Source organism: Phyllostomus discolor, chromosome 5, assembly GCF_004126475.2.
Source record: "Phyllostomus discolor isolate MPI-MPIP mPhyDis1 chromosome 5, mPhyDis1.pri.v3, whole genome shotgun sequence".
NCBI classification, from domain to species: Eukaryota; Metazoa; Chordata; class Mammalia; order Chiroptera; family Phyllostomidae; genus Phyllostomus; species Phyllostomus discolor.
The window spans coordinates 69,643,406-69,787,584 of NC_040907.2; the positions used below are offsets into that span (position 1 = coordinate 69,643,406).

Genomic DNA, 144,179 nt, shown 5'->3' on the forward strand with positions numbered 1-144,179 from the left:
AACAACTAGACTTGCTTCCCCTCCAAAATAAATAAATAAAAACTTGCAAACCTGCAGTTTTCTCATCATGGGCATTTGCAGAGTATTTTGGATCAAAAGTCCACAGATATTTGAGGTTAAGGAGTTGACTATAGGCCTTAAAAAATAATTTTGGATTATTGTTTTAGCACTTTTACTACTAGTAAGCCACAATTTAGTCTTCTGTATATTTTACAAACTTACCTTATTTCTAATAGTTTCTAGTTTTATTAGGTTGAACCACAAGCCATGACTATTTTTGTAGGTCACAGATGGCTGAATACCAGCAGTTTGATATGGTTCCACATAATTACCCTGTGAACAAGAATTGGAGCTATGTCCTTAGACAAATGGATCAGCACTTGGCGGAAACACCCAATTTACACCTGTATTTCTACATACCTTCTGACGCTTTTTCCTTGGCCCCCCCCAATGTAATACTTACTTTTTATTAAGATCTCCTTGCCTCTTACCTCATGTTACTGAACAATTATTCCAATCTCTCCCAGAAAGTTTATAAATGGGCTTCTGGTAGTTTCAGAAATGTCACCGAATCACAGTAAAAAGGCTATCTCAACTGAAAGTAAGCAGTTGTTTTTTTTTTCCTTCTTAATTATTGGGCTTAGATGTTTAAGAAAGTCCTTTATAAGCTGAGATGCCACACTAGCATCTGCCTTCCAGAGGATGTAAATGCTCTTTCCTTCTCTACTACATTCTGTCACCTGGTGGTTCTGCACACAAACCACGCTCCTTGCTCCGGCTTCCGTTTATACAAGCATACGGAAGAGAAATACAGAATTGTGGCTCCAGATTTGACTCTCCCAGTGTTTGGAAATCGTATCCACACCTACACACCCTGGCAGTGGCCCAGGGTGGGCCATGCCTCCCAGAATTTGAGGGAAAGGATTTGTCTTGGGAAATCTCCTCTTTGGGGTTTGTGAGACCTTGATAATCGGCAGATTTCTGTTCATTCCTTTAAACAACTCTTCACTTCCTAACATCTACTAAAGATATAGAGAAGAAAGATGTCCCAGAGGAACACCTAAGCTGTGGAAACATCCCTTGCCACCAAGGAAAGCCACTGCTTCCTTGTGTATGAAATTTCAAGTTTATTGGTAACAATGTATCAAATCAGGGAGCTCCTTCATCAGTCCCCATAGGAAGCAGTTTAAGTCCCTCTTCCCCCGCCTCCCCCCACCCCCCGCCCCGTACCTGCCCCAGTAATTTGTTTCAACCTTGTAAGAAGATTACAACTCTACATGTCAGAAGTACCTTAGCTATTTCCTAGTACCACTGGGAGAATTGAGCTGGAGGGTTGAGTGTAAGATTTGCAGAAAGCCTTATTGTGAAGCTTCAGAACATCATTCATGGCTCATTTTTTACTATTATTTTTTAATAACAGAGAATCAAAATGTGATAAAGTAAAAGACCAGGAGGCCCCTGTGTGTTTCATGTCTTCCTTGCGCACAGGTTGTGATCTTGGTGTGCTGATTAAAGCCTGCTTTCTTCCTCCTGCTTTTTCCTTCTCCTTCCCGTCCTCCTCTATCACTGTTACCTTGTCAGCGGCATTCACATCAGTCACGTCAGAACCAGGCAATGATTCTAATTCATTGGCCAAATGCAACACAGAATAGCGGTGCTAACTCAGCAGTTGAGACGATTGGGTCACATTGCCATTAACTGTTACTATCAGGGAGAAATTCAGCAAAGAATTAAACCTTGAGTACAACCTTAGATGTGCACTATACAAAATTCATTGACTTAACAATTTTATTACGGCCACGGTGATGACCTGTTTGAGCTTGAATTCTCTCACTGATAAAACACTAATGGGTTGCTTTAACTCATCTTGACAGACTCCATAATGCCTCACCACAGAAAGCACCTTTCACCTATTTATTGGAATGCATATGAATCACTGGTAGAGGTTCTGAGACTGGATGACGTTTTTGTTTCCAGTGTTATTCAGTATTGTGTAGTGGGAAGGACACGCATGTGAAAGTTCAATGTAAATGGCAATGTGTCATGAACATTATCAGTTGTTTAGAATGAGCATTAATCACACTGTGATTGGAATGACTATGTCCTAAGATTGATTTACCTTCTCCCCTAAGATTCAGGGGAGGTTTTTAGCAAGTTGTCAAATGGTTTTGTCTTTCAAATACATAATTAAATGTAAAAGTATAAATTTTCCAGTCCTGACCAAAGATTTTTTATGGGCGGGAACTTAAGCCATTTGGGAATTCTGACATTGGAGAAGTTAGTGCCATTTTTTGTTTTCCAAAAAGTCTTTTACAGAGAAATTGAAGACATGAGATACGTGCGTTCTGGGGTTACAAAGATACATGCAGGTTTGGAAGTAAAGATAGGTGGGCCAGCACTGACAAGTTAACATAACAGTTCTGCTGTTTAAAACAGACAGACAGACAGAGAGCAAATGGAGACATTCTGGAACTGTTTTACATTTGTTTCCAGCCAGGCGTTTTATTGATGGTAAGTAGTATTTCTCAGTGTTATCAGTCCTCTAAACACCAAAGCAAAACAAAACACCCCACAAAACCCTAAAATCCAGAATAGAAACTCCAAAATATTTTTCTATCTTGAAGGTTGTGCTTACTGCTCCTAAGAATCAGTTGTTAACCTATAAACGTTTATTTTCTGTTGATAGCAATCAGTACAAGAGATTGGGTGATATTACGACAAAAGTAGAATCATGGGGAATCTTTTAAATAATGACGTCTTTAGGATTTTAAAAAACACACTCCTCAGAGAAGGAGGCATGTGCTGGTTTTGCGTTTAGAGCCTCTGCCACAGGTGGCAAAAGTCCCACTTGATGGCAGCGGTAGCTTCGGTGCTTTATGTACACCTGACAGGACCACTGGCGCGCTGCAGCAACAGTGGGGGTTGTGTACATACATCTCTTCCCAACTCCGCCTTCAGTCATTCTGGTAACTTGCAATCGGCCAAGATGGGGGCATTTACATCACAGACATTGGCAAGTGCTATAAATCAGGTACCTGTGTGCCCCTCTCCACACACCCTCCCATTCCCCTCGACACATTCCTTGCCTAGAAAAACTTATTATATATTACTAGCACATCACTGCACAGAACTAAAACTTCTTGAATGTTATCACTTATATTGAATCTGTGATTCTATAGATACAAGAGGATGTATATTTTGTAATCCTCACCTGAAGATATGTTTTTATTGATTAGAGAGACAGAGAAAAAGAGAGGGAGAGAGAGAAAAACATAGACATGAAAGAGAAACACTGATCAGTTGCTCCTGTACACTCCCCAACTGGGGAGCAAACCTGCAGTCTCTCGGTGTTCGGGACGGCGCTCCGATCCACAGAGCCACCCGGCCAGGGCACGAGAGGTTTTCAATGGGTTGTTCGAAGGAAGTCTAAAAATTCTAATCTACAATGCCACTATCTTCCTGTATCTTCGATACCAGCAGAAACAGCTCAATCTCAGTCAGGTATCCTGGTTCTCAGGATTCTAGCTCACCAGGACCCAAGCTCTCAGTGTGACATACCTGGCATTGGCCTAATGCCCGAGGGTCCTCAGGTGCTTGCCTCTCCTGAAAGTCAAAGGCAGTACTATGAAAAACACTAACAAGTTTGAAACAAAATATTTCCTTAACGCCAAATGTTTGGTTGAAAATTTTCTCCAGAAGGCTACTGTATATTTGTATACAGTTCCAGAAACTGTATACAAATCAGAGACAGCAATGAGAGTCAGACTCAACTGAAAACTGTGTCAACTGACAAAGCTAAAAATGAAGACTCCTTTGCTATCCAAAAGCAGTTAGAACATTTCCAGTTATGCCAGCCACATACTGTCATTATACTGATCTATACGCCACCATCTCTCATTTTTTGTGCTTATGTATTTTCATGATTCCTTGTGTCCTGTGGTGTTTGTGCTGATTATTCTCCAGCTCAGAGACCTGTGGAATTCAGTAAGGCTACCCAGGTCACAAACTATAAATGTTTCGAGTGATAGCAGTGACTTTTTAAAAGTCTTCCACACAGTAAGATTCACTCACTACCCACTACAACTAACAACATTCTTCATTCTTTGCCCACATCCTGCACACTGAAGCCTACGGCCATTTCTTATTGTTTGGAACTCAGGGGAGAAAGCGAAAAGCTGGTCAAGCTCTTCCACAGAATGGCCCTTAACATTGGGGTGGGGCTGACGTTCAAGACAGAAGCGGAGGGCCTACTATGAGACTGGCTGAATAGCCTTTTTCTTTAAAATGTTAAAACTGGTAGTATCCACCCTACTGCTCTTCTGAGTGAATTTATGAATTAAGGAGTTTTTTCCCCTAAAGTAATTTCAGTGGTCGTCCAGACAAGGAGGTCCAAGTGACTGGACATTTAAAAATGTCAGCATTATGATGCTCTTTTGGAGTCTTCACTCAGCTCGCCACCCCTCCCAATGGTGGCTCCATTATCAACTTGCTCTGCAATATTTCAGGTCAATTCTTGAAACATGAGATGTTATCAATACTGCAAACCTGAAGCCCAACTTTTAAATTCTGGTCTTCCCCGGAACTTTGTATTATTTCTTACCTTGTAGTCACATGCTCCATTTCTACTCTAGTTTCTAATGAACAGATTACATGAAATTGGCATTAACATTTATTAATATTTCTTCTTTCTCAGATCATTTTTAACTTTGTTTCTCCTTTATAAGGCTATTTCCCTTCCTTTGAGTTTATGAGGTACAGAGGATGCTGTTTCTATTTTTAAATTCTTATTAAAAGCAAGCAGCTCAGTTCTTGAATAAGGTTTTCTCGTCTTATTTCAACAAAGGGTTATAGCTTATATAACTGTGAAGAAAATGGTTATTTTAAACGTTATCCCAATTTCCACATATTACTCCTTTTTTCAGCATTTATCTGTGTCAGAAAGGGCACCGCAGACCATCAAACAGTCATGAGTATTTAAACTAGTGATCTGTACATTTGGGGTGCTTTTTAAATAATAGAAAAGACTATAATAGAGTCTCCTTCCTTCCCAACAGCCAATAAAATATTTAGCAGTTAGAGGAATGTCAATGATTTACTTAAAAGAAAAAATACTTTCCATTTAGGCAATACCGTTCTTCCTGAAGTGTCAAATGTTTCCTAATATAGACTCGAAGAAGCCCGGTGGACTGTTTCCCAAAGACGAGAAAGACTGGATGCGATTGCCTTTATGCTGGGACATGTCTGAAATCATAGGTTAAGGTATAAATTAAAAAGTCAAAATCTTACAGAAATTTTTCTCGAGTAGTGTTCATTTGACACACTACCCAGGAGGTTGTGACAGGGAAGAGAAACTCTACGTGTTTGGAACTCTCTGCTCACACTGGGTGTCTGGAGGGTCAGATTACCTAGTCACACATGGTTTAGTTCTAGTTCGCTACATGAGAACAAATACTTAAAGTGCATCTAATTGGTTTCTCAATGTAAGCTGCAATGCACACCAGTTTTTGAAATTGTGTCTTTGACAAAGGAAACAAGATCAGTAAGTGTTTGCAGGCCTATCCAGAAGACTGCTGTTTTAATAATTTCCAGAACATAGTTTGCAGAATACAAAATCAGGGTCATGAGCAGCCTTTGTCAGGAGAAGAGGATGTGCTCATGTTTAGGCAAATGTGGAGCATCCCACTGGGTTACGTGCCATTCAGTGGGCTGTGTCCCCTAGTCAGGGCCAGATGGTGGATGCACGAGTCTTGTGCTAGAATACATCTCTATAGAGGATGATGTCACATTGGACTTGGTGGCCAGGCTGACACTGAATGCAACTCAGTCACGGTATTTAAATCTCATTAAGATTCTCTTTTATTTATGGCTCTCCTTGTGATTTTGTCTGGCTTTATGTCTAATTGCTAGCCTCCATGTGGCGATATGATGTTACCAGTTCTGCTTTTTATCTTTGCTAAAATGAACTCTGCAGCCCTTGCTAAGGTAGTGATTCCAGAAAAAAAAATTGTTACATAAACCAATTATAATTTAGCATAAAGTTAATTAGAAGGACACCTCACTCTATGTGCTTTTTTTTATATTCTTGATACTGTTCAGGCTAGATTATTGGGGTTAGCACAGACACTTTCTACTGTAATTACAGAATTGTAGAGGTAGAAGGACAAGGGGTCATATAGTCCCCTTTCTTGTGGTAGGAAAACCAAAAGCAATGATGAATTCAGGGTCTTGTATGTGGTTAAAATAGGGACAACCCAGGCTTAAAAAGCAAGATATGACACTTGGCTTAGTGTTCTTCCCCCTACTCTCAACTGCCTTCCCCCAATAGCCACTAGACTTCAAATATGACTTATCATCGCCGTCATCACTTCATCATCCTCAACTGGTCACAGTGGGAAATGCCATCCATTTTGTTTTGTTTTTCCTTTTAGTCCAGAGAGAAGGGGAGGGAGGGAGAAAGAGAAGGGAAAGAAACATCAATGAGCGAGAAGCATTGGTCAGTTGCCTCTCCTATAGGCCCCAACTGGGGACCAAATCTGCACCCAGGCATTGCAATCGAACCCGTGACCTTTTTGTCTGCCAGCCGATGCCCAACCATCTAGGCCACACCAGCAATAGGACAAAAGCTCCTTTTTCAGGCCCTCTTCACCAGAGCTGGCTGGACCCCATAAAGCATGACTGACCCTGTTTTATGAGCCGTTATCTTCAGGGCTGGAAAGTTACTGGAAGTGCCCTGAAAGGAACAAAGGCTTCAGGAGTTTATGAAACAGGACATGCTAGAATGTGCCAGACCGCAACAACCAGCCCCTGCACCCAAAGATAATGTCGAAACCAGTTGCAGCCTAAATGAAACACCCTGCTCTACTACAAGATGGTGCACATCTCTGCACCTAGCCCCTTCCCTCTCTTCGGAAGGTAAAATAAAAACTTTTCTCTCTGCATTTTCTTCTCTTTGTGAATTCTTTCACAACCCATTATCACCGACCATCCGAATGGGCAAGGGCCCATTTTAGTTTTTAAAACGTGGAAAAAGCCCTGGCTGGTGTGGCTCAGTGGTTGAGTGGTGGCCTGTAAATACATTGGTTGCCGGTTCGATTCCCAGTCAGTCAGGGCACATGCCTGGCTTGCAGGCCAGGTCTCCAGTAGGGAGTGTGAGAGAGGCAACCACACATTGATGTTTCTCTTCCTCTCTTTCACCCTTCCCCTCTCTAAAAATAAATAAAATCTTAAGATTTATTTATTTTTTGAGAGGGAAGGGAGGGGGGGAGGGAGGGAGGGAGAGAGAGAGAGAGAGAGAGAGAGAGAGAGAGAGAGAGAGAGAGAAACATCAATGTGCGGTTGCTGGGGGTCATGGTCTGCAACCCAGACATGTACTATGACTGGGAATCGAACCTGCGACACTTTGGTTCGCAGCCCGTGTTCAATCCACTGAGCTATGCCAGCCAGGGCAACAAACAAAATCTTAAAAAAACAAACAAGCAAACATGGTAAAAGCTCTTCTTTCTTATGATCAGGAGAAAATTTATTCAGTAAAAGAAAAAGTCAGCTGGAGTTGTATTTGTCACTTGGGTGTTTCCAACACTGTTGTAGTGTCAGAGACAGCAGCTGTGTAAGTCAGTGGCAACAATGGAGAAACACAACTACTCTCCAAACAGAAGTCCTCTTTCTTCCTGCATCAGTTTAAACAAAAAATTTCCCCCTGGAATATTTCCCTTTCCCTCAGTTCTAGTCCATAAGAAAGCAATGTGTTTTGTTTTTATTTTTGCCTTCTAGTTGGCTCTTCAGGCATATCCACTGGGTAGGTTGGAAGCTACTCTAACAAAATCCCCTTCCTGGCACCCTCAGTGCTTTTTCTACTCTCCGATCTCCTCTTTCAGCAGTAAGACTTCCACCTGTGCAGCCTTGCCAAACCTATTGTTTGCTCTACCACTGCTCCTCAATGCAAAATTCCTCTGGAGTATTTCTTAGTATAAATAGGATTTTGTCTCCATCCACACTATTGCCATCAACCTGAAGGACCTGCTAAAGATAAGTATTTACATTTACCACAGACAAGTCCTTCTCTGCAACAGGAAGTGACAGTATTTGCCCAACACAGACAGGTACAGTTGGATTCATCATAGAAAAATCTCATGCCACGGATGGTTACATTTATCCTTGGTTTTTGCAATCCTTCATAATGCTGCTCTTCTTTAAACCACTGATGTGAAGACACTTCTTTAATAAACTTAGCTCAAAGTCCTAAGACAGATGTCTAGGAAAAGGAATCAACTCACCCAAAAACACAGGATTTAAAACTATTATGCCAAGGGTTTCTCCCAAGTTATATATTTTCTTTAGAACTCAAGAGATAAATATTTTGAATATGACTCCTAAAGGACCAATGGAAATCAGTTATCAAGTTTAGGCCGGTTTGGCAAAATTATTCAGCTTTGTTTTCTAAGAAATAAAACTTCCACAGTGAAAAGAAATCACTTGGGAAATGGCTGGATTTACATTCCACCAGGGGAGTTTGTAGGTTAATTCTTTATTTTCTTTTAGTGACTTCTTATTAACATCAGTCCCTTGTGAACAGATTAGAACTTTCATTGTGAATAAAATTTCAACATCTTTGCAAACTAAATGTAATTAAAACATGTGTGGGTACAGGAAGGCAGAACTGCATATGATGGGGCACAGGTGTGAGTGGGAGGGGCAAGGACATGGCTGGGGAAACCTTGCCTGCACCTTTAAAGTGAGTTTTAAACTACTTATGAGAGGAGCCTTAAACTTTTAAAAAGCAGCCATAAAAAATCAAACAAAAAAAGAGTAAATAAGAAACACTAAAAACACCCCCACAGGGATGGTGTTTGACTCCACAACGTGTCGGCCAGGAAAGGGAAAAGCCAATCACAGGAATACCCCGCCCTGGCCAGTAACTGTTTAGAAAGGGGCATGTGACCTCTGCCATGTCTGCCAACGAGAACGAGGTTATTAGTCAGCCAGAGTGATTCTGGTGATTCCTTGCTCTTAAAACTTAAAAAAGCATAACTGATCCTGAGGATTCATTATTTAAAATTTTCAGTAGGTATTTACAAGATATTCACACTAAATGTTTAACTGAATTCTTCTTTCTCCACAGATGACGTAAGAATGAAGTGACAATAATGGGTTACAGGCATTCTCTCCAGGAAAATGTTGGATTAGGATCTAAGAAAGTTACTCCATTATGTCATTGGTAGATCCTCTCTCCCACTTTGGTAGCTAGCGTTTAAAAAAAAAATCTAACATCTATTGCCATCACAGATTCCAAAGCAGCAACTGTAGGGGGTGCAATTCAGACAAAAAAGTTTTGTTTATTATCAATCTGATTCAGTGCAGGGATTCTTTTTTTAAAGTATAATTTTTTAAAAAAGATTTTATTTATTTTTAGAGGGGAAGGAAGAGAGGAGAGGGAGAGAAACACCAGTGTGTTGTTGCCTCTTGCACACCCCCTATTGGGGACCTGACCAGCAACCCAGACATGTGCCCTGACTGGGAATTGAACTGGCGACCTTTGGTTCACAGGTTGGTACTCAATCCACTGAGCCACACCAGCCAGAGTCCAGTGATTCTTTTGTGGGCTACAGACCAAGATGAGAAAATTTTTTCTATAACTCCTTTTCCCTGCACCTCATTCTGGTTCCTGTTTAGCATACTATGAGCTACCAAAGAAAAAAGCCGCTGTAAGCCCCTTATCAATGAACTTTGTAAAATGCAAGAGAGAAATGCAAAGCACAAGGAACCTCAAAAGAGCTAAAGTTAAAAAATTGCAAGACAGAAAGAGTCCTCAGCCAAAACCACTTCTAACCTGGTTAAATGAAAAACTCCACCTTATAATACCATAGCCTAGCAGGCAGACCCTATGGTACTACCACTCATGAGGAATGAGGGTTAGGGTAGAGTTTACTCACTCCTGGAAACCTGAGTGTGCCACTATGTAAATGGGAACAGAGACTTAGAACATAATTTGCTTTAGTCTTAATAGTTAAAAGCATAGGAAGGCTGACACTATTTGCCAGCTGTTAGGAAAGCCATGCTCTCCATGTTGCCTTCTCATCGCAAATATGGTATTATCCACTTCATTGGGTTGCTATGAGAATCAATTAATATATGTAAAATATTTGGAACAGTACCTGGCACCTAGCAAGTGCTCATTAAATGTTATCTACTATTATGTGTTACCATGATTACCATGTATCCGGCTCTGACAAATAATTTTGCTTTAAAAGAAAACAAACAGAAATGGGTGGTAGTTGGAGAGATTAGTGGGGGTGGGGGTAGCAAAAGAGGGATTTTTGTGTTAGGATGGGAGAAAAAAAACATCTTGAGTGTGCAGAGTTGGTTTAACTGGGGGGTTGGGATTTTGCCAAGAAAGTACCCAAAGTGAGAGAACAAGTGATGAGTGATTTACAAGAGAGTCATCTCAATGGGCTAGTGAATAAATTTGGGTTAAAAGAGTAGGGGAGAACAAGAAGGGCTGGGGTATTTGAGTATGGGTACAAAAGTGGTAAGATCTAGAGGGATGAAGAATTACTGGAGTCAGTATAAGAGAAAATAAAACTGGAAGGCCAGGACATGGTAATTCAGAGTGGAAATATTAAAACAGAAATGATGGAATTATGGATACAGACAGAGTTTAGGGCATGATCACGAGAGCAAGAGACTAAAGGAGGGTGAGGGACAAATCTGTTAGAGACCTTACAATCTTACACACTCTACAATGGCAGAGAGGCCCTATGTGAGTTAACTCCACATCATCTCTCCGACGTCATCTCCTCCTTTCCACCTTATTTTTCTCCAGCTGTAATTGCCTTTTTGCTCTTCCTTCAGCACATCAAGCATGCTCTGCTTCAGTTTAGGCACTTGTTGCTCGGCCCATTACACTTTCGCCCAAGGTAATTACATGACTAACTCTTCATCTTCTTCAGCAATTTGCTCTAATGTCACTTTCACATGGACAATGAAATCTTCAAGATTTAGGACATGGGTAGTGTTTCAGAGACTGAGTAGGAGCTAAAAACCTTCCAGGCTGTGGCACATTGGGGAACCATTATATAGTCTAATAGCATGTTTCAAAGCTTAAGATTTTTAGAGAGGAAACAGGAGAAGAGGCTAGAAGTACCAATGAAGAGCACATAGGATTGGACATTTCTTTCCTCTGATGGGTTATACAATTCATAAGGTTACTGGTAGAGCCTACATAAAGTGAGTCCTTGCTGAATTTATTCACTGTCAATTGCACTGCATTTTGCTTTTGTGTTTTTAGGCAATTCAGTTGATCATCTAGAAAATGAGACATGAAAACAAAAGAAAATTTACTGTCTTGTCAGTATTACCACTCACAACACTTTGATTTCAGCAGTTGTTATGTGGAGAATTGACTTGCTTTTAAACTGTGTGGGCCCAGTACCACACAGTGGGCTGTGTACTCTTAACTCGAGTTCTTGATCAGTAATCCAAGGAGTCACGTTAGATTCAGTCTTAGGGAAAAGGCATTTGTCTGCTGGGTTGGAAGAGAAACTACAACAGCAGCAGATGTCTAGTAGAAATGGGTGTTTAAAGCTATTACCTATGATCCACGGACCTCTCAAAGGGCCTAAATAACTAATAGCAGGGGTCTTGACACACCATATTACCAAAGTATTTTTCACCTCCAGAAGATCATGTTTTGGTTCAGAAATAATATCATTACAGATATTTTAAATTAGCAGCTTGGTTACCTGGAACTTAAAGGGAAATAAGTAACAATAAATATCAACTAAAACCAACCACATAAAAAAGCAAAATACAAAGTTTAAACCAGAGGGTAAAAATTAACTCATTTTAATTATCTGTGTTTTTCATAAAAGTACTTTCATTCCTTGTCTGATTCTGTGTATATTCATGAAATACATACCTAGTAACTACAGTGAGTAGAAATCACTGATTAGACACTCTAAAAGGACTGATGTAAATTATATGTGAAAAAAAAAAGAATTTGAGGAGCTAAAGAGAACACTACTCTGAAGCATAACTATGTCTTTCTCATAACAGAACTTCATAAAGGTTTAGGAGAATAATGTGCCCATTTACATGAACTTCTGTCAATCAATCTAAGGCTTCCATGTAAAAGTATGTCTTAAGACTCTATCATATTGGAAAGTCTAGCAATGACTACTAAATCACTGGAGAAGTGATTGGGGGAATTAGTAAGGTTATAAATTCACACTAATTTATGAATTAGCTTCTGAAGTTTAAACCAAGGTCTGGATTCAGCATATACTTAGGATATTAAAAATCAGAATCAGACATAAAGAAAAATTTTAAAAGTCTTTAACAAAATTGGGAAAGAAAAATATGTTTTGATTAATCAGAAATTATGAATAATCCCTAAAAAAAAATCCCAGGAGATAAATGGAGTCTGACTGAAGGAGGATTCCAACTTACTCCCAACTCTGCGTGGAAGACAGCTCCAAAATGTGAGAAGGGCTCCAGAGGTTTAGATGCCTTCAGTTTGGCCATGGAAGAGGAATGGTGTTGCTTGACAATAACAAAGAAAACATTAAGTCTATACTTCTAGAAGACTCGATATTGGTTGTACTCTTTCCCTATAATCACTAGAAACAGGATAAATTAATAGAACATGTACAGAAAGCCTAACAAGAAATCTGAAACATAAGATGAACAAATAAGCAATAGCATCAAATATTTGAGAAAGCCAACACCATGAAACAAAGGCATCAAACTCAACAACAACAAAATCGTTATGAAACTCAAGGGATTATACAAGGTCTGTCTGGAAAAAGTCTAACCATTGTTAATATAGCAACACTTTGGAAGGGAAGGATGCAGCAGGTGGAAAACTTGGAACGAAGAGAGCTGCAATCCCTCCCACCGAGAATGTACTTTCTTTTAAGGAACTGCAGTTGTGTGGATGCAGGTAGACTTTTTACACTGGGATGAGTTATTCCAGCATTTTAACCTGCACATTCCAAGACAGTTGGGCACATCAGTCCTTTCAGCAGAACCTGCCTTAGGCACTTAACCTTTCATGGCTCAGACAAGCCAAGACAAAAAAAAAGATGGCCCAAACAAAAGAATGAATCAAAACTCCAGAAAAAAGTACAACTAAGTGACAAAGAGATAGCCAGCCTATCAGATGCAGAGTTCAAAACACTGGCAATCAGGATGCTCACAGAATTGGTTGAATATGATCACAAGTTAGATGAAAAAATGAAGGCTATGCTGAGTGAAATAAAGGAAAATGTACAGGGAACCAACAGTGATGGGAAGGAAACTGGAACTCAAATCAACTGTGTGGACCAGAAGAAAGAGACATTCAACCAGAAAAGAATGAAGAAACAAGAATTCAAAAAAAGGAGGAGAGGCTCAGGAACCTCCAGGACACCTTTAAATACTCCAACATCCGAATCATAGGGGCACCAGAAGGAGAAGAGGGAGAGCAAGAAATCGAAAACTTATTTGAACAAATAAAGGAGAACTTCCCCAATCTGGCAAAGGAAAGAGACTTTCAGGAAGCCCAGGAAGCTCAGAGAGTCCCAAAGAAGTTGGACCCAAGGAGGAACACACCAAGGCACATCATAATTACATTACCCAAGATTAAAGAGGAGAGAATCTTAAAAGCAGCAAGAGAAAAGGAGACAGTTACCTATGAAGGAGTTCCCATCAGACTGTCAGCTGATTTCTCCAAAGACACCTTGCAGGCAAGAAGAGGCTGGAAAGAAGTATTGGAAGTCATGAGAGGCAAGGACCTACATCCAAGATTACTCTGTCCACCAAAGCTTTCATTTAGAATGAAAGGGCAGATAAACTGCTTCTCAGATAAAGTCAACTTAAAGGAGTTCATCATCACCAAGCTCTTATTATATGAAACACTAAAAGGATTTAGCTAAGAAAAAAGATAAAAATTATGAACCGTAAAAAGACAACAAACTCAGTTATTAACAAACACACCTAAAACAAAAACAAAAACAAGCTAAGTAAACAAAAAGAACAGGAACAGAATCACAGAAATGGAAATCACATGGAGGGTTAGCAAGCAACAGGGGAGTGGGAGGGGGAAAAGGTACAGAATATAAGTAGCACAAATGGTAGGTAGAAAATAGACAGGGGGAGGTTAAGAATACTATAGGAAATGTAGAAGCCAAAGAACTTATATGTATGACCAATGGACATGAACTAAAGTGGGGGGATGGGGGTGGGAGGGGGTCTGCAGGGTGGAGGAGAATAAAGCGGGGAAAATGGGACTATAATAGCATAATCAATAAAATACAGTATTGAATATGTATATATATAACAACAGTTTGCATGACATCGATGTCATGCCAGCCAAGGCAGCCAAGGAGAATGGACTGGAATGAACATGAGTGAACAATGATGACTTCCCTGTACTAGTCAGTGGGGGGGTGGTAGACGACATTGAGTGAGCAGAGCAACAAATCTGCATCTAATTTTGCATTAAGCTTGAACATTCCTCCTCAGAATCTATTTAGGTAATTCAGAGGGCTGCAGCAATGGACAACTGGTGATTGGCAGTTTCATCACGACAATACACCCACTAAAGCATCACATCTCATGCAGAGTGTTTTGGTGAAACATCAAATCACCCAGGTGACTCAGCCCCACTAAAGCCCAGATTTGGTGTCCTGTGATTTCTGGCTTTTCCCAAAACTAAAATCACCTTTGAAAGGGAAGAGATTTCAGTGCTTTGATGAGATTCAGGAAAATACAAAAGGACAGCTGATGGCGACTGAGGTAACCACGTGAAGTCCCAAGATTCCTACTTTGAAGGGGACTGAGATGTCTTTGTCTTACGTACAATGTTTCTTGTATCTTCAATAAATGTCTCTATTTTTCGCAACACACGGCTAGATACTTTCTGGACAGACCTCATCTGGCTGTCTTTAGGTAGTTTTAGGCAGTCTTATTTACTTGCAGGATTTGTATCCAAATCTCTGTCTTCCCAAAGGGAGGCTTAGCCATTGTTTATATACACAACATGCTGGGTTTTTTTTTTTTTTTTTGGCAGTTGGCTACATTTATCCAGTTGGGTTCTTGCCAAGCTTAAACTATTTACAGCTGTGTTTGCAAAATACTGCGTTACATTTTAACATTTAGTAAAAATAGTATCATTTAGTAAGAACTGCCCAGACCTTAAGACCCTTTTCCTGAGAAACTAATTCCTGAGAAAAACAATTAACAGAGCAAAAAGGAGACTTAAAAACACACACAATTAATATCATAAGAAGGCCAAGAGAAAATCATATCTCTATGAAACAAAATAGGCTCTTAAGAACAAAGATCTTAGAAATAAAAGAGTTAGTGCCAAAAAAACAAAGCAGGGAAAACACCAAACCCCAAAACAACTTGTCAAATAGACTGACTGGACGAATGAGCACAGCATTGGAGTTAAATAGTACTTAGAAGTTTGCGCTAAGAAATTCTCCCAGAGCATAGTGCAAAAGACAGACAGATAAAAAAGTATAAAAGAAAAAAGTAAGAAACATGAAAGGCAGATCCAGGAATTCTCATATCCACTCTGAAGCAGTTCCATGTGGATATAACAGAAAGAATGAAAAGAAATAAGCAAATAAATAATAATAGTAAATATCCTGAGAACTGAAAACAGATGTAAGTCCTCAAAATGATAGTCCACAAAGTGCTGGACAGGATAAGGACACATCATATTGAACTTTCAGAATATCTTGAATAAAAAATAATATTAAAATTTCTACAAATTTTATGGAAAAAATAAACTGTTCATTTTAAAATGGTTAATTTTACACCCATTCACCTCAATTTTTAAAAATGTTGCATGAAAAAAGCAACTAGTCCAGCTTAGAACACAAACAATTATATACAGCTGCTTTTTTAAAAAAAAATTTTTTTAGAGGGGATGGCTGGGACAAAGAGCAGAGAAACATAGACATGTGAGAGAAACATTGATTAGTTGCCCCCTGCACGTACCCCAACTGGGGACTGAACCCGCCACCCAGGCATGTGCCTTGACTGGGAATCATACAGATGACCCTTCACTTTGTGGGATGACACTCAATCAACTGAGCCACGCTGATCAGGGCTACAAGTGCTTTTCTTTGAGGCAACCATTGTACTTCAGTGTGCAGAAGTATTTTATGCATTATTTACATAAGAATATTAAGAGATGTGTATGTAAGTACCAAGATGTAATACAAATAATAAATTTAAAAAATAATATGCAAGCCAAATTTCAGGTGACAAAAAGAAGAGGTTGGTGGGACTTCCAGTCAAGATAGAGAGGCATAGTTAAACATGGCTCGCCTCTTCATGCAAGCACATCAAAAATACAACTAAACTACAGAACAGCTATCATTCAGAACAGTCAGAAATTCAGCTGCATGGAAGTCCAACAACTACAGAATTAAAGAAGCCATATCCATCCAGACTGGTAGAAGGAGCTTCATCACTAAAATACCAAAGCTTCATCAACTAATGAGAGTTCCAGCCAAGATGGAGGCATAGGTAGAGACCTTCTGCTTCCTCACCCAACCAAAAAGAGGATAACAACCAATCTGAAATCAATAAACAACCAAAAGTGCCAGAAAATCAAAGTTCATGGAACTCCAACAACAAAGGAATTAAAGAAAAAATTAACCAGAACAACTAGACCAGTAAGAAAGAGGTGGACTACTCTAGTCAACTCAGAAAAAACACCGGCGACATGGTGGACCTTGGGGGCAGGGCTGGCTTCTGAGCTTGGGGGGGCTGACTTAGGGGGACTCAGAGGTGGCTGTGGGCTACTGTGGTTGTGGCAGTAGGAGAAGCTCCGAATCTCATGTTCAGGAAGAAAACCAGGACTCAAAGCAATGATTTGGAACAAAAGGAAAAAATAAACATCCATCCAGAACAAAACGAGTAAGAATTCAAAAAAGTGAAGAGACTTTTACAAACCTCTGGGACAACCTGAAATGTTCCAATATCCGAATTATAGGGGCACCAGAAGGAAAAGAGAAAGACCAAGAAATTGAAAACTTATTTGAACAAACAATGAAGGAAAACTTCCCCAATTTGATGAAGGAAATAGGCTTTCAGGAAGTCTAGGAAGCCCAGAGAATCCCAAAGAAGTTGGGCCCGAGGAGGGACACACAAGACACATCATCATCAAGTTACCCAAGATTAAATATAAAGACAGAATCCTAAAAGAAGCCAGAGGAAAGGATAGAGTTACCTACAAAGGAAGCTCCCATTAGACTATCAGCTGATTTCTCAAAAGAAACCTTGAAGGCAAGAAGGGACTGGAAAAAAGTATTTGAAGTCATGAAAGACAAGGACCTACATCCAAGATTACTCTATCCAGCAAAACTTTCATTTAGAATGGAAGGGCAGATAAAGTGCTTCCCAGATAAGGTCAAGTTAAAGGAGTTCATCATCACCAAGCCCTTATTATATGAAATGTTCAAGGGACTAACCTAAGAAAAAGAAGGTAAAAAATATGAACAGTAAAATGACAACAAACTCACAACTATCAACAAATGAACCTAAAAGCAAAGAAAAACAACCAAAAAACTAAGCAAACAACCAGAACAGGAACAGAATCAGAGAAATGGACATCACACAGAGGGAATTCAGTGGGGAGGGGGAGGGAGGAATAGGGGGTGAAAAGTACAGGGAAGAAGAAGCATGGTTAGTAGGCATAAGGTAGACGGGGAGAGATAAAAAATGGTACAGGAAACAGAGGACCCAAAGAACTTATATGTACAACCCATGGATGTGAACTAAGGGGGAAGGAATTCTGGAGGGTTGGTGGAGGGGGTATAGAAGAGGAAAAATTGGGAAAAGTTGGGGGGGAAATAGCATAATCAATAAAAAATATAAATATAAAAATAAATAAATAAACAAAATGCCAAAGCTTAAAGGTAAAGAGAGATCTTAAAAGCAGCAAGAGAAAAGCAGTTAGTTACCTACAGGGGAATTCCTATAAGACTCTAGCTGATTTCTCAAAAGAAACTTTGCAGGCTGGAAGGGATTGGCAAGAAATATTCAAAGTCATGAGAAGCAGGAACCTACAACCTAGATTGCTCTACCCAGCAAAGCTATCACTTAGAATCTAAGGGCAGATAAAGAGCTCCCAGACAAGAAAAAAAGTAAAGGAGTTATCATCATCAAACCATTAATATATGAAATGTTAAAGGGACTTATTTAACAAAAAGATAAAATCTACAAATAATAAAATGGCAAAAATACTTATCTAGCAACAATTGAACCTAAAGAACAAACTAAGCAAACAAAAGAACAAAGAATCATGGATGTGGAGAGCATTTTGATGGTTGCCACATGGGAGGAGGGGTGTGGGGAATGGATGAAAAAGTGAGGGGATTAAGTGCAAATAGATAGTAACAAAATAACCACAGGGACGTAAAATACAGTATAGGACATGGAGTAGCCAAACAACTTAAATGCATGACCCATGGACACGAACAAGGTGTAGGGATATCTGACGGAGTAGGGGCTGCTAAGTGGAGGTGGGGCAAGGGGGAAAATCAGGACAACTGTTAATAGCATAATCAATAAAATATAATTTTTAAAAAATAAATTGTTTTTGAATCTACTTCTAAGAGAATAAAGAGTCAATTTCTACAAAGTCTAATCTCGTATTTTAAAAAGAAAATACATCAAAAAACAAGACTAATAAAAATAAGACAAATTTTTAATGTGGCAGAATTCCATGTATTTTTTTCTTTTGTCTAAAACTTTTATAACAAGGAAAAAAATCCAGTTAATAAATTATATTCACTTTTTTAAATCTTGTCTTCCGACATAATGAAAGTACCTTGAAAAATGAGATATGAATTTATAAGTTTTACTTACCACTGTTGTTTACCTAAGCAATTAAAAGTATTATTCAATTATTTACAATAATCAGGAAAACCAAGGTTGTATCTATGTCTATAATGTAGTCCAGAGGACCAAGAAATTAAAGTTATGGGCTATCAGTGGAAGATCAACACTAGAATTTGATTAGCCCTCACAACAAGAAAACAAGTCCTCATTGCTGAAAAACTTTTGATAGCCACCTTCTACAGAACGGGTAAATGCTGATTCTGGTTCATGATCTGAAATATCACTGATCATGGCAGATTTTTGTCACACCGAAGTGTTAACTATTTATAATAAAAAATAAGTATTTGGTCTCTGTTCCTCACTCCTTGTACACAGCTCCTAAAACCCTTGAAATCTCCAGAGTGATGAGTGTTTTTTATATGCTAATGAGTTGGCCTGTGGCTGGGGACCAACTAATAGCTTCAGGAAAGAAGCTAGTTATAAGAAAGACCAAGGTATGATCAGAGGGTTGGAACTCTCAGCTTCACCAACTACCAGAGCTCTGTGGAGGGAAAGAGAGCTAGAAATAGAGTTAAGGACCACCAATGGCCAGTCATTTAAATCAATTTTGCCTTTATAAAGAAATCTACATAATAACCCCCAAAGCCATAGGGTTCGGAGAGCTTTCAGGATGGTGAACACATGATGAACACAGGAAGATGATGAGAGGATGTAGCATTCCGTAACAGTCTCTTCTCCAAATACTTTACTCTGTGGTTCTCTCTTCTATTTGGCTGTTCCTGAGTTATTTCCTATAATGAATTGGCAAAGTCAAGTAGTTTCCCGAGTTCTGAGTCATTCTAGCAAATTATTAAACCTGAAGAAGAGATTTGTGAGAATCCCCAATTAATAGCTGGTTGGTTTGAAGTACAGATGACCTGATACTACTGGCATCTGAAACGTGGGCAGTCTTACGGGACTAACCCCTTTAAAATATGAACTGTAGGTAGTTAGTGTCAGAATTGAATTGTTGGGCTGCCAGTTGGTGTATGGAGAGAGTCAGAGAACCAGCTGGTGTTGGAAAATGCTTTGGAGCCACCATTCAAAGGTTAGTCTATACAATGTAGCACTCAAATTGAAAAGTAAACTTGGGGAAATGAGATACATTAATACATTACAATCACAATTATATTGCAACAGTAAGAGAAAGAAATGTAACAAGCTGTTTAAAAGTAAATGTCTTTGATAGCAAAAGTGATTTTCCTCAGTTTTTACTTTTTCATTTTCCTAATACTTCTAAAATGAATATATACTTTCCTGTGAGAAAAAAATCAAACCTATCTTTTGGATTAATATGTTTTAATAGTGTAATTCTTGAGAAATTATATGTATTACTTTACGAAGTTTGACTATGAAATTACTACTAAAACTAGCTCTTAACTCATATTTAATATGCAAAATCTAAATTAAAGATGTTAATAAAAATTGTAGCTATGCCATGGTTCTGATATATTCTAAAGAAGCATTTGTCTTTTATTTCTTTTTTACTTTATTTTTGTTTACACTATTACAGATGTCCCCATTTCCCCTCTCTGCCCACTTCCCCCCATCTGTCTTGATGCTATTAAATAAATCAACATTTCTAACCAGATTTAAAAACTAAAATATCTTAGGCAATGGCAAAAGAATTAAAAGGAAATTAGGCAATATTTGCTCTGGCTGGCATGGCTCAGTTGGTTGGGGGTCGTCCTGCAAAGGGAAAGGTTACCAGTTTGATTCTGGGTCAGGGTACATACAAGCCTGGGTTTCAGGCCCAGTCCCTGGCTGGAGTGTGTGCCAGAGGCAACCAATCAATTTTTCTCTCACACATCGATGTTTCTCTCCCCCTCTTTGTCCCTTCCTTCCTCTCTCTAAAAATAAATTTTTTTAAAAAATGAAGCAATATTGAATACTGAATCAAGCCATATTTTGACATACAAGTCTAACTTGAGACAAATTTTGATATGTGAAACCCAAATGAAAACGTATCGTTGACCTTCTAGTTGCCCAATAAAAGATAAACTTTTCTTCCTAAAGAATTTCTAAAATTTTGTAACCCAAGTAACTTTATTATGAAAAAATGTTTTTTAATTTACTTTTCAGGACTCCCTCTAGTTTACTATTTCTAATTTGAATTTTAATTGTTTATATTATACTTTGACATAAAAAAGTTTAATCTAGGTTTGTTTATGAAATCTGTAGTTTACCTATTTTTCTTGTATTCCTCTAACCTGATAGTTGGCTTAGTAAGATAAAATCATAGAACTATAAAAACTACAGCCAAAAGGGGTTCTAGTGATTGCTAGTCTTCCTACCAGAAATCTTAAAAACAAAACAAAACAAAAAAAACCTTCTGAATTCTACTTGCTAAGTAGTATGTCGTCCAGTTAAAAAAACAAAACCAAACCATACAACTGTCCATGAAACTTGCTCAAGAAGAGACAACTAGTATACAGAGATTTGGTATATTTTTTAGTCAAAGGTAATTTGATGTTTTAGTCTCATCTTTATAAAAAGTACACAATTTCTATTGGGCATTTTGAAAAATAAAAATAACTTACAAGTGCTCTTCCCTTATCTAGTACACCCCACGGATGAAGAGAGCCTTGAATGAACCATTTAGTCCAACTTCCTTATTTCATATATAAGGTATGTTAATGAAGTATTAATGAAGTAATCTGATAAGTATAGACAATTTAAATGAAATGAAATGCAACCTCAAGTGGACTATTTCCACCAGTGATAAAATTAAGAAATGCTTCACACTATACACATTATAATTTTCTTTAAGTCTTTTTTTTTTATTTAGAGATTTTTCTGGTAAGGAGATATACCATAGGAAAGCAATTTCACTGGCAGTGAGGTATGTATATACTCTACCAAAATACTCCTTGTTTTAATGTTTTTAACTTTATTTACATACAAAAAAGTATCAATGCATATCCTTGCTTCAACTATAGTATTAGTCATACTACATGAAATAAAATAAAATGGTGCTTGCATACAAAAACTGTTATTTGTAAAGGAATCTGATTTCAGATTAAATGAACTAATTTGTTTTTGGAAAAAGTGTAAAAGAATAATCACAATTTATCATGACCAAGACATCTGCACCATTTTTTCCATTCCTCACAGCACATTTATTTCAGCAATTCTGTTATGTCGGTTCTTAGCATAAGCATAGTGTTACACGATTTTCGTACATATAATCACATCCAAAACAAGTTCTAAAATTTAAATTGTAAACATTCTCATCATATGTAGAAATATTTCAATTGGTGTATTAAGTTTTGCTACTGATCAATTTGGAAGAGAATATAAATGAGAAAGCCTATTCTAAATTGTGTAGTTGTTTATTAATTACATTTCTACAATGTTAAATAAAGTAAGAGGCAAACCTGTCCTGTAAGCATGTCAGATTTTAGGTAAAACATTAAAAAGAAACAAATCTGTTAACAAAAGGATGCCTTGCAATAAAGAACATTAGATTTTTAAAATCTATTATGATACAAAATGTAAAGGGTAAATAGCATCTTTGTTGACAAAATAGGAGGTAGCATGGATGCACCACTTTATTGTCTGAGAAATGCAATTGGAGTAAAGAATATTTCCTTACCACAAATAATTTCCAGGACTATGTACATATTTCTTTTAGAAATACTTGTTTAAACAAATCTCCCTCCACTTTTTAGTATAAAAAAAACCTTTCAATGTGATTTAAAAAAAACACTTACACATCTAGATAGAATAGTACTCTGCCCTATTTGAGTGAACAGTCGCAATCTATGAAGTACATGATATTTAATGCCCTAAGTTGAGTAAATTTAGTTAGCGGTTCCAGGTATTATACAAAACACTAATTACATACAAACAAAATATAATATCTTATTTTTCAATGCAAGTCTTGTGGGAAATAAACAGAACCTTGATTCTGGTAACACTGCAGAAAACAAAATTTTCCAATAAGTCTGTCTTTCTCCATGTGCAACAGTTTATTAATGACTGCTTACATGTACTGATCTTTTACTGAGTGAATAGTTAACTGACAAAACCCAGTAAACCTTAAAACATCTCTTCCATCCTATAAAATATATAGACTACTTACTGTTTGAAGTACTCAGTTTTGTTCTGATGTCACTGTAATTCACTTTCCCCTGTTTTCCTGTTTTAGTATTTATAAATGGATAATTTAATGTGGCTTTAAAAAAAGACAAAGAATTTCAAATTTACATCCAATTCATATTTTCTATTTAAAAGGTTTCCTTGTTCTATGAAGCTGCTTCTGCCATTAGTAGAGAAAATGAAGTTTCTGTAATGGAGGCAGGCTTTTTAAATAGTGATGTGACTTCCACCATGCCAGCTCCAGTCCGTGGAAGATTAGCGTTTACGATGTGTCGTTGTAAGTGCTTAATCCAGTCTTCCTGAACAGACAATGGTCCACGAAAGACTAAGCCACAAAACCTGCAGGCAAAGTTGACGACAGTTGTCTTAATAGGACCAATTCCCTTTATTTAAAACCAATTCCCATAAAATCGTCAACAAAATTAAACTTGACAATATATTGGAGAGACTTCTTGACAATAGTTCCTAAATACATATAAAGCCAAAATGATTTAATGCAATATCAAAACTGCCTATTCATATATTTAATAGCTATAATAACTCCAGTAATATTTGTAGAAATGGGAACATGATTATTTGGTTAATATTAAATAAAAGGTTTTAACACCTACACTTAAAACAACTATATTTCCAAAATGTACCAGTCTTTTTAAAGGATCCTTACTTAATTCAGAATTCCTTAAACTGCCTGAGGGTGAATATGGAGGGAGGTGTGAATAATTTGGGTAGCTATACTTAAAAGTATATCTTCCTACTATGCAGAAACTAAATGTGTTCCCAATAAGTAGAAACTAATGACAATTTTTTTTAAAAAATCAAACAAAGCAAATAAAACAAAAAAGATACTTTTATAATTCACATAGACTCTTAGCCAATACAAAAAAGTTGATCCATCAGTTAATGAGGTACAGCATTTATGAACTAAGATTTTAAGCTTGTCTCCAAAAGTTCCTTCATAATTTAACTAAGGATATTGCACCTCCTGCCACAAATTAAAAGTCCCTAATAAAATAGCTAATATCTCTCAATGCAAAATCTGAAGAAATTAAGCAGATCTGGCGATAGAACAGACACACATACCTGCATCTGAGAATGTAAACCTCATCAGCACCATGAGGTAATGTTAGCATTTTCTTCTTGCTTCCAGATCTTGACCTTGATTTCTTTTGCTTACAATCTAAGGCTAAAAAAAGGGAAAAAGAGAAAGACTGAACATTTCTTATATATTCCAAAATATATATAAACACATACACAGACATACATGTATTTCTAGAGAGGTCAGACCATCTAAATCACGTTAGAAAAGTCCATATTAATTTGTATTCTCTAAAGCATGCACTGAATTGAAGCTGGTTCTCTTAGCAGTAGTAACATATCTATATACACTCCTCCTGTACTGCTTTTTCAAATAATGCTTTACCATACCAAACCAAGAAATATAACTAAATAACTTAAAATTACTGAACTGGTCAATTATTACAATAGTAATAGTAATCTTTTCTCTTAAGATCATATATACTTTAACATCTGGTTAAATCTTCCTTATTTCCAGGAAACTTATAACCTTTTAGTTAAGTTTGCACTTGATCACTACTCCATTAGGTAGATCTTACAAGTTTTAAAAACTTAGTAAAGAAACAACAATGTAATAAGAAGTTCAACAAAAGAACTTTATTTATAGCAATTCATTCGTAATTCTATAATAAAGAGCTCTTAAAATTATTATGATAGCCCTACACTGGAAAGGGCAAAAAAGTTCAATTTTCAGTTTTTTAAACTCAATCTATATGACATGTACAATCACGTATGTTTTATTTTCTGGAAAATAAATACAAATCCGGATTATTTCATGTAAGTTTACAAACAGATTGGGAATTTAATGTTAACTATTCTTTACATGTTTTCATTTTACATTTTCTTATGTAACTATTTAAAAAATGTAATTAAAAAGGAAAAACAAGATTTTATATTAAAGTAAATCAAAATTGTAGTGCTAATTATTTTTGAAATTTTTCTATTGCTTTTCCTTCAGTTATTTCACAAAACATAACTTAATAAAGAAAAAAGATATTTTTATAGGTAGGAACAGACAAGACATTTTGTTTGTCTCTAAATACAACTACACCATATCTCTGGACAAAGTAATGATACTATTACAGGGTGCTATTGGTCAATTAGCAGGAAGAGAAGGTAAGAGTTTTTAACTAGGGATTCAAGTGGGAGGAAAACATATGTAACAGAAGAGTTACACATATGGCTTTTCTTTGGTTAACCTGCCATGTGAAATCCCCTGGGAAAATTTTAGGTAAAAGAGAATGGAAACTGGCTATTCAATGATTCTGTGCAATGAGTTGCTCAAAGTCCAGATTCCAAAAGAACAGATGCTACAATTATAAAACCAGTAAACATACAAAGCCTTATAGTAGTCAAGTGGCCAGTACTAACGAAAATGTCATACAGAAAATTGAAAACCATGAGAAGTCTAAATCTCATTCAAGCCACTGGTTTTTGCTTCCTGTTACCTGCCTCTTTATAGGTAAAATCTAGGGTCCACGGTCGCTCTCTGTTTAACCTCAGAAGAAGAATCTCGTAAGTTAAGAACTACATACAGGGAGTAAACTAAATATTAAAGAATGGCTAATTCAAAGTTTCAACAAAAACCTGGAGTAGAAAAATCGTGTGAAGTTCTCATTACTTATGTCAGTCAAGAAAGAGCCTGGCACATAATAGGAACTCAACAAGTACCACACTTCCAAAGCAAAAAACAAAAACAAAAACAAACAAAACAAACAAAATAAAACAAAGGAATACCTGGTATTTTAACCTCTGACATTTACACTGCATACAAGTGAAAATTTGTTCTATCAATATGTAATATAAATTAACATTCATGTAGAATACCTGTGCATAATTTTTTAAATGAGTATGTTGCTAACATCACACTTCAATTCTGCACTAATCAGTCTAGCTTACGTGTAGAAAGTTCGTTCTTCACAACTAGTAGGAAGAGTGAGGTATTATGTACTTTGTAATCAACACTTTTTCCCTAGTTGCACTGGTGAGCAATGTCAAATTAAGTAAATTTTAAAGCAATTGATGCATTAGAAGTAAAGATTTTAGGACACTCAAAAGCTAGATGTCAGCTACCCTTTATAAATCCTTTTTATAAGGTAAACCACACACAATCCCTGTTTCTGTTAAATAGAACAGAGCAGGTATTTGGTATATCATGAGATTACAGGTAGAATCTTACTTTCATGAGCTTGCTGGTTGTCAAAATTGCCACTGTATTCAAATTCCCTTTAAAATGTAAATAAATTACTGTAGGATAGAAATAGAATACATTATAGCAATCCTTTAAAACATTGTCCACAGAATGCTAATGTTAGGTGTGTAAAACAAATTGAGGGAGAAGGGCAGAGGGAGATGAGGAAATATGCAAAAGAATGTCTTAACAGTTATAAAGTATTCACAGTACATTCAGATGCTGTGGTACTTTCAAAATGAACTGGACATGTTTACTCTGAAGTAAAAACATTTTTCGACTCTAACCAAGGAAAAAATAATTTTTCTGACTTTTGATGTTATGTGGACTCTAGAAATCCAGAATTTTAGGCTATTTTATGAATGATCAGCTCTAAATTTTAAATAAGCACGCCACAGATCTTATAGTAATTAATACTTGAAGGTATTATGACCTTGGAAAATGGGACAACTCTGCCAGCATATGATTATCTCCAGTATTCAGGATTCCATTTAAGTTTAGAGAACCACATACCTTAGGAATCCTTGGAAACTTATCTATAAAGTAAGGGTATTAAAAACCTGGGATCTCTGGTAATTACACACATATATTTCTCTTACTATTTCCATGATCATTTCCAAGTGTCTTAGCCCCTGAAATGTCACTTATTTAACTAGAATAAGACATGAATACATTTTACAAGAATAATTTTTTCTGATACCAATATCCAACCTTTACCCTTGCAATATTGCCTAAACAATTCAGAAAAATCTGTAAAAAAATGAGTAACATACCATTAATATGCACACAAAAGGGACAATGATATGGTATCCTCTACATGAAAAAGATGCTTCACACAAAATGTTCCATTAAATGAAAAGGATGATGTACAAACATATCCATTACACAAATGTTCTCATTTAACATGCTTTATTACATATGGAGAGAAAAGCAGTTTTATTCTGGACTATACCAGGAGTCACTAGAACATTTTTTAAAAAGACTATCACTAATACATTCAGTTTTAGTATTTGTGATAAAAATAGCCAAAGGTTTAACACAGTTGTATACACTGATAAACTGCCAAACAGATAACTTTGTACAAAGCCTTTATTTGCACTTGTTAGTGTATAAAACCAAAACATATATACACTTTTTCTGTACAAAGTACTTTAAATCTAACATTGTTTCTATACTTGAAATTTACAAAAAAAAACCTAGATTAGTTTTAAAATATCTTATTTTCTCGAGGATAACTGCTTCTTTAGAAAGGAACAAACCCAGTCACTCGAACATTCCCAAGGTTCCTTCCTATTCAGGGTGGCAGAAATGTTTAAGTGATTAGTTTTAATTAGGAGACTGTAAAAAAATATTGTAGTTATCTGGTTTATTAAGGATCTAAATTGTTACTGGGAATATTTTACATGTAGAGAAAATGAATTGAGCTATACAGTCATATACACAAAGTTTTAGAATATGCCTTTCAGTAAAATAGCTATTTTGATCAAACAGGAATGAGAAAGAAAAGTGACTTATGAGACCTCAAAAAACCCCACCATATTTCTATGCTACAAAATGCAACAACAACAACAACAACAACAACAACAACAACAACAACAACACATATGTGGTGTAAAGCACTAAACTGGACCGGTGAAAAGCAAAATTAATAAATAATACAATAAATTCAAAACTTTTTCTAAAATACTATTTAGTCTTATACATAGAAGAAAAAGAATTTACTTTGGGCTATAACATCATTAAATAAGTCCTCTTGCCCGTTCCACCTTTCTGCCCATTATATATAATTGTTCCAATAAATTTCATTTTCTTTTTAATTTACTACACAAATGACCTCAGAGAATGAGGATTTATTTCTTAAAAACATGTGGTAAAAAAGCTTATAATAACTACATTAACATTCACCACCAAATATTCTTGTTCACAATCATTCTCTCCTGACCATTTAGTTATAAGCCCCCATTTCATCTGTTCTGTTCTTAACAGATGGTTGGTATCTCTGGGGTGAAGCAGAACTTAATGGCCAAGTTTTTTATATCTCATATATATGTATGTATGTATATAAGTGATATATATATTATATTTACATATAAAGCAAATTTGTGTGTATCTCCAAAATAAGAGGCATGAAATGGCCTTACGAGAGGGAAGAAAATTTCTTCATCTAGGACTGTATAAGGTAGGCAGGTAATAGATGCTATGAATTCATTCAGGAAGAAAGTAGGGAGAAAAATGACATGAATAGGTAAGCCATCATTCCACTACCATTAAGAAGCTGGTGGTGGAGGTGATAGTGGCAGTGGTGAGGAGGAAAGAGGATGATGCATAAGCCCCAAGAGGTACACAGTGTGATGTGGATAAATAAACAAATCCAGTTGGTGCCATTAATTGTTCAAGGTTCATAAGCCCCAAACATGTAAAGACTGCAAATAGCATTTTCTTTCCCTCAGCCTCAACCAAAAAAGAAGCATGAATTTCAGTGGGGTGGGGGAGTTAACACAGGAATGGGGGAAAAGCCATTTGTTGAAAATGGAAATTCTTATTTCTTCAGTGTACACTTCTGTCCTTGCATAAGGTGCCTAAAAAGACAGTTCACGGGTGTACATCTCATTGGGTCATGCACTTCATTTAATGCCACACTGTCTCAATCCTGAAATTCTTAATAATTTTTTAACACAAGGAGCTATATTTTCACTTTGCACTGGACCTTGCAAATTATGTTGACAATTCTGGGTACTGAGTACCCACCACTCTAAATGAAAAAGGCAACTAGGCCTTAGTTCCACCTCTTCATCTCTTAACCCTTTAAAAAAAATCTACTAGCCCAGATGGGTTGCTGGTTTGATTCCTGGTCAGGGCACAAACCTGGGTTTCAGATTTAGTCCCTGGTCAGGGTACAAGAGGCAACCAATCAATGTTTTTCTCTCTGCTTCCTTTTCCCTCTCTCTAAAAATAAAGAAAATCTTAAAAAAAAAAAACCCCACAAAACCCATTAGGAACAATTATTAAATCCCACTCTCCTATACGCCATTAAAATTGGAAAAGACTTCCCTACTCCCAATACCAATTCTTTGCCTCTAGCCACACATTGCCATAATCAAACCAGTCATTATTCCCAAGGTGTATATGTAAAGCAGTTTAAGTGGTTTATTGTTATGAAAAGCAATGTTCCCTTCCAATCAAAATTATACACATATATGATAGATCCACAATTAGCAACCTCAGAAGTATATTTTTTGCCATTTTTCACCTTGATATTTCACTCCAAAAATTGGATATTTTTTCAGTACCCCAAGTTACTCTGATTTTTAGAGTCTACGTTATCAATAACTTAAAAAAAATTCATTAACCCTAGAATCACAGAGCAATAAGGTCAAAATTAATTAGATTCTGCATGGCTTAGCATTTACCTGGAATAAGATGAATATAAAATATTTGAAAAGCAGATTTCCTTTGCCTTAAGTCTGAGGTTTATGGCTGAACAATATTAGTCTAGAAGAGACAGGTAGCTTGAGTTTGCCCTATAAAGTAGGAGGTTGTATTAAGGGTAGCAACAGCTTTATATGTTTGGTTCAGAGAAAAAGTAAAACAAATGAAAGTAGCTTTTATTTAAACTTGGGTCTCCTTGGGAGAATAAAATGTACAATTCCATTTGTAGAAGCCTCTGTTAATTCAAAGTAGAAGGGATGACTAGTAAAAGAATATTCTGAGCAGGTATTTTCAAGATGTGAAGGGAAAAGTTAAACAAAGATGATACTTTATCACATGTTTTTATGCACAGAGAAATTGGAGACAGGCTAGTTTTCCCAGTTTGCTAAAAGCTAACAATACCCCACCTACAAGTTGCTTAACTGGTTAGGAGAGTAAATGAATCATTTCTGTGGTGACAAGTTAAGAAAAAATATTTAAAAATTTCCCTTGAGATTGGTTGCACTTGTGTGCTGTTTTATTAACCAAAATAGGTACTCGGACACTTTTCTAAGACACATCTAAAATTGGCATAAATATTAAAATACAAAATGACAAATCCACTTTAAATCACTATTGTGTATTAGCTAAACATAATCACACTCACTACCTTCTAAAATGCTTGATATTTCCAAAATGTAATTTCATATTTAGTAGGAATAACTAAATAATTGTTCAATTACAAAATTAGCTAAGACAGGAAAACACCTTACTTTAAAATTTCTGTTAAATTGTCTTTAATAAAATCACATTCAACTTTAAAATTTAGTTAGGGCTCACAATAATAGTAAATCTAAATGTCACATGGATCTGATTTTACTTTTTATAATTTTGAAGTACTTTAGACATTCCAGCCAAAATTCAATCTATAATCAAACATGGTGCTGACCAGGTATCTTCTGTCTGAGTTAACTTCTGCTAAGGCTACAATTAAATATATATTCTAAACACTGGATATACCAAGAATTAACCTCATTCCTCCAACTCCAGACACAACAAAGAAGTAATATAGCCTACTTTCCCACTTCTTAGATACATGAGGAACCACCCGTCTCTGCAAAGCTATCTTTGCTCTAATCTTCAAAAGGGAACTGTGTATTATTTTATTTGCATAACGTCACTTAAAGCAGAATTCTTAAGAGTTTAACTCTAGCCAGGAAAATACCTTGTTATTATAAGGCCTAAATATATCCTAATCCAGATTATAAATTGCACGTAAGCAATTAATGTTAGAACAGAAATCATTTTTAAAAAAGACTAGAAATCACAGGAAACACAACATACAACTGAGGATATAAAGGTATCAGACACATTAAAAATATCCAAACACATAAAAGTCCAGATTAAGTCAATTGTTAAAAAACAAAACAAACCAAGATATAAAAAGCAAAACTCAGAAAATTAGGAACAGATACAACAGGAATGCTAGGGGTCTAGTAGTTAAGACTTTCATGGAAAACAAGATGTTGGTCAAAAGACTGTCAATCAAACAGAACTCCTAAATTTTATAACCAATTACCAGTAAAAATAGGCATCATAAAGTATAAACATATGCCAGAATGGCAGAAAACTCTTAGGCTCCAAACTTACTGATTGAGTGTGATATTTGCTGTTACAGTGGAGAGTTGGGTGATGAGGTCTTCTTAGACAAGTGACAGCCACTGAGGTAATGAAGTCTACCCTTCTCTCACCAGACACCATGGAAGCTGATGCATTAACTGTACTGGTATAATCATCCTCCCAGTAACAAGGCTGAAAACTTTGAGCCATCTCTCACTTTACTCCTAGTCTTCTACCTCTAACTAATCTGCCAAATTCTGCTTACTTTTACTTCCATATTATCACCTGGACATCTATTATGGCCCCTTTATATTCCTATTGTCACTGTCCTAGTTCAGGACTCCTAAAATTACTTTACCTAACAATTCCTCCAACTCCCCACCAAATCCTTTACAAATTGTTTTTAAAAATTCTTTAAAGCAAATTCTTAAAAAAAGATCTTTTTTTAAGATTTTTAAAAAGATCTTTTTTTAAGATCTTTAAAAAGATCTTTTAGCCCTTCACAAAATTAATTCCAACACTCACAGATTAGCATTCTAGCAGTTTATGTCCTCTACCTGCCTACCTCTATTCTTTTATCTCTTACTTCCAAGTATTTTCAGTAAACTTCCCATATTGTCTCAAGTTGCTCCCTCCCACAGGTGTGCTCCTTACCTATCCCAGACCTCCGCTTCCTTTCCAATCAGCTACCCTTGAGGGTCCAAATCAAACGCCACTTCCAAAAGCCTTGCTGGGTTCTAGTCTAGCTGAAAGTACCTTCTTCCTCCCATTTTCCACAGTATTTCATGCACATGTCTCTAATGACATTTACAATTTGTCCTGTATTACAGTTATGTATCTATGTGTTTCTACTATATTGTAAGATCCCATTTATCTCTGCAGTACTTAGTACAATGCATAAACCACAGTAAGAGCTGAAGAAAACATTCTCATTGAATTAAGTGAATAAATCAGTCAGTCACTTTTTAGTAGAGTGGAAAATTAGCTCAATCCTTTCTGGCATAATAAAACAATTAGTACCCATAAGGTTGGCTCTAAATACTGCAATGCTTAAATTATATGCAGTCTACTGTTTCACAAGACAGAAATAATAACATTTTAGAAACATTACCATCAAAATGGTTATGAAAAAATCAAGTTTAACACTAGTCTTCCAGTACCTGGAAAATTTACTCAACTTGAATAATTCATTACCTTGCTAATCCTGAGTAAATAATACATTACTGTGCAGATGAATATATACAGATATATGCCTTAATGCAAAATCAGTACTACAGAGATAAGTTATAGCCAAAAAAAAGAGAGAGAAACCTATCTTTCATTGTATCAGGGATAGCTTTCTAAAATACAAGATTGACTATACCATTCCCATATTTTTTTTGTTTTCCCCCTTTATTTTAAAAAGTCCTTCAATGACTTCCTAAATTTTTTAGCATGCATTCAAAGCATCAACCCTACCTTTCTGACATCCCCATCTTCCCAAACACTTATAGCTGAATCTCCTGGTAACTCCAAATTTCATCCCTTCGTATTACACTATGTTCTTCTCTCTTCCTAAAACGACTCATCCTTTCAGTTCAGGGCCTAGCCAAACCATTATAAAGCTTTCTGTAACAGTACACTTGTCCTCATCCCTTTGGATCACGATTATGTTATGCAGCTGAAGTGCAAGGTTGTTACAGCCTCAGATATAATACAATAACTAAAACTTCTGTTGAATGAATGAAAATTTTGACCACTGGTTTTATTTTTCTCTCTCATTTTAAACATAATAAGAAACACACCAGCATGAACTAGTTTTTTTTCCTTTTTAGACTCTATTTTAAACAGTGAGACAAACACTACAGGCAAAAGGAAGGAAGGAAGGGAGAGAGAGAGGGAGGGAGGGAGGGAGGGAGACAATTTAAGTCCGAACTCTCCTAAGAAGGCCTAGACTAAAACACTTTGAACTCCTACATGTACATCAAATATACCATTTATCTGTATACTATCTTGTGCAGTTTTGTAATGTGACATTTTCTACATGTAGCCAACAATGTTTTGCTAAGTTCTTTGATGACAGGGGTAGATCTCAGACTTCTCATATATTCCCCATACAGCCTAGTCTGGGGGAATTATCAAGGTGTTTGATTGAACTAGAGGCTAGTTTGCTCACTTTGAGTTTAATCACAATAAAAACTTTCTACTTGTATTCTTGGGCTAAATGAATCATAAAAGCATGGAACTTCTTAAAAATGCAAAATTTTAATAATATTTTAAAGGACACCACAGAGACATTCATAGAAAGGACAAGTAATTTAATGCACCTTGAGAAGCTTTCACAATACTTTTTTTTCTCCTTTCCATCACAACAGAAAATGTTCCTATAGCACTTTCCATAATATAAGAATTACTTTTCTGGTGGCTTACACAGCCAACTCAGCACCTTGCACTGCATTACATGTTCACACGCACTTGTTGTTGCAGGCCACTATGACTAATTATGTCATTACAGCTGAAAATCAGCAAAAGATCCTATTAGGTGACATGCAGTCTATTATTCCTCATAAAAGTCAATGGTATGAAAAATAAAACATTGACTCTACTAAAAAATGAATGTAGATATAATACCTCAGTGGTACTATATTGACTAAAAGGCTATAGTATCAATGTTTTTAATTACATTTTTTCTCATTGAAAAGTCATTCTTTAATTATGTTGGTGAGTCTTTTGTTGGAGCATAACAACAATCATGCTTTGCTTCCAAAATGTTATCATGGAAGTGTCCTGAAAATAATGAAATAAAGCCTTTCCCCCAATTGTACTTGCATATAAAATAATTTTTTTACATTAATTTTAAGTAACTAGAAATTTCTAATTCACTTTAAATATCAAAAGATCAGCATTTGATTTAAAAATATGATATACAGATAAATTTAAATTCAATGAAGACAGAAAATCAATTTGCTGCCATAAAAGTGTTACAACTTCTAAAATATTACTGATTCTTGTCCTGGCTGGTGTGGTACAGTAGACTGAGTGCTGGCCTGTGAACCAAAAGGTCACTGGTTTAATTCCAGGTATGGGCACAGGCCAGGTCCCTAGCTGGGGGCCTTTGAGAGGCAGCAGATCCATGTATCTCTCCCACATGGATGTTTTTCTTTCTCTCTTCCTCCCTCCCTCCCCCTCTCTGAAAATAAGTAAATAAATAAATCTTTAAAACATTACTGGTTTTCACCTGTATCAGTTCCTAAAAGAGTCACTTAAGATGAATGTTTTCAGTCTGTGGGTAGTGACTTCTTTGTGGGTAGTAAATCAATTTACCGGTTCATGACCAGCATTAACTTTTAATGAGAAAGAAAAAAAAAAAAGAAAATAACTACAGTGCATCAGTCTATTCAGGTTAGTGAATGAGTAGGTGTATGACTAAGTTTGAATAAAGGGTCAAGTTGTAAAATGGTCAAGAAACCAACAAAAATGTTGAGCTCTGGGTGGTGTTGCTCAGTGGATTGAGTGCTGGACTGTGAACCAAAGGGTCACCGGTTACATTCCCAGTCAAGGCACACGCCTGGGTTGCGGGCCAGGTACGTAGTAGGAGGTGTTCAAGTGGCAACCACACATTGATGTTTCTCTCCTCTTTCTCTCCCTTCCCCTCTCTAAAAGTAAATCTTTTAAAAAAAATGTTGAACATAAATGTTATATTTCATTCTTTTTCAAGAGGTAACAGACTAGGCAAACATGCATTCACCTTACTGATATATTTCCTTTCACAAGATTCCCTCTATTCAGACTTTATTTCCCTTTCTTCACTTGTACTTTGGGCTCAAATTTCTTTTGGTTCCTGATTGCAGATTAGGTTGATAGAATACACTTTGCCTTAAATTTAAAATACTTTAGAACTTCTAATAACCAGGGTGACCATATATAATAATGTAATTGCATACACACATATATAAAATTATATATATATAAAATTAAATTATATATATAAAATTGTCCAATCCAGGACACTTATGAAAGAAGTACTATTATTTGCTTGGAAAAATAGGACTAATCCAGTGTGTAGAGTCATTCTGTTAATAATTTAGTAATAATACTGTATTCTTAATACTGCCAGTATATAAAAGATATCATTTAGTAAAATTATTTAACACAAAAAAGCCAATAGTTAAAAGGTCCAAAAACATTTAATATGAACTACATGAAAGTTATTTGCAATGAAAATAAAATGTTCTTACTAGACTGTATAAGGAATTAACCAGGAACCAATTTGTATGAGCATGTAAAACATTAATCTATACAGAACAAAACCCAAAAAAGAAGTTTATAATGTAGTTTATATTAACTGGAATAAATTCTTGAATAAGAAGTATGCCTTGAATTTACAATATAGAATATAAAGCAAACCCTTTGGTACCCTTTAGTCTCTTTAGGCAAAAATCCATTTAAAAAGGAAAACAGCTTCTTAAATAATTATTCACAATGAAGACACATGGAAATTATTAAACAATTTGTTTGAACCTACCCAATGGATGATAAAACTGTGTCAGTTCTGGGCAAAATTTTAATGTGTGAAGTTTATTCTTTTTTTGACAAATTAACTTTGTCCCAAGAGTGGCTACCTCGTCCATCTCTTCAATTCCAAAGCTTTCCTACTTTCTTCATCATTTCCTTTTACTAAAATTAGGAAGAATGTTACATTTTAATTTATTTTTGTGACCACATAAGTTAGTTTTGATGTTACACAGTTCTGGCATTTCTAGTATCTTTTAACTAGATAGATAAACAAACAAACAAACAAATAAAATAAAGCTTTCTTAGGGTTCTTGATTCCCAGTTCTGTGTTCCTTTCCACTTCATTTCTTGGGCCCTTCCCTATCTCAGTTTTAGGGCTCATGAATGATAACCTTCAAAAGATATGCAAGGCCTATATTTAGAAACATTTTTTTCCTGTGGATGAGTAAATTAAGTGCATGTTTCTGGGGTGGGCCCTTTTAGCTTTTATAAAATTCTCAAAGGGGTCAATGACTCCCCCCCCCAAAATTGAGAACCATGACATCATGTGTGTTTGAGTCATCAGCAAATAACTATTTGAGGAAACAAGAGAGGCTTTTCAGGCCAGCTAAAATATTTCTTCCCCCTTAAAAGGCCACCAGTTCCCAAAGAAGAGACCAGGAGCTGGTGGCTTCTAAGAAGGTTTGGGACTTGATTCTATCACAGCTAACCAAGCAGGCCTTTAGAGTATTTAGTCTTGGTACAGCTGAGCTGTTTCTTCAAGAGTAGGCACATAATTAGAATCTATATAACTGAAAACTGAATAAGGAACACAGATTCTAGACACTCTTATAGAAGCTTTAGTCCCATCTATTTTCCTTTTACACTGTTCCAGTTTTGTGATCTACTGGGATTCAGGTAAGATTTTTAAAAAATGATTCTGTATTTTATTTCTCAAAGCAGTATATATTTTTGAAAAATAATGCTTTTTACTCATATGAATTCATGAAACCCTTATAAGACATCTTCTGTATAGCTCCGTTTGTAATGACCCAGTGTAACTCTCCAGGACCACAGGTTGGGGCCTCTGCTTTACACCAGTGAAACCATTATGGGGGAAGAGATTAGGCATGTGAAGTTTAACTACAATAAAGAATTCTCAGCCCTGGCTGGCGTAGCTCTGTGGATTGAGTGCGGGCTGTGAACCAAAGTGTCGCAGGTTCGATTCCCAGTCACAGCATATGCCTAGGTTGCAGGCCATGGCCCCCAGCAACTGCACATCAATGTTTTTCTCTCTATCTCCCTCCCTTCCCTCTCTAAAAATAAATAAGTAAAATCTTAAAAAACAAAACAAAACAAAAACTTCTTAGTTGGCATAAGCAGTAAAGACATCATCAGTATAGTTCTACAGGTCAGGAAGATTTTAAAAATCAGGGGGAAAGTTTCAGAATTTCCAAGAAAATGAAGTATGAGTTTTTTTATTTTTCTTAAAAGTGAGTAAGGGCTATAAAAAATACCACCCTGGACTTTCTTTAGCTCTTCATTTCTATTCTCTTTGCCCTAGGACTGCCAAACACTATATTGGGTTGGTCTAAAAGTTCATTTTTTTTTGTCAGATGGTTCTAGTAGCACTTAGTTGTCTTTAACTTCATTCAAAACAAGTTTGTTAGATTGTATTGCAACAACTGTCATATCAGTGCACATTAAAAAAAAATCAAATTGGTGATTTTTTGTGTAGCCTTTCTAATATTGAAGATAGACGAAAATATTCAAGTGTTTGGCACTTTACACTTTATTATTCAAAGAAAGGTAAAAACACAACTGAAATGCAAAACAAGAGTTGTACAGTGTACAGAAGAGGTGCCACGACTGATTGAATGTATCGGAAGTGGTTTGCAAAGTTTTGTGCTGGAGATTTCTTGCTGGATGATGCTTCAGGGTCAGGTAGACCAGTTGAAGTTGATAGTGATCACACTGAGACATTAATTAAAATGATCAGCATTATACCATGCGGGAGAGAGCTGACATACTCAAAATATCCAAATCAATAAAGTTACTGGTGAAAATGAAAAATGTATCTTTTTACTTTATGGAAGAAACCAAATGGACTTTTTGGCCAACTCAATATTTTTTAACATTTCCAACATTTTAGTGTTTAATGGTATTTTAAAAACAATATCCCCCTTTTTAAAAAAGATTTTATTTATTTATTTATTTTTAAAGAGGGAAGGGAGGGAGAAAGAGAGAGAGAGAGAGAAACATCAATGTGCAGTTGCTGGGGGCTGTGGCCTGCAACCCAGGCATGTGCCCTGACTGGGAATTGAACCTACAATGCTTTGGTTCACAGCCTGTGCTCAATCCACTGAACTACGCCAGCCAGGGCTATCCCCCTTTTTTCTTGATGCCCAAAGATATGCATTCCCATTCACCCTGTATTATTTTTTTCTCTAATAATGAAATTTTTTAGATGACAATGTGCTTATTAGAATGCATCCTTGGTCAATGAAAGGTTACTATCAGTTATTTATAAAGAGTCCTACATTTTGACAGATTTTCACATGAGGAAAAAGCATTTAATGGACTACAAAGTCTGTACTAATAAACCTGCTTTTGAGTAAGGTACCCAAATTGACGGAGTCCTCCAAAAGCTAATCCAGGCCTAATAATTTCTTGGATCCCTGCTCTTTCTAATTAGAATCTCGCTTATTTGGTCTTCACTAGAATGTACCCCACCTTAAACCCAACTTCATTTTAGGATTTTGAAATAGCTTCATTCTATATAGGCTAGATAATAGTGATTAAAACAAAGGTCTAGGGTTAAGACAGCCTTGATTTGGAATTAAAATTTGCTATTAATAACTATATAAGTTTGGGCAACTTAAGTTCTCTAAGCCCTAGACCTAACAGAATTATAGTATCTAAAACTCATGGTGGTTATGAAGATAAATGTTATACGTGTAAGCTGCATAGCACAGTGCCTGACACAATAAGTGGTCAATAAAAGTTAGTGACTATGATAACAATGATGATTTTCTGTTTCACTGTCTTTTATTCTCGCTGCCTCTCTGACTACTGTCTGTAGTCACCTTCCAAGCTTGATGAAGGTGGGAATAATGTAAAAACTAAAACCTCAGGAGAAGAACTAATCCAGTAAAGTAAAACTCACTCTATATGTGGTCAACAGTCATCCCTGGTCATTTGTATATATAGTCAAAAGGCAAAGCAAAGAGGCAGAAAAAAGAAATTAGTACGAATACACGTATTTCTTTGGTAGCAAGAACATATTGGATATAAGCCATAGGAAGACATGAGAAAGAACACAAAAAGTTGGGAAAATAACAACAAGAAGGAAGCAGAAGGCAGTTATCTAAAAGAGCAGGAAAATAAAAAGATTGGAAGGAGACTTTTAGGCAAAAGGATTTATGTATATCTATTTAGTAAAGAGTATCTTTTAAGATGTGAGAGAAATGAGAACTGCTAAAGCAGCGTAGCTTAAAAGGCTACCAATGAAAAGAGCAACACATTTTGTTGAGTAAGAAGCAGTATTATACATGAGTAAGCTAATAAAATTTTCACAGACTAGCAGTATGAAGAGCTATCTCCAAGGTTGGGCTAACCAACCAAAAAATAATACAGAATGTGCATGTTTACATTTATATCAATAGCTATATTATTTATCCTAAATATAGTGTAGGGGCATTAAAAGAAAAATCTATTCAATTGTCAACATGGGCCAATACTAAGACCTGTCCCTTTAAAGACTTTATCTACAGACTAATGAAAACTCATTAGATTGCTTAGCTTTCTAATGAAGCAACTGTATATAGATGAAACTTCATGATAATTTCCTTTCCTATCTAATGAAGCATTTCTCCAAACTAAAACTACAATCTTTTCTTTTCTTCTTTCTTTCGTGTTTTTTTTTTAAACAAAGAGTACTGTATGGAATCTAACAAAAATAAATTTAAAAGTCAAAAATAGTATAATTTAAAAATCATTGGGAATAATGTAGACTCAAAAGTTCCACAACTCTACTGAGTTACTATTTTTCCCAAGTCAATTAGAGTCAAATGAAAAATAAAAACTTGTTTAAAATTATATCTTCACAGTTTACAAGCTGCTGAAATTTAATGCGTATTCAGACTCAAATGCTGCTTAGCAAAGAAAGCCTAAATATCATCTGAATTAGCACCACTCTGGTGAGAAAAAAAGTGTATTGTATCAAACAGGCTTGCTGTGTTATCTGTTCAAACATACCTGTACCAGTCACAAGTCCAGCACTCTTCTTTCGTGCATAAGCGCGTAAGTGGTTGGACAGGCTAACAGCACTTGTAAACGTCGTATTGCAATGCACACATGTTCTAAGCTTCACAGGCATACCTATCATTCAAAAGAAAACTATAATCCAGTTCTCACTTCTAAAGGCGTGAAGATAAGTACCACAATAAGATGGTTTAAAAAACGTTCATTGAATTAGCTTAAGTTAAAATAAGGAGGAGGAATTCAGTTAATTATTATTAGTTTGTTGTTAGTATTTAGAGCCAACCCATGCTCTTAGGAAAGGTGGAAGAGAAGTATCTTGAACCTTGGAGCTCCTCTAGATTTAACACCTATAATAAATTTCTTGCAGATTTCTGTGTTACGCAGATCATTTTCTAAACCTAAAATACAATCCTGTGATTTGGATAGCATTAACTCTGTTGAGAAGTTTCAAAGCTCACAACATTATCAATAAAAAAAAAATTTAAGTCTAGTTAACAAAGTGGTAATTAAAGTGTTTTACCCACAAAACCGTAAAAGGCTCAGTACTAAATTAGGCTTTCTGATGAAGGCTGGGTGAAAAAGTGGTAAAACACACCACTGAACAGCTGTTAGACACAACATTTTTTTCAGGGCATAATATGTTCATTGCTCTGTGCAATCAATAGCGAAAGTTAATGATTTGAAGTTTTTGCTAAAATCTTTGTGTTAAATAAATGATCAACAAACTAACATCTTTGTCATCACAGGAAAGAAAACATGTTGAAACAATAAGAAATCCCTAACTTCTCAGACAACCCTCATTCCCCCAACACATTTCAGCTGGTGTCTTCAACATTATTATGATAGCCACAAACATGCTTCCTCTCTCTGAAGTGTGCTACACTCTGCTCAACACAGCTAACACATCTTTCTTACATTTTATTCTTCTGAAAAATGCTGAAAATTTGACTTGGAAAGACTTCACACAAAAGAAAGAGCCCAATTAACCAGAAGCCCATGAAGATAAACTGTTTTTCAGACCACTACTGTGCAAGGTAATCTTTCCTTAAATCAAAACTGCCTTATAAATATTTGGAATATACCAATGTCCATCCAAAGTAAATCAATATTACAGTAATTTTATTCAGTATTAATCCACTGACCAACTTTTACCTTAGACACATTCAACTCAGGGCTGAAATTTTGAGACCATCTAAGTTAATCTTCAACATTCTTAACCTCCAAAAGAAACCAATAAAGACAATTAAAATTGTTCTAGCCTGAAAGTATAAACCGGACTTAGCAATACCTCATAAAGTTTGGTTACTTTATCCACCACATCATTTGCCAACACATACAAAGTACTCCTTTGAAAAGGAAAAACTATTGGTGCACAGGCACTAAACTAAACCATCTGTACTGTTCCGTTAGAACACTACTGTAAAAACTAAAACCCCAAACAAATGTTTCATACTCACAACAGGTCTCCAAAACCAAACTGTCCCACAATACGATGAAGAATTGGAAAGGGAGAAGTTTCTTTCGGGCAATCACAACACACAACAGACACCAATCCAGTCAGTTTAAAGAGTTTGTTTTGTTTTAACCTAAGCAGTAGGAAAACCAACAGCTAATTACTGAAAACATTATCACCCTGGAACACTTGGAGCACTGGCAAAGTATGACAGAAGTTTTGCCTTTTTGGTAATGCTATACTTTTGAACAATGCCAACCTCCCATCCACAGAACCCATCCCCAGGTCACAGCAAATTTTATTTTTACATATCCATTTTTTTTTGTTTGTTTTTGCTTTTGTTCTCACCTTACTTTTTACCAAGAAATGAGGCACAGAGAATTCAGTGGTGAGCATCACCTGATGATTTTTATAGAAATGACAGTATAACCAATCTCTGCTCTGTAAAAAAAAAGCAGCTTAAAAGGATTCTAAGAAAGTATTTTCTACAAATATTCCAATAAAATAACTAAATTGTTATGGAAGACAGTCATAAATGTTCTCTTACCTGAATGCATAGTGAAGTCCATTTTTTGTGGTTGATACATTAATGAACTATCTTCATTTAATGGAAGAACACATTTCTGAACAAATCTCTTTCTTGCAGTTTGATTATGGATCTTTTGTGGAAAAATAGCAGAATTCCTTTCTTCTCCCATCCTTTTATTTTTAAGCAGTTCTATCAGTGTAAGAGACTGGTTCTTTTTTCCACTGGGCAGTTCTGGTTTGGTTTCATCATATTCATTTAGGAAACTCAGCCCTTCTTCCTCTGATGCAGACACTGATATAGCTTCAGTCTTTAGGCCATTACGGTATGCTTCAAGAGGTATAACATTTTGAGATAGAAAGTCATCACTTGACGAAAGTTTTTGAGCTACAAATGGTCTGGGAATAATACGACGACTGTTCAATGCCTTTAAGATTTTTTCATATTTTTCTTCATTTTGCATCATCTCATTCAAAACACAAATTGGAGATTTGTGAGCATCCCACTTGGTCTTTCCAAGTCTTTTCAGGTGGCCTCTAACATGATTTGATAATCCAATTTTAGTATCAAACCAACCACCACAGAGCTGACAAGTGTGTTCAGAAGTGGTTTCAGACTTCTCTATAGCTAAAAAAAATTTTTTTAAGATATCAGAATTTTTTATAAATTGACCATCTTAAAGCCAATCAACTCTGAAATATGAAATTATGTGATGCTAGTAAAGACTGAATTTGAGCAAAACTTTCAAATCCTTTGAATTTGAGTACAGACATATTAGCCAAAGTATCTACAGGAAAACTTACCTTTTCTAACTCGCTTAACAGGTGTCCCTGTGCCAGTTCTTTTGAAATGTTGCATTTTGTCACTTGTGGCTATTTGTTCTGGTGATACAACATGACGGGCTTCATAGCTTAATCCTGCTCTGTGAAGATGTCCCCGGACATGATTCGACAACCCCACACCTGTTTCAAATGTTGCTGGGCAGTAAGGACATGATTTCTTCTCAAGAGACAAATCAGTCCAATGAAAAACAGAACTATGCTTTGTCAATGAAGTTTCTGTACTTTCTAAATGCTGAGGATCATGTATGTCATGCAAAAAGTTATTAGTTCCAGCATCCTCATAATATTCAAAATAAAAGCCATCATTTTGATCATAACTAAGGGTAGTATTTTCTCCAGGCTCTTCACCTTCCACTTTGCTTTTAAATAAAGGGAATAAGTTTACATGTTCTTGATTAATATCATTGTATGTCTCATCTTCTATAGCCTGTGTAGTGTAGTCACTTAGCTCAACATTATCCCAGGAACTTTCATCTTCTGTTTCATAGCTGTCTTTCTTTTCAGCAGAATTAAGTTTCTGCAAGACAACAACAGTCATTTTATGCAAGAAATCTGGATAGCTATCCAAGTCTTCTCCTCCAGCAGAATTTTCCTTCTTAGATTCCTTAACCACTCTCTTTATAGATACACGTCTGTGGTCTCTGAAGGTTTCTGGCCTTTTGGTGTCAGAGTTGTGAGAGTCTAAAATAAAACTATTGGTGTGAGAATTACTTGATGATGAAAACAGATGTACAGAATTTAATGAATCAGCTTCTTCTTTCTTGAAATGTAGAGGATATGATTCATCTGATTTTTTGATCATCCTGTAGTTTGCATACTTGTGTCTATATAAATAGTTGCTATTTGCCTTGGAATTAGATTTTTCTTTTGTTGCTTGATGGAAATACTTTGCTTTTTGGTCAATGCCATTTTTAATCATTACAGTCTTATGAGAATTGTTTTGATTGCACACGTTTACAACACCTGACTGGGCAATGCTTTTCCGAGCTTTTTGTATTCTGTGTGGCCGCTTATGGAATTTTGAAAAATTATTTGATTGTGAGGATGATCCATATGTTCGCTTTACATCTTGTTTTACAGCAGAGTTCTTTGGAAATGTTGTTGACTGTTGCTTAATTAATGGTTTAGTGCTATCATTACCCAGAGGTTCTTCAAGGATGTTACCTTTTTTTTTACCAAGTCCAAGAGCACTGCCAAATGAATCAATGCATGATGATGAATGCAAGTACTCCATGTGTTTTTTCAAAATACTTCTGGCTGATGTAGTAAAAGGACACATTTTACATATGTAGGTAGCTGATTTTTTGGATGATCCTGTAACAGAGTCTTTCATGAAAGACTTTTTTTGCGTTTTTCTCTGGGCAACATCAGAACTGACAATAGGGCATTTTACCACTGCTCCATGGGCAATTCCTCGATGACATTCCAATTCATTTTCTGTTACTGCCATGAAGTTACACTCCTCACAGCAGTAGTACCTTTTATCTTTTTCATGGGTTTTAGCATGTTGCACAAATGTTTTAGGGCAATTGGTACCAAACACACACTGAGGGCACTGTAATCGTGCACTTCTTCCTTCATCCTGAAGTTCTTTCAACTCACGAATTTCCTCCATCAATTTCTGCCTTCTTTCTTGATGAATAATCATATGCTTTAGAAGTGAGTTTCGATCTCTAAATGTCCGCCCACATTCCCTACAAGCATATGGCCTTGGGACATTAAGATGGCGAAAGTGACTATTCCCATCTAAATGATACATCATATGCCTGTGGAGGTGCTTTTTCTCCCTAAAATTCACATTGCACTTTGTACAGGGGTAGAATGATGGCTCTTCGGTGCTGAAAGTAGCGGGTGACTCAGAATCACTTTCTTCACATTTTTTTTTTAAGGTATTTGAAAGAAAAGTGCTAGTATGAACAGGGGAACTGTCTTCTCCACACTTATCTGGATTATAAATTATATGTTGAAAAGCATCCACAGACTCCAAGTCTTCATCAGTTGATTCAGGCTTCACTTTTGATAATGCATATTTTTGTGAGTCTATTGCTTGTAGTTCTTCATTCTGTTCCAGAAAGTCTACTTCTAGCATCTTTGATTTATTGGGTATACAATTAGAATCACTCAAACAATCCTCAGTATAACGAGTTATCTTGCTTACATCCATTTTCCGCTTTCTCTTTTTTTCTAGACCTACTTTAGAATGAACTGGAGCTTTATCCACTGTCTCTTCATTAGTTATAAGAAACTGAATGAACTCCTTTTGGGGGTCCCAGTTTGTATCATTTTCTGACCTAAATTCATCTGTACCTGAGGAAATGCCTGTTAATGTACTGACACAATCATCTTTTACCAATAAATCTTCACTATCCTCACCCACCTCTACTTGATTTATTAAAGTGCTATCTGACTTTACACTACTCCCTACTGAATTCTGAATGTCACAACCAACGGAAGCAGAGGTAGGTAGTTTTTTAATGGAATGGGGTGGATTCTTATGTGCTACATCTGATAACAAAAACAAAACTTGGTGTTGACTTGCTTTCTGTGGTGTACACAGCTGAAGATCAGCTGCCACTTTCGAAGTTGAACAAGAGTCTGTTGTTGGCTGATCCACAGGCTGTCCAGAGGTTAATGAAACACTGCCTTTATTCATATTGGAAGTCTTAGTTAAGGAGGAGTGTGAAACTGGTCCATTAACAGCAGCTCCTTGAGGCAAGATAAAGTTTTCACTAGAAACAGTAGGAGCACCAGCATGTATAAATACAGTAGACTGGCCTCCACTTAAGGCTTTTTCAGATTTGTCCTTTGACAGTTCTTCAGGCAGAGTGAACGTATTACTATTCTGAAATGTCTGACAATCTTTTGGTTTATGAACTCTACTTTCTTTATCTGAGATAAAATTGCTGTCATCTAGGAGTTCTTCTTTAGCACCAGTAATATCGGTGTTTATCTTCAAATCGTCCATATTGTTCGCAAGCCATTTAACACATTTAGTCTAGAAAATGGAAAAAAAAAATTTAGATTTGCATGAAAGAAAGAATACTATTAGAATGTATGGAGAGTTGGAAGTACACATTTTTATCAGCTTAATTATACTTTCTATTGAGATGCTTATAATTTCCTAAGAATAAAGAAACTTAAAACAATGGAAAGACTTTAAGTGTCTCAAAGATTAATTTTTCTTTGTGCTTGGCAACAACTCAAAACCATATGTACACACAAACCCCTAAGAAAAAGCAACATAAAGAGATACACAGAGACACATATGATATAAATAAATATGCCACAGATAAAGAAAAAACTTTAAAATCTCATATATAGATGGCTAATAAAAATAAAATTATCTCACTTAAGTAGATTTAAGGGTAGTCACTCTAATAGAGAATAATGTAAATTGTTAAACATTGCAGAGAAGTAAGTTTTGTCACTTAAAAGTTCATTCCTGGAAGAAGGTAACACCACATCATTTGGTAAAGAAACTTACTTGCTATCAGTATCAGTGGCTAATGTATGTAACATTTTTTAACTATATAAAAATTTAAGACTGCTTTGCTCTCAATATTTTACATTCTCCTAAAATTCTCCTAATTCAAAAAATGTTTTATTCACAGTTTCATTCATTTCTTATGTAAATTACTCTTAGTTCTAAATTAGTGAAGTTAACATGAATGTTTTACATGTAACTTTAAATTTTCATAACTCAAGCCCCCAAATTCTAGGCATTCCCTAAATGCAGTTATCCCATTTATCACCTGACAGTCTACAGTAATAGCCTAAAACTTTTTACTCTGAAACATCATAAATGTCATGTTTTTAGGTTACTTCATATTAAAATATAGATAAAATTTTTTTCTAGGTATTTTGACAATATATTTAAACTTTATGAGAAGACAGAATACTTTTTAAGACTGCTTAAAGTTTCGGAGACACACGTACACACATATACATCATGGTTATAATTACTGCCGCTACTATGAAGAATTTCCTTGCACTCTGTTCTTACCCTGCTCTTAAAAAATGGCCACACTGTACAGGAATTGCCTCTCTTTGGAAGAAAGTAAGATCATGAAAGGCAGAGACTGTGACCTAGTGATCTTCATATCCCTAGAACCTAACACAGCACTTGGCATAGGTGCTCAGGCAATATTTGTTGAACAAAGGAATAAAGTGTTGAATGAATAAAACACAACTGCAAAAGCAAAACAAATGGTCCTAAAGTATAGGAAGAAACAGTTTCTTTTCTATGAAATCTGGATTTCCCATTCAAATAATGCAAATTCCATCATGGTCCTGATTTCTTGACTTACCTATTAGGGCAAGGCATTCAAAATATCCAATAAGCCTCAAGTACAATTTAAAGAACCTACTATTTGACAACCCTAAGTATTAATTATTTGAAGTACCAGCATAAAATTCCATATTCCTTTTCCTTTTCTAACAGAGTAGTAAGTACAGTTTGCTCACTCTCCAAATGTTTACTGAGCCTTTACTATGTGCCAAGCAATGCTCTATTATTAAGTATACAGTTATAAACAAGAGAGACTAATTTTCTGCTCCCAGAACAAAGCCTTCTACTTTTACGGTATTTGAAATTTGTCTAATGAATAATCCATTTTAGGACAGCAGGAGTTTATAATCCAATAGTTAGAAATTAAACATTTTCAATAAAGTGTATTGTTTCTAATATCTTCTAGGTTACCAATTACATGCTTTGGAAAGCATTAAGTCTAATTTGAGAGTAAAAAAGTTGTTTCTAATTACTTTCTTATTTCTCAGCTTGGAACAAACACTTACAAATATGACCTTATCTTATTAACAGATATGTTCTTTGATGCAACATATATTACAAATATCTTTCTTTGGTATTACTATTTATACCAACAATCATTTTTCTGCCACTCATAGGTCTTAGAATTCTGTTCTGAGGTTGGCAAACTTCCAAACTAATAAAAATAGACTTCCAATAAGATCATATTCAATGATATCACCCCAAAATGGTGCTAATGCAGCACCCAGCAGGAATCTCTTCATCACATACACAGAAGTTAAAAATGGGCAGCACATAAACATGTGTTAGGAAAGAGTGTGCAAATGTCAGTGAAAAGAAAAGCAAACACTGACACAAACACTATTATTCATTCCTGATACTTCTCATTAAGTTTGGTATAAAAACTAAAATGCCCAGACAGGAAAAATCTCAGATAAATCTGAAATGAATGACAGAAATTTTTAAAAACTACACTGCAAGACACTTTCTGTTCCTACTTATTATAATCAGAGGTAGACAAATATATGCTCAAGTCAATTTGAAAGCCTATATTAGCTTTTCTCAACAGGAAGCAACGTTGCTAACGAAGTGGTAAATTCAGTGTTAATGAGTGGCTTCACTGTTACCACCTCAGAGGTAAAACCTTCCATGTTCCATGTTCTACCCATCTGTTCTGGTGTTAGAGGTTCAGAGATAGAACAGACGCTTCCCATTTAAAGCAACTTCATTGGTAACCCCTGAACAGCAGGGTGACAAACTATGATCATGACGGCTTGGAGACTGCATCCTCATTACCAGAATGGCTTTCTGAGAGCTTTAGGAAAGTTCACATTCTGAAGATACCAAACTGTTTTTGCTCAAAAACATAACAAGAATATATATGCATAATAAGGATCTTTCCTCTACAAAATGCATCTAGCAAAAAAAAAAAAGATTAAAAAATAAAATGAAGTCTTTAACAATCAAAATTTTCCTTCACAACTACACAATGAAATATGCCTTACTTGCCCCCAAACATTTAATGTTAGCTCTACTCAAAAACAGAGAAGTTACTGTTTTTCTGAATATTTTCTTATTAGCACATGCATATTAAAAATCATCAGTTAAAAAACAGGCTATAAGAAATTGGCTCACTAAGCTGGTATTTTAGCAAAAATAAAAAAATTTCCTGTTTTAAATTTCAGAATATATTTTAACTGGAAAAGGTTCAAAATACATTTTTAATAGTATTCAAGACTCATAGCTGTTGCATTGAGACACAGGATACAACGATGGGTCAACAAAATATCCTGCACTGAATAATGGACCTAGAATTCTTACATCAAAAATAACTCTCTACAGTCATGGGTGATTATATGGCATTGAGGCAAGAAAGCATTTGACCTGTAGGCTAATTTCACACTGTCTCATATAGCTTTTCCAAGTATCTTTATACAGTCAAATATATATAACAGAGTCACCAACACTATTTCATGTTAATATAACCAAGTAGGGAGCATATTTGAAAAAAGGCATTATTTATTAAGTTTAAAAAAGGGAAACTAATAAATTAAAAAGCAAACAAATGTTATATTGCTTGACATCCCTAAATTTCAATGAATTAGCTATATCAATTAGGATATTTTTATAAAATGTTTAGACATTACTATGTCCTTCATATAATCATAACCACAGAATTTTTCTTTTAATTGAATTTTAAAATGTTCTTGTAGAAAATTAACACACTTTATAAAAAGCTGCAAATGGAATTTTAAATCTACATAAAAAATATTTCACTTTCTAGAAAATCATAATGAGTTCTACAGCTGTAACTGCCTGTAGTTATATACTGTGAGCATTAAAAAAAAGTACAAAGGTCAGATCTGTCTTCAAGATGACAGATCATCACTTATATGCCTCAAGCTAGATTTATTGTCTCAGAAATCTCAAACATCAGTATTTTTGCAAACTATCAGCACTTGCTATAACACCCTCACTACACTACATCTTGAGGTTACTACAGAAGAAATGAGGTGATAATTGCATATTAACATAATTATTCTGTAATCCCTCTGAGCAAGCTTCCTAGGTCACTCAGTAATTCAGATTATATACAATCTGCCTGTCATCAAATCTATGCTGCCCACTTTCTGTTCATGAATAACTTTTTGATAGAAAATCAGCTTAATTTCATTCTTTTATGTACATTAACTGTATGTAATTGTATTTATTGCAACTAGGTTAATATTTTGTGGGTACTTACTACACATGCCAACCTTTGTCATTCAGTATAATTTCACATAAAAATATAGTACAATTTGGCCTTGTTCTACATTAGTTCATTAATAACTACATTACACAGCCCTAAATAAATTATCACATTGCCCACTAGCTGAGTTACAGTTAGGATCTGTCAAATTTTCACAAACCCTATGTTGTTCATTTAAATTATCCTTGAGAACACATGATGACTTCAGTTAGTCATATATGAAATTGGGTTAAGAAGAGAAAACCATTCACAACTGTCATTCTAACTGCAAGACAAATCTTAATTAACTGAAATGCTACATCTAAGATTACTGTAGTATTCAGGCCTATATATACACAATATACAAACATATATACCCAAATCTCATCTAGTTAACAGTTCAAGTAAAGAAGAGTATACTATATATCCATATCATCCAGGCAGTATCTTACTCTGGATGTCATGTTGAGAGGAAACACTAAAAAGATACAGAACATTCAAAAGAATTCCAACATGCCACATAATGAAATAAAAAGAAAACCTGGTATGTTTAGCCTAATAAATAGTCAATACAATTAACAATCTTCAAATATTTAAAGCTTTGCAAAGTAAAAGAAAAATACACAATCAATGTGTTTGAGTCATAAAGATGTAGATTTCATCCCAAGAAGAAAAACTAGGTTAAATGCGAATAATTCAACATTGCAAAGGGTAGTGAACTGAATGGCTCAGCATGTTGAACTATTTGTCAGGAACAATGTAAGGGAATATGGCACTGGAGATTGGATAAAATGATTTTAATGTCCTTCCTCCTCATAACTAGTATATATGTTTAATGTTTGCTTATTACATTATTAACATTTAATACCATTTGAAATGAGCTAAAAACAGAATTAAATACACTATTGGACTTTAAAAACATTCTCTAAATTCAAAATTACCTGAAATAATCCTTTAGTTAACTTGTAGTATGTTGGTAAGCTGTTTCTTGAACAAATGACTAACACACTGAGGCCACAGAGCTAATGTGCATTATGTACAGTCAAAGGTCTTTTCTATTGGTAATACCTGCCCAAAATTTGTCACAGAGTTTGAACATCCAAAAAATACATTGATCATAAGCACAAAAATAAAGAAAAAATAAAATATATTGGGCACATAATGCTTCTTGCAAATAGCTCATGGCACTGCCATGATAAAGTAATGATCTACATGATTTTACCACCTACCACCAAATTACATTGCACTTGAATAGTTTTGTTCCTCATACTATGTATAATCTTCATTATTTAATAGAAAGATGTTATGAATACCGAGGTCCTAGAACATAAGCACCTAGTAACACAAAGTGATCCTAACTGCAAAGTATACTAAATACTAATCTGACATATATCTAGGAGCTGCTGTATGGTAAACCAAAGCAGGTAACTACAAGGAGGAAAACAGAAAAGCGGGGAGGGAGACTACAGAGGCATATATCTTTAACAACCTGGAAAAATAAATATGAGAAGCAACAGCAGTAAAAAGAATATGGATATTCACCAATCAAGGTTAATTCCTAATGAACAATTGTGCAATTGAAAGAGTCAGGACAAATTACAGTTGCAACCAAAGAAGCATGCTAAGTAAAATTCAGCATAAAATGGCTGCTTGTTGGGTTGTTCATGCTCCCATATAGACAAAACAAGGTAAGTGATGATCTCAGTTTTAATAGGGTAAATGATGCACATATATACATGGCTCTAACCAGAACAAGTCATGCTTTAAAAAAAATTAAAATAAGTGGTAACTTCTTTATATGTTTTCCAAATCAATCAAACTTTCAGCCACAATCATGGAATTAACACAAGTCAATTTCATACTCCAGAACTAGTGCGTCAACTTTGTCCTCCACCAACAGACTTAGTGGTATCATGGTATTTATTAAATACCATGAATTGTTATGTTACTTTTAGTCTTTTGTTTTTCAGTCTATAATGAATTTGCTCTTTGTGCTTAGTTTTGAGATATTTTAAAAGTATTAACCGATGTCCAATAAGTGCAGAAGAAATATGTTAAAACTCCTAGGGGGCCCTGACTGGCATTGCTCAGTGGGTTGGGCATCATACCTCAAACTGCAAGGTCGCTGATTTGATTCCTAGTCTGGGTACATGCCTGGGTTGCAGGCCAGGTCCCAGGTTGGAGGCATGTGAGAGGCAACCAATAGATGTTTCTCTCCCCATCCTTCTCCCTCCCTTACCCTCTCTCTAAAAAAAAGTCTGAGGAAGACAAAACATAAAATTGTATTTGAAGTGAAAAGAGATAATAAAAAATACCAAAAGTGGTAAGATAAATATTATATACAAGGTCTCTCCAGAAAGTGTAAAATAGAGACATTTATTGAAGAAGATAAAACATAAAAGAAACACTGTACACAGGACAATGATGCCTCAGTCCCCTTCAAAATAAGTACCTTGGGACCTCACAGAGTTCTCCCCATCATTGTCAGCTGCCCATTGTATTTTCGTGAATCTCATCGATGGCCTGAAATCTCTTCCCTTTCAAAGGTGGTTTTAAGTTTTGGGAAAAGCCAGAAGTTGCAGGGCACCAAATCTAGGCTGTAGGGGGCTGAGTCACTTGGGTGATTTAATGCTTCACAAAAAAACTTGCATGAGATGTGATACATGAGTAGGCACGTTGTCGTGATGAAGCTGCCAATCACCAGGTGCCCATAGCTGTGGCCTTCTGAATCATCTGAATAGTTTCCATGGAGGAATTTCAAGCTTAATGCAAAATTTGATGCAGATTCATTGTTCTACTCAGTCATTCTGAATGCAGTGGCCACATAGTACACATGCTCACTCAATGGTGTCTATCGCCCCCAATGACTAGTACAGTGAAGTCATCATTGTTCATGCATGTGCATTCCAGTCCACTCTCCTTGGCTGCCAGGTTACATGGATGTCATACAAACCTTTTTTTTATATTAACAATAGCTGGACTTTTTCTGGACAGACCTTGTGTGCATACAGAATGAACTGCTTTAAAGTTGAAATAATTCAGAAGGGTGAACAGAATTCTACCATTAAAAAACACTGTGCCACAATAAAATATAAATAAATAAATGTAACTGAATAAAAGAAATAAACATTTAAAAAAGTAAAAATATAAAAAGTGCTTTAAAATATTGTGCCTATTCATTTGTCAATAATCAGCAAAAGAGAAGAGAATGTGACAAATGAAGCTTTTAAGTACAGAATCAGCTTCAATGTCAGATGTGTATCTGCCTAATGGTTATTCAAGAAAGGCTAGAAATTTGTTTAAGAACTTAAAAGATAAGAATGCTCTTAGTATTGCTGACGAAACTTCTGCTCCAACCATGTATGATTACACAGGATTAAGGTCCATTAGAGTGTGTACTTCAAATTTAGTGGTATAACTGTAAATGCAAACAATTAGGGCTTCCAAGAAGTTTCTTACAACAGTTGAAGAGATAATCTGTTCCTTAATAGAGTGCCTGGAATATAACAAATGTTATGCTATTTCTTAAAATACTAAAACAATTTTCCTTGTTTTGGTGTTCTGAAATAATTCCAAATTCAAAACTTCACATATTCAACTATATATACATTTTTTTAAACTTTTATATATTTTAATAGTTAAAGTAAAACTCATTATAAAGATTGCATTAATTCATTTGTCAATCACTATTAATTACATTTAGAAAATACAAAATTGTTTATAGTCTAAAACGGAAAGTAAACTTGGAAGATTATTATACCCACAGAGTAAATTATTTTACTGAATTATGACCATTTTATAGAAAGGGTTCAGAATGTAAAAACAAATCTTTAATTCTGTAATAATCTGTAATGAGTACTTAACCTTTTATTTGTATTATACACATTTAAACTCTAATTTATCAATTCAAATTTATGTATATGTAGATGGGAAAGTGTGACAGTATCATTAAAAACTAGCACAAAACAAAACCAGAAATTTTATTCATTTTTAAAGAAGATTTTATTTATTTATTTTTAGAAATGAAGAGAAGAACAAAGAGAATAAGGGAAATATCAATGTGTGAGAGAAACATTGATTGGCTGCCTCTCGCATATGCCCAGACCAAGACCAAACCAGCAACTCAGGCATGTGCCCAGACTGGAAATCAGAATCAAACTGGTGATCTAGCACTTTGCAGGACAATGCCCAACCGACTGAGCCACAATGGTCAAGGCAGAAATTTCATTTTCTATTTAACAATATTTTTAGTAAATGTGGACTCTCTTACTGACATTATCATTTACTCAATTTTTTTCCTTTCTCTAAAATCAGCCCCCTCAAATCCAATTATCTTCTAAGAAAATATTCCAAAATAACCACTACTCTACAATTATGTTCATTTAGGATGGTAAAAATTAAATTAAAAAATATTTGCTTTCCTTAAAATAGAGTACGCAGTCACTACTTTTTCTCTGATTTAGCATTTGAGTTGCTAACAAGTTTTTACTTATTACATGTTCAATTTTGTAGTTTCATTTATAAAAGCAGCAACACTTTTATTGTGAATTTTAATAATTACAAAATTTCACCAAAATGTTACAGAAGATACTACATAGTATTTAGAAAATGCAAATACTTATTATCAAATATACAGCTCTATTCAAGGAACAGATTTTCTTCCTTGATTTAGAAGAATTTCTTTCAGGTTTATTCATATGAAGAGAGAATGAAGAGATAGCAATTTTGAAGCATAAGAGACCTACAGAATGCATGTTCACAATTTACCCAATCCATAAAACTAAAATGTTATCAATACTGCATTACTGTTTCATAAAAGGTAACTAAAGCATATTTAAAGTTGAGATAATTTCAGAAAAATTTCATTCTTAACACTAATCAAATGGTATTGCTGTTTTTTGTTTGTTTTCTAATCACTGTATTGGTATCTAACTGCAGAAGACCATATAGGATACATATGTATGCAAAACTTCTATCAAAAAGTAATGCATTATGTACTGAGTCATACTAATTACACATTCTATACTTGAGAAGAGGTGGAAGGTACCATGGCTAAGAAAAGCCTCACAGAAAAGAGAGGGTTTGGGCTAAATTTTATACTTCAGTACCAGGAGACTCTTTGGAGGTAGACATGTCTGGGTTTGAAAACTGGCTCTGCAACTTCTAGCTTGGGACAGAATTACTTCACTTGACTTAAACTTCCTTGGCTTTGTCAGTAAAATAAGGATAAAACATACTTTTGGAATGTGAGGACTAAATAAAACATACATAAAAAATGTAGCACAGAGTCTGGCATTCGGTAATTACTCATTAAATGTTAATTCCCCATGACACTTGCCATTAACTTATTTCATTTATTGAGTGATGACAGGGATTTTGTGCACTGATCCTCGTGACAGAGGCCCTTATAAGCAGAAATTTATTCTAAGAGGAGATACCTGGAACTTTGTGCTACTCCCAGGGTACAATAAACTGGATAAATGGGAAGAAACTAAAGAGTCAGAAGAAGAAGCATATCTTAAGAGTTTCTTAGGCTAGAATAATATAACACTCTTGTGGGGATAAAGCAGAGCTTCAGTGAAGTAATATTTAATACAGCAACAAACAGGGGAATTACAGTGCTTGACCCAGTCCTCCAAAGAAAAAGGACAAGAGCCTTGGCTGGTGTGGCTCAGTGGAGTGAGTGCCAGCCTACAAACTGAAAGGTAGCTAGTTTGATTCCCAGTCAGGGCACATGCCTGGGTTACTAGCTGCATCCCCAGTTGGGGGTAGGCAGGAGGCAGCTAATCAATGTTTCTCTCACACATCGATGTTTCTTTCCCTTTCTCCCTCCCTTCCCCTCTCTATAAAAATAAATAAATAAAATCCTTTATTTTTAAAAAAGACAGAAAAAGGACATGAAGTAGCCACTCAGGATTTAAGAGTTTCCAATTCCTTAGGGTCTATCAAGGATATGAATTCATCTTTCCTCTCCTGTAACATGCCAAAGAAATCAAAGCAAATGGACTACAAGAGAGACATACGAAGGTGGATAAAACCATAAACTACAACAGTCACTGACAGGGACTGCTGGAAAGAAAGGAATGACAATTTCAAATAAACAAACAAGAAAACTAAAAACAGCTTTTATACACAATATGAATTAGAATAGCATATTCTGTCAAAACTAAATGGTAAGTCAATGGAGTAATAACTTCACAGAGTCTGGAGTAGAATTATTTTGACTATAGATTCTACACAGACACATATTATATTGGGTTGGCCAAAAAGTTTGTTTAGTTTTTTTCCAGCTCTAATAGTACTTAGTTGTCTTTAACTTCATTCTAAACAATTTTGTTAGATTGTATTGTGACAGCTGTCATATCAGCGTGAATTAAAAAAAATATCAAAAGTGGTGAATTTTTTGTGCAGCCATTTAAATATTAAAGATGGAAGAAAATACATATTTTTGGTGTATTATGCTTTATTATTTCCAGAAGGATAAAAACACAACTGAAATGGGAAAAAAGAAAGAGTTGTATAGTATAGGAGGAGGTGCTGCAACTGATCAAACATGGTTGCAAAGTTTCTTGGTACTATTGACATTTTGGCCCAATACCTCTTTCCTGTGAGGCTGTCTTATGCATTGGAAGATGTTTAGCAGCACCCCTAGCCTCTATCCACTAGAACGCAATAGCAGGAGATAGCTGAAATACTCAAAACACCCAAATCAATAGTTATTGGTGAAAATGAAAAATGTGTCTTTTATTTTATGGAAAATACTGAACACACTTTTTGGCCAACCCAATATAATATTTAAATGTGAGGACACACAGCTTTTCAAAGTTACCACTTACCTAAGATTTCAGAAAAAATTTTCCATAGGGTTTAGTGTGTGGGGATCTGAAAATGGCTAAAATTAGTGTGTTAAGTATAATATTTATTATTTTATACAACAATGAGACTACATATTGTTATTAATAGTGACAAATTATAATTTATTTCTTAACATTATAAGGTTAGTCGCTAGAATAAAAAGAGTAAGTAAATACATTCAACATACATAATATCCTCAGATTCTAAAACTACTATGGTTTAAATAAAAAAAGTATGATATGCTTTCAGTGGGAAGCTGACAAAGAACTTTAAAAAAGTTCTAAAAAAAAAAAAAAACCCTCCAAGAAAACAAAAACCCTCAATATGTAAGTGGAAGAGCAGAGTAGATACAGCTGAGAAAATGGGCTAGTTCCCCCAGAACACAGGTGTTTTTAAGAGGCAAGAAGGGGCTAAAAAAACAAGAGAAAAGTTAGGGGACACAAAGTCTAAATCCATACATTATTCCATGTAGGAATTATAGAAGAAGAAACCAGGGGAATGGAGGACACAACAGAAAAAAATTCATAGCTCAAAAAACACAGAAAACTTCAGATTAACAGGGCTCAATGAATGCTCAACAGAATGAAGAAAAAGACATGTCACCAGGCAAGTCCTGGGGAAATTTCAGAACTCCAGGAATAAAAAAGAATTCTACTCATTTTCAGAAAACAAAACAAAAACTAGAGTACCCACAAAGAAACAAAGGAACAAGCATACACAATTCATCATCAAGTGTGTTGTCAAACTTCTGAGGGAAAATGAATTTTTAAAATCAAATCTGCCTGAAAAAATTACAGAAGTAGAACGAACATATTTGTTGCAGTCTCCTCCACTTTTTCCACTCTCGCCCACTTCAATTACCAATGTAATACCCATGTGTATTCTTCCCTTTTTCTTATTCATACTTTTTCCACACTCTGCCACTGCAATGACCAAAGTCATAGTCACATGTATCCTTCTACTTTTTGTGTATGTGCACATTTGTTCTGTGTTTATCTTTACAAAAATAAGATTATAGTATACATATGCAACAACACATATCCTTATATAGGCAGCCTTATAGTAGTGTTTTATTTCAACATAGGTTCTTTAAAGCTGTAAGTGTATTTTTCAGTTTAATGTACATTTCCAATAATTTCCCCAAATTTCTAATAAAATGCATGTCTACCTCCAATATAAGAATGTCTGTTTCCTCACATTTTTATAATTGTGGTCAGTTACCATGCTGCAAGATGTGAAAAGTTTTCAACCCAGAATTCTGTAACTAGCTAAAACTAGCATTCAAGTATAACAACAAAACATAGACATTTTTTAATAAGCAAAAATTCCAAAAAGTTACCATCAACAGATGAAAGAATTATTCAGTGAAACACTCAGGCACAGAGAGAAGAGAATATATTTAAATCGAAGACATAAGGATCAATAAAATTAATGAACAATTAAACCACTAAAACATGTAATTAAACCTAATAACTGTGGATAATTGTTCAAAATGAATTCTTACAAAATGAGAAGTACATAATATTTAATAACATGGGAAATTGGGAATTAAGGTCCCAAATAGACTTTAACATGGGAAGTTATAGTGGACACTGATTAGAAGGAAATCTTTTTAAAAGTGAGTTAAAATGTTATATAAGTAACTAAAATGGTAAAGTAAGATATACAGCCTCAAATCTTTAGAATTAAAAAGTGAAGAAAATTTGATTCAATAAAAACAAAAAGCAACGATGGAAAACAACAAAGGAAAAATAAAAATAAGAATGCATAAAAATTCCAAACACATCAGTTTTCACATTTATTGTGACTATATTAAGAAAAAGGCATTCATATTTGTATTGTTTTGTTTTTAAGGATGCAATATGTTGTTTATAGAAGAAATACAGAAATTAAAATTAAGATTATAAAAAGATAAACTAGGCAAATATTAATGAAAAGAAATATATATCTACTATCAAAAAATCAAATGAAATTTAAGGCAAAAATCACTAAGCCTAATGAAGATGAAAATTATATATTAATAAAGTATACCAATTAATATAAAATGTAATAAGATCTACCAAGAAGATATAATACTCAATCCCTTTGCATACAACAAAATGGCTGCAAATATATAATCATAAACTTGTAGAAGTATTAGGAGAAATTGACAGTTACAGAGGGAGGCTTTAATAAACACTTCTGCACAAAAGCCAACAGATTAAGGAAAAAAATTCTAGTTTCCCTTACCCATCTCCTCTTGTTAAGAACACTTTTCTGTCACGTTACAAAAGACAGGTTCTCAAATTCAAATCTGCAAACTTCCGCATCTCTGGCAATTGTTCAGGTCTATAACACTGCAGAAGTCTTCCTTACTCTCTTTTATTCCTATTTCATATCCAAACCATCAGGAAATCCTATTTTTACTACCTTCAAATTACATTCAGAACCAATCACTTCTCACTATTGCTATGCCCAGGTCTGCTATTATCTCTTTCCTGTCTAATTTCAACACCTTCCTAATCTGGTCTTAGTGCATCTACCCTTATCTTTTCTTGATACAACAACCAGAGGGATAGTTTTCAAAACCTAAGACATATAATGTTCCTCAGAACACTTCAATGGCTCCCTCTTTTTCAAAATTCTTATATGGGGCATGGAAAAGATTTAAAGACCATCAGTCAAATACACGGAGAGCTCTATACAAGAAACAGAGACTTTTGGCCATGGCCCAGTAGCTCAGTTAGTTAGAACGTCATTCCAATACACCAAGGTTGCAGGTTCAATTCCTTGTTGGGGCACACAGAATAAACAAACGAATGCATAAATAAGTGAAACAACAAATTGATGTCTCTCTCCAACTCTCTTTCTCTCCCCACTTCCCTCTAAAATCAGTAAATTAAAAATAAATGTAAAGGGAACTAGACATTCTTATTTAAAAACAAAAGTGAGACATTTACAAAACTTGACTATTTATTATAATGACCACAGAAAAATTTCCAGCAGGGATAGAAATCATGTAGACCATATTCTCTGGCCACCACGCAACAAAACTAAAAACTAGATACAATTCAAGAGTTAACTATAGCATGTCAATTGTATATCATAAAACTGGAAAAAACCTACTGAAATAAAACAAAAAGTTAATTAGTGAACCAGAAAAAGGCCCGAACAAAATATCTAGAATGAGCAAAGAGAAATGAGGGGATGGAAAATGGAGAAAAGAAGTCCCCAAAAAGATAGAGTGGAAAGATCTAGCACATATTAAATGGAAATCCCACAAGTAAAAAGGAAAATGAGATAGAATGAAAACTTGGAAGAGATAATGGCTGAGAATTTTCTAAAATTGACAAAAGACATCAAGCCATGTTTCCAGAAGCACCAGAACTCTAAGATGGATAATTAAAAGGAAAACTATACCTGGATACATCACAGTAAAACTGATGACAATCAAAGACAATGAGAAAATCTTAAAAGTACTAGTAGTTACAGAAAAAAAGAATGTCTACAAAGAGACATAATTAGACTAAAAAAAAAAGCAGCTACTGATGTCTAAGAACTAATTTAATACTTGCAGCTAAATCATACTATACTCCTGTTGAACATAAAAATATCTCACAAAATATTCCCTTTAGACAAGGTCATAGGGTGACACAAACTGCCCTTTCTTTCACTAAGTGAGTTGATTTTTTACCTTTATCAAATCCTAGCCTTAGTCTGCCTTCCCTACAGATGAAATTTATTAAGAAGGCAATCTTCAAATGAATGAAAACAAAACATACCAAACTATTAAATCCAACAAAAGCAGTATTCAGAGGGAAATTTATAGCTACAAATGCCTCCATTTAAAAAAATTACAAATCAATAACCTAGTTTTACACTTTAAAGAATTAGAAATGGAGCAAATTAAATGCAAAGCCAGCAGATGAAAGCAAGTAAATTAGAGTACAGATAAGAGAGAATAAAAATAGAGAGCATCAAATCAAAAGTTGGCTTTTTAAAAAGATCAGTAAAACTGACAAAGAAACTGACTAAGAAAAAAAGAGAAAAGATGCAAATAACTAAAATAAGAAACAAACATAGGAACATTACACAGATCTTAGAGAAATTAATTGTCACAAAATACTATGAACTATTGGAGGCCAACAAATTAGATAATTTTGATGAACAAATTCCTACAAACACACATATTGTAAAACCTAACTCAAGAGAAAACAGAAAATCTAAACAGACTTATAACAGGTAAAGAAACTGAATCAATCATCACAAAACTTCCAAAAAGGAAAAGTTTAGCATTAGATGGTTTCACTGGTAATTTTACCATTTAGAAAATTAACACCAATCTTTCACAAACTCTTCCAAAACAAGAAGATGGACCACTTCCTAACACATTCTATGAAGCCAGCATTAACCAAAACCAGATTTTCAACTAGTGTGCTATATGAGGCACACTGGTGTGCAACAAGAATTTTTAAAACATGCAATACCTGACTCTTTAGTCAGGAATATTGCCCTCTTTTCCCTTAGACTGTCAAATAAAAAAAACAACAGCAAACACAACAGCCGTCTGGTGTGAATGAATCAAAATTATACCTATTTTTTTGTCAGATCAGCAAAAAATACCTTTTTTGATGTGCTGTAGAATTTTAGTAACTAGTTTATGTGTGCCATGGGATGAAGAAGGTTGAAAATTGCTGCACTAAAACAACGATAACCAAAAGTAAACCAAAAACCCTTATGAATATGTATGCAAAAATTCTCAACAAAATACTACCAAATTGAATCCACATTAAAGGCATTATATATCATAACCAAGTGAGATTTATTCCACAAATGCAACCATGTTTCAATATAAGAAAAACAATCAATGTAATACATATTGATGGAACAAAGAAAAAATACTTAATCTCAATAGATACATAAAGAACACTACAGAATTCCAACATTGTTTCATGATAAAAATACCCATTGTTTTGTGATAAAAATTCCTTTCTAGGAATAGAAAGTGTTGGGAACAAGGAAATTAAGAACTAAATTTAACCTTAATAGACAAGAACCACATTGTAGCTAAAAGGAAATGATAAGGGAGACACAGGGCAGTTAAGCAAACATCCCTTGTCTAGCAGACGCTCTCCCCTAGGTAGGCTAGATAACCAATGCTTTGTAGTTTTAAATGAGAAAATAGAAAACTAGCTAGCTAGAGCCAGGAGATTACTAGGTTAATGAACAAACAGCCTGCCTTCCCGCCTTATGCAAAAATGCTTGGTTTGAAATTCCCGCTCGCAGTCTCTGTAAGCGAATTGCTAACTGCCACATCTGCTTCTGTATAACGCTTGCTTGCCTGCCCCTATATAAGAATGCCCCTATATAAGAACGTAGTTGTACGCACTCGGGGCAGCTCTCGTTTGCAGCTCCTTGTGGGCACTGTGTTGCTGGACACTTTGAGAGTTTGCCCCTGCGCAGGTTAAACTTGGCCAATAAAGTAACATCTTTGATACCCTGAAAGTCTCTGATATTTGTCCTCGCGTTTGCTGGATGCTACAAAAGGAATTTCCGTAACAGGGTAAAAAGCATCCTTGAAAACCCCACAGCTAACATCATACACATCAATGGTGAAAGCTTTCCTAAGATCAGTAACAAGACAAGACTGCATGCTTTCACCACTGCTATTCAACATTGTACAGGAAAGTCCCGGGCATAGCAATTATGCAAGGAAAATAAAAGTGTTTATTTAACAAACCAAATTAGGGTTGAAGAAATAAAACCATCTCTATTTGCAGGTGACATGATTCCAAATACAGGAAATCCCATAGACTACACACACACACACACACACACACACACACACGCCCTACTAGAGTTAATATCATCAACAAAGTATATCTGCAGGTGTAACATCAACATACAAAAAATCAATTGTTTTTCTATGCTAGCAATGAATGAACCAAAAAAATTTAAGAAAATAATTCCATTTACAAAACCACCCAAAAATAAAATAGTTAGGACTAAATGTAACCAATGAGGCAGAAGACTTGCACACTAAAAAGCTATAAATATTGCTGAAAGAAATGAAAGAAGACTTAAATAAATGGGAAGACATCTATGTTCATGGATTCAAAAATGAAGTATTTTTAAGATGGCAAAACTTCCCAAAGGGATCTACAGATTCAATGCAATTCCTATCAAAATGCTAATGGCCATTTTTTTTTCCAGAAATAGATAAGCCGATCCTCAAATTCATATCGACCTGCAAAGAACCCTAAGGATCAAAAACAATACTGAAAAAGAAATAAAGTAGAAAGACTCACTAACTTAAGAATTTACTACAAAGCTATTATAATCAATGTGTTACTAGCATAAGGGTAGAAATATAGATCAATGGAATAGAAGATTTGAGAATCCAGAAATAAACACAAATATCTGTGGCCAACTGATTTTTAACAAAGGTGCTAACACCATTCAAATGGGGAAAAATAATCTTTTCAACAAATGTTGCTGAAAAAAAAAATGGACAATCACATACAAGGGAATAAAGCTGGACCACTGCCTCATATCATGTACAGAAATAAAAATGTATCAACAATATAAAATACAACAACTAAATCTATAAAGCTCTTAGAGTGAAGTCTAGAGTAAGGTGGACCTTTATGATGCCAGATTTGGTAATGGATTATTAGATCTGAGAGCAAAAACGTAACAAAAAATAGATAATTTGGACATTAATAAAAACTTTTGTGCACCAAAGGACACTATCAGTATATACTTTTTAAGGGTTTAATGTCCAGAATGTATAAACAACTTAACAACAAAAAGATAACCCAATTTTAAAAATGGGCAAAGGACCTGAATAGATATTTCTTGAAAGATATATAAATGGCCAACAAGCTCAAGAAAAGTAGTTCAACATCTTGGTCATTAAGAAAATCCCGAAGAAAACCACAATAAGATACTATTTTACCCCCATTAGAATACCTTTAATTAAAAAAGAAAAGAAAAATAACAAGTGTTACTGAGAATATAAAAATGTGGAGAAATAGAGACCCTTAAACATTGCTGGTGCCAATGTACAATGGTGTACCCACTGTGGAAAAGTTTGGTGTTTCCTAAAATGGTAACATAGAATTACATATGACCCAGTTATTCAACTCCTAGATATATACACCCGGAGAACTGAAGACAGAGGTATACATGAAAATCTGTACATGAATGTTTATAACATCATCATTCATAATAGCCAAAAAAACCAAACAAAGTACATGCTACAACTTGGATGAGCCTTGAAAACATTACGCTAAGAGAAAGAAGCCAGACACAAAAGTCCTCTATTGTAGGTTCTTATAGCATGAAATATCAAAATAGGCAAATCCATAGAAATAGTAAGTATAGGGTTACCACCAGGTGATAGTGGAAAGGGGGTAGGGGAACTAGGAAATAATTACTTAATGGATACAAGAGTGTTGAAATAGTTTTGAAACCAAAAAGCTGGCAGTTGCACAATATTGTAAACATATGAATACTACTGAATCGTACAATTAAAATGATGAATGTATGTGAATTTCACAAGTAAAAAAGGGAAGATGGCACCATAAAATGACCGTATGTTCTGACAACATTTGATTTAAAGCAAACTTCTACTTTCTTAGACCTTTTCTAAAATTACCCAACTGAAGTCCAAATTCTATAATAGGTTCTTCCTAACACCCTCTTACAAAGACAAAAGTTCCCTGCTGCGTGCAGAATCTCTGTGCAACATGTAGACTTGTCCCGCTATAGGTGTTCTTCCTGGTCTTTTTGGCTGGAAGGCATCAACAAGACTAACAACTAATTTCTTAACAGAAATAACAGAAGGCAGAACACAAAACGATAATATTCTTGTTAAAAGAAAATGCTGTACATCAGAAACTAATACAATATCGGATTTCAACATTGAAAAGTAAAAAACTGAAAAGTAAAAAAAACATAAAAACCTATTGCAAAGCCAAAATTTTAGGAAAGAACTGCCAAACCAGAATTCTAACCAGTAGAAAACTATCATTCAAAAGTAAAGATGAAATAGAGCCCATAGCCAGACAACAAAAACTAAGACAATTTTTTTTCAGTACCAATCTACAACAAATGATACACTAAAAGGTGCTCTTAAAAAAAAAAGAAAGAAAGAATCACAGATGGAGAACTGAAGATACAGGAAGGAATAAAAGTTATAAAACAATTAAGTATGTGGGTACATTTAAAATAATGACATAAAATAGTATCTTGTGGAAATTAAAATATATATGGAGTTAAAAATACATGAGCATTATAGCAAATACACTGAACAAAAAGTAAGGGGGAGAATTAATAGAATTAAAGTGTTTTAGGTTCTTTGCATTGTCTGGAAAGATATGAAGTAATATTAAGACTCTTGGAGGTCAAGGATATATGCTGCAAAGCAGTTCCCAAAAGTGCAGTGTGCAGAGCACCTGGGAGTTCCCAAGATCCTATTAGGGGAATCTTCAAAATCACAACTATTTTCATAATAATACTAAAACTATATTTGTCTTTTTCACTCTAATTTTCCTACAAATGTATAATGAAGTTGCCCAGAATATGACTTGTGATATCCCAACAGATTTGCCCTGGCCAGTGTGGCTCAGATCATTGGAGCATCATCCTGAAACTGAAGGGTTGTAGGTTCAATTCCCAGTCAGGGCACATACCTAGATGGTGGGTCTGATCCATGGTCCAGGTGCATATGGGAGGCAACCAATCAATGTTTCACTCTCACATCGATGTCTCTTTCCCTTTCTCTCTCTCTAAAAGCAATAAAAAAAATGTCCTCAGGTGAGGATTAAAAAAAAAAAGATTGTTAAATTAAAAAAATGACAACAGCCAACACAATAACTATCTGGTGTGAATCAAAATTTTACCTATATTTTTGGTCAGATCAGCAATAAATATATTTTTTAGTGTGCTACAAAATTTTAGTAACTAGTTTATGTGTGCCATGAGATGGAAAAGGTTGAAAATCAGGTATAGAAAATAACATTAAGAGAGTATCTTCATATCGTTGGAGCAGGGACAGACTTTTTCAATAGGGCACAAGAAGCACTGACTTTGAAGGAAAATAATGATAAATCAAACTACATTTAAAATGAAGACCCTCAGTGGGTTGGGTGTTATCTTGCAAACAGAAAGGTCGCTAGTTTGATTCCCAGTCTGGGCACATGCCTGGAATGCCATCCAGGTGTTTGGGTTGGGGGCATGTCAGAGGCATGATTGATGTTTCTCTTCGTCTCTTTCTCTTTCCCTTCCCCTCTCTCTAAAAACAAACATTTTTTAAATGAAGATCTTCCTTTCCTCAAAAAATGAAGTCAAAATGGGATATGTTTTTCCAACAAATGTAACTAAACAAAGGGCTTGTATCTACTATACACAATATCTCCTAAAAACAAAACAAAAAGGACAGAAACTCCAATAGAAAAGAGGTGCTCATATCCATAAAATATGTAATTCCTTAAATCAGTAACATAGAAAACTCAGTAGTGGTAACAAAAAAATGGTAAGGGGTGGGGAGAAGAGACTTCACAAAAGAGGATATCCAAACAGTCGATAAATTTATGAAAAAGTACTAAATCTCATTTGAAATCAAGGAAATGCATCCTACAGAAGGACTAAAATTAAAGAAGCTACTAATACCAAATATTAGTGAGAATATGGAGCAATAGGAACCCTCATATCCTGTTAATGGGAAAAGTACAACCACTGTGAAAACAATTCTTATGTTATCTTCTAAATGTGAACACGTAATACACTAATGACCTAGCTATTCTACTCCTTGTATATGGGGTCTGTCTGGAAAAATCCCACCTATTATTAATATAACAAGAAAGGTTTGTGCAACATAGATATAACCTAGCAGCTAAGGAGAGTGGAATGGAATGAGCATGTGTGAACAATGACAACTTCACTGTACTAGTCAGTGGAGGCGGTTAAACGCTGTTGAGTGAGGCTGTGTACTATGTGGACATGGCATTCAAAATAACTGAGTGGAGCAACAAATCTGCATCAACTCTTGCATTAAACTTGAACATTCAAGTTTAAACATTCCTCCACAGAAACTATTCGGATGAGTCAGACGGCCCCAGCTATGGGCAACTGGTGACTGGCAGCTTCACCAGAACATGCCCACTCATGCATCACGTCTAGCGCGCTTTTTTCCGAAACATTAAACCACCCAGATGACTAAACCCCCCTATAGCCCAGATTTGGTACCCCGTGACTTCTGGCTTTTCCCAAAAATAAAATCAATTTTGAAAGGGAAGAGATTTCAGACCATTGATAAGATTCAGGAAAATTCAACAAGGCAGCTGATGGTGACTGAGAAAACTGTGTGAGGTCCAAAGGTACCTACTTTGAAGGGAACTGAGGTGTCCCTGTCCCATCTACAATGTTTCTTATAGCTTGTATCTTCTGCAATAAATGTCTCTATTTTTCATATTACATAGCTGAATACTTTCTGGACAAACTTCATATACTCAAAACAAGTGTTGTGCATGTGCCCCAAGTAACATGTACAAGAATGTTCATGATAGCATTATTCAATCCAAATGTCCAAAAGTAAAAATGATAGTGATAAAATGTACTAATCAGCTATAGCTTCATGTAAAAACATTCATGAATCATCCAAGTATAATGCTAATAAGCAAGGTAAGCAGAGAAAAATAGCAACAGTATATAATTCTATTTATATAAAAGTGCAAAATCAAGTTAAAAAGAAAAAACAGGCTATATTCTTTGAAGCCAGGCCCATGATCACTCCAGGATATAGGAAAAAGAGAGTGGCTGGGAAAGGAAATGGGGTTTCTGGGTTGCCGGCAGTATTCAATTTCTTGATGTTGGTGGTCATGGAGTGTTTACTTTGTGGCGTGTCACTGAAGTCTATACTTACACTCTGTGTACGTCCCTGTATGTATTATATTTAAAAAAGATATTTTATATGCTCTAATGTGAGACCTAGAAATCAACAGTTACACATACTTTAGCAATTAAAATCATGTCTGGGGACATAATTTTCCACATCTTATACTTCAGGATCCTTTGTCCAATTAAACAAAATAAATAAAATGTCTTAAAAGGACTGAGTTTTCAGAATGCTGCAGTAATACATAATTAAATAACTTAAATTTTCTGTTTTCCTATATGTTCCATTTATCACCTGAAAAAAAATTAGCTTTATGTAAAACAAAACACATATCTCAGAAAATGTTAATATTAAAGGAATGTTGAAGATGTTTGTTTCTAATATTAAAAATATTTTCCCTGACATTTAGAAATAAAAAGGATTAAGATAGAATATAAATGATTTGTATCAAAAATTTGCTTCCCTCTCTAAAGTAAGTCTTGACTTACATTTTTATATTCCATGACAGTTTAATAAAACTTGACTTTATACCACTAATTATTTCATATACAAAATCAGAATGAAACATTTATAATGTTAAGTTGCTTAATATTAAATACAATTCCCTCTCAACTTAATCATTTATGTAGAACAGCAAAGTTAAGACATTCTGATTCATTTTTAAGCCAAGTAGTGCCACCAAGTGGTAGGAAATTCTTTTTCCAAAATATCACTAAAGCAATAGAAAAAGTTATACTGGAATATAACATTGGAATGGAAAGAAATCAATCTTTCAATAAATTAGGTAGATAAGAATGTAAAATATCTTGGTACAAAAATTTAAAAACATATCAAAAGAGGTTCAATCTTTTGTGAAAAAAGTATGTATTGCTATGATGGACTTAAAGTTTCAATGTTAAATTTTTCTTAGGAAGCAAGGGACTGTGAATACAATGCTTTAGTGCTTCCTTTCCCTTGCTTGTTGTTTTTGAATTTCATATTTTCTTAAAAGACTTTAAGTTGCTTTAGAAATTAATGAAAAACACACATAGTAAAAGACTTGTAGGTTTAATAACAATGTCACTGTCTTTAAGTACAGGAGTGAGGAGAATAGAAAAGGACCTGTTTCAGGTCTTTTCTCTGCTTATAGATCATCTTCCCATCTCTCCAAATTGTCTTCTAAGTGGCTCTATCAGTTCCATTCTAATCAGTTCTTCACACCTATAGGCAGAGTTCATTACTTCTCTGTGGAACACAATGGTTTTCTCTCCGAGGACATAGTTCCAAATCTTAAACATAGCTAAAATGGCTTGGATGGGCCCTGCCCCAGTCTAGCTTCACACTTTATTCCAAAAAGTACCCAGGAATTCAACCACACTGGCCTTCTCTCAAATTTTCCAACACAATCCTTCTTATCACAGGGCCTTTGTATATGCAGTTTCTGTGGTTTGGAATCCTCTGCTCTCCTCTCCAGCCCTCCATCACGTAAGCTTAGTTAATTTTAACTCAAAACTTCCTTCAAATCACAGCTCTAAACATTTACTCTGAGAAGCCTTCCTTGAACTCTATATTTCAAATACTTTTTTCATATGCTTTTTAAAAAAAGATTTTATTTATTTATTTTTAGAGAGGGGAAGGGAGGGAGAAAGAGGGGGAGTGAAACATCAATGTGTGGTTGCCTCTAACGCACCCCTACTGGGGACATGGCCTGCAACCCAGGCAGGTACCCTGACTGGAAATTAAACCAGCAACTCTTTGGTTTACCGACCTGTGCTCAATCCACTGAGCTACATCAGCCAGGGCCTTTATCATATGCTTTGAAAAACTGCCCGTTTCAGAGTTTTAATGCCTTTCAAATATTCAATTGACTTTAACTGCTGATTAATCTCTTTTTCCCAATGAACCAAAATTTCAAGAGAAAGGAATCATATCTCTTCTTGTACAAGGTCTTTCCAGGAAAAAGCCAGCCACTGTTAATATAATGAGAACAGTTTGTGTGATACTGATGTAACTTGGCAGACAAGGGGAGTGGACTGGAATGCACATACATGAACAGTGACGACTTCACTGTACTCGTCAGTGGGAGTGTTAGATGTTGCTGAATAAGCATGTGTACTGTGTGGACATGGCATTCAAAATGGCTGAGCGAGTAGAGCAATGAATCTGCATCAAATTTTACGTTAAGATTGAACACTCCCCCACAGAAACTACTTAGATGATTCATAATGCCAATGAGCACCTGGTGATTGGCAGCTTCATCACAACAATGTGCCTACTCACACATCACATATTGTGCAGAGTTTTTTGGTGAAACATCAAATCACCCAGGTGACTCAGCCCCCCTACAGCCCAGATTTGGCGCCCTATGATTTCTGGCTTTTCCCAAAACTAAAACACTTTTGAAAGGGGAGAGATCCCAGACCACTGATGAGATTCAGGAAAATTCAACAGGGCAGCTGATGGCAACTGATAGAACTGTGTGAGACCTCAAGATGCCTTTTCTGAAGGGGACCGAGATGTCACTGTCCTATGTACAATATTTCTTATATCTTGTATCTTCTTCAATAAATGTACCTAGATATAATATTACAAGGCTGGATATCTTCTGGACAGACCTCATATACACTGTTTTGAACAACTAGTAGGTGTGCAAATATCTAAATGAAGACACAAAGTGCATACTAACTATAAAGGATAATAAACCTTGTAATCAGTCAATTATGGGAATTAAACAAAGCACACTTTTTAAAAAAGATTCTATTTATTTTTTTAGAGAGAGGGGAAGGGCAAAAGAGGGAGAGAAACATCAATGTGTGGTTGCTTCTTGCGCGCCCCCTACTGGGGACCTGGCCTGCAACCCAGGCATGTGCACTGACTGGGAATCCAACTGGGGACCCTTTGGTTTGCAGGTTGGCCCTCAATCCAATGACCCATACCAGTCAGGGCAGCACACTTTCTTTTTATCAATGTTTTTATCCAGACACACTGCAGGTTTCTGGGTAGACTTTCACTAGCCTTACATGTGTGCACAAAAGACAAAAGGTTGTTTAATATTGCCACTAATAAAAAAATGAGAATATAAGTCTCTTGAATATTTATTGTTCTATCATTAGCTTCCACGTGCCTAAACAGTAACCATCTCCAGATTGAACTGTACAATTTTGATATATAGTATAAACATTGTTTATGATATTATTATGATTAAAATTGGTCAAAATGAATTTTTAAAACAAATTCATATCATGATTGGCAAAAAGATGACTCTAACTCCCTCTCAGATTTATGACATTTTTTTCCTAAATACTTTAGTATAACTTTTAGATAACACAAATGCATTATCGGCTTGCCAAAGTAAACCAAAAATTACATATCTGACAATGCATTACATCTTGCTATTATGTTCTAAAAGTATGATTAAACATTCATTTAAAAAATTACAAGTAATTTATTCAACTCATTAGTTCATTCAGTTACAAAACATTTTGAACTCACTGTTTATGGAATGAATGCGCTACCCCTACCAAAATATCATGTTACAGCCCTAATTCCCAGTACCTCAAAAGATAGCTGTATTTGGAGACAAGGTCTTTAAAGAGGTAACTAAGTTAAAATGAAGCTAATAGGGTGGGCCCTAATCCAATTAGACCAGTGACCTTATAAGGAGAGATCAGGACATACAAAGACACCAATGGTGCATGACCACAGAAAACAAGACTATGTAAAGACACAGCAAAAAAAGTGATCCTGCGTAAGCCAATGAGAAAGGTTTCAGGAGAAACAAAAACTGCCCCAGCTTTTAGCCTTCAGAATTGTAAGAAAACAAAAATGAATTTCTGTTGTTTAAGCCATACAGTCCATGGTATTTTCTTATGGCAGCCCTTGCAGACTAATATATGCATCCTGACAGAACCAATGAGATGTTTTATATTACATTGCATATGAAGGTTCTAGTCTACTGCAACATATGCTAAATACTGCAACTTAAGAAATCTGTTTGGGTATATGAACAGGTATGCCTAAGAAAAAATTTTAATCTTGTCCACACATATTACTGCGACCCTATGAAGCAATGAAATAGAACTCTACCTGGATAGATGCCCGTGTCAATTTCATCATTGGTCAGAAGAGAATAACTTAGCCACTATATACCTGATATATAAAACATATGTATCTCCTTTCAGCCCATAACATATATAACTTATATTTGGGGCCCTTGCAGATGACTGTAATTAAAATAGTTTGTGGAGTGTACCTTTCTATGGCTGAGAAAATTGTGGTCTAGTGGTCAGAAACCTAGCTGTGCTTCAGAAAAACTTAAGTCTTTTCAAAAATAGACTGCAGAACTTCTTCCCTGAAATGTCTGATTCAATTTTGCTAAGGTACAAGGCTTTCTTAATTATGCTGATACAACTCTTAATACATAGTCAGGATGATCTACAACAGGTTTTTCAAACATGCCTGCATATGAGGATCTTTATGTTTTTTTTAAAAGATTTTATTATTTATTTTTAGAGAGGGAAGGGAGGGAGAAAGAGAGAGAGAGAAACATCAATGTGCAGTTGCTGGGGGTCATGGCCTGCAACCCAGGCATGCACCCTGACTGGGAATCGAACCTTCGACACACGTGGGGATCTTAAAAAAAAAGGATGCTCAGTCTCCCTCTGAAGAATTTGGAAATGTGGTTCTGGCACTATTATTTAAAAATATATCTTAAAATATTATATATTATATATAAAAGGAATATATATTGTTTTCAAATCTCTTAGGGAGCTGAATGTGCAGCCATGATTGAAAACCATGGTCTAGAATCCAGGCATCACGATTACTTTATGTTGGGATTAATATGAGGTATGTGCAACCAAATACAGGCATATATGAGTATGAATGATTATCTATTAAAAATATATTATCACATTCTGTTCAACATATTTTCCTTAGTAGTAAAGGCAGAGGAAAGTACAGTATACACTGCAGTATGGCTGTACTTTTATAGGCATCTGTGAGCCTTCAATTATCCAAATGCAAAAGGGAATAAGACCCTCAACAAAATACTACCAAACAGAATTTAACAATATACTCAAAACATTATACAACATAGACAAGTATGATTTATTCCTGGAACGCAAAGATAGTCCTATATATGTAATATATAGGACAATCATGTAATATATCACATTAACAGAAGGAAGGACAAAAGAGCATAACCATCTCAATTGATACAAAAAAATATGACAGAATTCAACAGCATTTTAGGATTTAAAAAAACCCACTCAGCAAATAGGAACACATTAAGAACAGAACTTCTGACCAAGATGGAGGCATAGGTAAATACACTTTGCCTCCTTACACAACCAAAAGAAAGACAACATCATATTTACAAACAAAAATAACAAAAACTGCCAGAAAATCAAACTATATGGAAGTCCGACAACCAACGAGTTAAAGAAGAAACTTTCATTCAGACTGATAGAAGGGGCAGAGAGATAGGCAGGGCACCCAGGACAGAGAGGATGCATAGCAAAGCAGCCGTGGGTGGACCACGCGCCGTCCCACTTTTGCATGTGGATAAACTGGGAGGAACAACTGAAGAGCAAGACAGACCACTCAATCCAGGGTTCCAGTGTGGAGAAATAAAGTCTCAAAACCTCTAGCATAAAAACCTGTGGGGGTTGCGGTGGTAAGAGAAATTCCCAGCCTCACAGGAGAGTTCGTTGGAAAGACCCACTGAATCCTAGAATGTACACATAACCACCCACCCATCCAGGAATCACCACCAGAAGGGCCTAGTTTGCTTGTGGGTAGCAGGGGAAGTGACTGAAAGCCAGCTGAGAGGCTAGAAAGTGGCACTGTTCCCTCTTGGACCCTTCTCCACACACAGCACCACAACACAGTGACATGGGTTGCTCCACCCTGGCAAATACCTAAGGCTCTGCCCCTTACAATGTAACAGCTGCACTGAGACAAAAAAAATATGGTCCTAATGAAAAGAACAGATCAAAACTCCAAAAATAGAACTAAGCAATGAAGAGACAGCTAGTCTATCAGATATACAGATCAAATACTGGTAATCAGGATGCTCACAGAAATGGCTGAGTATGGTCATAACATAGAGGAAAAAGTGAAGGCTATGCAAAGTGAAATGAAGAGAAATGTACAGGGAACCAACAATGAAGGTAAGGAAACCAGGAACCAAAGCAATGATTTGGAGCAGAAGGAAGAAGTAAACATTCAACCAGAACAGAATTAAGAAATAAGATTTCAAAAATATGAGAAGATGCCTAGGAACCTGAAGGCCAACTTTAAATGTTCCAACATCCAAATCATACAGATGCCAGAAGAAGAGGAAGAGCAAGAAATTGAAAACTTATTTGAACAAATAATGAAGGAGAACTTCCCTAATATGGCAAAGGAAATAGACTTCCAGGAAGTCCAAGAAGCTTAGGGAGTCCCAAAGAAGCTGGACCCAAGGAGGAACACACCAAGGCACATCATAATTATATTACCCAAGATGAAAGAGAAGGAGAGAACCTTAAAAGCAGCAAGAGAAAAGGAGACAGTTTCCTACAAAGGAGTTCCCATAAGACTGTCAGCTGATTTCTCTGAAGACACCTTGCAGGCAAGAAGGGGCTGGAAGGAAGTATTGGAAGTCATGAAAGGCAAGGACCTACATCCAAGATTACTCTATCCACCAAAGCTATCATTTAGAATGAAAGGGCAGATGAAGTGCTTTCCAGATAGTGTCAAGTTAAAGGAGTTCATCATCACCAAGCCCTTATTTTACGAAATGTTAAAGGGACTTATCTAAGAAAAGAAGAGAAAGAGAAAACATGTATAGTAAAAGGTCAGCAAACTCACAATTATTAACAACCACACCTAAAGCAAAACCAAAAGAAACTAAGCGAACAACTAGAACAGGAATAGAACCACAGAAATGGAGGTCACATGGAGGGTTAGCAACAGGGGAGTGGGAGCAGGAGAGAGGGGGAGAAGGTACAGAGAATAAGTAGCACAGATTGTAGGTTGAAAATAGATAGGGGGAGGGTAAGAATAGTATGGGAAATGTAGAAGCTAAAGAACTTATAAGTATGACACATGGACATGACTAAAGAGGGGGATACGGGTGGGAGAGGGTGTACAGGGTGGAGGGGAGTGAAGGGGGAAATGGGACAACTGTAATAGCATAATCAATAAAATATATTAAAAAACACACACACACACAAAAACACACACACACAAACCCCAAACTCATAAACAAAGAAATCAGATTTATAGTTACCAAAAGCAGGGGGTTGGGGAAAGGGATATTAAAGGAAGGTGGTCAAGAAGTACAAACTTCCAATTGTAAAATAAATAAGTACTAGAGATGTAATGTACAACATGATGATTATAATTAACATTGCTAGATAATATATATCAAAGTTGTTACTAGAGTAAATCCTCAATTAATCCTCAAGTTCATATGGAATCACAAGGGACCCCAAATAGCTAAAACAATCCTGAAAAAGAACAAAGTTACAGGTCTTACAATTTCTTATTTCAAATTTATTACAAGGCTACGGTAATCAAAATAGTATGACAGATGTACAGACTAATGGAACACAACAGAAAGTCCAAAAACCCTCACATATGCAGTCAAATGATTTTTAGCAAGGATGCCAATGATCATCGGATAGGAAATGAACAGTCTTTCAACAAATGATGCTGGGAAAACTGAATAAACACACTCAAAACAATGAAGCCAGATTCTTAGCTTATATCATGCTATGGTCTGAATGTTAGTGCTCCTCCAAAATTTGTATGTTGAAATCCTAAAGCTCAATGTGATGGCATTAGGAGGTGGGCTTCTGGGGTGATTAGATCAGGGGGAAAGAGCGCTCATCACTGAGATTAAATGCCCTTATACAAGAAGCTCTAGAGAGCTCCCTGCCCCATCTGACATGTAAGAACACAACAAGAAGTCTACAACCTACAGAAGGGCCCTGGGCACATTTGACCATGCTGGCACCTTGATGTGGAGACTTCTAGCCTGCAGAATTGTGACAAATCTATTTCTGTGTTGTTTATAAGCCACCCAGTGTGCGGTATTTTGTTGTACCAGCCCAAATAGACTATATGTTATACCATATACAAAATTAACTCAAAATGGATCAAACACCTACACGTTAGAGCTAAAACTGTAAAATTCTTATCCAGCTCTCGCCTTTTCTTTTCATCCCTCTCACCAAAGGTAGGGGCTGTGGCCCTGGCCATGTTATCATGTTCCAGTGTCCCCACTGTGTTCCCTACCCTTTATCTTCTCCTCTTGCATAGGTCCCATTATAATACATTTTGAATAAAAACTTGACTCTGGCTTGTTTTGTCTACTCCTTCCAGTCTCTTAGAAAATGCCTAACTAGTTGTAAGTGAATTATTAGGAAATGGAAGAAAGAACAGAATGCCTGAAAGAGAATTCTACTCTATGCAATTCTTATTTATGCTGAAATGACTATAAAACAAGTTGTTTTTCAAGAGGAAAAATAATACAGGAAAAGTTTCATGACACTGGATTTGGCCATGGTTTCTTGGATTCGACACTGAAAGTACAGGAAACAAAAGTAAAAACATAAATGGAACTACATCAAACTTCAAAACTTCTTTGAATCAAAGGACATAATAAGGGAAAAGGCAACTAATGGAATGGAGAATATATTAGTTAATCATATATCTAATAAAAGGTTAATACCCTGAATATATAAAAGAATTCTGTGACACATAATAAATATATACCTGGTCTCTGTCCCTGGTTCCTAACAAAGCGCTCCGAAAACGTACCTTGTAATTTCCTGAATGAAAGGAAAATCTTATATAGATCCTAAATCCCTTGGAACTTCCTTCACGATAAAAGTATCTTTTATTCTAATGAGGTTACTCTTAATAAGCTCCTGGGTGGGGGCTGGTCACCAGAAAGACTAAGCCATAGTGAGAAGCTTCAAACTTTTTAGCTCACCCTCACAGTAATCCTCTGGGGGAAGAAAGGACTAAATCTTGAGGTAGTAATAGATCATGCCTATGTAATGAAGACTCCATAAAACCTCCCAATTTTTCATATATTTTGCTTCACACCCTTAAGAAAGTTGTAATATTCCAGAAATTCCAATATTTCCATGACCAAACATCCCTCCAGCCCATGTATGTACCCAGAAGCAAATCCTTGTCAACATCATCACTGTAGGTATAACAGGTAGTGAACTATGAAGATACTATTAGGGTAGAGGTCTTCAAAGACAGCCAATGGCAGAAATCAGAAATATTTCTTTAAGTTGTAGTTTTAATGCACTTGTTCACCTGTGGCAGGTTTGACAGTATGTGAAAAGAGCCACTTGAAGAACAACTGTTTTACAGTCATTTCGGCATAAATAAGGATTGGATAGAATAGAATTCTCTATGTACCAAAAGTACATAGTACAAATGTACATTCATCAAAAATGTACCAATATATTTTTAATGAGATGAAAAAAACAGAGAGCTAGAGGCAGAAACAATATTTCAAAAAATAATGGCCATAAACATCCAAAATTTAATAAAAAGACATAAGTCTAAACATCCAAGAAACTCAACAAATCCAAGTAGGATAAATGCAGAGATACAGACTAAGTCACAGTTAATATAAAACTGTTAAAATCCAAAGACAAAGAATAAATAATAAAAGCAGCAATACAGACACAACCTGTCATATACAACAGAGACCCTTAATAATATTAAAATTAATTCCTCACGAGAAACCATGGAGGCCAGAAGGTATTTATATGATATTTATAAATTGCTAAGAGAAAAAATCTGACAACCAAGAATTCTGTACCCAGAAAAATTATCCTTCAAAAATGAAAGTGACAGTCCCAAAAAAACAAAGGCTGAGAAAGTTAACCACTAGTAGAACTGCCCATAAGAAATACTAAAGAAAGTCCTTCAGGCTGCAATAAAAAGATACTACATTGTAATTCAATGTTATAAAAGGAAATAAAGAACAATGATAAAGGGAAGTACACAGGTAAATATGAACACCAGTTTTATTGTATAAAGATGTAAATTGCAACAGTAACAATAAAACAGAGGAGGGATAAAGCTATGTCACAGCAGATTTTACCCCATTGAAACACTATTTTACATTATTCAAACTAGCTTAGTATAAGCTTAAACTATTAATTGTAATCATTAAGGTAAACACAAGGAAATAACTGGAAAATCAATACAAAAGAAAATTAAAATGATGAACAGAAAGACCAATTAAACACAAAAGAAAGCAGCTATGGATAGAACAACCATATTATCAATAAGGAAATAAGAGAATTTGAATACTGCACCAATTGGACCTAACAGACATAGGCAGAATAAACTACTGAACAATGACAGAATATGCATTCTTCCAAGAGCATACAAAACATTTTCTAGTATAAACTACATGTTAAGCCACGAAACAGGTTGTAACAATTTCAAGTAGATTAAAATGTTAGAAATACCATTTGTGATCACAATGGAATAAAATTAGAAATCAGCAGCAAAGAAAACTGAAAATACACAAATATGTGGAAATTTAACAACACACTTTTAAATAGCCAATGGGTCAAATAAAGGAAAAAGGGGAGCCCCAGTGGTGTAGCTCAGTGGATTAAGGATGGGCCTCTGAACCAAAGGGTTCTGGTTTGATTCCCAGTCAGGGCACATGCCTGGGTTGCAGGCCAGGTCCCCAGTAGGGAGCGTGCAAGAGGCAACCACACATTGGTGTTTTTCTCTCTTTCTCTCTCCCTTCCCCATTCTCTAAAAATAAACAAATAAAATCTTTCAAAAAAAGAAAAGAAAAGAAAAAAGGGGAAATTAGAAAATACTTGAGACATATGAAAATGAAAACACAACACACCCAAATTTGGTGAAGTGCGGTAAAAGCAGTGCTTGAAGGCTATGTTATAAATACTTTTTAAAAATAAGAAAAATCTTAAATCAACAACCTAAATTTATACCTCTGGAAATTAGAAAAGAACACTAAACCCAAATCCAGGAGAAGAAATAAGGAATACAGCAAAGATAAACAAAATAGCAAACAAAAGATAGAAAAAAATTTAAAAAAGGGTTGGCTTTATGAAAAGGTCAACAAAATTAAGAAGCTTTTCACTAGATTAAGATAAAAAACAGAAGACTCCAATAACTACATGAGAAATAAAAGAGGGCATTACAAACAATGCCACACAAATAAAGAAGATTATAAGAAAGCTCTGAGCAACTGTACACCAAAAAAAAACAATAACCAAGAAGAAATCTATAAATTTCTAGAAACATACAATCAATAAAGACTGAATCATGAAGCAACAAAATACATGAAGACTTAAAACTAGTAAGGAGACTGAAGCAGTAATTAAAACCCTCCCAACAAAGAAAAGTCCAGGGCTGGCAGCTTCACTGGAGAGTTGTAAAGAAGAAATAACACCAATTTTCTTGAAATTCTAAAAAAATTAAAGAGAAGGAAACATTCCAAGTTCATTCAATGAGGCTAGCAATACTCTGATACCAAAATCAGACAAAGACATAAGCAAACTGCAGACCAATATCCCTGGTGAATTCTGATGCAAAAATCCTCAACAAAATACTAGCAAATTGACTTCAACAACACATTAAAAGGATTCTTACACTGTGATCAAGTGGGACTTATCCCTGGAATGCAAGGATAGTTTAACCTATGTAAAAATCAACCAATGTAATATACTACATTAACAGAATGGACAAAAACAAACAAAAAACCAAAACCATGATCATCAACTGATATAAGGAAACACATTTGAAAAAATTCAACAGCACAAAATTTGACAAAACTTCAACAGCATGGAAAACTATTTCATGATTTTAACAAACTCAATAAACTAGGAATAAAAGGAAACTGCCTCAATGTAATAAAGTCCATTTATAAAAAGCACGCAGCTAAAGTCATACCCAATTGTGAAAGACTAAAGTTTTTGCTCTAGACCAGGAACAAGACAATGCTGTCTGCTCTTGCTACATCTATGAAATATAGCAGTGGAAGTCCCAATAAGGAAAGGAAAAGAAAAGGAAAAGGAAAGGAAAGGGAAGGGAAAGGGAAAGGGAAAAGGAAAGGAAAGCATTCAAATTGGAAAACAAAAATTATCTCTATTCACAGAGAGCATGAACTTATATAGAAAACTCAAAAGATAACAAAAAACTCTTATAGGAAAATAATCTCATAACAGCATCAAAAATAACATACTTAGGAACAAACTTAACTGAGATGAAAAGACTTGTGCATTGGAAACTATACTATACTGCTGAAACAAATAAATAAACAGAAAATAGTCAGATTACTGATTGCCAGGGGCTGGGAGGAGGAAGAAATATAAGTGCCTACTTAATGGGTACAGGGTCTCTGCCTTGGGAGTGATGAAATATTATAGAAATAGTTACAGGTGATTGTTGCACAATACTGCAAATCTAAAAGGACACTGAATTTTATACCTTAAAATTGATCATTTATTTTAGGTGAATTTTACCACAAAGAAAAAAATCAGTTACATTTCTATATATTAACAATAAACATATGAAATCTGAAATTAAAATCACAATGCTACTTACAATCAATCCAAAGAAAATACATATAAACTTAATGAAACATGTAAAACATCTGTGTGCTAAAATTACAAATGCTGAAGAAAGAAATCAAAGACCTAGCCCTGGCTGGTATGGCTCAGTGGATTGAGCACTGGCCTGCAAACCCAAAGGTCACTAGTTCAATTCCCAGTCAGGGCAAATGCCTGGGTTGTGGGACAGGCCCCCAGTTGGGGGTGTGGAATATTTTTCTCCCTCCCTTTTCTAATGGTAAATAAATAAAATCTTAAAAAAATAATCGAAGACCTAAGTAAATGGAGAGATACACAGTTTAGAAAATTCATTCTTCCCAAATCAATCTATAGGTTTATTGTAAATTCTAGGAAAGATTTTGGTCACAATCAAGTTTATTTTAAACTTTTTCTAGGTATAAAGAATATCAAGTTATTTTTTAATTACCAACAAGGGTCAGGTGGAGACCAATAAAGTGTCTGGATTTGCTCCAAAATAACCTGAGGGTGAAGAAGAAATGAGAATCTAAATGAGATAAGACTATATATTTGATTATAGCTTTTTTTCTGTGTGACTTCTCTTCATAGCTATACTGAGAGGCAGTTTTCTTATCTGAAAACTGAGGGTTGAGTTAATACTTGTAACAATGCCTGGCATATAGTATTCACTATTATAAATGTTAAAATAAATCTGGGCTCATCGTCATTTTGGTTTTTAATCAATCAAGCAAAAAAAAAATCTAACTGCTTTTCAAGTATAGAAAGAGTAAACACTATAAACTTTTGTATTAAAAAATCTAAGATTATAATAGTTTTACTTTATAATCAGTCAAAATAATATAAGAGCCTGTCAACTGCAGAGAGCACAGTAGGAGATATTAATATTTAATATCTTACTATCTTGTCATGCTTTTAAGTCATTCAACCAATAGGTGGCTCAGTTTGCAGTCACTGTAGATGTAGAGAGTATGACTTCCTAGAGACTATGTCACCTCAAGGCAGGCAAGATATGAGCTGAACTTTCTGGGATGGTTAAATCTCAAGTGTACAGATGAACTGAAAATGAGATTGGTGAGAAAGATATGAGTAAACATTAAAGTGTCAGAATTTTTAAAAAAATAATGACAATCAATTGGGCTGCAGCAAATATTTAAAAAATAGCAGGAGATGAAACTGTTACAATTTATTGGAAGATAAAGTTTGAAGCTCTTGATTATATGATCTAAGAATTAAAATTTATCCACTAAGGAGTTAACTTTTTTGAGCAAGTGAATAATAAAATAACTGTGTAACTTCCTAAAAAGTTGAATTAAATGTCCTTACATAAGTAAGATAAAGTGAACAAAGACATATTGTTCCCAAACTAATGCAATGGAATAACCAAAATAGCTATGAGAAAGCAAAAGATTAATATGTTGACAAAATAAAAGCAAAAAGCCCTAGTAACTGACCGAATCTTTATGACAGAAAATGAGCAATGTAAATATTCAAAGGGATTTTGACCTTGATAACAAGAGAATACAGTAACAAGAACAGGTTTTAAGAGTAAAGGCAACTAATCAATCCACTGATATCAGAACACATAAATAAAAATGTCCAAATTAATTATGTTTTTAGATGTAACCTAAATTCCCTTTCTCTTACATCTTACCCTTTCTACATACTACTTCTGCTTAACGACAGTTCTCCCCCAACTTTTTACCTAGATAAATTACCAACAGTTCCCTCAAGTTTTAGTTAAAATGGCACTTTTGAGGGGCCTTGCCGTATTTCCATTCAGTTGTTCAATAAATCTTTATTAAATGCCTCTTACAAGTAAAATGCTATCCTAAGTGCTTATATATTAATAAATAAAACAAACACAGTCCTGGTCATCCAGAAGCACAGACTATCACAACACTAATCACATTTTATTGTAATTACATATTTAGTCATCTTTTCTCCTCAGATAGTAACTAGTATCATGTATGAGTGAAAGCCAATTTAACTAATCAATTCATAAAACACTAAGGGAAAAAAATAAACCATTAAACAAGTATTTACTGAGCATCAGTCATGTGACAGGTAGGCCCACAGTGCTTAGCATGGCTAGAAAAACCTAAAAGGTCTCAAATACTTACTTTAATGGTTATCTCAAAAGAACAGCAGATGAGAGGTCAGAGAATTTAGGTTCTCATTATACCTGACCTCAAGCCATACTTTTATTATTTATGAAACTCATAGTCTTAACTGTAATATCATAATACATAAATTAATGATAAGCATGGACACTTTCACAGTATAATTCACTTCTTGGCGAGTTTACAATCAGAGTTGTTTCAAAAATTTGAAAACTCAGAAAAAGGGAACAGTTCAAGCAATAAATTTCTAAGCTTTATTGCTTAGAAATTTACCATAAAGTGTAAACTAAGCTTTATTGCTTAGAAAGTTTACCATAAAGTGTAAACTTTGGCACACTTAATAAATGTCAGTAATGTAGACAATATGGACATTTAAATAAGTGAAACTTAGAAAAAATGATTTCTGGAAACTAAAATTTAGTTCATACCCTGTCTGTCCCAGGTCATCCTACAATCAAAATTCTATTTCTTTTCTTTAGGGCCCAACTCAAACGTTACCGTCCTTCTACAAAACCTTTCCTGATCTCATCCTTCAAAATTCCCTCCTTGCTCCTACTATACTTCCCTTTACATACCTGACAGTATTATGTTTGTGACTCAACATAATTCATTATATAGCACAGAGATTTCTAATTATCAGTGAATACTTAACACAATGCATACTGTATAGAACAACAGGCTTTAATAAAGTCTTATTTAATACCTTGTTTTACTTAGCACCTTTATTTACACTTTAGACCTACCATAAAAGGTTCAACTATATAGCAACAGCAAAATTTTGGGTCTGACAGGGAAGTTTTATGGTTTTCTGTCACATACTGGAAGGATATTTCCCACTTAGCCTTTAATTTTTAAGTTGAAAACTACTTCAGATTTGGGTAGAAATTTTTATAAGTACAGGTATGACTGCCGGTCAAGATGGAGGTATAGGTAAGACATGCTTCACCTTCTTGCACAACCATAAGGATCACAACTAACCTCAAAAACAAAAAACACCTACAACTGACAGAAAATTGAACTGTAAGGAAGTTCAACCACCAAGGGTTTAAAGAAGCCATATTCATCCAGATAGGTAGGAGGGGCACAGACAGGGAGCTGGGGTAGAGAGGACACAGTGTGTGGGTGGAGAAGTGGAGGTGGCAGCTGGTGGAACAGGCAATCTTACATTCACATGTGGTACATAAAAGTCGGGAAGAACACCTTGGGAAAGACTGATCCCAGCACCAGAACAGACCACACAGTCCAGGGTTCTAGCACTGGGAAATGAAGCCTCATAACTTCTGGCTGTAAAAACCAGTGGGGGTTGGTGCAGTGGAAGAAACTGCCAGTCTCTTCGGAGGGTCTGTTTAAAGGGCCTGCATGGTCCTAGAATGTATGCAAACCCACCCACTCTGGGAACTACCACCAGGGCAGCAGCCAGAGGGCTGCCAGTCACATATGGGAATGGGGTGAAGTGACTGGAAACAGGGAGAATACCAAGCGAGCCTCCAGCAGCCAGGCAGTGGCATTCTCCCCTCCCTGACCCCTCCCTCACATAAAAAGCCACAAAGCGGTAAAGCGGGTTGCCTTGCCCTGGCAAGTACCTAAGGTTCCACCCCATAAAACTTACAAGTGTGCTGAGACAGGGAGTCAAAGCAGCTCTACCTAATAACACAGAAACAAACACAGGAAGGCTGCCAAATTGAGGAGACAAAGAGATATGGCCCAAATGAAAGAACAGGGGGAAAAAAAAGAACAGAAAAAGAACTAAGCAAAATGGAGACAGCCAACCTATCAGATGCAGAGCCCAAAACACTGGTAATCAGGATGCTCAGAGAAGTGATTGAGTATGATAAAAGCATAAGGGAAGAAATTAAGACTATACTAAGTGAAATAAAGAAAAATCTACAGGGAATCACCAGTGAAGGGAAGGAAGCTGGGATTCAAATCAACAATTTAGAACATAAGGAGGAAATAAAGTCAATCAGAACAGAAGAAAAAGAATTTTAAAAAAACGAGAAGACAATAAGACAACTCTGGGACATCTCCAAAAGTGCTAACATCTGAATAATAGGGATGCCAAAGGGAGAAGAGGAAGAGCAAGATATTGAAAACTTATTTGAAAAAATAATGAAAGAAAACTTCCATAATTCGGCAAAGGAATTAGATATACAGGTCCAAGAAGCACAGAGTCCCAAAGAAGACGGACCCGAAGAAGACCATATGAAGATACATGATAATTAAAATGCCAAAGGTTAAAAACAATGAGAGAATCTTAAAAGTAGTAAAAGAAAAGCAGAGAGTTACCAACAAAAGAATTCCCATAAGACTATCAGCCAATTTCTCAAAAGAAACTTTGTAGGCAAAAAGGGACTAAAAAAAGTATTCGAAAAGATGAAGAGCAATGACCTACAACCAAGATTACTCTAATCCAGTATAGCTATCATTTAGAATGGAAGGGGAGATAAAGTACTTCTCAGACAAGGTAAAGTTAAAAGACTTTATCATCACTAAACAATCATTACAAGAAATGATAAAGGGGCTTATTTAAGAAAAAGAAGATGAAAATATGAACATTAGGATAACAATAAACTCACAACTATCAACAACTGAATCTGAAAAACAAAAACAAAGTAAATAACTAGAACAGAAACAGAATCCTAGATTTGGAGATCACCTGGAAAGTTATCAGCAGGGAGGAGGAAGGGTGAGGATGGAAAGCAATCTATATGTTCAAAGAAATCCCTATTAAAATACCAATGACATATTTCATAGATTGAGAATATTTCAAAATTTATATGCAACCAAAAAAGACCCCACGTGGGCATAGCAATCTTGAGAAAGAAGAACAAAGTAGGAGGGATCACAATATCTGATATCAAACTATCTTACAAGGCCACTGTAATCAAAACAGTCTGGTATGGCATAAAAACAGACACATAGATCAACAGAATAGAACAGAGAGCCCAGAAATGAACCCATGCCTTTATGGTCAATTAATATTTGACAAAAGGGGCAGGAGCATACAATGGAATAATAATAGCCTTTTCAATAAATGGTTCTGGGAGAACTGAAATGGTACATGCAAAAAATGAAACTAGATCAACAACTTGTACCAAACACTAGAATAAACTCACAGTGGATAAAAGACTTAAAACATAAGCCATGACACCATAAAAAGTCCTAAAGGAAAACATAGGCAGTAAAATATCAGATATCCCATGCAGCAATATTTTTTGCCGATATATCCCTAAGGCAAGGGAAATCAAGGAAAGAATAAACAAATGGGACTACATCAAATTAAAAAGCTTGTGCATGGCTAACAAAAACATCATCAAAATGAAAAGGGAACCAACCATGTGGGAAAATATATTTGCCAATGATACCTCAGACAAGGAATTTATCTCCAAAATATATCAAGAACTCATATATATGACTCAACATCAGGATGACAAATAATCCAGTTGAAAAATGGGCAAAAGACCTGAACAGACACTTCTCCAGAGGACATACAGAGAGCCCATGGACATAAGAAAGAATACTCAACATCACTACCCATCAGAGAGATGCAAATTAAAACCACAATAAGATACCATCTCACACCTGTCAGAATAGCCATCATTAATAAAACAACATGTGCTGGCAAGGTTGTGGAGAGAAGGGAACCCTAGTGCACTGTTGGTGGGAATGCACACTGGTGTAGCCACTGTGGAAAACAGTATGGAATTTCCTCAGAAATCTAAAAATGGAACTGCCTTTTTATCCAGCAATTCCACTGCTGGGAATGTACCCTAAGAATCCTGAAACATCAATGCAAAAGAACCTATGCACTCCAATGTTTATAACAGTACTATTTACAATAACCAAGTTTTGGAAACAGCCTAAGTACCCATCAGTAAATGAGCGGCTCAAAAAAACTGTGGTACATTTACACAATGGAATACTATGCAGCAGAAAGAAGGAACTCCTACCTTTCACAACAGCATGGATAGAACTGGAGAGTATTATGCCAAGTAAAATAAACCAAGTGACAAAAGATAAATACCATATGATCTCACCTATAAGAGGAACCTAATGAACAAAACAAAACAAAAAATAAGCAAAATAGAACCAGGGTCATGGAAACAAGAACAGAGTGATGGGAACCAGAGGGGAGTGGGGAGGGACATATTGCAGGAAAGAAAAGGAAGGGTCAAGTCAAAGAACAGGTATAAATGACCCATGGACATGGACAACAGAGTGGGATTGACTGTGGGAACAGGTCGTGGGCGGGACAGGAGAGAGCAAAGGGGTAAAATTGGGACAACTGTAATAAACAATGATTAAAATAAAGAAAAACTTTACTTACAGCTTGGAGCATGTAATTATTTGGAAAGAATAATTAAAAAAAGAGTAAGTATAGGCATGGATGAAGCTTTCTATGAAAAAATTACATTGACCACTCAGCTTAAAAACTTATCAATGCAGCCTACCTAAGCCTCTCAACAAATGAAACACAGTGAAACCAAGGATGAGTTTTAAGAAAGACCAAGAGAAATACAAACATATCTAGGAGTAAAGGCATCACACAGGAAATACTGTTCAAAAAAAAGATAAGCCCCAAAGAAGGTAATATCTTAACCTTTAAAAATAACTCAGAGAGCCCTGGCTGGTGTAACTCAGTGGACTGAGCACAGGTCTGCAAACCAAACGGTCGCGGGTTTGATTCCCAGTCATGGCACATGCCTGGGTTGCAGGCCAGGTCCTCAGCAGGGGGTGCGTGAGAGGCAACCACACATTGATGTTTCTCTCCCTCTTTCCTTCCTTTCCCCTCTCTCTAAAAGTAAATAAATAAAATCTTAAAAAAAAAATAACTCAGAGAAAACTATTGTATGTTAAGGATTTTTTGCCTCTCTTCTTTCTGACCTTAAATTTAGTAGTTTCTAGAATTAAAGAATTTGAAAAAAGGCATTCATTGACTTAAAGCTGGATCTGAGACTAATAATTACATCTTACCATACATGCTAAAGGCAGCAAAAACATAACCACAAAGAAACAAAGTTTTCTAATGTTTTAGCTGCAAGAGAAAAGAGAATCAAATGGCATACTGTTTGTTAATCCAGATGTAATAAATCTAATAGGTACTTAATAATGACTTTTATTTTCATTTTACTTACAGACTATGCTAACATTAGTTTATGGCAAATTATAAAGAAATTCTTTGCCCTAGCCAGTGCAGCTCAGTTAGTTGGGCATCATCCTGCAGAGTTTGATTCCTGGTCAGGGCACATGCCTAGGTTGTGGGTTCAGTCCAGGTTGGGGTATATACGAAAAAGGCAACCAATCAATGTTTCTCTCTCACATCATTGTTTCTCTCCCTCCCTTTCTTCTTCCCCTCCCTTCTCTGTATAATCAGTAAGTATATCCTTTGGTGAAGATAAAAAATAAATAATAAGAAATTCATCATTAGGAAATATTTATCCTAAATAAAAAGTATAAGGGAATAAAAAAGACTACTTGCTCAAACATAAGCATATGTGACTTTTATTAAAACCTGGTTATTCAGTATTAATAACTGAATGTAATACATAAATCATGAAGGTATGTATGTTAATTGATGGATTTACCAATGAAGCAACATCTTTGCAAGTTACATATTCTCCAAAGAAATTAATTTATGATGAAAGTGACATTTCAAACTTTTGAGGAATATCACAATTAAAGAAATGCACAAATACCACTTTTCACTAATTAGATTGGCAATAATTAAAACACAAGTTACCATTTAGCACAGCATTGGGAAAACAGATATTCTCAGGAACTGCTAATAAGAATGCTATGGTACAATCTCCTTGTAATTTTGCAATATGTATCAGAAATTAAAGGGCACATATAGAGTGACCCAGTGGTCCACTGCTATGAATTATCCTACACACTCTCACACAATCCCAATGATAGAATCAAGAATATTTATTGTAGTATTGCTTATACAAGCAAAAAACCAAGAAGTGTCCACCAATAATAAAAGTTACATTATACCTAAGGTATACATGAAAGAATGATCAAGATATATCAGTAAATGTAGAAAGAAACATGAAGAATACATACAAGCTATTTTTGATAACTTATACAGAGCACAGTGTTGGGAGAGAAGAGAGTTTTACCTCTTATTTTAAACATTTCTGTACTATTTGTTCACACATATAAGAAAATGTGACATTTATTTAAAATTACAATTTTGAAAATACTAAATGTTGCTTGGCAATATACTTGAAAACAGTCAGATGTATGCTGTGCAATGTCAACAAGAATGAAAAACAAATACGTTTACTAATTAAAGGGTGTTTTTCACATTACAACAAAGAGAAGCACATTACAATGCTACTAAAGACAGTGAAGCACAGAGGAGTTAATTTGGAAAGTAAGAAAATTAAGCTAATATAAGACACTTTCATGAAGAACTTCCAATCCTTGGATTTAGGGATTCCTCAAAATGGAAATGCTTAGCAGCAGCTCACTACAATATTCAAGCACAAAATGAGGAGAAAGTGTGAAACTGAGGTATTCTATCAGCCTGTGAGAGGGAAAAAAAACCTAGTCTAAAATCTTTTAAAGACCTTAAGTCAAGCAAATGTAAGGTTAAATTTTTCTAAATACTCAAATTTTACCAACAAAAAACTAAACAATTAACATCCAGGATAAAATAAAAGAAATAAATGAGGTTCTACATTCAATGAAAGTCTGTGTCTAAGAAAATCCTTGTGGGGAGGTAGAGGAACAGCATGACATGGGGTCAATGTCCAACTCTGTGTTCAACCTCTATGGCAGAAGCTGCAGACCAAAAGCAACAAATTGATCCCAGTGGGAAAGAACCTGTCCTTGCTTTGGACTTGCTAGAAGGCAATCAAGCTTCAGGCATAAAACCCCCCCAGGTAACTACAATAGCCAACACAACTAGCTGAATTTCGAATATGAAAGAAAACTGGTATGAAATGCTTTCAAGTTTTTAAAAAGTTTCATTTCTTATGAAATTGTAAGGGGGACAGATAAATGGTAATGGAAGGACACTTAACTTGGGGTGGTAAACACACAACACAATACACAGATGATGTGTTACACAAGGGTACACCTGAAACCTATATGATTTTATTAACCCATGTTACCCCAATAAATACAAAAAGTAAAAAAAGGAGAAAATATATTGTTTATGTATATTACAGATCTGCAATGATAAAACAAACTTTTTAAAAAAACCTTTTCAGTAAACAGCAAGTTTCCTAAGCTACAGGAGTTAAAAATATTATCACAATTCTAGGCCATAATGTAATTTCTTCCTCCACTCCCAACAGATTTTTACCCTGAGAAAAATAAGTAAAAGTTTTCTTTACTTCTTACAGATGGGATAAGTCTTTCCAATCTTCTCCGTGGATTAAAATCTTCTGATAATCTTCAGAGAAATAACTAGTACAAACTCACAAAGGGAATAATATTAGTGACAAACACTCTAATTTCCTTAACATGGATCAATGCCTTCATTTGGAAAGCATAATCAAAATCAACAATGACTAGGTATTTTATTCCAACTGGACTGAAAGAAGACTTGGGAATATTTTATTTCTCTTCCCAAAATGTCTATAATGCTATCTTTGTATTGCTTTCATAGACGCCTTCCTATAGCCAACAGCAACTGAATTATTAATGCCCCCATCCCATTCCAGCAAATATTCTGAATATCCATTTGTCTGAAGAGATACCTCCATTCACTGTTCTATGTCTAACAAACATTCACTAAGTACTGTGCTGAGATAAATAAGGTGTGGATGGTGTCTACCTTCAAAGAGTTCACAGCCTAGTAAAGAAAGCAGACTACTGCAGTATAGGCAGGCCTGGCTCAAAGGACAAGATAATGCTTGAGATGGATCATGTTAGGAGATAAGCTGACAAGGAGGGACAATTGAGCAACTGAGGAGGTAAGGGGCTGGAGAAGACTGACAACATATACTTAGGACTAAAACTAGGAATATAAACATCCTATATTGTTTACTTAATGCTAAGCATTCTGAAATAGCTATAGTGAGACCATTGTATACCATGTTATAGAACTTACATTTTATTACTATTGTGCAGGTGATGGAGAAAAATGAAAGGGACATCTAGAGGAAGGAAAGCAGTGTAGAATGTTGGCAAGTGAGGTCAGAGACTCAGAGAGCCCAATAAACAAAATTATAAACAGAGTGCATGAAAAATTTGCAGGATGTTCACACAATGGGATGTTACTGCTCAAGTAGCTCAGCTGCTTAGAGCATAGCCTGGATATGCTAAATTGGCAGGTTCAGTACCCAGCTAAGGGTGCCTACAAGAAGCAACCAATGAATGCATAAATAAGGCTGAAACAACAAATCAATGTTTCTCTTTCTCTCTAAAATCAAGTAAAAAATAATGAACTACTGATACAACAACATGAAGGAAACTCAAAAACATTATGTTGAATAAAAAACAGGTACAAAAGAGTACATTATATACACAAAATTCAAGGCAAAACTAAGCTCTGCTGATAGAATACAGGATGATGCTTACCTCAGGAGGAGAGGCTATTGGACTGCAAAGGGAAGAATAAGAGAAACTTTCTGGGGCAGTAAGAACATTCTGCATCTTGATCTGGATGGAGGTTATACATGTAAACACATATGTAAAAACTCATTCAGCTCTATATTTTAAATTTTCCACATTTTACCACACACACATTAGAACTTAATAAAAAAGAAAAGTTCATATATAATTGTGGTGGGATAAAAGTAAATTAAACTAGTGTCACCTCATGAGTAATATCTAACCTGTAAGAAATCAAAATAAAAGTTCTAATAGACACTGTATATTCAACTAGCAAACAAAATCCCTGTAAGACCTTAAGTCCAAAAGTCTAACTGCTTCTCTCCTTCAGGAAGATATACAAATGTTCCTTATAATGCTATGAAAATCAAGTGCTCTTCCTAAATAAAAAGAAACAGCTCCCTAGTAGCCAAAAAAACCCCCAAAATTTTCTACACCACAGTACCTACCTTATAGGAAATATGAAGATTAATAATGCACAAGAAGCACTTAACATGACATAGAGACAAGAAATACTCTTCAAAAAACCATTATTATATCATAGTAATAAAGGGAAAACTGCTCAAATTACACCCAAACCACTTATTGAGACTACAATATTTAACTGCACATTACTCAATCATAGCACTTAACTAGCCTTTTTTTTTTAACTGTGAGATCAAGAAGTTTCTGACAGTTGAATCATCTGGTTAGATTAGAAAAGGATAAAGTTAAGTGCAATTTTATCAAAGTATTCTTCTTTGTATATCCTGAAGCTATGCTCATTACCAATAGACAGTAAATGTATACATATTTTTTAACATTTCAACAGCTGATATTATTAAAAAGCATTCTTTCACATACCAGACCAAAAGTACATAGCCACAATTCAACTTTCTGAAAGTCAACAGCCTTAAGAAATTAAAGCAAATCAGAATGCTAAATTAGAAAAATCATTCAGCAGAGGTATCAGCAAGGAAAATATTTTAAGAATCATTTATAATTCTAAACATCGTATTAAAAAGTAACAATTGGGATATTTTAACCAACTTGTGGCAGTGCTTTATTCACAGAAATAGAAAGTAAAATTCACAAAAGCAAAGACTACTCAAGTACTATAACCCACAAGAGAACACTGAAGCAACGTAACAAGTCTCTTACTAAATTTGGTTTTCTTTTCTCTTTAATTTTTTAAATATTTTATTTATTTATTTTTTAGAGGGAGGGGAAGGAAAGGAGAAAGAGAGGTAGAGAAACATCAATGTGTGGTTGCTTCTCACGCATCCCCCACTTGGGACCCAGCTGCAACCCAGGCATGTGCCCTGACTGGGAATCAAACCAGTGACCCCCTGGTTCCCAGGCCCATGCTCAATCCACTGAGCCACACCAGCCAGGACTCTTTTTTATTTTTTTAAGATTTTATTTATTTATTTTTAGGGAAAGAGGAAGGAAGGGAGAAAGATGGAGAGAAAAATCAATGTGTGGTTGCCTCTCACGCACCCCCTACTGTGCAACCCAGGTATGTGCCCTGACTGGGAACTGAAATGGCAATCCTTTGGTTCACAGGCCAACAATCAATTCACTAAGCCTCACTGGCCAGGGCATGCATTTGGTTTTCTAATATGTTTTACAATTAATGGAAACCACACACTTGAATTATAAAGCTCAATATAAAAAAAGGAAAAGAACTTAGTTCCACAATTTGGTAGTTGTAGTTTTTTCCCACCAAATCAACTGGATGAAATGCATCAAAAAGTTGATTCTTCGTATTTCAAAATCTTATTAAAAAACTCACTGATTCTGGACTTGAAGGCAGATTTTTAAAACAAATATTTGTATTGCTCCTACTTTGACATGTAATATTTTAAAAAGTATTCTACTTACCTAGATTTTGTCTTATTAACATCTTGCTGCAAGAACACCCTCATTCGAGATTAAATCAAACCTGAAAGAATACAGGCAAAACCATCATTTAGTTTTTTGCTTCATGTATGAATAAGTACATCTATGACACAAAATGCTTTTAAATGAAAAACTGCAAATCAATTTTTTTCTTGATAAGACATGTCTGAAAAACTGTTCAACAAAAACATGATTATTTTAACTTTTGGGAAACTTGCTAAGTATCTTTTTACTTTCAGAAAGAATAATTTATTCAAATGAGAAATTAGCTTTCTAGTTCTCTTCAGGAAAATTTTACAAAACATGTTTTCATTAACTTCAGTAGCGTGGCAATAGGTGTAATTAAAATCAGGATTTATTTATAAGACACACTTCTCTCTAACTGAATGTTTACCTAATACTATTATTTGTCTGTCAAAAAAATATGCCAAAAAAGGCCAAAAAAAAAGTTGAAGAAAAAATACAGAATGAGACGGTATAAAAGTACACACTAATAGTAGCCATAATAACAGCTAACATTGATTAAATACTTTACTAAATGCCAGGAATCATTATTATACAGAATGGCATATATTGACACTCTCCTACTTCCTCAATTTAATATTCAATCTAGTATATGTAATCTGTACACCAACACTCCACTGAAAATGTACTTGTCAGAAAATCTACTTACCTCTAATTGTATCACATTCTATAAATTTTGAAAATGCAGTATGTCCTACCCTGAACTCTACATATCTCCTTCCCCTACCTGTAATAGATTGTTACTATTCTGAATTCTTACTCTCTAAAGACGGCACCAGCATACCTACTGCCTGCTGTTCATACCTAGATTACTATAGCTGCTATTTCTAGACTATCATCTCAAAATCATCCCTCCCAGAACTATCAGGTTGAGAAAAAATTCATTTAGTTTTTTCCATAAAATAGAAGACACATTTTTCATTGTCATCAATAACATTACTGATTTGGATATTTTGAGTATGTCGGCTATCTCCCATGTGGTATAACGCTGATTGTTCTCAGTTAACGTCACAATTTGATCGCTATTAACTTGAACTGGTCTGCCCAACCACTGGAGTATCACTCAGCAAGAAATCTCCAGCAGAAACCTCACAAACCACTTTTGATATGTTCGAGCAGTCCCAGCACCTTTTCCTACACTACACAAATCTTTTTTTTATTTCAGTTGCATTTTTACCTTTCTTGAAATAAAGCACAATATGTTGAAAATGTTGTGTATTTTCTTCCATCTTCAATATTAAAATGGCTATACAAAAATTCACCAATTTTAGTTAAGTTTTTGTAATGCACAGATATGACAGCTACCATAGTGCAATCTAACGAAATTATTCTGAATGAAGTTAAAGACGATGTGCTATTAGAGCCACTGTACAGAAAAAAACCCTTTTTAGCCAATCCAAGATGCCACATGTATGCTTCAAGTCCTTCAATAAAATCATCAATGATCTCATTTCTATCTGTCTATCCCTAATCACATTTACTACATGTTTCTACTATACCAGACTTCTTCAACTCCCAGAACAACCCCCATGCTCAGCTTTCATGCCTTTTCACAAGGTCAACTATAGCTACCTTCTGTCTCTTTAACTTTGCTAGCACCTTTTTAGTAATTTTTCAATATTTAGCTTAGTCACCCTGACAGATCCTTCTTTAATTTCTTCAGCTGCATAAACTTGTGTTTCTCAAATGCTATCGCAACTAGTGATAGCTCTGTATCAACCCCATCTGTTTGTGTATATTCTGAACTACAGTGTGGCCAAGAATTCATTTATCTCATTTTGGCACTTTCACTGGATGTGCACATCATAAAGGTGTAACAATGTAGGCTGCATGAAAGACTACGGAAATTTTGTGTTGTATCCCAAAATGCTCACAGGAATATATATTTTTAAAAAGTAAAAAATCAGGCTAAACAGTTTAATTCAGAGGACTTCCGGCAAGATGGAGGCATAGGTGGACCCACCATACCTCCACCCACAACCAAGATTAGAACAACAACAATTTAGAGGCAGAATAACACCCAGAACTGACAGAGAATTTATCTCAACGGAAGTCGGACAGCCAAGAAGTTGAAGTAGACCCGTTCATCCAGACCAGTAGTAGGGGCTGAGAGGAGGAGTGGGCGTGGGCCGCAGAGCGTGGAGATCGGGGAGAACTGGACACCTAAGGCACCAGGAGCGCGTAAGCCTTCCAGGATGTGCAAGATTGCAGCGGTGGACGCTGAGTATGCAAGCAGCAGCTGGCGGACCCAGTGAGGTGGCACTGTGGACGAGGGCAGGGCACGCAACACAGGATCCCAGAGAAGGGACTGAGATCCCAGGAGAATGGAACTACCACCATTGTTCCCTCCTGCTCCTGCTCCCGCCCCTGCCCCCACATACAACGTCACAATCTAGCGACTGGGGTGCCCAGCCCAGGTGAACACCTAAGGCTCGCCCCTCACTGTAACAGGAGCAACCAGACCAAAAAAAAAAGAGAGAGTGAGGTATGTCTCAAACAGATCAATGCCCCAGGACTCATCCTTTTGAGCAACCAAGAGATAGCCAATCTATCAGATGCACAGTTCAAAACACTGGTGATCAGGAAGCTCACAGAATTGGTTGATTTTGGGCACAAATTACATGAAAAAATGAAGGTTACCATAAAAGAGATGAAGGAACATGCTCGGAGAACCAATAGGGATGGGAAGGAAACTGGGACACAAAACAATAGAGTGGACCAGAAGGAAGCAAGAAACAACCAAGCAGGAAAGCATGAAGAAATAAGAATTCAAAAAAACAAGGAGAAGCTTAGGAACCTCCAGGACATCTTTAAACGTTCCAACATCTGAATTATAGGGGTACCAGAAGGGGAAGAGGAAAAGCAACAGATTGAGCACATATTTAAACAAGTAATAAAGGAGAACTTCCCCATTCTGGCAAAGGAAATAGACTTCCAAGAAATCCAGGAAGCCCAGAGAGCCCCAAAGAAGTTGGACCCAAGAAGAAACACACCAAGGCACATCATATTTACATTAGCCAAAGTAAAAATGAAGGAGAGAATCCTAGAAGCAGCAGGAGATAAGGGGACAGTAACCTACAAAGGAGTTCCCATCAGAATGTCAGCTGATTTCTCAAAAGAGACCTTACAGGCAAGAAGGGGCTGGAAAGAAATATTCCAAGTCATGAAAGACAAGGACCTACATCCCAGATTGCTCTATCCAGCAAAGCTCTCATTTAGAATGGAAGGGCAGATAAAGTGCTTCTCAGATAAGGTCAAGTTAAAGGAGTTCATCATCACCAAGCCCTTATTTTATGAAATGTCAAAGGGACTTACCTAAGAAAAGAAGAGAAAGAAAAAACATGTATAGTAAAAGGACAGCAAACTCACAATTATTAACAACCACACCTAAAGCAAAACCAAAAGAAACTAAGCAAACAACTGGAACAGGAACAGAACCACAGAAATGGAGACCACATAGAGGGTTAGCAACAGGGGAGTGGGAGGAGGGGGGGGGGGAAAGTACAGAGAATAAGTAGCATAGAATGTAGGTTGAAAATAGATAGGGGGAGGGTAAGAATAGTATGGGAAATATAGAAGCTAAAGAACTTATAAGTATGACACATGGACATGACTAAAGGGGGGGATATGGGTGGGAGAGGGTGTACACGGTGGAGGGGAGTGAAGGGGGGAAAATGGGACAACTGTAATACCATAATTAATAAAATATATTTAAAAAATCTCAATCCTCAAAATTTCATTAAGGTAACCCCGGACTGCTGGAAACCTCAGGTGTGGCATAAGCAAAGAAAAACTATTGCTGCAAAAAAAAAAAAAAAAAAAGTTGTATCACCATAGGGCTCAGAGGTTAGGTCTGGAAAAGCAGCTGGAAATTTAAATGGAGATAGCATGGCAGCAAAAGACACAGAGGAGTGAAAAAAAATTCTCAGTATAAACTTTGCCCAAATCACTGGATGACTGATAAACTATGTATGCATGGAAAAGAACTAAAGGGGTTTAAAGGGGAAAAGTTGGCAAAGGCCAGAGAAAAAGCTACACCTGAAAAATGGAGCTGTTCTGAGTTTGGTGCTTTTTCAATAGGGTGCATTCAACTGTGCAGTTTGGGCAGCAGGAAGCTAAAGCCCTACAAGGCTGAAGTGTCAGAACCCAAGCACAAAAGAACAGTTGGTAATTAGTAGAATCCCCCAAAGCATGAAAATCACAGGGAAAGATTCAAATTCTGACTATAAACTTCACCCAATAATTCTCAAAGAAACATTAGCAACCCAGAGTCACCAAAACATATTCACAATATCCAGTTTTCAAACAAAAGTTATAATATCCAAAAAACAAACAAACCAAAAACCCCACAAAACAGGAAAATCTAATCCATACTCATGGAAAAAAAAGGCAATGGAAAATGATTTTGAGTACCTTGGATGTTGGAGTTAGCATATGAGAAATTCAAAGCAGCTATTTTAAGTATGTTATTAAAATTTTAAATATATATTCAAAGTATTGATAGAAACTTTATATAAAAAGGAAAAACTGAAAAATTAACTAAAATAAAAAATTAACAAGAAGGGTGTGATAACAGATGGCAGAAGAAAGAACTGGTAAGCTTTGAAACAAGGCAATAATACTATCCAAACCAAAAAAACAAAGTGAAGAGACTGGAGAAAATTGAAGAATTTCAGAGACCAGTAGGCCAATCTCAGGTAGTCTAACATAGATGTAACCCATTCAACACAGATAGAAGGGCAGAAGAGTGAAAAAGGTACAAAATATTTTTTGTTAAAGAAATAATAGCCAAAATATCTCAACTCTGGTACAGAATATTAATTTACAGATCCAAGAATGTCAACAAACCCAAGCAGGATAACCACAAACAACCACTTCTATATGCATATTTTATTCAAGCTGTTAAAGGCCAAAGAGAAAATCTTGAGAGCGGCCAGAGAAAAGGGAATGGTTCCATATGGGAAGTGACAATACAAGTAATGGCTGACTCATCATCAGAAAATAGTGGAGATACTGGAACATGATCTCTATCTGGTGATACTACCCTTAAAAAATGAAAGTGAAAAAAAGGATATTTTCAGATAAACAAAAATTAGACTTGTGGCAGCAGACAAAACAGTGTTAAAAAAAAGGTAGTGGAATATAAGAAGTAATTAAAATAAAAATACTTAATCTAAAAAATGGCAAGAAAGGTGAGAAAAAGAATACAAAATCAGAATAAATAGAAAGCACATAAGATCATTCATTTAATCCCCAATGCATCTCAGTAATTATATGAAATTTAAACAAACTTTGTTATAATTAAAAGGCAAGGAAGTATTAGATGGGACTGAAAGTAAAACCATATGGTATATATACAATATACAAAACAGCTCTAAAACATAAAGGCACAGAAAATTTTAAATAAAAGTTTGGGTTCCTTGAAAAAGGAACCACAAACCCTAGCTATAAGAGGGCTGTAGTTATGTTATTATTGATCAAGGCAGACTTCAAAACAAAAGGCATTCCCAAATATAATGAAAACAATAATGATAAAAGATTCAACTCTTCTGAAACATAAAACAATTGTAAATTTGTGTGCCCCAATATCACAGATTCATTCATATATATAGCAAAAATGGACAGCAACACAAGAAAGACAAATCCGTAACAACAGAAAATTTTTAAAGATCTCTCCAATTAAACCAACATGCAGAAATGGGTGGGGATGTAGAAATTTTAAACATGGTTAACAAAACTGACTTAACTTCTGTTAAGTTGTTACATACAACTATTGTACCCAAAAAACTGCAGAATATATATTCTTTTCAAATACACACAAATATTTATAAAACCTGGCTAATAAAAATTAAAAAGTACAATCACATTTGGAATCAGGGAAATGGAAAATAAAACAACTATGAGATACCAGTACGCACCCTCTAGAATGTCTAAAAGACTAACAATACAAAGTGCTGGTAAAGATGAAGTATGAAAATAACTGTATTGATGATGCTGTTAAAAACACTTCATGAAAAAATTCGGAATATCTTCTGAAATCCATCATAGATCCACTCTAACTCCTAGATATTTACTAAATATAAATATGTGCACTAGGAGACAGGTACAAGAACATGCATAGCAGCATTACTTTTTAAAAACTTTTAAAAGATTTTATGTATTTTTTTAAGAGAGAAAAAGGTAGGGAGAGAAACATCAACTGGTTGCTTCTCCAGTACATCCCGACTGGGGAGGGAACTGGCAACCTTTTGCTTTGTGGGACAACGACGCTCAACCGAGTCACACCCATCAGAACCAGAGCAGTATTCATAAATGCCTAAAACTGTTAATACCCCAAATTTCCATCAAGAAAATAACAGTGGGATATTCCAATAATATACCGTGTAGCAATGATTGTGAAAGAACTACAGTTATTTATGCAACAACAGAGATGAATACCCAACAATGCTGAAAGTAAGATCCATTTATATAAATTTCATTGACAGGAAACATATATCTAGGTCAAAAATGTATTTTAGATGATAAAAATATAAAACAAAATAAAAAGACTGCCATAAAAGTAGGACAGTAGTTTCTCCTAAAAAAAAGAGGTGTGGCTGGGAGGGGGCTTCACTCTAGGTTCTGGCAAGGTTTTAATTCCTGATTAGATGATTAATCAGGTAAGCACTTTTGAATACTTCAAAGTTGTATATTCTTCCTATGCGTTATTCTAAGTATTTTTTTCCACAGTAAAAATGTTTCAAAACTAAACGTATAGACTTTTGTAAGGTTTTGAATTTCTTCTAAATGAGGCATTGGCATTATAGCATTGTTTTTATTTTAAAGTTATATACACACACATTTTAAAATCAAATAAAACTTGTGATGAAAAACAGTACCTCCACCCCCACCCCCCATTTCTAATCAGTATACTTCTATACTGGTATTTAAGTTCTTAACTTAGAAAATAAATAAATATATATATAAAAATAAATAAATTCTTCACTTTGGATCTGATTGCTTCATTTTGGATCTGATATATGAAAATGCCTTAACTCTTTTATATCCCTCTGTAACTTCCCCAACTTATACCAAAGCCCCACATGAGGATGGCTAGCTAATTTTTTACACAAAACTGCAAAAGTAATTCAATGGAAAGAAAAGTCTTTTCAACACTTGGCGCAGGAGCAACTGGCTATACATAGTGGGGAAAAAAATACTGACCAAAATCTCACACACTATACCAATATTATTAATTCAAAATAGATTATAGGTTTAAATGTAAAACTGTTAATCTTGCAGAAAAGAAAAATCAGGATCTAGAGCTAGAAAAAAAGAGTTCTTTGAAATAACACCAACAGCATGATCCAGAAAAGGAAAAATTTGATAAATAAACTTCATCAAAAGCTGAAGGAGTTTGTTACCACCAGACCAGTATCATAACAAATGGAGGAAGAGGGAAAGGAAAGAAGAGGTAGAGGAAAAAGAGGAAGAGGAAAAGGAGGAAGGAGAAGAATGTGAATAAGAAGAATGAGGAGGAGGAGAAAAACAGAGGAACATATTTTAAAAAATAAAGTGGCAATAAATACACATATATCAATAATCACTTGAAATGTAAATGGCCTAAATGTTCCAATCAAAAGACAGAGTCGCTGCTGAATGGATAAGAAAACAAGACCCATACATATGCTGTCTTCAGGAGACCCACTTCAGAACAAAACATCACACAGACTAAAAGTAAAGGGATAAAAATCTTTTACTCTGTCAAAGAAACTGTAAAGAGGATTAGAAAATGAAAGATTTGAAAAAATTTGCAAACTGTATGTATAACAAAAGGCTAGTATCTAAAATATTTTTTAAAAACCTTAAAACTCAACAGTAAGACACAGCAAAAATATCAAAATGAGGACATTTGAAAATTGCCTCCTCTATAAAATCAAAAAGAACACTGGCAAAAATAGCCAGTCAACTTTTCCAAACTCTAAAAATTATTCAAAGGCTTGCAGCAATCTGGGGAGAGCCTACCCAAGAAAGAGAGCGAAATCTTGGTGAGTGCAGCAAACTTTGTGGCATTTTATTTTGTCCTATTCCCATCCTCCAACCCCAGTTCCACAGTAGTTTAGAAAGCCAAGATTCTGACTTCCTGTGTGCTGGGTGGCTTCCTGCCGAGTTCCCAACTGTCACTCTTTTTCACTGCCTGCCGCAGTCATCATGGTTTGCATGCATGCTCCTGCCCTGGGAAGCACGTGTCCCAGTTGGCTCTGCCCTACTGTCCCAGCATCCCCACCTGGCTGAAGCTGACCTTTAGGAGATAAATGAGCAGGTCTAGAAACTGGCCAGGAAGTGCTTAACTCTCTCACAGATGGGTGTAATTCTTAGAGACTGACATGGTATTTCATAAGTATGTGAACAGGAAATACAAGAATTCTCAAGTCCAAAGGACTTGCTCCTGATCTTCCAGAGGCTCTCTAACCATTTAATTAAGAAAGTTGTTCCTGATCAAAGCATCCTGAAATAGAAAGGATAAGAATAGGTAATTCCCTCTGATTTGATAGAGACCTGTATTCACCAGTTTGGGCTTCATATTATAAGACCAAATGAGTCCCCCCCATCCCCAAATGGAAACACAAATCATCCACAGCTTCTGCCCTGGTTGCGTAAAATGTCTACACACTCAAGCAATAAAATCTTTGTTTAACTAGGGGTAAAAAAAGCCAACACTCTACAAGTCCTGTGAAAACCAGCAGCCTGGCAGCCACTTGAGGTGTGGAAGCTCTTTTACTACCCCATTCCCCAAGGACTGTCATTATTTGACAAATTTAGTAGTGTCACAGAAGCCCCTACACCCAAACCTATACTAATTTGACCTGACTCAGAACTTAACCAGTGCAAAAATTCTTTTTCCTAAAGATGTTTGTCAAAAACAATCAGAGAAGCCCTGGCTGGTGTGGCTCAGTGGATTGAGCATGGACCTGGAAACCAGGGGGTCGCCAGTTCAATTCCAGTCAGGGCACATGCCTGGGTTGTGGGCCAGGTGCCCAGTAGGGGGCGCTGTGAGAGGCAATCACACATTGATGTTTCTTTCCCTTTCTCCCTCTCTTCCCCTCTAAAAAAATCTTAAAAAAAAAAAAAAAGCAATCAGAGGACATTGTTAATATTACAGCTGAGAGGGCACTGGATAACAATTGAGACAAAAAATAAACTGGTCAAAAAAACTTATAAAGCAAAACTAGAGTCTTAGAAAAGCTCCAACATCAAGGCCTGTCCAGAAAAACTCCAGCCGTTGGTTATAATGAGAACAACTTATGCGACATCGACGTAACCTGGCAGCCAAGGAGAGTGGACTGGAATGCACATGTGTGAACAATGACACTTCACCATACTAGTCAGTGGGGCAGTAGATGCCACTGAGTGAGCATGTGTACCATGTGTACTTTGTGGCTATGGCATTCAAAATGACTCAGCCTGTAAAGCAATGAATCTGCATCAAATTTTGCATTAAGCTTGAACATTCCTCTATAGAAACTACTTGGATGATTTAGAAGGCCACAGCTATGAGCAACTGGTGATTGGCAGCTTCATCACAACAATGTGCCCACTCATGCATCACATCTTGTGCAGAGTTTTTTGGCGAAACATCAAATCACCCAGGTGACCCAGCCCCCCAAGGCCCAGATTTGGCGCCCCAAGACTTCTGGCTTTTCCCAAAACTAAATCACCTTTGAAAAGGAAGAGATTTCAGACGGTCAATGAAGATTCAGGAAAATATGAAGAGGCAGCTCATGGCAACTGGGAGAACTATATGAGGTCCCAAGGTGCTTACTGTGAAGGGAACTGAAGCTTCATTATCCTATGTCCAATGCTTCTTCTATCTTCTTCAATAAATGTCTCTATTTTTCATATTACATGGCTGGATATCTTCTGGACAGACCTCATATATGGAACACTCCACAGCTGAACATACTTTCTTCTCAAGTGCACATTTTCCAGCACAGACCATATATTAGGCCTTAAAACAAGCCTAAATAAATTTGAAAGAAATTAAATCAAACAATATGTTCTCCAAACAAAATGAAATTAGACTAGAAATAAATAAGAAGGAAATCTGGGAAATTAACAAGCATGTGGAAGTCAAGTAACCAACTCCTAAATAACCAACAGGTCAAAGAAAAAAAGCCACATGGTTAATTATAAAATATAGCTCTGTCTGGTGTGGCTCAGTGGCTTGAGTGCTGGCCTGTGAACCGAAGGGTTGTCAGTTTGATTCCATCAGGGCACATGCCTGGGTTGCAGGCCAGGTCCCCAGTTGGGGCACACGCAAGGAAACCATACACTGACAACTGTCCCTCTTTCTCCCTCCCTTCCCCTCGCTTTAAAAATAAATAAAAACTTTAAAATATGTTGAGGTGAATGCAAAAACGTAATACACCAAAACTTACAGGATGAAATGAAAGCAATGTTTAAAGGGAAATTTATAGTTATATATACCTACATTTTTAAAAAACCCCTCAAATCAATAACCTAAACTTCCACCTAAAAAAAAAACTGAAAAAGAGCAAACTACACCCAAAGCAGAGAGATGAATAACACAAGGACTATGCCAAAAATTTTAAAAAACTGAATTTTAAAATAGAGAAAAATCAATAATAGTAAGTTGGGTCTTTCAAAATAGCAACAAAATTGACAAACCTTCAGCCAGGCTCACCATAAAAAAAGACAATTATTACAATCAGGAATGAACACAGGGTCCTTACCACTGACCTTGTAATAAGAAATTTTAAGTGGCAACAGGTAACCTGAATGAAATAAATTCCCAGAAAAAAACCCACAAATACTGAATCTGATCAAGACAACACAGAAAATATGAATACACCTACCACAAGTAAGGAGACTGAGGGAGTAATGAAAAAACTTCCCATAAGGTAACCCAGGACCAGATGGCTTCTCTGGTGAAATGTACCTTTAAACCAAGTGCTTAAAGAATTCATACAAATCTTTCCCAAACTCTTTCAAAAAAACAGAAAAAGGGGAAACATTCCCTAACTCATTTTGAGACCATTACCTTCATAACAAAACTACACAAAATCACAGGAAACTACAGATAAATATCCCCTATGTACAGTCACAGAAATTCTATTAGTGTTTGTTTCTAGACGTGCCATCTAAATCCCTCTGTCCCCTCCCAATCTGACTACTCTTCAGACCTACTTGCAGAGCCAACCTACTTGCATCGCCCTTTATCATCATCCTAAGTGGTCACCTCTCCTGCTCTGGATCCTCTCTTTACTATTTATCCCAACATTTTAATGGAACCCACGTCTTGTAGCAACTTCCTGCAATACAGTGCATTTTAACCTACTCCCTTCAGGATTTTGAAGATACTATTCCATTATTACCTACTAATGTTAGTGACTCCTGGTCTTTTTTTATACGCTCCATACCCAAGCTTTTGGAATCTCCCCTTATTTCTGGTGTCCAAAATTTCACCATCACGTACTTGAAGCATTCTGGGAGCCCTTTTAAGGTGGAAATTCACAATTTTGGTTCCATTATTCTTAAATGATTTCCTCCATTCATTTTCCTCCTATTCTGTAATACTTAATTTTCACATATTGAACTTACCAAAATGTGACCTTTTATACTTTACATATTTTTATTCTGCTTTATGGAAGATTTTCTCAATTTTATCTTCCAACCTTCCACCATGAATTTAAGTCTAAATTTTTAACTCTTGTATTGTTTCATACTCTCTATTTCCAATCCTATTTCCTGTCTTAAATGTCCAAGAGCTCACTGTTTTCTGATTGGCTTTTAGAGCATCCTTTCTTTGTTTCAAAGACATAATTATCCCCTTACTTCTAAAGATATCAATAACTTTCTAAATAAGTTTTTTTCTGAAATGTTTCTATTTCCTTCTTTTCTTTCATATGAAGTTACCCTCAAATGTTTGATGATCCTCAATCTCATATTTTAAAATGAAACACTCAAAAATTGCTAGAATTTCCAAGATAATAGGTGCCACTGTAGGATGATCAGTCTGGGCCATCTCCCTGGTGGATCCCTATTTGTTGTTATCTCGTCTTTTTTCCTGATTGTCTGCTTAACAGGATGAATTTTCCAATCTCTCATTCTGGGATTAGAAGCCTGACTTCCAGTATCCTCAGAACTAGTAAGGGAAAAGAGGCCAGGTTGATTCCCAGTTCAACATGTAGATTTCTACTCAATTCTCTAAGTATTTCAGTGTGAGACCCTTAAAGCCAAGCTGTGCATAGTGTTGTCAAGAGCACAGATCCTCTTTGCATCAAGTAAGAAACTTGAAGAGACCCCTTTCCTGGCACCATGTGTTGCTTTTTATTATGGACTATTTAGACAATTCTTTCAAGGTATCTGCAGCAACGAATACCTGAACATCCCAAGACTGTATATATGGCACCAATTCTAGGCCTTCTCCCACTAATAAATTTTCTTATATAGTTATTTATATATCTTTGCTTTCTAGCTCCTAAAATTTTACTTCTGTGATCAACTTTTCAGTTTTCCTTGCTGTTGACACCCTATGCCTATTTTTACAAAGTTAATTCCATTTTGATGGCAAAAAAAAATATGGTATTTAATCCACCATGTTTAAATGAGTATTCATTCACCTATGAGCTTTGATGCATCATGATGCTGTTCATTTCTAAATAGTATGAAATTTAAGCTCAAGTTCTAATAAGACAAGTTTAATGTTAGATTCAGTTAGAATCATTTTGGCTTTAACATCGTTTTACTCTACTGTAGTCTCTAACTTAAAATTGCAAATTCTCATTGAACCCCAAGGCACATTTTCAAAAGAACTCACAGGACTTTGAAAATAACGTGTATTCTCTACTGGAAATAGTCTGATGTATGTCTGTTAAGTAAAGCATATTGCTACTCAAATATTTAGTCATAATTTTTACTTAATTTCTTAAATTATCCTAAAAAGACTAGTTTTGTCAACTTCTGGAAAGAAACTCTACTTCATATGCTATAATGCTATTTATTTGTTTGTGGTTATCACATTAAAGTTCAAGCTGGGCCCTGACTCACATAGCTCAGCTAGCTGAGCACTGTCGGGCAAACCAAAAGGTGACCAGTTCAATTCCCAGTCAGGGCACACACCTGGGTTGTGGGCCCAACCCCCAGATGGTAGTGTGTGCAAGAGGCAACCGACTAATGTTTCTTTCCACCTCCTTCCCCCACCTCTGTAAATAATTATCTTTAAAGAAAATTAATCATAGCTTTTTTTTTAAAGTTCAAGCTGGATACTGTTCAGTAGCCCTAATTTTTTTATTAGAATTTTTTTTCAACTCTAAAGTTTTGTCCTAGAAAGGTTTTAGCTTTTGATATCAATGAAACTTGCAAGCTGTAATAGTATTTTTGCCACTCTTTTATTTTCAATGTTTGTGTCATTTTCACTTACATAAAATTCATAAAACCACACAGTAAGAATTTTTAATCCAATTCGAAAAGGTGAGCAAAGAAATCAATTCCAGTTAAATTAAGCAAAACCTACTGGAAAACTACCAGGTAGTCAAATGATAGGAAATTGGTGAACAGAACCTGGAAAAGAAGATGAACCAGTAAGTTAGTCAAGTCACACCACACTAAAAGACATCTACTTAGAATAGCATTTGTATTACTGTTAATGATGCTGCCCCATTAAGACATTCACTCACATAGCACAAGAATATTGGTTACACCACAGCTGCTAAAGTTATCTCCATCTTCTCCACCTCTCTCCTGTGTGAGCCCTTTCAGCAGGATCAATGTACATGGAAGTCAATTTGGTTTCCTAGTCCCCATCCCCTTCAAATTGCTCCCTCTCCTCATGCATGTAGTGATTTTTCATTATTTTAGCTTGCAGAGCAGAGACCCAAGGCAGCATACACAGGTGGGGATCCATCTATTTACAGGAAGTGTTCAGCACAAATATGTATAAACAGGACACTATTTAAAAAACAGGTTCAGGGCAGAGCTTTCAGGCAAGCTTCCTTTACCATACCACTAGTTCATGAGGATAATCAGAGAGCAGTAGATAGTTCTACAGTCATCCTTTCTCACCCATACTGTCTATACAGAAGCCCCAAGTTTCAGAGATGTGGATGAAATCTGTTTTCCAAGTAACAATATGGGACAACTTACTGTTTTGCTTCAGCTAATTTGCTTCCACAGGTAACTCGGATGGAGACAAAATGCACCTATTTTACCATATTGCCAGAAACTTCACTAACTTCTTTATAAACTGAAGAAGTTGAAGTTTATAAATAGAATATTCTCTATTAACTGTGAGAATAGTTAAAATGTAAACTTGTCATAAAATGAGACTGACATACTATCTTACAATTCTAAGAATCTATTAAACTCTCAAACACTGTTGTATTTACTTACTCTAAAAAAGGCAGTAAAAGATTCTTTAAATTATATTACTTCTGCATTTTTTTCATATTTTCCTAATACTTCTATTTTTTATAAGGAATACTATACATTCAATTTAAGAACTTTTTAAAACTCCACTTAAAAAAAACTTAAGACAATAAATGTTAAAAAAATACTACTGCCCATAAGAAACTGTGTTTGTGATTTTTCCCTCTATAAGTTTTCAATTATTCCTAAATTTTAAAACAAGTAACTATTTTAAAACACATTTAAATATTGGTAGTCCAGATTACTAATTTTTATTATCTCCCATTTTCCCAACTCATATCAATTAGAATGTCTCTGAAACCATGGCTAAAATATACCATTATAATTCAAAATACTGCACTACTGTTATAAGCTCTTCTCAATATTCATTTTGAAAACTTTTAAGTTCAAAATACTAGCAGTTCAGAAAATACCACTATGTCATAACTTGAGTTTTACTTAGTTTTCAAATCAAACTTAAAATAACTCATCAGTTTTTTATAGAACAAGGCAGATGTACCTCAATTAGTGTTAATAATTTACTTGTAAACCTGGCCAGGTGGGTCATTTGGTTGGAGCATTGTCCTGTACAACAGAAGACTGCGGATTTTGATCCCTGGTCAGGGCACACACCTAGGTCGCACGTTCAATTACTTGTTGGGGCACATAATGGGAAGCAACTAACTGATGTTTCTCTCTCTCCCCTTTTCTCTCTCTAAAATCAATTTTTTTAAACATTAAAAAATAATTTACCTGCAAACGGTGTCCAAGTATATTTATTTTCAATACCCAAAAACAGAATTGTTCCATTCTTATTTTAATTTTGCACTACACACTTAAGAAGCATATATTTCACCTTTATTTTAAAACTACCATTCTACTCTTAACATAACCCCAAAACAATAACCTTAATTGGCCTTTCTCACTTCAATCTTCTCTCCAATCTTGTATCTGGCTGCTAATTTTCTCATTTTTCTTGAATTTCTGTTCAATGACCTTTAGTAAAACTCCTTATTTATAATTTCTAATCCAAACTTCTTTAGATTCCTCCAGCTTAGGTCACAACCTTATCAACTTTATTTTCATTAAATTTATTTAAAATAGACTCTACTTCAAACAAAGAAAATGCCTGCATTTCACAATTCTGGATGTGCCCTCCCCCAGCTGATATTCACTTCCCTCTCACCAATCTATACAGACCACTTTTGCAAAATGTATGTAAAATATTACTTTTGCCAAGAAGCTTTATTAATTCAGTCTTACTATATACCACGCATATTATTTTATATCAGCTCAGTAATTTAAATGTATTCTGTTAACTGCTCATCTTAGATCATGAGATCTTTGGAGCAGGAACCATATTGTTTGCTGTGTATATCTGCATTTTACCCTAATAAATGAATTTGTATAACTAATGCAAAACAAGCAAAGGTTAGAGAAAATACAACCAGATAAAGTTTTTCTGAAGACAAAAAAAAAATCTCCCAAAACTAAACTCAAATATATCACTCATTTTTGTCAAAACAACACAAAAACACAGAACATAGAACAAGTGTATTTTTTCTACATAAAGCCATCTCTTAAAGCTGTTAATAGCATTCTAATTGGTTTTTTAATTTTTGAAATCCAATCCCCAAGGTATCATTTAAAGTCTATTCAAAAAACACAAAACTTCTTTATATATTTGCTTTCATAATCCAAATGTTAACGAGAAAGTATTTCCATGTCCATTTCTGCACAATTAATAAATTCTTCAAAGTTAGACATACTGGAATAAAGATACATATATTCATTGTTATGTACTTTTAATAACATATATTTCAGGAAAAAAATCCTTCTCCTGAAAGTACTTATTTTTACACTAAAATAAAGCTTCCGCTCCTCAATAATTATGAAAAACAATGCTGTAACCATTATTTCCATTTGAAAAATAAAACTGATTAAAGCACTAGAAGTAAAAATCATAGTAATTCCATTTCAGTTTGCATTTTATAAAGTGTCCTTCATGGATATTAGCCTTTTGTGCAACTATCATTAAGGTACATTCTAGTTCTTTACTCATAAGAAATGTCAAAATCTTTCTGGCTGAGGGCGGATACTTACCTGTAAACATAACATACATCAATTTATTCCTACCCCTACAATCACAATCAGAAATACTCAAATACCTTATTAAATAACCTAAAATGCCTGAAAGTTAACTTACATAATGCCTAGAAGCTACTATTAAAGAGGTTCCAAAAGACATCTATATAAGGAGGCAATCCAAGCCCTCCTCTACCTGCTTCTTGGCTATATGCCTAGAGAATACTGTAATAAAAGCAAGCCTGACAACTGTATTATCTGTGTAAGCAATTTTAGTCTCTACATACTAAACAAATTTTCTAGCCATAAAGCTAACCTCTAAAGGGTTACTATTCATGAAAACTAAGAAACATCTCTCTAGTCTTCACATAAACAACACTGGAAAAAAAACAGAAGGGCCACAGTACCAACTACCTATCACCTGATTTATATCCAAATTCACACCATGGCAAACAAGGGCAGAAAATAGACAAATTAGAATCAATTCTCATTACCCTTGAAAAGGAGGACAAAATATGCCATAAGCAAGTTAAAAAATAAGCCAAACTTATTTATAATAGAGGTCAGGATAATGGTTCTTTTTTTAAAGGGGAATTAATAGAAGGGGGCACAAGGCACCTTTTTCTGTGTAGAAAACATTACATTATCTTGATGGGAATGGAAGGTACCTGGGTATTTTTATATGTAAAATTTCACTGAGTTGTACTCATAAAATTTGTGCACTTCTCTGCACGTAAGTTGTATCTAAATAAAACATTAAAAAACAAGTCATCAGTAATGGCCAAATCTAAAAACCTTATCTGAGTTCTCGTCTCCATCATATTGCTAACACAGAACACAAATATTCCCTTAAAAGTAACTCTTTTTAGAAAATCCACAAGGCTTTTTTAGTATTATTCCAGAATTTTTATTTTGTACTTATTAATTCACAAATATGAATTCAATATTCATTCAAGTGTTCACGGACAGGACATGGATTCGGCACCCTCTAACATCTCTCTCTCTCTCTCTCTCTCACACACATACACACCACCCCCATACAAACCAAATTCCCTAAACTGGATTCAAGTAACTCTATTATCTAGTTTCAAATTGTATCTCCCACTTAAATGCCCACCACTTTATAGGAGTGTTCTTCTCCAGCATATTCTTTTCTCAGCTATACTTTATCCAATTTTTAATCCTTTCTCCATTCTTGTATAGAATGTTCTATAATCTGCACTGTTCAATATAGTATATATGACTATTAAGCACTTGTAGTCTAGCACTTGAGTTGAGGTGTGCCTTAAGAAACACACACTGGACCCTGGCAGGTGTGGCTCAGTTGGTTGGGTGTCGTCCTGCAAAGTGAAGGGGTTGCCAGTTCAATTCCTGGTCAGGGCACATGCCTGGGTTGCAGGTTCAGTCCCTGGATGGGGCGCGTGTGATAGGCAGCCGATAGATGTTTCTCTCTCACATCGATGTTTCTCTCCCTCTCTTTCTCCCTCCCTTCCCCTCTCTCTAAAAAGAAATAAAATCTTTTTAAAACACACACACACACACACACACTGGATTCTGAAGACACGGTATAGGACAAAAAGAAAGTAAAATATCTCAATCATGTTAACATATTGAAATGTTTTAAATATACTACATTAAGTAAAATACATTAATAGAATTACTTTTACCTATTTCTTTTTATTTTTTAATGTAGATATAGAAAATTTTAAACCACATTTGTGACATATCTCTTTGGGCAGTGCTGACCTATACATCTATTTATAAATGCCCCACAAATTAGCTTTTAGTGTATGTCATCCACCCAATAAGAGTATAAAATTTCAGTATTAAACTTTCTTCCTTTCATACAGTTGATTAAATTAGGAATTACTAATAATAACTAAACAGGATTTAAGTGCCTATTTAATATAACTTTTTAAAGATTTTTGACAAAGAAATCTTAAGGCTTTTCAAAGTGTAAAAATACAAGAAAAGTTGTTTTCATACAGGCTATAAATTGAAAATGCCGTCTCCATTTACACATATCAAATCTGAGTTAATGTCCCACCAGAAAGGATAGATAGTATTATTAAATCAGTAGCAGTTCTAATCCCAGAGTATTAGTTCTGATAAAGCTGGATTATTTTTCATCTTAGTCACCCAGTAAAAAAAAAGGCGGTTTTCCATTTTAACCAATATCACCGTACCACTGTCCAGCAGCCGAGACAAAGAGCGTTTATATGGTGGTCTGAGTAAACAGTGTGGGCAGTAAGACACTACTTGAAATGATGATAGGCAAAAAAAATGTATATTAAGTTTTTAAGTAAGAGATAAAACATAAATTATATAATTAAGTAAAAACAACAATTTTCAAATGGTGTGTCACGGAAAGCACACTGGTATTCTGCAAGAGGCACACTGGTGTGCCACAAGAATTTTTGAAACATGTAACACCTGACTATTTAGTAAGGGGCACTGACCTCTTTTCCCTTAATTTAAGTCAAATAAAAAATATGACAATAGCCAACCCAATAGCTGTACAGTGTAAATGAATCAAAGTTATACCCATTTTTTTTGTCAGATCAGCAAAAACTGTATTTTTTGGTGAGCTGCAGAATTTTAGTAATTAGTTTATATGCACCATGAGATGAAAAAGGTTGAAAATCCCTGGATTAAAGGATAGATATACAGAAAGGATAGGAAAGCAGAACAAAAGTCTCATATGTAGAATCAAGATACACCTAGATTTAAACTCGGCTGCTCTACTATTTATTATCTTTGTGACCTGAGTCTGAGTTTGTTCCTTTCATGTAAAATGGGAATATATGTATACATCACAGTATTAATGGAAGGAACACCCACGGATGCTTAATTAATGTCAGTTTTATCTCCTTTTCCTTTAATACTAATGATTATATGATGGTGATTAGATTAAGATTAGAGTGAAATTTTCCCCCTTCATTTTCCAAACTGCTGAAAATACTTTTTAAGCAAATATGAAACTTCTAGTGTTTCATACTCACATCCATCATGTGAACTTAAAATTACTTTTACTACTGCCTTTTACAATTTTTAAAAAACGACCTAATATTTGTGTTGGTAGTAGGGCAGCTAGACAGTAGAAGAAAATTAAGAGAGAAATAAATTTAAGACCATACCAGCACAGATACATTCAAACTAAAGAAAAGCATGGAGAAAAAAATGGCAAAAGGAAATGATGTTTGGGAAAATTCCCAATTCATAGTAAGCATGAAAAAACAGTATTTCTCTCCCCAATCTAGCTACTGTTGAAGCTACTTCTCACTCTCGTCCATATGTACATTACATATAAATACACAGAGCCACACACCCTTTTCTCTCTACTAAGAAATGGTCGCCATCATCCTCATGATCAAAGATGTAAAGGATGAAGAAATTTAGGATATTGTAACAAAGATAAACTAACGCACTGGTTGGAAAATAACTTCACTAAAATGTACTCATTCCCCAGCACATTTATTCATCAGCTGACGGTCATAAAAGGGAATGTGTTCCTAAAATACTGAATTGCTAAAACTGGAGAAGGCAGTGTGATACCTACCTCTGACTTCCTTTATAACAACCTTGCCTTTGTAGAAAGGAGTCTAAAAATGAAACACTGGCAAAAGTATACAAATTCAAATCACTCTCAGGTGAAAATTGCAAGTTACTGTAGAAAAATGATTAAACAACAGTAATAATTATTATTACTCTAAAAGATGACATATACTTAGCATTCATTTTGTACCAGAAAGCTAAGGACTTTACATGAATTACATACATTGTATTATCATTAAATCCACTTGCTTAGTGCTCACTCACAGAGCTAGATTTTAGCCCCACCAATTTTACTTTAAGGCTTACACTTTTAAACCTTATTTCATCCTGCCTCTTTATTTATATATACATAATTATAAATGCAACTATGATTTTCTGTGTGTGTATACACACATGTATGTTTGTGAGTCTATGTGTATAATATTTGGTAAGTGACAAGTAAGCAACAGGCAATGAATTCCTACTTTGGCAAGGTTTTACCCACATACACAAATCACTCAACAATTGGGAATCACCCCTCCCCAATAAATGGTGTTTTTTATAAGTACTGATTATATTTGACATCTTCCTCAAGAAACTGATGAAAAAGATATGCATTGAGCTTTTGAGTAAAAGGATAAACTCCATGAAAGGATAAAAATGTTAATCTTTAAAAAATTTGATAATTGATAAAATACAGATAAATATACTTTGTAGACTATGAATTACTTTAATCCTAACACTTTATTAGGTTTTTTTTATTTTAAATTACCTGTTTGGCTCATAACATTTAAGTTTCCAAACTCTGTACAGGAAACTTAGAGGCTGTATTTTCAACTTCAATACATAGGCAAAAGGCAATACATACCTATAATCTGTATTTATCTCTGCAACCAAATTCAAGTGTACCACAATCTCAATTTAACAGACTTAAATTTCAAGAAACAAATCACATCTGTACTTTTCACAAAGTTACTTACAAGATCACAGTTCCTAGAATCCCAAATAAAATGGAAAAGCTACAGCTTGTAGACAGAGTATTAGAAAAACAATTAGTAGAGGGAGAGTATAAAGGAAATCTTTTAGAGACAACAATCTTAATCTAATCTCGCTTTCCCCCCATTCAAGAGAAATGTGCACTGCTACTGCTTTTGCCTTGGCATGAAGTCCTTTGCTTTTCTCCTCCTGGAAAGTTACTCACAGGACTTTTGCTTTTCTTGCTAACATCTCTCAATTACCAAAGGATGTCTTAAATTTAAAAGGAAAGCATACCATCTCTCCATAATCATGTAAAAGTTCCTGGTAAAATCAAAGAGGACAGTAACTCCACAGTTCAACTTTGGCAGATCTAAGAAAAAAATTAAACATGAGAGCAACTGAGGCCCTTGAAACAAAAAAACAATTTTTCATGGAGACTCCATTTCCCTGAAGCAAGACTATTTGTTGAATTTGGTGTTCTACCTTCTGAGTCTCAAGTGACCTTTGTGGTTTTGTTTTGTTTTAAAGATGGCAAAGGAAGAGAAATACTTTAGCCAACCAGCAGGGTGAGCCAGTGCCAGAATCAGTTTGATTATTCTCAATTCTCTCAAAATTCAATTGTGTAAATGGTGCGCACCATTGAAAGCAGCATTCCCCTCTAATAAACCTGAATTAAAAGACACTACTTCTAGAACTGCTTCAGTTAATGATACATCTCATTAACTTTGTGCAATATTTACAGATTCTCTACATACAAAACACTACACCAGGTTAGTACATGTAAAAACATCAGAGCTTATTTGAATATCCAAAATATTATAGTAGCTATCTGTTATTGTTTTATTTTATAGGGCTATCAATTTTTTAAAAAATTAAGAACACTTTTTTAAAAAGGACTCCTAAAATTAGTGTTCTATAAAAAAAAAATAGGGCTACATAATTCAACATATCAATTTCTACATTTGGTGAACTATGGCTGCTTTAAGATCTGCCTGCAAAGCTGTTACGAGAAAAACATTCCTACAAGACTAAGACCCACTCTTTTCCTTTGGAATCACAACCTGAGAGTCTAAATAGTAACTCAAAACACTAACAGTGTATTTAGGAGAGAAAGGTGAACCTGATTTTTTCTGACAACTAATTTCTCTAAATTGCAGGTAACCCCCAGTCGCTTTTAGTGGCTGTCCTTCAGTCATTCTTTTCTCCTCCCGCTACCCAACACTCTCCATTCAACCACAACAAAACTCTCCCTTGTATAACCTGAATGACAAATGAAACCTGCAAAATATGTTAAGCTTTGCAAGTGATGAACTCACTTTATAACTACAAATAATCTGGCAGTATCCCCAATTATCACAAGGCTAGCAAGTAATTAATCTACTCACATATGGTTAAAAAATTTTTTAAAATAGCTTATCTACTTTCTTAGAAAAGTCAGTAATTTAAATGCACCTTAAATGACCATAAAAGCTTTAAATCCTAAAAACAACTGTTTTTGCTTAATGTGATACCCAAAGTTAAAGATAACTCTGGTGTCCCACCATAAATGATTTCACTACTTGTTGAATTTCTTAACAGATCTTACAGATCTACCACTCCATAGCAGTAATTAGTCTTAAGTTGTTTTTAACTAGGGCCAAAGTGGCATGTCCATTTACACAAAATGCTATTACAAAACACAAGGCACTAGCACCACTGTTTTCAGCATCTAATTTCTTATGTAATAACTGATAGTAATGATAGTTATTTCAAACTCCTCAAAAGAAGTTTATCAAGCTACGGGTTTGCTTTTTAAGTTCAGGGTCAAAACTGCTTTTTGAAAACCCCAAAATTCAAAAACATTGCTCTAGGGGTGTACAACCTGCGGCCCCTAGGCGGCACGTATCCAGGATGGTTATGAATGTGACCAAGCACAAAATCGTATAATTTCTTAAAATATTATGAGATTTTTTGTATTTAATGTGTGGCCCAAGACTTTTCTTCCTGTGTGGCCCAGACACCAAAAGCTTGGACAGCCCTGCAAAATACCTGAAATGTCTGTTATTTGGTATCTGAATTTGTTTCACTGAAAATCATTTTAAAAACTAAGTCATCTCATGTTATACAAGTTTTTAACTTAGTCTCACGTAAGTTCTCATTAATATAATGGTATCTAATTAACAGGTATTCTCAAATACACTCCCTTGTTTTATTTAACTAATAGATCCAGACAGTTGTATTCTCACCCCAGCAACATATCCAAAGAAAGAGTAATGGGAAAGAAGCTAAGAGGCAATTTTCCATTATGCCACTAAAAATCATCTGACCCTTAATATAGCATAAAAGACTAATTGTTCTGAGATTCCTTCTACTCTAAAACTGTATGATTCAGTAATACATTTTGCCAATGTTAATATAACTCCTATTCATTAACGCAAGGTTCTTCTATTAGGAGAAAAGCTAACAGGGAAAATCTAGGGGGGAGAGAAAAGTTTTAGGTAAAACTGAAAAGTTTCCATTTTAATTTGAACTTTAGTGACTGCAATGTGTTTGAGTATCCTTTCAATCATTTTAATTATTTTAATTTGTTAATGTGCCTGGCCAAAAGATTGTTTTCTAATTTTGTACTTAGAATATTAGTTAATACCAATATACAAAGTACAGTGTAGCCATAAGTGCAGTATAACTTTAAATCATGTTAGAAATTCTAAAACTTACACTGCCATGACTTTAACAGCAATATACACATACCATTTCATTAATATCAGTCAAGCATTCATGTTTCACTTATAAAATACTTCTAAATTATTTCTTTATAAAAGCTAATCTTTTCTTACCAAACCTACCAAGGAATATCGCAGCCATCAAGTTCTCTGGATGCTTACACATGGCACTAAAGGCAAACAGCCAGACAGATTCCTTTCTTTGAGCAATATGAGTTGTCTATTTTTTTGAAATGTTTTCCTTCTTGCAGGACAAAAAAAAAAAAAACCTAACTAAACTACTGCAGCGAGGCTCTATTCTATTAAAGCAAACCTAATCTATCATCCAGATGCAACAAGCCTGGCATTAGTCAGGACTGGCCAGAATAGACGGTGTTTTGGTATTTCCGTTGAAATTATTAATTTGTATACAAAAGAGGGCCATCATTCAGGCCCCCAACTGTGTTTATTCCTTCTTGAGTACTTCTTAATGATCACACAAAATTTTAAGTCTAAACATAAAAAGTTTTGTAACAACTAAATTTATGGCAATATTACTTAAAACAGTTCAAGAAAAGTTTTCCACTAATGTTGCTAAACCATGGATGAATCCCAACACGAGAGTCGTCTGCGGAAGTCTCGTAACAAGAAACCTTTAGCTCCACCACCTAAGTTTCCAATCACTGAGAAGGAAGGGTCTGGGACAACTCATCTTCAGGTTCACGGGAGAAGTGGAGCACACCTGCTTTCCTCTGGCAGAGATTAAGCTCCCAGGGACACAAAGGCCAGGGAATCAGACCTAGAGAAGCAAAAAGCTTTAGCTGGAAACCCACCAAGCCCCTGGCAACCCAAACACTTTGAGCCATTTACCTCTTGCTGTTACTTCCCGGGCACCTAGCGGCATAAGATCTTGTAGAATGGGGGGGAGGGGAGGACTATGCGGTCCTGGTCCCACGTTAGGGGAAGGATGTGTACAGTTAACGCCAGAGCTGGTGCTTCTGATCAAGCCCTAGCAGCCCGCAGAGAGGGGCTGGTACTGCTCTCGGACTGCCCCGTTACTCAGTGCGTTGCAATGGCGACCGCCAGGCTTCCCAAGCCGCCAGGGCCCGGGCCAGATCTCGGCCCTTTCCCCCTACTGCTCACTGGCTGGTCGGCTTCATGTGACTAAACAAAACCCCCAAGTCTAGAGCCCAGCTCAGCCCCTTTGTGTCCGCTACCGGATCCTCCGACGCCGCCGTTGAAAGATCCTCCCCCCACTGCCTCCGCCGAGTCCCGCCCCGAGGCGGTGGCCGCCTCTCAACTCAGGCTTCGAAGCCCCCCGCGGCAGCCGCCTCCCCGAACCCGGGTCCCGGGCTCCTTGTGTAGCACCAACTCCGCCTCCTCCGCTGCCGCCGCCATCTTAGCCTGTGCGGCAAAATGCGTCCTTTCCGATGGTTGGGACCCAGCCTAGGGCGTAGCTCCCCGGGCCCAAGCGCCAAAGGCCGCGTCCCCGAACTTCTTCCGCCACCCTCAGTCCCGCCGCTGCCACAGCCCAAAGGCCCAAAACCCACTCCGGCCCCAGCGAATCCGACCAAATAACCCTGAAACTCACAGTTTGGTGCCGTGTGCGTCAAACCGGGGCGACGTTGGGAGCGCGCGGCGTCCCCGCGTCACACGCCGCTCTGTACGCTACTCGGCTCCAACGGCCCCCCTCCGCGCCCCGCTTTTCGCCTCCGGCCCCGGTTCTCACGGCGCAGGCGCGCGGCTTTCCCGCCTCTACCGAGCTGCGGGCCGCGGGGGTGGCCAGTGAAAAGCTCGTGGGCAGCTTCAAGGTGGAGGAGCGTCAGGGCCAATTAAGAAACAGGGCAGCAGAAACAGTGGACCTCTGTTGTCGGGTGCCAGAAGGCAAACAAGGTCACCTCCCCCAACGCTGACCTAATCTCTCCCAAGGAGGTTCCCGCCCCAAAGTAGGCACGCTCCAAATATGGTGGTGCCCAAACTCTGCAAGACCCACATACTTATGCAAGCCTAGGCCCTTTAAGGTGGAACAGACCAATATTTGATTTCCACAATTACTAACGAGCCAAGATTCCTTTTCCTTTCCTACTCTTTAGGAAAAAACTGAAGAACTCAAGATTGCCAGTTATAATTGTAGAGTAAAGGCAGAGGAAAGTTTTTGAATCTGAAGGAGACCAAATCTGGGAGATGATGGCCATGGAAAGCATCAAATGTGGCACCCGAATTATCAGAACAGCCTACCCTAAAAGGTGCCCTGGGTTTGGTCCAATTGATTTTGCCATGACACTTTCTCCTGGCATTACTGTAGGTCCCATGAGTCTCCAAATTAAAGTTATATAAGAAGTACCTGAGATTGGTTAACCCTTCAAAGAATCAGCAACTCCCAAGAGAGTTCTGGGAAGTCTTCCTTTTTACCAAGGATCCACTGCAGAAGTCTGAAGGCAGAGCTTCACACTTTGAGAAACACTGATTAGGGGCTATTGTCTTTGTCTTTGAACTGAACAAACAAAAGTTGGTAACATGTTTGACATGCACCAAAAGTTCCTGCAGAATCTGCTAGTCCTGCCTTAATAAATTCTTTGGCTTTTCTGAATTTGTTTTTCCATTTAAATAAAAAAAGGTGTTTTTTTTTTTTTAGTTTAGCAGCTATCATGCGTTCCTCCGAATCCTCAAGATGTTATTGGCATTCAGAGGAATACACTATAATTGCACTTATTTGAGAAGAATGAGAAGCATTCTCTTTCCCACAGGATGGTGACTTCACCATCATTATTAGCAAAAATAGATACCAAACAACAGATGTTTATACTTGTTTCATTAAATAATAATAGCTAGCACTTTTAAGCACTTACTTTGTACCAAGCAATATTTAACTCATTTAATTTCACAACCTAATGAGGCAAAGAGAGGACAGGTAATTTTCTTTTTAATCATTTTTATTTTCAATTATAGTTGACATACACTATTGTATTAGTTGCAGGTGTCCACCCTAATGATAAACATTATATAACTGATCAACCTGATAAATCACCAATCTGACATAATACATGGTTATTAAAATATTATTGACTACATTTCCTATGCTGTATGTTACATCCACAAGACTATTCTGTAACAACTAATTTGTACTTCTTAATGCCTTCACCTTTTTTGCCCATATCCTCAACCTTCCTCCCATCTGGCAACCTTCAAAATATTCTCTGTACCTATGGGTCTGTTCTGTTCTGCTTGCTCATTTATCTCTCTTTTTTTTTAGATTCAATTGTTAATGGGTGGGCATTTATTGCCATTTTATTCATATTTTTTGTTTCCTCCTCCTTCTTCTTCTTCTGCTTCTTCTTCTTCTTCTTCTTCAAGAAAACCCTGTAATATTTCATATAATACCCATTTGGTGGTGATGAACTTTAGCTGCCTTTTGCCTGGGAAGCTCTTTATCTGTCCTTCGCTTCTAAATGATAGCTTTGATGGATAGATAACCTTGGTTGTAGGTCCCTGCTTTGTGTTACTGTAAATATTTCTTGCCAAACCCTTCTGACCTGCAAAGTTTCTGTTCAGAAATCACCTGGAAGTCGTATGGAAGTTCCCTTGTAGATAACTAACTGCTTTTCTCGTGCTGTTTATAAGATTCTCTGTCTTTAACTTTTGCATTTTAATTATGATGTGTCTTGGTGTGAACCTCTTTAGGTTCATCTTGTTTAGGGCTCTGTGCATCCTGGGCTTGTATGTATATTTCCTTACCAAGTTAGGGAAGTTTTCTCTCACTATTTTTTCAAATAGGTTTTCAATTTCTTGCTCTCTCTCTTCCTTCCAGCACCCCCATGCCCATGATGTGAATGTTGGCATGCTTAAAATTGTTCTGGTAGCCCCTTACACGATCCTCATTTTTTTTTAATTTTTTATTTCTTGTTGTTCTGGTTGGGTGCTTTATGCTTCCTTACATTCCAAATCACTGATTTGATCTTGGCTTTATCTACTCTATTGTTGATTCCCTGTAAATTATTCTTCATTTCAGTTAATACTTGACTCATTTTTGACTGGTCTTTTTTATGATACAGATGTTCTCATTAAGTTCATTGCACACCCTTATAACCAGTGGGTGTTTTTGTTTGTGTTTGTTTTTTAAGTTGTTTTTTAATTGTTTTTATTGTTGTTCTATTACAGTTGTCCCAATTTTCCCCCATTGCTGTCTCCTGCCCCACCCACCTCCCACTCCTACAGTCAATCCCCACCCTGTTGTCCGTGTCCATGGGTCATTTATACCTGTTTGTTGACAAGACCCTTCCTCTTCTTTCCTTCCTTATCCCTTTCCCCACTCCCCTGTGGTCACTGTCAGTCTGTTCCTTGTTTCCATGCCTCTGGTTCTATTTTGCTTATTTGTTTGTTTTGTTTATTAGGTTCCTCTTATAGATGAGATCATATGGTATTTGTCTTTCATGGCCTGGCTTATTTTACTTAGCCTAATACTTACCATTTCCATCCATGCTATCTCAAAAGGTAGGAGTCCCTTCTTTCTTTCTGCTGCCCAGTGTTCTTTTGTGTAAATGTACTATTATTTTTTCATCCACTCATTTACTGATGGACACTTAAACTGTTTCCAGTACTTGGCTATTGTAAATAATGCTGCTATGAACATAGGGGTGCTTAGGTTCTTTTGAATTGACGTTTTAGGATTATTGGTGTATAATCCCAGCAGTAGAACCGCTGGATCAAAAGACAGTTCCATTTTTAGTTTTTTGAGGAAATTCCATACTGTTCCACAGTGGCTGTACCAGTCTGCATTCCCACCAACATAACATTAGGGTTCTCTTTTCTCTACAACCTCACCAGCACTTGTTGTTTGTTGGTTTGTTTATCATGGCAATTCTAACAGCTGCGAGCTGATATCTCATTGTGGTTTTAATTTGCATCTCTTTGACAGCTAGTGATGCTGAGCATCCTTTCATATGCATATGGGCCCACTATATGTCCTCTCTGGAGAAGTATCTGTTCAGGTCCTTTGTCCATTTTATAATTATTGTATGTCTTCCTGGTGCTGAGTCATATGAGTTCTTGATACATTTTGGAGATCAATCCTTGTCCAAGGTATCATTGGCAAATATATTTTCCCACATGGTTGGTTCCCTTTTCATTTTGATGATGTTTTCATTAGCCATGCACAAGCTTTTTAATTTGAAGTAGTCCCATTTGTTTATTCTTTCCTTGATTTCCCTTGCCCTAGGGATATATCAGCAGAAATATTACTTCATGGAATATCTGATATTTACTGCCTATTTTTTCTCTAGGACTTTTATGATGTCATGGCTTATGTTTAAGTCTCATCCATTTTGAGTTTACTCTGATGTATGGTATAAGTTGGAGGTCTAGTTTCATCTTTTTGCATGTACCATTCAAGTTCTCCCAGAACCATTTATTGAAAAGGCTATTTTTACTCCATTGGATGTTCATGCCCTCTTTGCCAAATATTAAGTGACCATAGAGACATGGGTTTATTTCTGGGTTCTGTATTCTGTTCCATTGATCTATGTGTCTGTTCTTATGCCAGTACCAGACTATTTTGATTACAGTGGCCTTGAAATGTAGTTTGATATCAGGTATTGTGATCCCTCCTACTTTGTTCTTCTTTCCCAAGATTGCTAGGCTATATGGGGTCATTTTTGTTTCCATAAAAATTTTTGAAATATTTGTTCTAAATCTGTGAAATATGTCATTGGTATTTTAATAGAGGTTGCACTGAATCTATAGATTGCTTTGGGAAGTATGGACACTTTGATGATGTCAGTTCTTCCAATCCATGAACACAGTATAGCCTTCCACTTATTTGTATCTTCCCTAATTTTTTTCTTCAGTGTTCTGTAGTTTTCCAAGTAGAGGTCTTTTACTTCCTTGGTTAAGTTAATTCCTAGGTTCTTGACGTTTCTTGTTGCAATAGTAAATGGGATTTTTCCCTAGTTTCAGTTTCTCATATTACATTGTTGGTGTACAAAAATGCTTTCAACTTTTGAATATTGACTTTGTATCCCAGTATTTTGCCAGATTCGCATATTAGGTTGAGTAGTTTTTTGGTGGAATCTGTAGGGTTTTCTATGTACACTATGATGTTATCTGCAAATAATGACAGTTTTAATTCCTCCCTTCCAATTTAGATGCCTTCTATTTCTTTTTCTTGTATGATTGCTGTGGCTAGAATTTTCAATACTGTGTTGCATAAAAGTAGTAAAAGTGGACGCTCTTGTCTTGTTCCTGGTCATAGTGAGAAAACTTTTAATTTTTGCCCAGTGAGTATGATGTTGGCCATAGGTCTCTCATACATGACCTTTATTATGCTGAGGTATGCTCCCTCTACTCCTGCTTTGCTGAGTGTTTTAATCATAATTGGGTACTGTGTCAAACCTTTTTCAGCATCTATTGATATGATCATGTGATTTTTATGTTTCCTTTTGTTTATGTGGTGTATTATGTTTATTGATTAGTGAACATAGTACCATTTTTGCATCCCTGGGATGAATCCCACTTGATTGTGATGTATGATCTTGATGTATTGCTGGATCTGGTTTGCCAATGTTTTGTTGAGGATTTTAGTATCTATGTTCATCTGCAATATTAGCCTGTAATTTTACTTTTTGATGTATCTTTACCAGGTGTTTGAATTAGGATAATACTGGCTTCATAAAAAAGAGTTTGGGAGTCTTCCATCTTCTTGAATTTTTTGAAGTAGTTTAGGAAGAATAAGGATTAGCTCTTTGCTAAATGTTTGGTAAAATTTTCCAGTGAAGCCCTCTGGTCCAGGGCTTTTGTTGGCTGGGAGTTTTTTGATTACTGCTTCAATTTCACTAACTGTTATCCATCTATTCAGGTATTCTGCTTCTTCTTGATTCAATTTTGGAAGATTATATATTTCTAGAAATTTATCCATTTCGCCCAGGTTGTCAAATTTCTTGGCATATAGTTGTTCATAGTAATTTCTTACAATCCTTTGTATTTCTGTGGTATCAGTTGTAATCTCTTCTCTTTCATTTCTGATTTTATTTATTTGGGTCCTCTCTCTTTTCTCTTGGTGAGTCTGTCTAAAGGCTTGTCAATTTTGTTTACCTTTTCAAAGAAGCAGCTCCTGGATTTATTGATCCTTTAAATTGTTCTTTTAGTCTCTATGTCATTTAATTCTGCTCTGATCTTGATTATTTCCTTCCTTCTGCTTGCTCTGAGCTTTGTTTAGTGTTGTTCCCCTAGTTCTTGTAGATGTAGGGTTAGGTTGTTTATCTGAGATTTTTCTATCCTTTTTGGGTAGGCCTGTATTGCTCTAAACATCCCTCTAAGGACCGCCTTTGCTGTGTCCCATAGATTTTGTTCTGTTGTGTGTTCATTTTCATTTGTTTCCAGAAACTTTTTAATTAATTCCTTGATCTGCCTTGTTAACCCATTCATTATTTAATAGCATGTTATTCAGTCTCCATGAGTTTGAATGTTTTTGAGTTTTTTTCCTTGTGGTTGGTTTCCAGTTTCAGGCCTTTGTGATCCAAGAAGATGCTTGATATATATTCAATTTTTCTGAATTTGTTGAGGCTTGTTTTGTGTCCTACCATGTGGTCCATCTTTGAAAAGGTTCCATGTGCATTTGAAAAGAATGTATGTTTTGTTTCTTTGGGATGAAAGGATATATATATATATATATATATATATATATATATATAAAGTCCATTCAATCTAGAGTGTCGTTAAATGCCACAATATCCTTGTTGATTCTTTGCTTGGAAGATCTATCCATTGTTAACAATGAGGTGTTAAAATTCCCTGCTATGAATGTGTTGTTGTCAATATCTTTCTTGAAGTCCTCCAAGGTTTTCCTTATTTATTTGGGTGCTCCTATGTTGGGTACATATATGTTTACAAGGGTTATATCTTCTTGACGGAGTATTCCCTTAAGTATTATGTAGTGTCTTTCTTTGTCTCTTTTTATGGTCTTTGTTTTGAAATCTATTTTGTCTGATATAAGGATTGTTACCCCAGCTTTTTTAAATGCCTATTTGCTTGGATTATTTTTTTTCCATCCCTCTCACTTTCAGTCTGTATAGGTCTTTTGTTCTGAAGTGGGTCTCTTGTAGGCAGCACATGTGTGGGTCATAGTTTCTTATCCACTCAGTTACCCTATATCTTTTGATTGGAGCATTTAATCCATTTACATTTAAGGTTATTATTGATAGGTACTTATTCATTGCCATTTTCTCCCCTTTGTACCTGCGTTCCTCTCGCTCGCTCGCTCTTTTCCTTCCTTCTCCTTCTTAAAGCAGTCCTTTGAGCATATCTTGCAGTGCTGGTTTGGTGGAGGTGTATTCTTTTAGCCTTCTTTTGTCTGGGAAACTCCTTATTTCATCTTCCATTTTAATTGAGAGTGTTGCTGGATAGAGTAGTCTTCGTTGCAGGCCTTTGCTTGTCATTACTTGGAATATTTCTTGCCATTCTCTTCTGGCCAGTAGTGTTTCTATTGAGTAATCAGCTGCTAGCATTATCAGGGCTCCCTTGTATGTTACTACCTGTTTATCCCTTGCTGCCTTTAAGATTCTCTCTTTGTCTTTAAATTTTGCTATTTTAATTATGATGAGTCTTGAAGTGGGTCTCTTTGGGCTCATCTTTGTTGGGACCCTCTGTGCTTCCTGGACTTATGTGATTTTTTTTCTCTTCTAGTTGGGGAAGTTTTCTGTCATTACTTTTGCAAACAGGTTTTCTATCCTTGCTCCTCTTCTTCCCATTCTGGTATCCCTATGATACAGATATTATTACATTTCATGTTGTCCTGCAGTTCCCTTAAACTCTCTTCATCCTTTTTGAGTCTTTTTTGGTTTTGTTGCTATGTCTGGGAATTTTTTTCTACTTTGTCCTCCAGCTTGCTGATTTGATCCTCTGCTTCATCTAACTTGCTTTTAATTCCTTCTACTGTGTTCTTCATTTCAGATATTGTATTCTTCATTTCCTCCTGGCTCTTATTGATAGTTTCTATATTCATTTGCATACTGGTATAGTTTGCAGTAAGTTCCTTGTAGCTTCCCTGGAGTTCTTTTTAGTTCTCACTGAGTTCATTGAGCATCCTTATAACCATTATTTTGAATGCAGTGTCTGATAGTGTGTTTGCCTATATTTCATCTAGCACTCTTTCTGGGGATTCCCCCTTTCCTTTTGATTGGGAGCAGTTTCTTTGTCTCCCCATTTAAGTGACTCTTCTTGTTTGTTTCTGCTTCTTAGGTTGATCTGCTTTGACTCCCTGTCTTTGTGGTATGGGCTTCTTGGTAGGAAACCTGTGGGATTCAGTGGTGCAGTCTCCTTGATCTCCTAAACTTGATGCTCTTGGGATGCACTTTATGCCATTTATATGGGCTCTCTGGTTATAATTGGGTTTGGTTGTTGTTGGTTCCTTCTTTGGGGGATCCTTCCCTCTCTTTGGCTGACTAAGTGTTACTCTGTCCACTATGTCTTGTTTGGTGTTGTACAGGTGCACTCTCTTTTCTTCCTGGATCCACCCCTGGTGATGTCAGATGGTGCATTCCAGTCTGGCCCTAGGTAGCCTGTTTGAGACTACTAGCAGCAATCTGCACTCTGTGGCCGTCCCCTTCAGTTGTTAATGTAGTCGATCTGTAATCAGTAATCAAGCATAAGCAACTCAGGGCAGTGCAGAGTATTTCCTGTTGATGGGGCTATTGCTTCCCCTTAGGCTGATGCCATTTGGAGGGGACTGCTCTGCCTAAGCAAGTTTTCTCCTACAATATGGGGAATGACTCAGCATAGGGATCCTGGCAGCTGCTCCCTCAGTTCTCTCCTCAAAGCCACTAGCACCAGGCTCTTGTCAAGTGTCTCTAGTCCAATCTGCCCTCCTCTGCTGGAGCCCAGTGTCAGTGACTACAAACAAAATTGTGTGCATTGTCCCTTTAAGAGGCTTTCTGTGTCTCCAGCCATCCCTCCCTAGCAGACAGAAACCTTGCTGCTTTTCACAGCTGGATGTTATCTGGATTCCTTTCTAGCTCTGGTGCTGTAGGCTGGGGAGCCCAGCTTGGGGTTTAGAGCCCACACTTCTCAGGGAGAACATCTCCCCAGCCCCCACATTGCTTAAATTTCCCTTTGGCCCTTTAGCTGCCACCTGTGAGAGCTCAGCCATCCTCTTGCATCTCCTCTACAATCCATACCAGTCACATTGTGGTAAAGAGGTTTCATCTGTCTGTCCACGGTTATAAGGCTGTTCTCCAGTTATTGTTCAGTTGGTTATTACAGATGACTTCTCTACAATTTAGTTGTAATTCCAAATTGGTCTGGGGAGGGGGTTAATGTAGCTTCCACTCACTCCTCCACCATCTTGGTTTCCCTTATAACCAGTGTTTTGTAATATGCCTTTAGTAGATTGCTTTGTCTGCATTTTGTTTAGTTCCTTTTCTGGAGTTTTGCTCTGTTCTTTCATGTAGGACATGTTTCTTTGTCTCCCCATTTTGCCAGCCTCATTGTGTTTGTTTCCATGTATTAGGCAGAGCTGATATGTTTCCTGGTCTTAGTAGAGTAGTCAGTCTTATGTAGTAGGTGTCCTGTAGGGTCCAGTGGCACAGCCTCTTCTATCACCTGAGCTGGGTACTTGATGTGTGCCCCCTGTATGGGTTGTGTATACCCTCCTATTGGAGAAGTTAGGTAATTTTCTCAGTCACACAGCTGTTTGGGCTCTTTAAAAATGCAATGTTTCTTTTTCTTCATTTACATAGATGGGCAAAGAATTAAATATAAATGTATCTGTATGTTTTTCAGTCAATGGGGGCATATCTTTTTTGTCATTTCATCTATGGAATCCATTAAATTGAACATTCTCAGTTTACTATTTGATTTACAATTAAATATAAGTAAAAATATTGTGTACTATGGGAATTATGACTATATTATATTACTACAAAAGCAGTTATCAACAAAAAAACCTGTCTTGTAAATTTATACCACCAACTAATGTAAAGACAGATCACAACACAAGCAAATAGAACTACTTCCGACTCAGTCATGACCAGGTATTTGTCTCACTAATGAAGCTGTTTGTTTATACAATACTAGAAATCAGCAACTAAATTGCAATGTTGTCGAAATAGTAGTAGTAGTATAAGTAATAACAGTAATTGTGATAGGAAAAGTAGTAATAGATGATGAAACTCTTTATAAACAAAATAGATGTCAAAAAATTCAGCAAGTGGAAGAAAACTTGGTAAGGGCAGAAAGTTTGAATAAGGTAATGCAGACTGGGGGAAAAAGCAGATAAATCGAAAAAATTGAATGCCCAGCTATGTGGCTCAATGCCAAAATATTTAAAGACATTACAATGAAATTCTAGTTGAAAGTGAAGATCAAGATGTGAAAAACTGTTTGACCCTGGGAGAAAATTTACAATGCACATGTACTCTCTGCTGAATTCACCTAATGAAGAATCTTTAAACACACACACACACACACACACACACACACACACAAGAAAGAAAGGAAAAGCAAGACCCGGCTATTGTTAATATGTTAAAATCTGACAATATTAGCACAATATATGAATCCATTAGTTATTTCAGTGAATGGAATTACCCAATAAAATGTACAAGTAAAATATAGTCTCAAGTGACCTAATCAAAAAGAAAATACAGCTTTATGTTAGATAGAAACAGGTAATTTTACACACTCCAATACTTTTGAATTCTAGGCAAAGAAAAAAGATAAGGCATTGATTAATCTACTATCCTAGTAATAAAGTCAAATGCTAAATTTATCTTAGGACCTTACTGGTTCTGTACTCACCTCTGAGTACCAAAACTGTGAGTCAGTCTCATTTATAAAACTGCGAATGTTACAATATGTTTGTTAATTGGGGTGGGGACAAGAGGATGTTTTGCATAGAGAGAGATGAAGAAGTAAACAGGAATCGCATCTCATATATGTATTTTTGTCTCACACTATCCCTAGCACAAAGCCTTGTACATACTGGGTATGCAACAAATGATTTTGTTCAATTCAACAATATTCAGTGATTATTTACTCTATGCAAGGCACTATGCGAGGCACTGTCAGTAAAATGAGCAATAAGACAGTTCCTTGCACTTATTTAATAAGTAGTATTTGAATAAATGAGAAGTTTTATAGTTAAATAAAAGAACTGGACAAAAAAATATCAACCCTCAATTTACCAGGGAATGGGGAAGATAGAAAACAAGTAATAAAGATTTCAAAATCATAGTTAAAACAAAATCTTGTAAAACATGGTACAAAATAGATTTACTATAAATATGTCTAATAAAAATTACATCTAATATTAGGAACACATTTATTACTCTAATTCATCAGCATATCCGAAGTAGACTATGAAAGTATATGAGCTTTTTCACAGAACACATGTAGAGAAAGAAAACAGTGAGCAGTGGAAACTTAGATAAAAATTATTTAAGAAATTAGTAGGGAAATTTTCAAGAAAATAAGAAATGAAGGGAGAGAGGGCAAGAGTGTAACAACACAGAAACCAGGGAGTATTAGTGACAGCTTACTCCTGTAACAAATAGCCCTAAATCTCAATAACTTAACACTGTAAAGCATTATTTCTTATTCATGTCACACTCTACTGCAGTCAGTAGGAAGGACAGGGTAGGCCTGGGAACAGTTATTCAGGCATGTAAGGTCCTTCCATTATATGGCTTTGCCATTCCCTAAGGTCTTACAGTCTTCTACCGAACCCTCTGCAAAGAAACACACACATGGAGAATCATGAGTGTGATACATTGAAGTGGACAAGCCCGGAAGTGACACATATCACTCTCTACTTTCCACTACTCAGCCCCACTTAACTGTAGGTAGAGGCTTGGAAATGTAATTTGGCTATATGCCCTAAAGGAAAAGGAAATGGGACTGCGGAGCACAAAGTAGGGTCTCTGCATACCCTGTATAAATATAGCAAAAAGGTTATGAAAGATAAGTGGTGTCTATTGGGTGTACAAGATCATTGGTGACCCTGATAGGAACAAGGCTTGGTGCACTGCAGGGGGGTCAAGAGTAAATGAAAAGAAGGAGAAATAGCAACTGGGTCTGACTGACTATGGAAACCTAACACAGAGTCATACAAATGGACTTGCAGGCTGAGAGACAAATCAAGGCTTTAGGTGAATGGCACTCCTTAAGGATTCTTGGCAACTAACCAGCCAGGCTTCTCCTGGCAAGAAGAAAGCCATCACCAGGCCTTCTTCAATCTTGCACACACATTTAACTTGAGAAATGCCTTTATTGTTTATTTTTTTCTAGAATGAAAGATTCCAGATGTTCCAGAATATTTGGTTGAGATCCATCCATGGAGAAAAGGGCATCTGTAATTTTAACCATCCTATGTGGTTTTCTTAAGAAAATGAATATAAAAGAGTAAGCCAAAACACTGCATTATATGTATTAATTTCCTTTGTAATCAATAATTGGGAGATATAGTTGTATAAATGTATTCCTTTAATTACATGGTAATAATTAGACATTGGACTTTGATATCTCTAGTTTTTTAAAAGATTTTATTTATTTATTTTTAGAGAGGGGGGAAGGGAGGGAGAAAGAGAGAGAGAAAAACATCAATCAGTTGCCTCTCACATACACCCTGACTGGGAACCAAACCCGCAACCCAGGCATGTGCCCTGACCAAGTATCAAGCCAGTGACCCTTCACTTTGCAGGACAATGCCCAATCAGCTGAGCCACACCAATCAGGGCAATATGTCTAGTTTAATTGTAAATGAAATTAAATGTCTTCAAATTGAAACTTAAAATCTCTATTATATATTGTTTACTTCAATTTTCCAAATATGTTGTAAGAATGGTGGTTGCAACCTTTAAAATAGATTTAGGAAACATTTAATCTGAAATAGAAATACAGGTCTAAAATATTACATGATAATGTCATATTTATTTTTCTTATCCCTTTCTCTTTTTATTCCAAGACACTAAAATGTCTCTTACAAACTCTCTGTCAGATTCCTTTTGATTGTCGTACCTCACTCTTAACACAGAATGGCTGTGGTCTCCAGGCAACTGATGAATTTAATCCTTTTCCACTCAAACCTGAAAAATACAGGGAAAATATAGACCCATTCTCCCTTCTAATATTCATGTGGAGCCTGCAATGTTTCAGGCATTGTACTGGGCGTTTGGACAATATGAAAGTAAGTAGAGCACATTCAGTTCTCAAATATCTTAAGGTCCAACAGATTAAAAGTCACATGCTCAAAGTGCTATTTGCTTTTTAAAGTTAACAAACAAAGAGGGCAGCTTATTGTTCAACCATTGTCTCATGGGGTAAAGAGAATGCTGTAGAGTCATTTTCTGCTAGGGTTTGGTTCTTAACTTGCAAGTTAAGCATCAGTTAGACCAGAATTGATCAAGCTCAAATGCATGAAATGTAGAAGAGACTAAGGTATAAATCACATGTTAATATATTAATTTAGAGTAAAAATTTTGATGGGCAAACATAATGGATTATTCAGGCAGATTGGTCAATGTTCTCCCTCCCCCACAAAGAAGCATGACAGGAACACCAAATTACTTGCTTAATAACCAAAGTATTATATAAAAATGGTTTTAATAGATGGTGTCTTAAAACTTTGATAGCATTCTACACTCTGTCACAAAGATGTACCTGTCAAGGGAGCTTAAACTGTTAGTCTACTCTCACCAGGAAAATAACTTTTATTTTCCTTAAAGACCTATAACAATATATGAAAACCAAAAAAGGGAGTATTTTATAATCCACACTTCATCAAATCTGTAACACTCTTTTTAGTATTGTAACATCTCCAAAATCAAAATGTTTTACTAGTTGTAATTTATAATTGGCGTTTTTTTCTTTCTTAGGCAGTTCACAAAATAATAACATATCCTTCAATCAGTGATATCTTAGAATTACTGCCTGATATTTTTAGAAACTACTCTAATTTCTGTTTTGGTAAATTGACTTCCATAAACTTGGTAATAGCCCAAGTATATCATTACTTACTAAGTTCAAAATTTTGTCTAGCTTTAATCCTCTCAATTTATACTCCGGTCAGGCTGTTATAATTGAACTAAGTTCCCAAGAGATACAGAACATCAAAGGATAGTTCATACCCAAGTTCTTTCTTTGCAACTAAAGTAACCCAGAAATGACCTTCATTGGGTTTTGACACTCCTTTCTGCCGCAGGACCCTAAAACCCCCTGCAGAGTTCCTTGAGGGATTCCAATGTGTACTCAGGAACAGGTCCTACCAGCTACCTCATCTCTCCCCTGATATAACAAGCTATCTGCAGTGGTTAGTGGGAGCCTTCTGCTAGAAATGACTGCCTCTCACATGGCACTACAATTTTTGGCCAGACACTGCTATATCCGTAGCTGACAATTTTGAATACAAATGATACCAGGCAGCACTAGGATCCCTAGTCTAAGTTTTTATTCCTATGGACAGTTTGTTTGGTTTTTTTATTGATTTTTTTTTTGAGAGATGAAGGGGGAGAAAGGGAGAGAGACATTGAGAAACATCAATTTGTTGTTTTACTTATTTATGTGTTCACTGGTTGATTCTTGTATGTTTCCTGACTAAGGATTGAACCCACAACTTTGGTGTATTGGGACTGTACTCTAACCCACTAAGCAACCAAGCCAGGGCTTCTATGGACTGTTTTTAAAATGTGTACCTACTACATGCCAGCCTCTATACTAGTCACTGCAGAGGCTGTAGTGAAAAATCAATAGGGTCACTATGTACAGTTGTGGAGCTTGGCACAAAGACATTCAGCCAAGCAATGAGTGGAAATCTAAAATCCAGCCTGTTCTCTACTCACCAGATCATGCCCCTTAGTGCAGGGCTGAGCCTTTCTTCAGAAAAAGATACCATCTTCTTCCCACAAAAGTGCCTTTCCTTGTAAAGCAATCCTTGTACCCAAGGGCCTCTATCAGCCTATTTCTAATTCTTCTACACAGAGTGTCACCTTTTTCAATCCACCTGCTAAAACAGGAAGGGTCTTTCCCCAATTCCTCTTTCCTACTTCACACAAAGGGAATTGATATGGGCATTGGGTCCTAAAAACTCATCCCTGAACTCAAGGAGCTTATAATCTAATGGAGGGAGATAAACAAAGGAAAAACCATTGTGATATGTGTGTTAAGTGTTAGATAGGAGTAAGCACCCAGTAGGGCCTTGGAAATACCAAAGAGGAGGACGTAAGTCAGTCTGGGGGAAGAGGTAAGTGTTCCTAGAGAAGGTTCTCTCTGCCTGGAACCATCTTCCCACTCCTTCACCTGGGCTAACTCCTACTCATTCTTCAAACTTCAGTTAAATATATCTCTCTCAGAGAGGCTTTCCCCCACTTTTTTACCTCACTCTCACACAGCATTCTATGCTTTCCCTTTGTTACACTCATGTGTATCATAAACAGTGCTATAACTGAAAAATGGGGCCCACTCAGTTTCATAAATCACAAACTTATATCACTGTGAAGGCAATGAAATGATGGGAGTGAGCTGACATAGTTTGCTAGCTACAGCTCCAAGGGTCTGGCTGTGCAGTCAAAATCTAGCCTGGTCTCTGCTGGAGTATGAGTGATCCACTTGGTTTCTCCAGCCTGAATGTACTGGGAATGATTCTAGGTCTTACAGCTAGCTGGGAATTCCAGAATCACAGCACTGTTTCCAGGAATATCTATTACTTGACATCCATTTCATCTGCCTAACCCAGAAAGATTGGATAAGAATGCTGGGAATGCAGAATCCTGCTTCTTCCATTCAAACTTGCCTCTGCCCATCCCAAGTTGGGAACTTCAGCTGACCCGAGTTCATGGGCAGGCATGTTATAATTGAAATTCCTTGTCAGAGAACACCATTGAATTATATTTACTTTCCACATCATTGTAGATACAAATTTTATTATAATTACTTATTTAATGTCCACCTCCTCTAGACTATATACTGCACAAGGACATGTTAGATGTTCATATCACATCCCTTACTTATAGTACAGTTCTTGACTCATATTATTAATAATTGCTTTATAAATATTTGCTTAAGTGAACTGATGTTATATCTAAGTTGAGATCTAAAAGACTTCTAAAAGTTAGCTGGAGGAATTTTGAGGTGGGGGAGGGATATTCTATGCTGAGGGAGCAACATAAAAAAACACTAGGAGAGTAAGAGAGTTCAGCATGCTGGGGAATGGCAAGTAATTCATATGACTAGAATATAGTCCAGGAATGGAGACTAGGTAGTGGTAAGAATTGAAACTGAATAACCTGGATGAAATGGATAAATTCCTAGAAACATACAGTCTTCCAAAACTAAATCAGGAAGAATCAGAAAATCTAATAAACAGATTACATGTAGTAAAATGGAAGCAATAATCAAAAATCTCAAAACAAAGAAAGGTCCCAGACTGAATGGCTTCACAGGTGATTTTTATCAAATATTCTGATAAGAACTAACACCTCTCTTACTCAAACTATTGTAAAAACTCAAGAGGCAGGAAGGCTCCCAAACTCATCTTACAAGTCCAAAATTATCCTAATTCCAAAACCAGATAAAGACACTACTGAAAAAAGAAAATTTAAGGCCAATACTCCTGATGAACATACATACTAAAATCCTCAACAAAATATTAGCAAACTGAATACAGCAATGCACCAAGAATATCATACACCATGATCAAGTGGGATTTATTCCAGGAATGCAAGGCTGGTACAACATTCACAAATCAATAAATGTGATTCACCACATAAACAAAATGAAGGCTAAAAACCACATGACCATATCAATAGATACAGAAAAAGCATTTGATAAAATCCAGGACCCATTTATGATAAAAACTCCCAGCAAAGTGGGAATTGAGGGAACATACTTAAACATAATAAAGGCCATATATCACAAAGCCACTGCCAGCATCATACTCAATAGGCAAAAACTACAAGCATTCCCCTTAAGATCGGGAACAACAGAGGAACGCCTGCTTTCACCTCTCATATTCAACATACTACTTGAAGGCCTAGACACAGCAATCAGTCAACAAAAATGAATACCTAGGAATAAACCTACCAAGGAGGTAAAAGTTCTGTACTTGGAAAATTTTAAGACATGGAAGAAAGAAATTGAAGGGGATACAAATAAGTAGGAGTACATACTGTGTTCATTGATAAGAAAATTAACACCATTAAAATGCCCATGCTACCCAAAGTAATCTATAGATTAAATGCAGTTACTATCAAGATTCCAATGACATACTTCACAGAACTAGAACAAATATTTCAAACATTTGTATGGAACCAAAAAAGGCCCCAAAGAGCAACTGTGGCCCTGAGAAAGAAGAACAAAGTTAGAAGAATCAGGTTACCTAATATCAAACTACACCATAAGGCCATAGTAATCAAAGCAGCATGGTACTGGAATAAAAACAGACACATTGATCAATGGAACAGAATAGAGAGCCAAGAAATAAACCCATACCTTTTTAGTCAATCAATACTTGACAGAGGAAGCCAGCACATACAATGGGCTAAAGATAGTTCATTCAATAAATGATGTGGGAAAATTGGACAGATGCATGCAGAAAAATGAAATTAGACCACCTTCTTACATCACACACAAGAATAAATTCAAAGTGGGTCAATGATTTAAATATTAGACCCAAAGTCATAAAAATCATAGAAGAAAACATAGGCAGCAAAATCTTGGCTATTACTTGTAGCCATATTTTAGCAGATATGTCTCCCCAGGCAAGGGAAACCAAAGAAAAAATTAACAAATGGCACTACATCAAACTGAAAGTTTTTGAACAGAAAATGAAAATATCAACAAAATAAAAAGACAACCCACAGGATGAGAGAACCTATTCACACATACATCTGATAAGGGGTTGATATCCAAAATTTACAAAGTACTTACAGAACTCAACACCAAGAAAACAACCCAATTAAAAAATGGGCAAGGGTCCTGAATAGACAGTTCTCCAAAGAGGACATGCAGACAGCCAATAGACATATGAAAAGATGCTCAACATCACTAATCATCACAGAAATGAAAACTAAAACCACAATGGGAAGTCATCTCACACCTGTCAGAATGGTTGTTATCATCAATAAATTAACAAACAACAAGTGCTGGTGAGGATGTGGAGAAACGGCAACTCTTTTGCACTGTTGGTGGGAATGCAGATTGGTGCAGCCACTGTGGAAAGTAGTATGGGGATAAGTCAAAAGATTGAAAATGGCTCTTCCTTTTGACCCAGCGATCTCACTTCTGGGAATATATGTGAAGGAACCCAAAACACTAATCCAAAAGAACATAAGCCCCACTAGGTTCATTGCAGCATTATTTACAATTGCCACAATATGGAAGCAGCCCAAGTGCACATCAGTAGATGAGTGGACAAAACAACCACGAGGCATTTACACAATGGATACTACTTGGCCTTGAAAAAGAAGAAAATTTTACCCTTTGTGACAATATGGATGGACCTAGAGAACATTATGCTAAGTAAAATGAGCCTGTCAGAGAAAGACAAATACCCTATGATTTCACTCACATGTGGAACCTAATGAACAAACTGGACTAACAAGGTAAATGGGGACAGGCTCATAGATGAAGAGCAGGATGACAGCTAGTTGCGGGGAGGTTAGGCAGTGCGGGAATTGAATTAAAATTGAAAAGGACTCATGGACACGGTCAACAGTGTGGTGATTGAAGGGGACTAAAAGGCATGTAAAAATACAATAAAGATTAAATTAAAAATAAGATGAGTATAATCACAAGGTAAAAAAAATAAAAATGACAAGTGACCCAAAAAAGGCGCTCAACCGAGAAATACCATCATCATGAAGGTTTGCCTATGCTCTGCAGGCCTGTGTGTCTAGACGCACACCAAGGAGTGAGTGAGGGGACACAGAGTAAGTGGTGTCAGGAGGGGGGGTATCCTCAACCTATCACCATAGATAATTCATGAAATATTCCATCTGACAGTTATTCATATGAATATTATCTGATTATTTATCTCAGTAGAAATACTGAGAACACATTATAATATTAAGCTCTGAAAACTCCTTATCTCAATAGTTAAGGTTCCAAAAAGCTGGGGAAAATTATGAACTCCAGCACCAATCTTCTTCATTTGGGAGGGGCGGTGCTGATCAAATTGCAGTAAATTCATGTATCTTCTTTTAATTTTTGTTACCATGTCAGCAATTTCTTCTGTCAACTATACTTGTAGACAAAATATTAATAGTTGGCTAGATGTAACCTTTCTGCTTAATTACGAATAGTGACCATCCTGGAATCTCCAGCCAGGTTCTTTATCATGGATGGCTATGTGATGAATCCGTACATTGAGCTGATTTGGGGAAATATCTGGCACATAAATTACTTTTTTTTATGTAAAATCATTCCTACTCATAGAGATAGAGAAATACTTTACCTCTTTATGGATATCTTAGGCAGAGACCGTTTCCCCATTTTGATCCTTAGGAAAATGTCATTGAGACAAGAAAGCTTCCCTCAGGGATTATTATAAGACCACTTTGTTTTCCTGTACAATTCAAAAAATTTTTGCTTTTAGGTCCTAGTGCTGCTTTGCAACATTTTTTTCTTATTAGTCAGGTTGGCTATTACTGCTCTTTTCCAAAGCCTACTGCCAAACTCATCAATTTCTATTCCAAACCCTTAGGGATTCATTTTTCCCTTTTTCACTAAAAGAAACATCCCTTATGTATCTGTGCATATTTTTAATCTTAAGTTTTTGGATCACAACAGTAGAAGAAAGAACATGCCTGTATCTTTTTATACCTTTGTTTTTCTTTTATTAATGTTTAGATCTGTCTTCTGATGGTGCCCCTACAAACCAAATATTGATAGTCAGCTAAATGAGCACTGTACACTGGATTCCCTCCTAGAACTGTAATCTCATACGGGATTTCTTAGTGCTTTGAAAGACTCATAAAGTTAGAAAGAAACTCTTACTTTTCTATCTCCCAAAAAGCAAACATAATGTAATTTTTAATTCAGCATTCCATATATTTAAATTCACAGTCACATGTATTTGAGTATTATATGTGATATCTGAAATAATTTAATGTGTCAATTCCATTTGATGCAGTAGTGCCATATTATTTAATATGTAAAGATTTCTTAAAAATCTGTCATCCAAACTGGCTGAGACAGCAGTTTAGCATTTATCTTTAAGAGAAGGTCATTTTGAAGGTTTACTAAATTTCAAGGGAAGAAAATACCTACAGCTCTAACTGACAGTGCACTAGGTGCCTATGCACATTTCCTTCTGCTGTTGGGTCTCCGGTTACGGCGCCTAGGCATTTAGTGTTGGCCACAAACGTCTCAGCTCACAGTACTCGCACTGAAAACAAGGAACATGACATGGGGCCATTTTGAACATGGGAACATACAATGGAGCGACCTTGACTATGGGTGGCCAAGTGACCTCCAGCTCATAGGGGTCCCAAGGGTGACCTGTAATTGGGAAGTGTCTGTGCTCCTGAGGTCCACAAGGGATCAGGGCGGAGCCTGGGGAGTCAAGTTGTTTGTTTAGTCGTGGAAGCCTGAAAGTGGGGACCATTCTACCTAGACTATTGCATGTTCAGTGCCATTAGACACTTCACACCTGAGCTGAAGGGGTTCAGTAAGCAGGTATTGGATGAATGAATGATTGAAAAATTTTCTTGATGTGTCTGATAAAATGGTGGAACAGATGCCATAGAAAATCTGAATACTCAAAGATTAAAGAAGCTTCTAAAAAATAAAACGTGTTCAGAGAAATGAGAAGACTGTTCCTTCACTTGCATTGCTCACTTGTGCTGTAGAAGATTACATAATGTTTAGAAGTGGTGTCACTACAGATTCTTGGTCCCTAATATTAACAGGCACATCAATGCTGCCCAGATGCTGAGGTCGGGCTCACCCACTCTCAACAGCAGCTCTTTCAAACTTGTTTCTCTGTCCTCAAGTTTTCTGCCTATCTCTTTCAGGTCACTTTGTGCTGAAAGGTCTGCTGCCAATTTTACAGAGAAAATGGACAGCATCTAGCAAAAGAAATAATCTCACCTCCTAGACATGGCAAGTAGAAGTATGTCAAATGGGAGTGTTAATACTTCTTTCATTATGTTTCTTTTTTTAAAAAATACTTCTTCTGTTATGTTTCTTCTTCCATTATAGAAGTTCTTTATTGAAACAATAAACTGCATATATTTACAGTATACAACGTGGTGAGTTTTGACATATATCTACAACTCTGAAGTCATCATTACAATCAAGATAATGAACATATCCATCACCACCAAACATATCCTAATGTCCCTCTACAATTCCTTACTGTCTATTCTTCCTCCCCGATGATAGGCTACTACTGATCTGCCTTCGGTCACCATAGATTAGCCTGCATTTTTTAGAGCTTTATATAAAGAGTCATATAGTAGTATTTCTTTTGGGTTCTTTCCAATTTAGGGCCATTACAAATAGAGCTGCTGTGAAACATTCTTGTACAAGTCTTTGTTGGGATATATCTGTTATTTTGTGTAAATATCCAGGAGTGAAGGGGATGAATTATATTCACTATATGGTGTATATGTTTAACTTTTCAAAGAAACTGCCAAGCTTTCTTCAAGGTTGTTGTACCATTTTAGATTTTTGCAATCAGTGTGGGATTCTAGTTGCTATACATCCTGGCCAACAGTTTCATGGGCAGTCTGGTTAATTTTAGCCGTTCTCACATGATATCTCATTTCAGTTTTAATTTGGATTTCTCTAATGACTCATGAACATTTTTCCTGTGCTTATTTGACATTAGTATATCTTCTTTAATGAAGGACTTGTATATTCATCTATTTTTAAAAATCAGGTTATTTGTTTATTTATTGAGTTTGGGGAATTCTTTACATATTATGGATATTTTGCTGTGTATAGGGCACACCCACATTTTGAGCCCAAACTTCCAGGAAAAAATCTTTTGTTTTAATTTTTTAATTCAGTTATTTATTTGTTTGTATTTAGAAATAAAATTGTTTATTGTATTCCAAGGTATCATTTTACATACAGATATTGTTATTGCTTTCTAGAGTTATACTTTTAATGCATAAGAATAAATAAAAAATCAAAACATCCACATAGCCCTGGTTGCTGTAGCTCAGTGGATTGGGTGCCAGCCTTTGAATCAAACAGTCATCAGTTCAATTCCCAGCCAGGGCACATGCGTGGGTTGTGCAGGCCAGGCCCCCAGTAGGGGACGTGTGAGAGGCAACCACACATTGATGTTTCTCGCCATCTCTTTCTCCCTCCCTTCCCCTCTTTCTAAAAATAAATAAATAAAATCTTTTAAAAAATTTAAAAAACATTTATATAGCTATGGAATTAGTACTACCCACGTATAGTGCACATGCTTACTTTTCCTCAAAAATTTGGGCAAAAAGGTGCACATTTTATACAGCCAAATATGGTGAATCCTTTATCAATTGTGTGATTGCAAAAAACTTCTTCCAGTCTGTAGATTGTCGTTTCATTCTCTTGAAGAAAAAAGAACAAAAATTCTTAATTCTGATGAAGTTCATTTTATCAATTCTTTTATGAATCATGCTTTTGGTGTCATATTTCAGAAATCTTTGCCTAACATGAGTTCACAACAATATTCTTCCAGAAATTTTTCAGTTTAGGCTTTACATTAGGCCTATGATTCATTTTAAGTTAATTTTTATATATAGATTAAAGTTTAATTTACCCATATGAGTATTCAGTTTTCCAGTATCATTTATTTAAAAACTTATTCTTTCTCCACTTTTCACTTCTTCCTTTCACCTTTGCTGAAAAGTAGTTGACCATGTATTTGTGGGTTTATATCTGGACCCTCTATTCTCTTCCACTGATCTATTTGTCTACCATAATGCCACACTGTCTTGACTACTATTTTCCATGCCAGTTAGGTCATAGGCTACTTACCAGGCTATGAATTTGGTTTTTGGGGATCAGGTTCCCATCCATGGTCCAGTCAGCTACACCCAAGTGTTAGAAGGACCAGGCTTGCAAAGTATAAAGCAGGGCTGCTGAGATCTATCTCTACATATAGGCTCAGAACAGGGCAGTTTCCTAGTTTACTATATGCTCTGGCTGTACAGACACCATGGTCTATCGTGAAAACATCCCACTCTTCCTCTCGGCATCCAGTCTTATTCCCTTCAACAAAATTTTCACTCTGTAGATCTTTAAAATGCAAATTTGTTCACATAATTTTAAAAATCTTGATGGTTACCCATTGCCTTTAGGGTAAAATCTAAATTTCTTGATACTTAAGGTCTAATTTCTGCTTCCCTTCCAGTTTCTCTTCTTGTTTTTTTATTTTTAATTTTTTGTTGTATTTTTTCTGTTACCATTTAGTCCCCTTATACCTTCCTCCCCACAACCACCACACTGTTGACCGTGTCCATGAGTCCTTTTCAATTTTAATTCAATTCCCGCACTGCCTAACCTCCCCGCAACTAGCTGTCATCCTGCTCTTCATCTATGAGCCTGTCCCCATTTACCTTGTTAGTCCAGTTTGTTCATTAGGTTCCACATGTGAGTGAAATCATAGGGTATTTGTCTTTCTCTGACAGGCTCATTTTACTTAGCATAATGTTCTCTAGGTCCATCCATATTGTCACAAAGGGTAAAATTTTCTTCTTTTTCAAGGCCAAGTAGTATCCATTGTGTAAATGCCTCGTGGTTGTTTTGTCCACTCATCTACTGATGTGCACTTGGGCTGCTTCCATATTGTGGCAATTGTAAATAATGCTGCAATGAACCTAGTGGGGCTTATGTTCTTTTGGATTAGTGTTTTGGGTTCCTTCACATATATTCCCAGAAGTGAGATCGCTGGGTCAAAAGGAAGAGCCATTTTCAATCTTTTGACTTATCCCCATACTACTTTCCACAGTGGCTGCACCAATCTGCATTCCCACCAACAGTGCAAAAGAGTTGCCGTTTCTCCACATCCTCACCAGCACTTGTTGTTTGTTAATTTATTGATGATAACAACCATTCTGACAGGTGTGAGATGACTTCCCATTGTGGTTTTAGTTTTCATTTCTGTGATGATTAGTGATGTTGAGCATCTTTTCATATGTCTATTGGCTGTCTGCATGTCCTCTTTGGAGAACTGTCTATTCAGGACCCTTGCCCATTTTTTAATTGGGTTGTTTTCTTGGTGTTGAGTTCTGTAAGTACTTTGTAAATTTTGGATATCAACCCCTTATCAGATGTATGTGTGAATAGGTTCTCTCATCCTGTGGGTTGTCTTTTTATTTTGTTGATATTTTCATTTTCTGTTCAAAAACTTTCAGTTTGATGTAGTGCCATTTGTTAATTTTTTCTTTGGTTTCCCTTGCCTGGGGAGACATATCTGCTAAAATATGGCTACAAGTAATAGCCAAGATTTTGCTGCCTATGTTTTCTTCTATGATTTTTATGACTTTGGGTCTAATATTTAAATCATTGACCCACTTTGAATTTATTCTTGTGTGTGATGTAAGAAGGTGGTCTAATTTCATTTTTCTGCATGCATCTGTCCAATTTTCCCACATCATTTATTGAATGAACTATCTTTAGCCCATTGTATGTGCTGGCTTCCTCTGTCAAGTATTGATTGACTAAAAAGGTATGGGTTTATTTCTTGGCTCTCTATTCTGTTCCATTGATCAATGTGTCTGTTTTTATTCCAGTACCATGCTGCTTTGATTACTATGGCCTTATGGTGTAGTTTGATATTAGGTAACCTGATTCTTCTAACTTTGTTCTTCTTTCTCAGGGCCACAGTTGCTCTTTGGGGCCTTTTTTGGTTCCATACAAATGTTTGAAATATTTGTTCTAGTTCTGTGAAGTATGTCATTGGAATCTTGATAGTAACTGCATTTAATCTATAGATTGCTTTGAGCAGTATGGGCATTTCAACGATGTTAATTCTTCCTATCCATGAACAAGGTATGTGCTTCTACATATTTGTATCTTCAATTTCTTTCTTCTGTGCCTTATAATGTTCTGAGTACAGGTCTTTTACATTCTTGGTTAAGTTTATTTCTAGGTATTTTATTCTTTTTTGAAGCAATTATGAATGTGATTGTTTTCTTGATTTCTCTTCCTGTTAGTTTGTTTTTGGCATATGAAAATGCAACTAATTTCTGCGTATTAATTTTATAACCTGCTACTTTGCTGAATTCTTTTATCAGTTCTAGTAGTTTCTTGGTGGAATCTTTGGAGTTCTCCAGGTACAGAATCATGTCATCTGCAAATAAAGACTGTTTTACTACTTCCTTTTCAATTTGAATGCCTTTTAATTCTTCTTCTTGTCTAATTGTTGTGGCCAGGACTTCCAGTACTATTTTGAACAAGAGAAGTGAAAGCTGACATCCCTGTCTTGTTCCTAATCTTAAGGAGAACATTTGTGGTTTTTGCCTATTGAGGATGATGCTGGCAAATGGTTTTCATATACAGCCTTTATTATGTTAAGGTATGTTCCCTCAATTCCCACTTTGCTGGGAGTTTTTTTTATCATAAATGGGTCCTGGATTTTATCAAATGCTTTTTCTGTATCTATTAATATGGTCATGTGGTTTTTAGCCTTCATTTTGTTTATGTGGTGAATCACATATATTGATTTGTAAATGTTGTACCAGCCTTGCATTCCTGGAATAAATCCCACTTGATCATGGTGTATGATATTCTTGGTGCATTGCTGTATTCAGTTTGCTAATATTTTCTTGGGGATTTTAGCATTCACGTTCTTCAGGGATATTGGCCTATAATTTTCTTTCCCTGTAATGCCTTTATCTGGTTTTGGAATTAGGATAATGCCGGTCTTGTAAAATGAATTTGGGAGCCTTCCATCCTCTTGAATTTTTTGAAATAGTTGGAGAAGCAGAGGGTATTAGTTCTTATCAGAATATTTGGTAAAATTCCCCTCTGAAGCCATCCAGTCCAGAGCTTTTGTTATGTGGGAGTTTTTTGATTACTGCTTCCATTTTACTAGGTGTAATCTGTTTATTCAGATTCTCTGATTGTTCCTGATTTATTTTTGGAAGAGTGTGTTTCTAAGAATTTATCCATTTTGTCCAGGTTGTCCAGTTTTTTTGGCATATAGTTGTTTATAATATTTTCTTACAATCCTTTGTATTTGGTGTCAATTGTTATTTCTCTTTTTTCATTTCTAACTTTATTTCTTTGGGTCCTTTCTTTTTTTTCTTGATGAGTCTGGTTAAAGGTTTGTTGGTCTTGTTTATCTTTTCAAATAATCAGCTCTGTGATTCATTCATTTTTTATATTGTGTTTAGACTCTATTTCATTTAGTTTTGCTCTGATTTTTATTATTTTCTTCCTTCCACTTACTTTGGGCTTTGTTGTTTTCTTTTTCAAGTTCCTTTAAATGTGAAGTTAGACTGTTTATTTGAATTTCTTCTTGTTTTTTGAGATAGCCTGTAATGCTATGAATTTCCTTCTTAGCGTTGCTTTCTGAGTTCCCATAGATTCTGTAATTTTATGTCCTCATTTTCATTTGTTTCAAGGTACCTTTTGATTTGTTCCTTGATATCATTGTCAAGACATTCACTGTTTGATAACATGTTATTAGCTTCCATGTCCATGAGTTTTTCAGCGTTCTTTCTGTAATTGATTTTTAGTTTCATGGCATTGTGGTCAGAGAAGATGCTTGATATGATTTCAATATTTTAAATTTATTGAGACTTATCTTGTGTCCTAACGTGGTCTATCCTAGAAAACGGTCCATGT

General features: G+C 35.8%; 1 protein-coding gene across 17 annotated transcripts; it reads right to left on the bottom strand.

The window, feature by feature from the left end:
- Positions 1-21,639: 21,639 nt before the first annotated feature.
- On the bottom strand, positions 21,640-118,297 carry ZNF644 (zinc finger protein 644). 17 transcript variants are annotated; one of them, XM_036026394.1, is made up of 9 exons: positions 118,000-118,297; positions 116,592-117,207; positions 102,527-102,724; positions 92,683-92,743; positions 42,789-45,822; positions 42,007-42,612; positions 40,001-40,123; positions 24,058-24,160; positions 21,640-23,316 (listed from the first exon to the last, which is right to left on the bottom strand). In XM_036026394.1, the coding sequence occupies exons 5-9, from the start codon at positions 45,790-45,792 to the stop codon at positions 23,124-23,126; spliced, it is 4,029 nt and encodes a 1,342-aa protein (XP_035882287.1). In that variant the 5' UTR covers positions 45,793-45,822; positions 92,683-92,743; positions 102,527-102,724; positions 116,592-117,207; positions 118,000-118,297; the 3' UTR covers positions 21,640-23,123. The 17 variants fall into 17 exon arrangements, with proteins under 17 accessions (XP_035882287.1, XP_035882290.1, XP_035882291.1 ...); XM_036026397.1 differs by lacking the exons at positions 116,592-117,207; positions 118,000-118,297 and adding an exon at positions 117,279-117,681; XM_036026402.1 differs by lacking the exon at positions 40,001-40,123 and having other exon boundaries at positions 21,972-23,316; positions 118,000-118,019.
- Positions 118,298-144,179: the final 25,882 nt, after the last annotated feature.

Bases quoted from the DNA above. Each gene is read 5' to 3' on its own strand.
- ZNF644 (XM_036026401.1), bottom strand. From the start codon at position 45,792: ATGGACGATTTGAAGATAAACACCGATATTACTGGTGCTAAAGAAGAA. The intron at 42,613-42,788 runs GTAAGTTTTCCT...AATTTTTTTTAG, and splicing joins TGTTAAGCGAGTTAGAAAAG to CTATAGAGAAGTCTGAAACC. The intron at 40,124-42,006 runs GTAAGAGAACAT...TTTGAATGATAG, and splicing joins GGACTTCACTATGCATTCAG to GTATGCCTGTGAAGCTTAGA.